The 144,179-nt window shown below is 42.2% G+C and overlaps 1 protein-coding gene and 2 pseudogenes across 2 annotated transcripts; 2 read left to right on the forward strand and 1 right to left on the reverse strand.

Moving 5' to 3' along the window:
* The first annotated feature begins 854 nt into the window (after window positions 1–854).
* Window positions 855–47,331, forward strand: KDR (kinase insert domain receptor). Of its 2 annotated transcripts, none has more exons than XM_007075880.3 (30): window positions 855–1,203; window positions 5,638–5,731; window positions 7,726–7,922; window positions 11,156–11,286; window positions 11,517–11,685; window positions 12,276–12,415; window positions 13,102–13,279; window positions 14,707–14,821; window positions 14,913–15,076; window positions 17,226–17,382; window positions 18,254–18,377; window positions 18,917–19,025; window positions 20,093–20,434; window positions 22,522–22,668; window positions 22,995–23,126; window positions 26,808–26,914; window positions 27,348–27,483; window positions 27,850–27,954; window positions 29,275–29,388; window positions 29,966–30,054; window positions 31,096–31,249; window positions 33,150–33,247; window positions 35,661–35,783; window positions 35,935–36,046; window positions 36,207–36,306; window positions 36,707–36,812; window positions 37,917–38,068; window positions 43,126–43,225; window positions 43,899–43,984; window positions 45,754–47,331. In XM_007075880.3, the coding sequence occupies exons 1-30, from the start codon at window positions 1,137–1,139 to the stop codon at window positions 45,974–45,976; spliced, it is 4,071 nt and encodes a 1,356-aa protein (XP_007075942.2). In that variant the 5' UTR covers window positions 855–1,136; the 3' UTR covers window positions 45,977–47,331. The 2 variants fall into 2 exon arrangements, with proteins under 2 accessions (XP_007075942.2, XP_042840444.1); XM_042984510.1 differs by lacking the exon at window positions 45,754–47,331 and adding an exon at window positions 45,106–45,735 and having other exon boundaries at window positions 955–1,203.
* Window positions 46,265–96,348, reverse strand: LOC102960486 (annotated as a pseudogene).
* On the forward strand, window positions 80,751–80,851 carry LOC122238244 (annotated as a pseudogene).
* Window positions 96,349–144,179: the final 47,831 nt, after the last annotated feature.

The following is a 144,179-nucleotide window of genomic DNA, read 5'->3' on the forward strand; positions in this document are numbered from 1 at the left end:
AAGCCCTTTCTCAAGGAGAACGTCACTCACTCACGGATGGGTGGCTCTCATGCCACGATGCTAGGGCCCTGGCTACCGATAGCTCCCCGGAGTCCTGATGCAGGTTTTTGGTGAAAGCCAGGGTCTCAAATTTAAATGCCTTTGGGGGCTAGGCTGGTAACTTAAAAACATTTGAAGCTGCCAGGTATAAGAGGAAATAGGGGGAACTTTGGAGAACTGAGCATGTGTATATTCTGACTACAGACATTCAGATTCAGATTTTTAAACTACAATTTTGCTGGCCAAGCAAAACACTCAGTACTGGCTGGAGTCACTGCCTGCCGGTTTGCGATCCTGCATTCGCCTGGGTTCTGTATCTGCTTTTCCCTGGTTGCTTCAACCTGCTGCTGCTGATCCACAGCCTGTCGCCCAGTCACTACGGGAACGCGAGGGCGCTGAAGACGGTCCCAAATTCTGGCGCGCCTCCTGAAGGCTCGGTGTCCCTCGCCTGCGCTCACGACGCTGTCCCCTCCTTCTGCACCCCTACCCTCATCTCGGAGGGCCTCAACCTACTGAAGCTTGGAGTTTCTCAGAAGCCATTACGGGCTACATTTTATCTCTACGGAGATAAACAACGGAGTTGTTGCACCTGGGACGTTCTGCCTCGGGCGACCCGGGGCCAGATGCAGTCCCAGGCCAGCGGGGAGACGGGGAGATGCAGTGGGCAAGGGGAGCCGGGGATCCAGGCCCGGTACCCGGCTGAGAGGCGGGACCTGCGGCAGAGGGGAGCCCCGCCCCGGCCCCGCCCCTCAAGACCCCGCCCCCAAGCTCTAGAGTTTCGGCCTCCGCTCCCACCCGGCACTGAGTCCCGGGACCCCGGGAGAGCAGGCGGTGGATGGTTGTGTTTCCTCTGCCCGCGCGGGGCATCACTTGCGCGCAGAAAGCCCAGAGCTGTAGCGCAGCCGGGATTTCCTCTCCTCCTGGCACCCGCAGACGCCCCTGCAAGTCGTGGCCGGAGCCAGAGTACCCTCCCCTTTGCGCCTCACAGTCCTGCTCTGCGGCGCGCGTTCCACCTCCGCGCCTTCTTCGCCCGGCAGGCCCGGGGAGAAAGAACCGGCGCCCGAGTTCTGGGCAGGGCGCTCGGCGCGAGGTGCGGGATGGAGAGCAAGGCGCTGCTGGCCGTCGTTCTGTGGTTCTGCGTGGAGACCCGGGCTGCCTCTGTGGGTAAGGAGCCCACTCCCCAGAAGGAAGACGGAGAGGTCGGGTGCGGGCGGAGAGATGGGGATGCGGAGAGGTCCTGGAGGCCGGATCTAACTCAGACTCAGAGAGCTGGAGAGTTGGAAGTGACTTGACACTTTGTGGTTTTTCATTTACCAATGAGGAAACTGAGGCTCTTTGGTGGGCCCAAGATGATCCAGAGAGCCGGTAGTCTCCGGAGCGCAGTTCCTTTTCCACGACTTTGGTCTGCGACAGGGGCCTCGGCTGGAGCAAGTCCTGCGGAGCCGACACACCCTCGGGCTTTCGGGAGGCGGGGGTGGGAAGGCGGGCGCCCGGGGCTGGCAGGGGAGAGGTGTTCCCGCAGGCGGGAGCAGGCGCTGGAACGCTGTCCGGCTGGGCGCACCGCACTAGCCTGGACTCGGGGAAGGAAGCCTTGCAGGGAGCGCAAGCCGTTTCGCTCGGATCTAATCGTGCACTAGGCTCTGCCTCTGTAGGAGTTGAGCAGGGACCCCGGTGTGCCGTTCCCTTCTGGCTGGAACCCACAAACACACCCACTGTATGAGCTGCATTTCGGGGAGGGAAACTTTTTTTCCTTGCTTGGTGCGGGATGCCGCTCTCCTTGCAGAGAGAAGGTGAAATTGGGCTCGGACTCGGGATTGTGACAGCTTCCCAAAGTGTCTCCAAGAAACACTCACCTTCTTATGTAAAAGAGTGACATCTTTTAAAGCTTTGGTCTTTGGGATAAGCGCATGATCAGAAGTTCACGATCTGAAAACTTACTCTGCGGGACTCCGTACCTGGATACAGCGCCACTCGCCACTTTCCTTGCCACCTAAAATTTCAGTCCCCTTCAGGATTAGGAACACACATGCTCTTGGTGCAATGAATGTCTGTCTTTCTCTCTTCGCGTTCCCCGTCATCCCTGCCCGCTCTCTTCTCGTATCTCTTTTCTGTACCCACAGTTTGCGGATTTCCAGATTTCCACTCTTTGGAGGGTGAGAAAGGAGAGAGGGTGGAGAAAAGGAAAAAAAAGAAAAAGGTCAAATGATTCAGGGAAAGTTCCTTATATTGAAATAAAAGACTCTTAAAAAAGACACACTCGTACACTGTTAAGATCATCTGTCTATAGTTACTGAATTTTCTTGATAATGACTTGGTTCATCAGGGCCAGCTTCGCCGTGGACACTCATTTGTCCCTGACAAGAAGTCTCTCTCCCCCTTTACAGTGTGGAACATGTGGTTGTTCTGTATCCCACAAAGAAGTGAGTTGCTTCTAAGCCTGGGGTGTTTCATAGCGCAGCAGTGTAACTGTAATCGGGTTGCCCTGAATATAATGATGAGGTTGCCCTTTTGGAGTGTGTGACTTACTTAATTGGATTGGACTATAATTGGTGCCATCAAATTCTAGAGACAGAGGCACTGTTGTTTTTCCTTCCTGTCTTTGAGCTGGAAGGGTAATAGCACACACATGAATTAATTTTGGTTAGGGGATTTGAACATAGAAGGGCTTTTTATGGACTAGCAACATATGCGCTTCTTAGGGTTATTTCTTCAGAATTTCTGAAGAGCGGAACTTAAACCTGCCAATGAAAATGAATGAAGCTTAAAGGAGCAAAACAAAATTGAATGTTGGTTGGTCTACGGATATGAATTTGAAATTATCATTATTGATACAGTCTTGCTGAAAAAGATTTTTGTTGTGTGCACGTCTCTAGAATAGTGTGGTGTTGTCTTAGCTTCCTGTGAATGGAGAACATATCTTTAATGAATTTTTTTAACATAAGAAAGTGTGGCTAGAGTGTGAGATAATCTGTGACAATAATTTATGAGAGATCTTCAAGAACTCTTGTTTTGGCTGTAGGGTGAACAGAACTATTTAGAACTTTGCCTTTTACTACCATTTTTTTTCCTCACATAAATGTGCCCAAATAATGGGCTCTTTCTCATTTGGATCATTGTACAAATTGTTTTAAGTTACTGTTTTCAACACGTTTCTCAACCTAGTGCTTCCCAGTCATGTTTGATATTTGTACGCATCCAACTGAGTTGTTTTCATTTTCCTTTTCTTAAACAAAGTGAGACTCCATTGTTGGGAGGCTTTTCTATTGCTTTTAAACACGTTGCTTTATTGTTTGTCTACTTTGGGGCAATTATTTCCTTCCATATTGAAAAATGCTATGCTGATTAACTGATCCTGATATCCCAGATCAATAGCTGTCCAAGAGGGTCCCGTAGACCATGTATGATCAAGTCACCTGAAATACATGTTAAAATGCAGATTTGTAGGGCTAGGGATATCTTACACATCCTAAAGTTTAAGAATTACTACCCCAAACACAAGTCAGTACCAATACCAATTAGTTTCTGAGATTTACTGATATAACTTAATTTCTGGGTTTTTTTTTTTTAAACAAGGATATTGATCAACAAATCTACAATTATATCAGCAACTATTTTGCACATCTGGGTGAGTGTGTAGAAATATGTGTGATCAGTTGTTCATTTTACCTGTAGCTGTTCACACTGGGGTCCACAGATTCAGTATATTGGGTATTTGCACTCAGTATGTGCTCATTCTGTTTACTCATACTTTTTCATATTTGCTAATACTGTCTTATTTACCCAACAAGATCAGTGCCAGTTTAGGCTTAGGGAATCACCGGTTCTCTTTTGAAAATTATTTATTTATTTATTTTGAAAATTCTAGTGTAATTAACATACAGTGATATATTAATTTCAGGTGTACAATATAGTGATTCAATAATTCTATACATTACTCAGTGCTCATCATGATAAGTGTATTCTTAATCCCCTTTGCCTATTTCATCTACCCCCTACCAACCATCAGTTTGTTCTCCATATTTAAGAGTGTATGTTTATTTGTCTCTTTTGATTTTCCTTGTTCATTTGTTTTGTTTCTTAAATTCTACGTATGGGTGAAATCTTTGGTACTTGTCTTTCTCTGACTTAGTTCACTTAGAATAATACTCTGTAACTCCATCCATGTCCTTGCGCATGGCAAGATTTCATTCTTTTTTATGGCTGAGTAATATTCCTTTGTATATATACCACATCTTCTTTATCCATTCATCTATTGATGGACACTTGGGTTATTTCCATATCTTGGCTAGTGTAAATAATGCTGCAATAAGCATAAGGGTGCATGGATCTTTTTGAATTAGTGTTTTCATTTTCTTTGGGTAGAGACTCATTTGTTCTTAGCTGATGCGACTTAAGGACCATATTAAGATTGGTGCTTACCCAGCATCCATCACTTTTTAAGGTGGTGTTTTGGAGATCTGGATATTAGTTAAGGCCCTATCATGGTGGGCAGTTTTTCTTTCTCTGACAGTTTTTCAATACTTACTAGCTCTTTGCATTTTGTTCACAGAGAACTCTGTTTTTTCTTGTTGTGGAGTGACCCATGGTGAGAATCTGTCCCGTTGTATTTGTAGGTAAACACAGCTTTCTTGTGTTACAAGCTTGGTATCAGAAAGCTCAAAGTTTTGTTTAATAAGTTGAGATTCCTCAATTGTAATTCATTAGCATCATACTTTTTTAGTCTCATTCTCTGAGGAAAAGTATATTAATGGGCATGTTACATGGACACTGGCAAATGTTTTCTTTTCCTCAGTTCTTCTCATCTAGTTTTAAATTTTTCTTTTTTTTAACATTTTTATTTATTTTTGAGACAGGGAGAGACAGAGCATGAACAGGGGAGGGTCAGAGAGAGGGAGACACAGAATCTGAAACAGGCTCCAGGCTCCGAGCCGTCAGCACAGAGCCCGACGCGGGGCTCGAACTCACGGACTGTGAGATCATGACCTGAGCCGAAGTCGGCCGCTTAACCGACTGAGCCACCCAGGCGCCCCTCATCTAGTTTTAATGTACCTACCATTTTCCAGCTCTGGCAGTTCATTTACCAGAGGAAGGGCACTAGAAAATTGATAAAGGAAAATGAGACAATGTCAGGGGCACTCCTCCCCCCTTCAGGGTACATAGACGAACTGTATAGAAATCTCTCTAAGTAGTATTCATTAATCAGCAATTTAGTCAAATGTGTGCATCCTATGCTTTATAAGAAATGTCAGTGGGTCCTTTCCCAAGGGAGTGAGATCATCAGATGAAGGTTCATTTGGTTTCAATGTCCTATATCCTTTTGTAAGACCTTGAAGTTGGCAATGCAGGAAAACAGGAACTCCACCCTAGCTCCGTGAATTGCAGAACTTTTGTGTTGGTTTATGACCATCTGCCCATTCTTCCTGTTATGACACAGCTTGTGAACTTTTACTGGGAATGGTGAAAAGTAAATTCACAGTTTTACACAATGAATTGCTGAAGAGGCCTTTTAAAGTATAGAGTGTGCATTGTTTATAGAAGGTGTTTCCTATTGGGTCTGACTCAATGGCAACTACATTCATTTATTTAATTTGTTTCTAGGTTTGCCTAGTGTTTCCCTTGATCCACCCAGACTCAGCATACAAAAAGACATACTTACAATTATGGCTAATACAACTCTTCAGATTACTTGCAGGTAAGGATTAATTTTAGATTCAGATTTCCTGTGTTAAGTAACTCAGTGTTTATTGAGGGAAAATAATTTCCTTAAGCAGAATTATAATAGAGATGTAATTATATATGATGAGGTTTCTAATAAATGATTTAATAATGAAAAAATGAGAACGCACTTCTCCCACAATTTTTGTATGATTTTGCTGGCATTTTTTTCTGCTGCCCTCTGCCAACACACACACACATACACACACACACACACACACACACACACACGCAGAATAGCACCTGGCATATAGTATATAATAGACGTTCATTAAATATTGGATAAACAAGTGGAATTGAGGACTTATCCTTAAGGGATGCAGTTGAAGGAATTTGGGCCCTATTTATCATATTCAGGATGGCTCTTGGACATTTTATTTTATGGTTTTCCGAGAATTTTATTTTATGATAAAATTATGACTGGGGTAGCAATTTAATATTCAGCCATTAATATTACTGAGTATGTGTTCTGCACAAGTAATGGACTTCATGCTTTGGCTTGATGTGGTGGAATGCCTCTCTTCTCATTTGGTAGCAAGAAGTCCTGCGCTTGATTTTTGCTAACTGGGGAAGCAGGCTTCTTTGAAAAGAAGAAGAAGCATTTAAGTTTGTCTTACAGCCCCTGCCCCGGAAGGAAAGGTAGAAGACTTTGGTGTTTAACGTAGCGACCCAGAGGCTTTGCAGGAACCTCTCAGTGTGTCTTTGGCAGAGACAAACAGGTGGAGAGATGGCTGGAGGGGATGCTGCCCTCTGAGAAGAGAGCTGGGGGTCCACAAAGAATCTTGGGCAGCTTACCACCATTGAGAATGCTTGATGAACACCAGGTGTTCACCACAATGACACAGATCTATTTTAGACTGCAGAGGTGTAAAGGATACCCTTGTCCCCTTATCAAGGGTGGGTCACCAATACCCAGCCCTCGAGTAAAAAAACACGGTAACAGTGCTATTTCTCTAGCTTTGCTATTTGAAGACATATTTCTTAGATTTTCCTTGTAACCATCCTCAATAACAGAGCTTATTTAAAATCCCCACAGATCCCTCGTTCCCTTTTAAAAGTCATTCAAAAAATTTTTCTTATGTCCTAAAAAAGCTATGGAGTGTGTTAAAGTAACTTCATTAATGTAGCTGCAACTTCATGGAAATTTCAGATTCTTTGAAAGAAGAATCAATGATGTTGCATTCTTCTTTATGTGGACCGTCTTTCATAGGGCTTTGCAGGGAAGTGCTGCAGTGAAAATAACCTTTGTTTGAATGCAGCCTGCGTAAGATCTACGAGGCTCTTAGAAAGTTGCGCCCTCTTCCTTCAGAGCCTCACTTCTTACCGTCCTGTGTGCCCACTCTTATCTGACCACTCTGGCTTCCTTGCCATTCCCCTGATACTCCAGATACTCCTGCCCCAGGGTCTTTACGTTTTCTGTTCCCTCTGCCTGGAACACTGTCCCTCCTTACATTCAAATGGCTTCATCAAGCCCCATCCCTCCAGAACTCTTTACTCTTTGCATATTCTATATTTGCTCCATAATACTTATCACCGCCTTACATTTTATTTACACCATATATTTTACTTACTTTTAAAGAATTTCGGCTTTAAAGAGGTTTACTCACTAAGTCATTGCCTGTTTCTTCTAACTACACTAAAGTTCCATAACGGCATAGATTTTTGTCTGATTTGTTCACTGCTGTATCCCCAGACTTTGTCAACATGTGGCACGTAGCACATGTTGAATGAATATTTGTTGAGTGAATGAGTTAATTAATAGTAAACCCAGGAATTCTTATCAGTGATGTCTGAAGCTGAGTTCATGGCTTTTTGTCATTGGTGGCTCCAGCCTGTCATTGTTGGTAAAAAAGGCTGTGAATCTGTCTGTTGAGTTTATAGATGTTTGAGAACCAAAACCTTCTGTTTTCTTAGAAACAGTCTCCTAGTGTGGCATTTCACATGAATACTTCCCTGGAATTAATTTTTCAGGGGACAGAGGGACTTGGACTGGCTCTGGCCCAACAATCAGAGTGGCTCTGAGAAGAGAGTGGAGGTGACGGACTGCAGTGACAGCTTCTTCTGTAAGACGCTCACGATTCCAAAAGTGATCGGAAATGATACTGGAGCCTACAAGTGCTTCTACCAGGACACTGACGTAGCCTCGGTCATTTATGTCTATGTTCAAGGTAAGTGGGTAAATGGAATTCATTTCCCAAGTTGATTTGCCAGTTATAAAACACAAGAGGCGCAAAGCAGAATTGAGTACAATGGAGTACAACAAAAGGCTCACTCCAAAGGCTGTCTGCCAACAGGAATACACAAAATTCTCTCTCAAGGCTTCCCCCGAGGATAAGACTCACTGATTTGTTCTGGAACTTGGGCCCTGTTGACATCTCTGTTGCCCACTTGGTGTGGTTCTGATCTTTGTTTCTGAGGGAAATCTGTGTTCACAATTGGCTACGGGGATTTATACAAAGCCTTCTGATGTTTGAGAAAAAGAACCTGCAATCCTTGAAAAGGAAGATTCAGGAGTGAGTTATGGAGAGGTTTCAATGGAGAGATAGGTTATCTAAAACAGGGTAGGAGATTTTCCCAGGAATGCACCGGGAAACAGCCAAGGGCACTGAAGCTTTTTTTCTACCTAAGAACTTTTCTTTTCCCACTTCTACTTTGTGAAAAACAATTTTCATCCTCTTGTGCAAATGAAGACACTACCTCAAAGAGCGTTTCGAGGACAGTGTTTCTTTCCTTCACTTGTGTGGTCTGAGATCTTGGATGATGTGCCACATCTTTCTAGAGTTTGCAGTTTGGGATTGACATCATGGAGGTCAATTTAACATCCGTGTAGAATAAAACACAATGTTACATGTATTAAGTATTTATGATATAAATGATTTTTTCTTTTGTGTTTCAAAAATCTTACACTACCTTAATTTTCCTATGCAAACCCAGTTATAATCCTGTCAGATAATTTTGGGGAAGGTAAGTGTTATGTAGTATTTTGCTTGGATATACTAAGTATTTTCCTTTACAGTGAAAATGAGCTGTTAAGACATTTTATTTATACATTTATATATATTTTTTATATCCCAGAGGATTTGAGGCAGGTAAAGATGGTTTAGACTTATTTTCAGAAGCATCTTTTACAGAACAGGAATTTCATTAGCTTTGGGAAACACACTTGTGTCTCTCCATTTACATTTCAATAGTTCAGTATGGTCAGTGCAATGGAAGACCGGAGACTACATCAAAATAACGTTATGTCACTCCTGGACTGCACAATATTTGAGAATTATTTTTGCCCAGTGTAAGCACAGTCCAAGGTAGATTTCTGTGCCCTCCTCCTTCCTTTGCAGAATTTGAGAGAGACAGGGCTCAGATCTTCGAGAATTTCTGGCTCCTTTTGATCTGGCAGTCTTGGGAGATCAGGCTTTCTCAGAAGATTGCAAGGATTTCCTGCTTTTGGCCTGTCTGGAAGTACTACAAGATGAACCTCTCCCATAATATCTCGTTATTTCCTTCTCCCCGAGTCAGGAAACCTGGAGACATGTGAAAATTCATTTCATGAGTTACAGTAAATATTTTATTTTGAGAGGATGGGTGGTTGTTTGGGTTTCTTTTGTTTATTTCCTTTTTTTGGAATACTGAAATAGAATTGATTTACTGAATAGCTTTATTCTTACGTAAGGGGTTAACTTAGCTTCCAAAGACTTGTTCTGTAAGCAAGCTTGGTAATATTTCATAGCATGTGGCTAAAAGGTAGGTAATATTAAGAAGTAGCAGTCTCTGGCACTGTTTATTTGTGCACTGCCTGTCTTTGAGTATACCATTAAATTCTGCTTCCTGTCTAAGTCTAATGTTCTAGGAAGTGAGCGGTCCAAGATTTTGGTCATGAGGTTTAACAATGAGAGAGAAAGGATTGAAGTATTCCCTATGGAAAGCCCTTTAATGCCCTCCCCCCCATCCCTACCTTACTTCCTTAGTCTTCTGACCCCATTCCCTCCAGCAATGGATGGAGCCAGGAAGTGGGTCTTGGCCTCATAAGATAATGGGTATGGCATGTGGTGGGCTGGATTGGCTGCCTTTCTGTGCTTTCCAGCTGGGAAGGAAATCAAACCTCTGCTGTTGCAGGGAATTAGCTGCCTTTCTCTCCTTGGTTTAATTAACTCTTTCTCTACTTGGACCAACCACCCTGAAGGGCCCCGTAAATGCTTGATCACGTTTGTTGGGCATAGCAGTATGAACCATTATCTCTGTGAGATTTCAAGCGCAGTTTCACACCACAGTGACTCTATCTCTGGGGAACGGAGTAGTTTCCCAGCAGTGTATTAACATTGTATGAACCGGGGCGCCTGGGTGGCCCAGTTGGTTAAGTATCCGACTTCGGCTCAGGCCATGATCTTGCAGTTTGGAGTTCAAACCCCGCGTCAGGCTCTGTGCTGACAGCTCAGAGCCTGAAGCCTGCTTCAGATTCTGTGTCTCCATCACTCTATGCCCCTCCCCCACTTGTGCTCTGTTTCTCTGTCTCTCTCAAAAATGAATAAACATTAAAAAAAATCAAGAAAAAAAACCCCCATTGTATGAACAATGTTTGAATGACATGAAAATCTCCTTTGTTTTCTTCCCACTTTTTGCCACGGTGGCTTTTTGAGTTTTTGTCATTGAAGATATTAATGACTGCTGAAATCTAAGCTAAATTCAATAACCATTGAACATTATTTTATAACTAATCTTATATCTAGTCTTCACAGTCTTAAAATACTCACATAAATTTTTCTCTTGAGTAATTGAATCCAAAAATGGTTAGTTATTTTATGCTTATTTTAAAGATCCTTTGGAAGCCATTAGTTTATTTTCATGGTACTTAGACATTATTTGCCTAAAGAAAGACTATGAATTCTTTTTAACATCGGTAAAACTCAGTAGGTAAAGTGTACACATTTACCTTTAAAATTACTTTAAAATTAAAAAAAAATTACTTTAAGATTTATGTACTTGAAAAACGTTTAGTGTGTATGAGGAATGCATATGTGTATATGAAAGTATTTATGAAAAATGAAGTATGCTTCTTCATTTTGAAAAACATGGTACTGATCAATCTGTTTAAATGTGCAGCCTATAAAATATACTCCACTTGTTGACGATCCTAGGGAGAAGAGTCAATTTTATTCTGGGAGTTTTCTTTCAGATTTTTCACACACACACACACACACACACACACACGCACACGCACACACACTCCGACAGCCACATATCCCTGGAGCTGGATAGTTGCCAGCAGACCAACCTGTGGATTCCTTTGCCTGGTGTGAAATGTCATTCTTAATCGTTCACTTCTCCGGTTAGAGTTTATGAACTTGAAACAAGACCAACTTTTCTAGTGAGTACCATTAACAAATGGAATTTGATTTTCTTTTAGATTACAGGTCTCCATTTATTGCTTCTGTTAGCGACCAACATGGCGTTGTGTACATCACTGAGAACAAAAACAAAACTGTGGTGATTCCATGTCTTGGGTCCATTTCCAACCTCAATGTGTCACTTTGTGCAGTAAGTTACATCTTCTTCAATCATCTCTCATATTTTCATAATAAGAAGGGCAGCCTCTATATAATATATTATCAATCATGTGTGTTAAAGATCCTTTGGGAAGGGCCAACATGATAATAAATAAAGCCGATTTGTATTCTTTACTGATGAATTCTTTAGTGATCATTTTACATGGTTTTCACTTTTGGGTAGCACTTCATTCAATATTTGGCATTTCTTTCTCTACCCAGAGGTATCCAGAAAAGAGGTTTGTCCCTGATGGTAACAGAATTTCCTGGGACAGTAAGAAAGGCTTTACTATCCCCAGCTACATGATCAGCTATGCTGGCATGGTCTTCTGTGAAGCAAAAATTAATGATGAAAGTTACCAGTCTATTATGTACATAGTTGTGGTTGTAGGTAAGTGGACAGTTTCTTTCCGTATCATTAATATTAGACATTAAAGATTGGCTTCCTATATTAAGATCCTGAAGATTAAAGTATAGGGGGAAGGACAAGGGATATTGAAAAAGATATTAATTCAAGATCTGGTATGGCGCAATTCATTATATCTGCTCTTCTCTACCAAATAAACCTCTGTGCAATTGAGTTTTTCGCCTCTCTTGCCAAGACCAAGGATGGAAAAGAGTGTTATTATCGGAGCGTATTTTATGGAAAATTCAATGTTCAAAGCATTGCTTGGCATCCGTTCTTTTAATTATACCTATTTTACGGAAAATTCAGTAATTTACTAAAGCTGGCTTCATTGGCTTTTGACTACTCAAATTTTACTGCTTTTCTATCCACCGGGCAACATCTTTGAGATTCCTGCAAGTCTGCTTTGTAAGCCTCTGTGGGTGATTTTGCTGGGAGTTACCAAGTATTGCTGAGGCCCTCAGGGAAAAATGATGTGGCACGTTTTGAAGCTGCATCATTTTTGAAAAAAAATCCATGCAAAGTTATATTTGTTTTCCCCCTCTTTCTCTGTGTTTTCAATTTACTTGCTCCAGGGTACAAGATTTATGATGTGGTTCTGAGCCCCCCTCATGGAGTTGAGCTGTCTGTTGGAGAGAGGCTCGTCTTAAACTGTACAGCGAGGACTGAACTAAATGTGGGGATTGACTTCAACTGGGAATACCCTTCTTTGAAGGTAACACTAACAGTTCAAAGCCAGACCTCTAAATACTTTGATAATAAGCTCCAATGGAGTTTGCTTGAGAGAGATAGGGACTTGTCTGGCCAGATAAAATGCAAGGGCCTTAACTCTGTCTCTCTCCTTCTGTCTGTCTGTCTGTCTGTCTCTCTCTCTCTCCCACACACACACACACACACACACACACACACACACTTACTTTAAAAGAACTACAGAACGCATAGCACCCATGGAAAACAGATGCAATGCCAAAAACTCGGTTCCACTCTGCTATAATCAGGCAGTGAAGATTAGTTTTTTCTAGGTGATTACATCTTTCCAGGTTGCATTATTTCTCTGTGCTCCAAAGTCTTTGATCTGTTTTCCCTTTAAGGGAATTTGTCTTTAAGAGGTGGCATGAGACATACTTCTCCTTAAACAGTGGTCATACTTGCTTGTGTTTCTGTGGTACCTGTCCATCTCATTCCCACTATGTGAGGCTTCCAAAATCTTAATTCAGTTGGTTGCATTTATTTCTCTTGAAACCAAATATATTGGTAGCCTAGATGGTGTTAAAAGTTCTGAAGTACCTCTTATTAGCACGAATCGCATTCACCAAGGGCCAAGACTTGGTCCTGTGGGCATCTAGAAGCCACCAGGGGATGTTATGCTGGACTTTGAAAGTTCAGTAAACTCTTTTTCAGCATCAGCATAAAAAGCTTGTTAACCGGGACCTAAAAACTCAATCTGGGAGTGAGATGAAGAAATTTTTGAGCACCTTGACCATAGATGGTGTAACCCGGAGTGACCAAGGGTGGTATACCTGTGCGGCTTCCAGTGGGCTGATGACCAAGCGGAATAGCACGTTCGTCAGGGTCCACGGTAAGCGACGCTGTCCTTTGGAATCATGCCATGCCTTGAAAAGCGAGATCGTCTAAATGACGTTAGGTCAGCTAGAGATTCCTGTTTTGTTCATTCAGAAGACATGTCTGAGCTCTTGCGAGGGAGGCCACATGCCCTAGAGATCAAGAGCACGGCTTGGGTTCAAATCCCAACTTTAATGATGAGATGAGCCGAGACAGCAAGTGCTCACTAACTTTTACTTGTTGCAGTGTTTGTGGCTGCCGTTACTACAGTATACTAAGCAGAGTGTTGTTATCTACGATAGTTTTTACATTTTCATTTTATTTCGAGGCTGAGGGGCCTGTGTGAATAAGCAAGGGCTTTGCAATTGAGGAAACCTGGATTTAATTACTATCTGTGGGGCTTTGAGCAAAATAACTTCGTTTCTTTTTTATTCGCCTTCGCTGATAATCATGTCACATAATAACACGTCAGTGTCCGCGGTTAGGTGGTAATTCATTTGGCACTCAACCTTGGGCCTGGGTAATGATTTTGGATTTTATAATACGGGCATTCATAGAAGGGCTGGAGCCGAGAGAGCCACGCTCTGGTTGACGTTTCCGTAGGATTGCTGCGTCTTTTATGTGAAACACTTTAGGGAAGAAAGGGCAGCAGTAGGGAGACCAGATAGGAGGCTTAATTGCATTTATCCCGGTGAGAGCTGGTGAGTGGCTTGGACTGAGTGGTAGAGACAGAAGTGGGGAGAAGTGATCTGGTTCTGGATATGGTTTTGAAGATAGAGTCAACAGCACCCACCCATTGACTCAACGGATGAGGGGCCTAAGAGAAACAGAATGCAAGCTGACTTGAATCGTTAGCGTGAGGAGGTGAATGAGTGGTGGCTTTGTCGACCGAGATGGGGAAGACTGAGAGGGAAGTAAGATTTGGGGCGACGGTGTTGGGTGTGTTTATTTGGACAGGCCCATCAAACGTCCGAGTGGAGATAGTTGATATATAAGTCTGGAACCCGGAGAAGTCAGGGGTGAATGGCACTTTATGGCTGAGCCTGGAGGAAGGTGCAGATAAAGAGAAGGGGTCCAAGGACTGAGTCCCGGGGCAGATGGTGGGTAGGTATCGGGTGCAAGGGGGACGGAGGAGAAGGAGCACCCGAGGTTCCTGGAGGACTTAGAGAAAACTTCCCAGGGGAGCAAACGCTTGAACTGAGACTGGAGCAACCAGTAGGCTTGCAGTGGCCGCTCAGAGAGAGAGAAAGGTAAATCCAGAGGCCAGTTGATGGGGAGAAGCTGGACCGTGACCAAGGACAGGCAGTGTGGAGAATCCCTGAATTGTGGCAACTCACACTCCCTAGATCACGGACTCTTCATTTGAAATGAAAAACCAAACCAAATGACCATTCACTGAAGAAGTTGGCATTCGTAAGAGTAATTATTTTTATTGTTTTCCAGAAAAACCTTTTGTCGCTTTTGGTAGTGGCATGGAATCTTTGGTGGAAGCCATTGTGGGAGACCGTGTCAGAGTGCCTGTGAAGTACCTTGGTTACCCTCCCCCGGAAATAAAATGGTAACTATTAGGAATAACAGCAAAGCATTGTTCCCCCTGAAAGCAAACCCTTAAATTATACTAATTCCCGAGATTTTTTTTTCCCCCACAGGTATAAAAATGGAAGACCCATTGAGTCCAATCACACAATAAAAGTGGGGCATGTACTGACTATTATGGAAGTGAGTGAAAAAGATACAGGAAATTACACTGTCATCCTTACCAACCCCATTTCGAAGGAGAAACAGAGCCACGTGGTATCTCTGGTCGTGAATGGTGAGTTTGTTCCGCTTTCCTTCTCGGCCCCAAACCGATTATAAAGAGTACGATTACGGCTTCCTACACAGCGCCACCAGTCCTTTGTCACACCTTCTGCTTCACTCACATCAGGAACAGGCTTCTACGTATAAAAATGATCCAGGGGCGCCTGGGTGGCTCAGTGGGTTTAGCGTCCAACTTCGGCTCAGGTCAGGATCTCGCAGTTCGTGAGTTCAAGCCCCGCGTTGGGCTCAGTGCTGACAGCTCGGAGCTTGGAGCCTGCTTCAGATTCTGTGTCTCCCTCTCTCTGCCCTCCCCTGCTCTCTCTCTCTCTCTCTCTCTCTCTCTCTCTCTCTCTCTCAAAAATAAATAAACATTAAAACATTTTTTATAGAAATGATCCAGAGCAGTAGAGTTGAGGTGAGGTGTAGGACAGCACGCTCTGAATGTACGTGCTTAAGAGGCCACGCAACTGAACTGTTCAGCAGTCACATGCAGCATTGATGTAGATGATACATTCAATGGCTGTATGCTGTGAAATAAGCACCCCTCCGGGAACAGTTGTTGTGTTGCCTTTGACCTTGTCTCACGGAAGTGTGCACCTGGCATGCAAATGTTTAAGAGCCTTTTTGAATTTTGTGGGAAGCTGCTACTTTGAGGCATAGGCAGATCCCAGCTCAGAAGGCTTTTGCAGGTTGACATTGGCTGGCTGGAAGTTAAAAAAAAAATTTTTTTTTTAAAAAACAGGAGTCTAAGATCTTTCTGACTCTGAGGTTATAAAGGGAAGATAAAAAGTTTTTGATCTAAGGATGATTTGAACTTTGTTCTTTCAAGCTGAAAGTGTCCTGGATGGGGAATAAAATGGTATTATGGTCAAGGAAGTGTTTGAGATGCTAAGTCAATGGACAACAGGTGTCTATATAGCAGGACTTATCAGGACCTTTAATATGCTTATGTATGTTGCCATTCTCCAGGGGGAGAGACATAGAGTATTGAGGGCTTAACAAAATTATTTGAGCCGAGCATCCCCCTCCAACCCGAGAAATCCACTCATCTCTTGCTCTAGACACAGTTTGGGAAATGCTTCTCTGTTGGCATTCTTTGTTCTCCCTATGGGCGCAGCGCATTACAACTTCAGGATCTTCTCTTACAACGTTAGGGTGCTTCCCCACATATCCTGCCGCTGCTCTGTATGTCTGCTGAGGTTGACTTCATTTCTTTGCTGGGACGTCAGCTTCAGGGAGTATTTTAAAGAAAATAGGTTGCAGAAATGTCATTTAGAAGCCACTCGGGAGGAGGGGATTTGGGAAAGGCGAGAAGCTAGAAAGCTCATAAGTAGGGTAGGGAGAAGCAAATGAGCACAAAACAAAGATGTAAAAATGGATAGTGTATAAGCCCATCTCGAGAATTCATGAAGCCACTAACCATTTGATTCACCTTAGCATTTACCCTGCCAGATAAAATGAACATAAAAAGTCAAAATTTGAGAGTATAATCCGAATCTTTAAGTTGATGATGATGGGAGAATAGTTTTGCATTAATGACTTTGGAGCCAAAAAAAGGAAAGAAAAAAAAAAGGGTGAGAAAAAGGAAGAGGGGGAGGGAAGAAAAGGAAGGAAAGGAGGGAGAGAGGGAGGAAGGAAGGAGGGAAAGAAGTGGAAGAAGGAGACGGGGAGGGAGGAGGAAGAGAGGTAGGTGATCTTGGGCAAGTCATTCGACTTTTCTGTTTCATTCTTCTTATGTGTAAAAGGGACAATGATAGTGGCTATGAGGATCGAATGGATTATTCTGGCTAGAGCGCTTAGAACGATGCCCGGCACATAATAAGCGTATTTACTGTGCTAGTCACAATGATTTTATGCCTTTCCTGTCCTGATCTCTTGAGACTGGAAGCACAGGGAGAGCTATCCCCAACATGTAGGGATAACATGTAGGGATAACAAGGCAGAGAGAGGGTGTCCAGACTTGTGCAAAGTCCTCCGCTGGCAAGGAGGATGACTTTTGCTAGAAGTTCCGTGTCCTGTTTCCAAGTCTAGCTGTTCTTTGAGAAAGAAAATGGGAGTGGAATCATATGCTTATAGAAACATAGGCCTTGGTTGATGAAAGCTTCCCCCTTCCGCTCCTCCAAGCCGATTGACAATTCAAAAGTGACTTTTCCCGTCTCCAGTCCCACCCCAGATCGGCGAGAAATCCCTGATCTCTCCGGTGGATTCGTACCAGTACGGCACCACGCAAACGCTGACGTGCACGGTCTACGCGGTCCCCCCGCCACATCACATCCGCTGGTACTGGCAGCTGGAGGAGGAGTGTGCCTACAGGCCTGCGTGAGTAGGACCCCGTCCTCTTTTGCCCTGCTGTTCTGCATTTCATGCAGCCATGCTGCGGTGTGATTCCATTCCCCCTGAGAAGGCCCTTCCTAAGAAAGTTCTGCCCCAAGCGGTGCTTTCCATCTTTCTCCACGTCTTAACATTTTAGGAGATGTCTTTCGTTGGTGTCCCACTTTGAGATCAGCTAGCTCTCTGTTCCTAGGTTGGCACACCTCTCCAAATGCAGGCCCTTCCCTCACATTGCCGATCGCCAATCTTTGTTTCTTTCCCTTACTCCAAGCAACTGGTGAATACCACGTCTCTCCTTATCTGGGAGAAGGTCCATCTCAGAGGAAGAGCTGATGGATGAGAGCCTTTGGCTTCTCAGGCCCAGCTTATCAGGTTCTAACACGAGTCCAGACATCCTTAGGAAAAAAAAAACCCAGGCCACCCACTATCACCCTGAGCCGTTCACTTCCTGTTGTTGTTTTTGAGACGGCCTCTACTAGTTTCTTCCTCAGATGCTGACCATTTCCTACACAAAGGCCACAGTCCCAGGGAGATTGCTTTAAGAAGCCCAATGACTTCTTAGTTTCCTTGTCTTCCTTTGAACTAAATTAACTTGAATTGTCTTGTCGATTCAATTTATGAATGGAGGTTTGTTCCCAGAATAGCTGTTTCCCTCCTGTATCCTGAATGAATCTACCTAGAACCTTTTCCTTCTTTGCTGAGGCCTATTTTTATTTGGCGCCAAGTCTTGTAACATGGCAGGGTGCACTGAAAGTTATTTCTAAGAACGTAGTAACCAAAGTCTGACTCCTTTCCTCGCTATGGATCTGAACTAAAGGAAAGTTAAGTCCTAATAAGAGCTGTTATTTCTTCCTTATAGCCAAACTGTCTTAATGACAAACCCATACACTTGTAAAGAATGGAGAAATGTGGATGACTTCCAGGGGGGAAATAAAATTGAAGTCAACAAAAATCAATTTGCCCTAATTGAAGGAAAAAACAAAGTGAGTTTGAAGTTCTTTAAATTGAAAATCTCTCTCTCTCTCTCTCTCTCTCTCTCTCTCTCTTTGATGGAAGGGTGGGGGGATGGAGTGGAAGCATGGTGTAATCATACGTGAGGGATGTTAGAGATTGATAGTCACATTAATTGTACGATAAAATACTAACATATTAAGTCAGTTTGAAAACACCATTGACTGTTAGAAGCACCATTGCCTTATTAGTATCTTATCAGAGAAAGATAAAACACATATGCTGTTAGCTCTGTACATCGATTGTAAGGTGATTCTGATTTTACGAATATGGAAATGAGAAAATGTGTGCAGTGTTAGGCTAAAATACATGATTTCCCTTTTGGTTTCCAAAGTCTATTTTGTGTAATGTGTGAGCCACACCAGGATAATGATAATTGTGTGGATTTGAGAGAGGTCAGTGCAGGAGTATGAATGGAGTAGGCGGGTCTTACAGGTTGAATTTGAGTCCGAATGCATGCGCATGAACACAGCCTCCATCGTTTACGGCCTGGGATTTGTTTTTTTCATAGACTGTAAGTACCCTTGTTATCCAAGCGGCAAATGTGTCAGCTTTGTACAAATGTGAAGCCGTCAACAAAGCTGGGAGAGGAGAGAGGGTTATCTCCTTCCACGTGACCAGTGAGTACTGCTCTCTGGGGGGGGAGGGGGAGTTGGATCGCTTGCCAAGGGGGTGCTAAGCTGTCTAATAGTCTGTGGTCCTTGCCATTCTTGAGTGGCATGGTGGTTTTGGAAAAGGCCTTGGACTGACACTGGGGATGCTTTTGTTCGTAAATGAAGACTTCTCAGGGAGCTCCTGGGCTCATGTGAAATCAGCACAACTGACTCCCGTTCGCTCAGGGGAGAGAATGGTTTTACATATGTTTTTTTTAATTTTTAAAAAACTTACTTTAGAGTGCGAGTGAGAGAGAGAGTAGGGGAGAGGGAGGGAGAGAGAAAGAGGGAGAGGGAGAATCCCAAGCAGGCTCCATGCTCAGCACAGAGCCCAACACGGGGCTTGATCCCATGACCCAGGGATCCCGAAATCAAGTGTCGGATGCTCAACCAACTGAGCCCCCAGGTGCCCCTGTTTCACATATTTTTAGCCACTAGTCCTGGGTACTAGTTATGTCCCCACCATCTGAGTCTAGCATAGTGTGTGGCTTCTTGGGGTTCAATCGGTGTTGGTGGGCTTGCTGCTGAGCAGCTGACAGCATTGACTGGAGGTAATTGTAATGACATAGGGACAGTTTCCTCCCAATGCTGCTGATTCTGCCTGTTCATCTTAGCTTTATGGATAAGCTTTAGCTGACTGCACTGGGTGAAATAGTTCAACGTGGGCTAATTCGTTGTCGTAATTATAGCCTTAATGTCATTGAGTGTGATGTGTTGATGAGGAACTCATTTTTAAAATTCCGTGTTATAATTATCTGCTGTAAATAGGTCTTGGATTTTTTATTTTCGTCTCAAAAACTGTGTTTAGGGCTCAAAGTGGAGATTTGATACATATCTGAGGACTGCACCTTAGTAAAATAACCTATTTTGAGTCCCGAGCTGTCTCGTGCGGTTGTTTCCCTGTGTGACATCGTCTGGGATTGCGAGGGCCTCACTTTTCTTGGTGCTTTATAGCAGTCTAGGGGTGGCAAGAAGACAAAAGTGCGCTGCCCAAATTAAATCGCCATTTTCTAGCCATGGGTTTTGTATTTCAGGGGGCCCTGAAATCACTTTGCAGCCCGGCACCCAGCCGACCGAACAGGAACGGGTGTCTTTGTGGTGCACTGCAGACAGAACTACATTTGAGAACCTCACGTGGTACAAGGCTGGCTCTCAGGCTCTGCCAGTCCACGTGGGAGAGCTGCCTACACCCATCTGCAAGAACTTGGATGCCCTTTGGAAAATGAATGCCACCACGTTCTCTAATGGCACAAGCGACACTTTGATCCTGGAGCTCCAGAACGCATCCTTGCAGGACCAAGGAGATTATGTGTGCTTTGCTCAGGACAGGAAGACCAAGAAAAGACATTGTGTGGTCCGACAGCTCACGGTTTTAGGTAGGGAGGCAACTCTGGATCATCAAAGACTGTTGGAATGCCTTCAGTGTAGGGCTTTTGGGGACTGTGAGAAAATAACTATCGTATAGGAGCCTATGAAGTAGACGGGTACACACTCAGCTTATTCACTGAAAGTCCTTGAGGCAGAAAGAGGCGGATAGTGGTGAAATGATGTATTAAAAAGAGAAAATAGCATGGTTCCTGCCAGCTCTAATGATAGGATTTCATTAGGATTTCTGAGGGATGAGCCTAAACTGGGGAAATTTCTACTTTATCCTTGGACATTTATTTATTTTAGTAGACACATGTTCATGGAATGCCTACTGTGAGCTAAGAAGGTTCCAGAAATTCAGAGTGGTGAGGAGGTAGATAAGATAAGAACACAGGCAACCACCAGGCGGTCATAGCACATTGAGGTCTCGGTGTCCATGAGGAGAGGAATTGTTTTGTTTTACTCCTTGTAGTAGCTCGCGTCAGAGAACACAGTGGCACATGCTAGGTGCTCAGTAAGATACCTACTACATGAAGAGTGTGACAATGGAGTTGTTTAGGGCCTGTGAGAGCCCATGGGAGGGGTGCACCACTCACTGCTTGTCCCTCTGGGTCATCCCGTGTAGTCCAGCATAAGATCAATGGGATGATAATTTTAGTGAGCAGATAGCTTTGTAAATTCCACATGGAGCCACTCTCCACACCTTATCTAACCTTGTGTCTTGCGCAAAAGCTATGCGGCCATGCCTCTGTCTCTGGGGAAATCAGACAAACTTGGGAAAGTCTCTTTGTGCCGACTCCCTCCATTTTCTCCTCTCTTTAGTGTCCCTTTCCAGTTTCTGGGATGTGTGCATTCTCTGATTTTACTGTTAAGATGGGGAACTGCCCAGGTGAATGAATCTATACTAAGGTTTTGGAGGAATAATGTCTTCTTCAGAGGCCTTGGCATATTTTAAGAGGTATCCTCAGATAGACACTAGGGTAGTGTTTGCTAGTGTTAAGACTTAGGTGTCAAAAGAAGGAATTTTTTTGGGGTGAAGTCATTCCCAGGGCCCTTTGTATCTTATCACATATATGACCATCTTGGGGACCGGTCCTGTTTCAAATTAAAGGAAGAATTCAGAAAGAGATATGAAAGAGACCATGCCCAGGAAATATGTGCTCACAATGACCTGGTTTGCTTCTCTAAGGACTCCTAAGTCGTTTTCCTAAAATTATCCTTAGAAATAGAATAGAGCCCAGGACATTTGCTTAAATCCCAGTGTAGTTCACCACTGAGGTGATCCCATTTTGCTAAATATTGCAGTGGATTCTTTCAGCAAGATTGCTTTCAATTGCTTTGGACAAGATATTTCTATAATGCTTTGATGAAAGGGTACATCTGAAGTTTTGCTGTACATTGAAACAAATACCCATGAGCTTAATTTTTGAAATCTTTGACTTTCTTTAGGGATTATTGTCTTGCTTGTTTGTGTTTTAGTGGAAATGGCACCAGACTAGTCTTATAAGCTCATTAGTTCAAATGTTCACTGAGTTATAGGGACTTGGAGAAGTTGTTTAACCCCCTTAACTACAGTTATTTCATCTGCAAAAGAAGGTTAATATTCTTGTCCATCGTATGATTGATAATGAGCAACAGAAATAGTGTAAGTGAGTTTTGTAAAAAGTGCCAAATATACATAAGGCATTCTTTGTTGAATTACACTGAAGGTTTGCACTTACCAAGAGAAACATGCAGAATTCAAGGGTGTCACTGTCTCGAACTTTCATGGGAGGGAAAGTTTCCCCTTGGGGAAGCTGTGTCTAGTTAGAAGAAAACCCCATAAAAGTGACAACCTTTATTTTGTGATGTGACGACCAGCTAGAATCACTAATAAGGATGTCCAAAGTGATCTCTCTCAACTGTCCTGACTTATTTCTTCCATTAACTTTATTCAGTGGCCAAGAGTAATGTTATTAGCTTCTATGTATTTTCAGCTTAGTAAATCAGTGGTTTACTGTTTATTAAGTTTAAACTATAAGTTTACTGATGCTAAAGCCATTTCAGAAGTTTTAACTACATGTTGTATGATTTTTGTATGTGTGTGTGTGCACAGAGCGTGTGGCACCCATGATCACAGGAAACCTGGAGAATCAAACAACAAGTATTGGTGAAACCATCGAAGTTTCGTGCACCACGTCTGGGAATCCCCCTCCACAGATTACGTGGTTTAAAGATAATGAAACACTTGTTGAAGACTCAGGTGAATAGACTATGTCTATCTCTGGTTGGTTGCAGAATTCTCAGAGATAGGATCTAAAACCCACCTTATGCCTTGATTTGTTTTAGGTAGGAAAAAAGCAATATTAGTGTCCATGGTCTGGCTCATTTCATAGACTCAGAATTCAGAGCCTTGTTGAATTCTCATGGGAGCTGGGACTGGTGATGAGTCAGCAGTGCCTCCTGTATCACTCTTTGGAATTAGATGCTCATCCAAGAAAAGACATCATTTATATTTTTAAATTTTTTCCTAAACAACTCCACCACATCACCTCATAAATGGAAACAACCATTTTTCTTTTCTTTTAGGTATTGTACTGAAAGATGGGAACCGGAACCTAACCATCCGCAGGGTGAGGAAGGAAGATGAAGGCCTGTATACGTGCCGGGCATGCAGTGTTCTTGGGTGTGCAAAAGTGGAGGCATTTTTCATCGTGGAAGGTCAGTGGAAATTCATGGACACATCGGGTGTTTTTAGAAAATTAGCTTGTGTTGTATATATGCTCATACACTTTGGGTGGGAGGATTATAGGTGATTTTTTTTGTTTATTTTTTTTTTGAGAGAGAGAGAGAGAGAGAGAGTGCATACACGTGTGAGTGGGGGAGGGGAAGAGAGAGAATCCCAAGCAGGCTCTGCGCTATTAGCATGAACCTGACTTGGGGCTTGATCCCATGAACCGTGAGATCATGACCTGAGCCGAAATCAAGAGTCAGATGTTCAACCGACTGAGCCACCCCAGTGGGAGTATTTTGGTGATTTTTTATATTCTTTGTACTTTGTAAATTTTCTGCTCTAAGTATATATTATTTCAACTAGAAAAAATAATCAATGTTATTTTAATTCTACTTGAATCATATTTCCCATCCTGGCAGTACTCACTATGGGAAAATTCTTAGCCAGGCAGGTAGAATATCCTCCTTTCCCTTGTTTCTCTTCTTCATTTGAATGGATCGATTAACTTGTTGTAGAAGTGATACCTCTATATTTTCTTGGGAAAACACTGGAATTACTGCTTAATCGTCAAAATCAGTGCTATCCAGACAATCACAAGGGTTCATAGTTTTCATTGGACTGCAGATAATTAAAATTGTGAACAACAGACCATTGCTCCAGTGGCATGGAAATTTTAGGGTGTCTAAATGTGAAAGGAAACTCCTATGTGTGTGCAGGAGTGATGTGAAATCTGGCATTTTCCCAGATGGGAAAGGTAATTTGTGACAGAAAGGGGAAGAAAGAAGGATGGTGACAGAAGGAAAAACGGATGGATTTTTATGAACTCGTCCTCACTTGTCTCTCAAACTCTAGATTTTATTTCCCTCAATCTATCAAATCTTGCATCTTGGTGACTTGTTTTCACATTTGTAGGCTTATCACCATTTTATAGATTGCACTTGCAAATAAAGATTTCAAGTGTGTGAAATAAATAAAAATTTCAAGTGGCATGGTGCTTTTGTCACTTCCAGAGGGCTTCATGTTAAGGGCAGGTCCTAGTGGGGGCTTCCAGCTCTTTCTCATGCCCTGCCGCATCTCCCTGAGCTGTTTGCAGCAGGTTACCCCTGCCTAAGTAGGAAACATTGGCACAGAACTTACATTTACTTAGTTCCCAAAAAGAATAATACTGAGAAGGAGAGAAGTAGATATTTAATGTGTCGGTTAGTCTTCCTAATGTTAACATGGAGATAATATTAACATGGAAGCTTTAATTACAGTAAAACCTTGAATTGCGAGTAACTTGTTCTGCGAGTGTCCTGCAAGGTGAACAAACATTTCTAATAAGTTATTCAATAAGCGATTGTTTAACTTGATAAACGAGTGATGTCTTGCAATATGAGTGTCACATGATCACAACTGAACCAATGGTTCTTGAAATTCTCTTTGAGATACGCATGCTTTGGATTACAAGCATGTTTCCGGAATGAATCATGCTCGCAAACCAAGGTTTTATAGTGTATTAATTATTAATTATATTAATATTAATTATATAGACAATTGAATCTTTGAACTCTTTACTAGGTATAATGGACTTTAAAATCTGTGTGTATGGGGCGCCTGGGTGGCTCAGTCGGTTGAGCGACCGACTTCGGCTCAGGTCACGATCTCACAGTCTGTGAGTTCGAGCCCCATGTCGGGCTCTGTGCTGACAGCTCAGAGCCTGGAGCCTGCTTTGGATTCTGTGTCTCCGTCTCTGTCTGCCCCTCCTCTGCTCATGCTGTGTCTCTCTCTGTCTCAGAAATAAGTAAACATTAAAAAAAATTAAAAAGTGTGTATAAAAAGAAAGCCACGAGGTGCCTGTTTGCTGAGTCAGTTAAGGGTCTGACACTTGATTTTGGCTCAGGTCATGATCTCACAGTTGTGAGACTGAGCCCAGGTTGGGCCCTGTATTGGTCCCCACACTGGGCTCCACGTCAGGCTCCGTGCTGGGCATGGAGCCTGCTTTAGATTCTCTCTTCCTCCCTCTCCCCCTCCCCCTTCCCTGCTTGTGCTTACACTCTGTTTCTCAAAAAAAAAAAAAAAAAAAATTAATAGAAAAAATTAAAGAAGAAAGTTTCTTCAATAGAACCACCAGAGAAACAAAATCTACTTCCAGGCATAGTTGGTACTTGTCTCCAGACTGTTAACTCTTATTCGGCTAACTAGTTACTTACTTGGACTTCTGCCTTTTTCAGGCTGCCTTGGGCCACTTGAACGGCTTATTTGATTCACTCTGCACTCATCCATCGGGAAGCCCCATGTGCTAATTGCTTCCTTATCACCTCTCTGCTAATCACTCCTAGCTCAAAAGCTCTGGCATTTAATTTCTCCCACTCAGAGCGTCCTCTGGAGCCCCGAGCATCTGCCGCTTCCTTGCTGACCTCTACCTTTCCTTTCGTGGGTGGTTTCAACTCATCTTGCCAGGCCATACGGGACGCCCTCATCTTGGATTTCTCTCTTTTCTTCACTCAGACTCCTGCCAATCAAGGGCAGGGTAGTGTAATGGTTAACTGGTGTTGGACAGACTTGTTTAATTCTTCGCCATTCCACCCACTTGCTGTGTGCCCTTGACGGAGTAGCTTAACCTCTTTGAGCTTGTTTCTCCATCTGAAGACTGAGAGTTGCTGAGAACATCAAGAGGGATGACATATTTAAAGGACTGAGCACCTAGGAGGTGCATGGTAGCCAGTACCTTGCTGACCACTTGTTTTCTTATATAATCCTTTCTCAAACTCCATTCAGATGAAAACTGAGACTCTCTGTGCAAAACCGGGTATTTATTCCATCCCCCGCCAAATAACTACTTTTCTCCCCTGTAGAATGGAATCTGTTTTCTTTCCATCGAAGACTGCTCTTCCTTCAACCCTTCTTATGATTTTTTTCTTTTAAGACATCAACATTTCTATCCTTGATATCCTTAATTCCTGTCTTTAACTTTAGAATTTTATCGTTGGAGGGGCGCCTGGGTGGCTCAGTCGGTTAAGCGTCTGATTTCGGCTCAGGTCATGATCTCACGGTTTGTGAGTTCAAGCCCTGTGTTGGACCTTGTGCTGACAGCTCAGAGCCTGGAGCCTGCTTCAGATTCTGTGTCTCCCCCTCTCTCTACCCCTCCCACGCTCATGCTCTGTCTCTCAATAATAAATAAATGTTAAAAAAATAAAAAAAAAAGAATTTTATCTTTGGAGGTTTTCATGAGCAGTGTTTTGCAAACTTTAAATTATCCATTAAGAATGTTATAGACTCAGGGCACCTGGGTAGCTCAGTCAGTTAAGCATCCAACTTCAGATTGGTCATGATCCTCCCATTTGTGAGTTTGAACCCCACGCTGGGCTCTGTGCTGACAGCTCAGAGCCTGGAGCCTGTTTCAGATTCTGTGTCTCCCTCACTCTCTGCCCCTCTCCCTTCCATGCTCTCTCTCTCTCTCTTTCTCTCTCTCTCTCTCTCTCTCTTTGTCTCTCTGTCTCTCAAAAATAAACATTAAAAAATTTTTAAAAAAAGAATGTTATAGATCCCTTCAAGTTAGATGCTTGTGACTATTATTATCTAGGATTTTTTCCAAGTTGGTAAACTTGAGATCTTGCTTTATTGTTGAACTTTGTCCTCTTATATCAAAAGGTATGAGTTTTCAGCATTCCATTGTGTCTTTCTAGGTGCCCAGGAGAAGACGAACTTGGAGGTCATTATTCTAGTAGGCACAGCAGTGATTGCCATGTTCTTCTGGTTATTACTTGTCATCGTTCTACGGACCGTTAAGCGGGTAACAAAATCATTTCCCTTCCATCCCATGTACGTTGGTTTTCATGATTAATGAAAGCTGACTGGGGCTCTTTGAGTTGTTTCTTCCCATTGTTATTGGCTCAATGGGCACAATTTTATTTCAATACAATAACATTCTTTCCCACTTTCTTTTGGCTGGACCACTGGGCTTTAATTGATAGAAGCCACTAGAGGAGAAAAGGGCTTGGACTGTCCAATGTAATTAAGATTTAAGTACTTCATTTAGAGCTCATTTGGGGGTTGAGGGGACACTGGATGCAGGATTATAATAGGACTGACTCTCAAACTCGATGAATTTTATTTGAAAATGAGACATCAGGAATGGGGCTTCCATAAACAACAATAATAAGCACACAAAAAAACAACAGCCAGACAACAGAGTGTGTGTGACTGGAAGGAATAATGATTTCCAGGCCAATGGAGGGGAACTGAAGACAGGCTACTTGTCCATCGTCATGGATCCAGATGAACTGCCCTTGGATGAACACTGTGAACGTCTGCCTTATGATGCCAGCAAGTGGGAATTTCCCAGAGACCGGCTGAAACTAGGTGTGTTTTCAAGTGATATTAATTTGGTGTTGGGTTTACCAAGCCATCTCTTCCTCCTTTTGGACAATGACAGATATATTCACATGTTGGATTCAGGTTCAGAATATTCATTCTGTCTGTGGAATTTGAGTCATCATCCTTTTGGTCACTTAGAAGTAGGGTCCCTCTACAATAATCCAAAGTAGGGCATTTGGAGAGTGAAGCAGGGGAGATATTATTCAATGATTAAGCCAAGACAAGGGAGTGAGCTGGACTCTCCAAGTTAAACTGGGGTGTGCGGGTGATCCGATCTAGTCGGAATCTCTGTGTCACTTTGATGCTGTAATAGTCCAAGTCTGTTTGGTTTGGTGTCGTTGTTGACTATAGGTAAGCCCCTTGGCCGTGGTGCCTTCGGCCAAGTGATCGAAGCAGATGCCTTTGGAATTGACAAGACAGCGACTTGCAAGACAGTGGCTGTCAAAATGTTAAAAGGTAAAAGCAAAATTACATGGTGATGTATCTCTCTATCTGTTTCATCTGGTCTGCAGACGTAATGCAAGGCTTGTATCAGCAGCCCTGCAGTTAAGTGAGCCCACTAGCCAAGCATGTAGCCAGCTTATGCCTTTGTGCAAATTGGGGACAAGTTCCTCTTTCATAGCGTCCTGCCAGGGTACATGGCCTTCCAGGCAAAGTTGAGGATGGGTTTCAGCTTCATCCACTTCCCCACTTTGCCTGGGAGCCCATGCACAGCTGTACTTCGTGGCCTGACTCTAGGAAAAAAAAAATACCTTGATTATGTAAAAATTGTTCTTTAATCTCTTATGGTGCATTGGTAAGATAATTATAGACCATGTAGAGACGTGGAAAGAAACTTAATATAATAAGTAAAAATAGTAGAGTGCAAAAATAGCATGTCTCCTAGGATTGGAGTATGTAAAAGATTTTCTCCTATAAAAGATAATGGTTGCACTAGGGACAAAAGGACCATGGGTGACATTTTAAACATTAAAAGCCTTGTAAACAATTGTTAATCCTAATGGTAATGGTGTTCTGGCCTTGTCGTTTTAATTTGGGGAGGTGGTGTATGTAAAGCTCTTAGCTCCAGTTGTGATGTGCTTTCGTTGATGAGGCACACTGACCCTTGGCCCATAGGTCTTGTGCATTGCAAAGCCATCTCTCTCTCTCTCTCCCTCCACCTCGTCGCCCTTGTGGCTAAGGGAGTGTGCCATTCTGAGGTGGCTCATCAGGGTCTGAGGTGTGGATCGCGTCTGTGAATTAGAGGGAAGTGTACAGGATCACTCTCGCAGTTTTAGCCTCATCGGCCTCATGGGCCAACTGGCCTTGCCAGCTGGCCCTTGTGAAATTTCCTGCTTGGCACCGATTGGCGGGAACTTCAGCATAGCCCCTAACACATAAGGATATTTAATACATGGTGTTGCTTCCTTACCAGGAAGCACTGAAATAATCAGGCCCTAAGAAGCATAGTCAACCTGATACATGAAAATCCAATTTTGTAAAGGAAAGAAAATCTGGGCGTGATTCCATTTGCAGATGTATTCTCTGCTTTGCAAAAGACTTCACAATGGATTCCTTTAAATGTCAAACATTCTGGGTGCACTTACAGTAAGAATTTGATTTAGAATTGGAAAATATAATTTATATTTGACTTTTAATGCACTTAATCTGTAAATTGGGTTGGTTACAGCTGTGTTGTCCCTGGAGGGTAAGTTGTACACATGCATGCAGTGGGGCACTGATCCTCTTAAGCTAATGCCCACATTTATGATTTCCCTGTTTGCTGTGTATTTGTAGAAGGAGCCACACACAGTGAACACCGAGCCCTCATGTCTGAACTCAAGATCCTCATTCATATTGGCCACCATCTCAATGTGGTCAATCTTCTAGGTGCCTGTACCAAGCCAGGAGGTGAGTATCTGTGGAGGGTTTTGGTTGCCTGATGATTCTGGCATTTAGTTCTCTGCTGGTGTTTCAAGGAAACCACTCAACTCCCATGGCCTTGATTTCCTTAACTTAGGATACTATGCCAGATTCCTAGATACGAATATATTTCATGGAGGTTTAATGGGCTCTATAAGTTCTTCTGGAACTTCCTGTGAGTTAAAAAATGCTGCCTCACTCTACTGCAGTTTGCTACTTGTGTAATAGATGTTCAGATGAAAAAAGTAAACCTCTCAAAAAAACTTGAAAGCAAAGACCTTAAGAGTAGTTCCCCCTGAAATGGAGTCCTCTTAGGTGATTGTGTTGAAAAGCAAGAGGGTGGATTTTCTTCTGAAATTTTGGTTGATCAGGTTGTGGGATTGCCTTTTGGAAAAAGAAAACCTACGCTGTAAGGGCATTGTGACCCACTGATTTCTGTGATCTTGTCCCCAGTGAAAGGTTGTAGCATCTTCTATGGTATTTTCTTGTTCATCAGTGTATTAAACACTTGATGAGATACATGAGTGGAAACATTTTTCTCTCTGACATGCTGTGCTGTCTGCAGGGCCACTCATGGTGATTGTGGAATTTTGCAAGTTTGGAAACCTGTCAACTTACTTAAGGGGCAAGAGAAATGAATTTGTCCCCTACAAGGTATGTCATTTCTTAACTCAGCTCTGGTCACATTGTAAAACGGAAGAAAACACAAAGTGATACAGGTTAATCTTCTTTTGTTAAAACCCTGTGAAGAACTTGTGAGGGGGCGCCTGGGTGGTTCAGTCAATTAAGTGTCCGACTCTTGATTTTGGTTCAGGTCATGATCTCAACAGTTCATAAGATCAAGCCCTGACTCGGGCTCTGGGCTGATAGCACGGAACCTGCTTAGGATTTTTTCTCTCTCTCTCTGCCCCTCCCCTGTTTGTTATCTCTCTCTCTCTCTCTCTCTCTCTCTCTCTCTCTCTCTCAATAAATAAACAAATAAACTTAAAAAAAAAAGAACTTGTGAGGAATCTTCTTGGCTGTTGTAACCTCTTTTACCTACTGCGGAACATATCTTCTCATGTTTTATTTTTTTGTGATTCTAATTTACTGAGCCATTATAGATGGTGCCTGAGGGGGCAGGAGGAGGAGGAAAGGGAAGGATGGAGAGAAAGATGGCTTTGGATTATTTTCTCTCTCTCCTAGCAATATTTGGCCCCATGGAATGTCAGCCCCTCTGTAAAGAGCACCCTAATGTTGGAAGTGTATCTGGGATAGACTTGAAACAGGCATTTATCTCTAAGCTAAAGAAGGAGCAGGGTGCCTGGGTGGCTTAGTCGGTTAAGCGTCTGACTCTTGATTTTGGTTCTGGTCATGGTCTCATAGTCCGTGAGTTCGAGCCACGTGTTGTGCTCTGCCCTGATGGTGCAGAGCCTGCTTGGGATTCTGTCTTCCTCTCTGTCCCTCCCTGCTTGCTCTCTCTTTCAAGACAGGTAAAAATAAACTTAAAAAATAAAACATAAAGAAGGAGCTAGGCTTAATGGAAGAAAATTTATTATGTAGAACATTTGCCCAAAATTTCAGCCCAGAGATTCCATATTCTTGCAATTGATGTCCTTCTTGTCTGCTTTTAATAGTTACAATTATTTTTATAGTTTACTACATTTTAGACATCTTGTTTGCATTCAAAGAATTTGTTCATTTGCTTCATTGTAGACCAAAGGGGCACGATTTCGTCAAGGGAAGGAATACGTTGGGGAAATCACTATGGATCCGAAACGCCGTTTGGATAGTATCACGAGTAGTCAGAGCTCAGCCAGCTCTGGATTTGTTGAGGAGAAATCCCTCAGTGATGTGGAGGAAGAGGAAGGTACCTGTCATTGCTTTCTTCATACGTAACGCATGCTTTTGCAGAAAAGAGAAGGTGATAAGGTGTTATGAGGAATTTTGTCATGGGAAAAGTTCAGTACTCCCTAAAACTTGAAAGAGACCTGAATTTTGAGACTCCCACCATTCAGTCTTTCAAAAGTGAAGTGTGGAAGCGCTGAATAAGCAGCTGACTAGGTTGTGAGGCAAAGCGCAGAGAGCCTGAGAAATCTCAGGACCCCACGAGGGCTAAGCAGTCGACCATTAAACCAGTGCTTTGAAACTCCATTCAACATGGAGTAGCAGGAGGGGCTCAGCGCTCTGTTCCTGAGGGACAAAGGAGGCTCTCTGGTGGTTGATTAGCCTCCCCATTACCCTCAGCAGTTCAGCCCCATCCTGCCTAAGTCACCAGCACAACACAAGACTTTCAATTAAGTATACCCAACCTCTCTGAGGTGGTGTAGGGGTCACCTGCTGTTTCTACCCCAGTCCAGGTGACTTATCAACCACACTTCCTCAGAGGAGTCTTGGTAAACATATTTTTCTTTATCAGTTATGCTTCCAATGATATTTTAGTGCTCTCTGGGAGTAGAGCTGTATTCCCAAACTTCCAAGACTTCTTTCAGCTCCAGGATACACTATCTGCTTCCCTCAGAAGGAGCAGAGACATCTCCATAGATATAGAGATGGGGCTTCCTGACATCTGGCTCCTCTTGAGGCACGAGCTTAAAAGAACCCAGTCGTGAAATAGTGGAAGAAACCTGCTTCCATTTCCCTTGACGCGAGGCTACAGATAGACCTTAAATCTGGCTTCTTCCTCTTAGAAGCCAAATGGGCTGTGCCAAGCTGGAACTTGGCCTAGAGGAATGTGGAGAGGCTATCTGGACCTCATGCAACCTCTGTCCCATCTTTCTCACAAAATGGTGGTCAGGGCACAGGAAACCCAAAGGATTGAGGAATTAAGTTGGAATAGAAAGGGTGATGGCCTGGAATGTGTCCTCCCATTTCTTCATTTGGAAAATGGAAGGGTTTCGCTAATTGTTCACTGAGCGCCCTCTGGCCCTAAGCATAAAGAAATCCTTGAGAAAATGGTTCACGGTCTTTTTAATACTTACGAGATTATTATTTCAACGGAGTTTTCATTTACTCCGGTATTTGTCTCTAGGAGAGAAACCATGTCTTATCTTATCTGACCAAAGTTAAGAGATTATGTCAAAACACCCATTAATGTCTTCGTGTTTATTTGTACCAGTTGCACGGAAGTAAATACCACCAGTTTACGCAAATCCATCTTTCCCTCGAAGTTCCCGTCATCTCTCATTCATATCCTTGGAGGGAAAAAAAGCATCCTCTCAGCCCTGTTTTAAAGTGTTTACAGCACTTTCTCAGCTTGAAAGTGAGAGAAGTAAATATATTTCTGGTATTTTTAGTTATCTGTTGTCGATTATAATCCGACCTTTGGCCTTTGTCCCAGGACAAAGCCTGGAGAGAACAGATTCAATGACCCTGAATATTGTTGTTTTATTTTTAGAGTTCTTGATAGGAAACTATTGTTTATCCCTCTGGGTACATGAAAAAAAAAACAACAGTTTGAACCAGCAAACTTGAAAAAGTCCTCTCTCACTCCCTGCTATCTTTGCCAAATTTACCTCCCTTCTGCCTCCTGGATTTGCTGGTTCCATTTGACTAAGATGGAAAAACCAACATTTTTTTGCTAAGGAGTATGATGCAAGCTAATAATACTGGGATTCAGCAACCTTGCAGAAGATACAGGCATTTTCTCTCTGCTTCTGTTTCCAGAAGCTTAACTCCCAAGTTTTCAAATGAAGATTTTTCTCACAAACTTAGAAACGCATAGTTTCTGGTGGCAATACTGATCTCTGTCCTTCTGCATCTTCCAACAGTTTCTGAAGATCTGTACAAGAACTTCCTGACCTTGGAGCATCTCATCTGTTACAGCTTCCAAGTGGCTAAGGGCATGGAGTTTTTGGCGTCACGGAAGGTAAGACTGCTCAGGGGGAAGCAAAGTGTGTCTTCAGATCACAGATTCGGAAGTAAGGTGTTCAGTGCCAGCTGCTGATGTGTGTTTCAAACTGTAATTCATCGTCCATTCCTGGGCCTATTGGAAGAGTTCTGTTGGGGAGACCCCACTTCTGCTAACTTCAGGAGGTGTAGGGATTTCATGATATCAGTTCATGTGATCAACACTTACTGAACATCTACGAAGGGCAGGTGGTCTTGTAGGTACTAAGAAGACTGTGTGAACAAACAGGCAAGATAGGAGTTCACGTCCTATCGGGTGGAGCAAACGGTGAACAATGTAAACAAGTCAAATACATAGTAGGTTGGATGGGAATAAGCACTGTGGGGAAAAATAAGCAGGAAAGGGCTATAGAGTATACAGGACTGGTATGTTTGTGTGTGCATAGGCTTCTGTGTTTGTGTACATCAATTTTAAACAAAGTGAACAAGGAAGGCTTTATAAGAACGTGACATCTGAGCAGTGACCTGGAAGAGGTGAGGGACTGAGCCTTGCAGATATCTTAGCGTAGGAGAGTGTATTTTTAATTTATTTTACATTCATCACCATCCATCAAAAAGTATTTGTTAGTGGTATAATTAGAAACCAGGAAGGACAGGCCTTAGATGTGAGCGATTAAAAAAGCTAAAATTAGAAAAGTAGGCCAAACAAAGACTGAGGTGGGGACGTGACAAGTTACAAATATTCCAAAGGTTGTAAACACCACGGATTCCAGCCTCTGGAAAGGGTAGAATGGATGGTTTTATATTAAGCAAGAAAAATTCAAATTAAGTTTCAGGAAAAGGGATCAGTTGACAAAATGCATTTGCTGCACCCTCCTGGTGGGGGAAGAAAGACTTAACGTTTTTGTTTTTGTTTCTAAATTAGAGTGAAATCTCTAACCCATTTTTCTCTGAATCTGAAAGCTTGTCACAGCTTTTCGAGCCTCCAGATCTCAGATGTTTCTGTGGGGGGAGGTCTTGTCTCCTTTTTCCCAAAGGGAAGGATTTTCCTATGGAGAAAGGCCCTTTGCCTTTCTTGGAGATTCTGATTTTATTTCACTATTTTTTTTTTAAAGGCCAGAGCCTGCCATTTGGTCAGGATATCTTTCGACTGGGAAGGGAATCAGGCAAGGGACCTTTAACTTTCCTCACATCTGTCGGCTGGTTTCTTGAACACCACCTGGTTGTTAGAGTAAAAAAAGGAAGCTCTTTGGTTGGGGGAGAAGTAGGGAGGACTGCCTGTTTTTTGGAATCTCCTGTCTTGCTCAGTCATGCTTGCCAGTGTGCTTTTGAATATGCCTCTTTCATTAAAAAAAAAAATTTTTTTTTAATTATCAGTTTTTGAGAGAGAGAGAGAGAGAGAGAGAGAGAGAGAGAGTGAGTGTGAGTGAGTGCACAAGTGGGGCAGGGGCAGAGAGCAAGGGAGACACAGAATCCAAAGCAGGGTCCAGGCTCTGAGTGGGTCAGCACAGAGCCCAATGTGGGGCTCAAATTCAGAATCGGGTGACCGATTGAGTCACCTAGGTGCCCCTGAATATGCCCTTTTCAGAGGGGAGTACTATACAGACTCAAGGTGTGGGTGTTCAGCAATGCCTGGCTCCCATGGTCACTCCTGCATGGACTTCAGAATCCTCTGAGCCTTTCATTCATTTATAAGTGTTCCCTGAGACTCTATTTCCTCATGAATCTACCAGGTGGAGCTAAAGTTGCTCAGTAGTAGGAGGCTACATGACGATGTGGGATATCGGGAAGGGAGAAACTGAGCAAAGGAAAAGAGTAGAGAGAAAGCAAGAGGAACTCACTTTTCTTCTTTGGTGCGCCTGAGAGCCAACTTGACCATCGAGAGGCTGAAATGTCTTTTGTAGACCTTTATGATGATCCAACAATTTGAAAACAGGATGAGCCCCACGGGGCATGGTTTATCAGAGCTGCTCAGCTTCAGTTCCATGTGGAATGGGGAAACCAACAAAGGGCACCAAACCGATGAGAGCCCCTTGTTCCTGGTTTCCGTGCATTCATTCGAAATAACTTCCATTCTAGGGCCTCCTTAGAATAACAGGTTTTAGCCGTATATGGTGCCAGGCCAAAGGGATATGTGGATGTGACCAGAAACACATTCTTAATTGTGTCCAAGAGAAGTCTATTTATGACTCCATGATCATACTATAACTTAATTATTTAATTCCAGAGTCTGGGGCTGTTTATGGAATAAGCAGATGTGTGTGTCTCAGCGAAAGTCAGACTTTTTTCCTGAAGTGTTGATGAAAGACATTAGCCCAGTGCTTCTTAATCAGTTAGTTTTCTGATGTGGATTTTTTTGAGCATGAGGTCACAACAGATGCAGAAGAGATCAGCTGTTCTGAGACCTAACACACACACGATTCTTTTTGCAGTGTATCCACAGGGACCTGGCGGCACGAAATATCCTCTTGTCGGAGAAGAACGTGGTTAAAATCTGTGACTTTGGCTTGGCCCGGGATATTTATAAAGACCCAGATTATGTCAGAAAAGGAGATGTAAGTTTCAAAGATGAACCCATTGATCTGTTAAATTGCAGGATCCAAATTCCTCTTTGCAAGCTTCAGGACCTGTGTTGGGAACAAAGGAAGTTTTTTCTTCAGATATGTGCTAAGTTGGGTTCTGATTCCTTGTCTTCTACCCTCTTAGGCTCGCCTCCCTTTGAAATGGATGGCCCCAGAAACGATTTTTGACCGAGTGTACACAATTCAGAGTGATGTGTGGTCTTTTGGTGTTTTGCTCTGGGAAATATTTTCCTTAGGTAAGTCACTTCGTTTTGTCCCTCCATCCATATTCCAAATAGAATGATATAAGTCAGTGGCCTGACACACACACACACATATGATGTTCAAGAATTAGGCTGAGGGTTTTCTATAAAAGAAAATCAAATCAAATAATGTCCTATTCCTATTTTATTCTAGGTGCTTCTCCATATCCTGGAGTAAAGATTGATGAGGAATTTTGTAGGCGATTGAAAGAAGGCACTAGAATGAGGGCCCCTGATTATACCACACCAGAAATGTAAGACTTTGGAAGTGTCTTTCTATCCTTTCTTTTCTTACAAAAATTCTCCCTGCCCAGAAGACTTTTCATGATACAGACCTCTTTTATGACCCAGTCTGTGTCCTACTTCTCCCTGGAAGTCTTCCTTGATAATCTGAAGTAGAGAGTCATCTCTTCTTGAAACAACAACCCTATATCGATACCCACCAGTTAGCTCCTATTAGATGTTGATTTATAGCATTTTCTGTGCATGATACTCCAAGTGTAGGACTCTGTGTTTTATACAGTGCGGTGTTACTGTTTAGCATCTAGGCTCATGGTGGACGTTTCATAGATGTTTACTCGTTCAAGTGTTTATTTTCAACATTAGATGAGGAAGACGGAGGCAGTTAATGACATTAGTGTTTTGCTTCTCTAGGTACCAGACCATGCTTGACTGCTGGCATGGGGAGCCCAGTCAGAGACCCACGTTTTCTGAGTTGGTGGAACATTTGGGAAATCTGTTACAAGCTAATGCTCAGCAGGTTCGTGACCTCCACCCAAGAAGCGTATACAAGGGTTCCTCTCCTCCCTAGATCTCACCGCCACCACTCTGTCCTCTCAGCCGCTGAAAAAGGAGCCATATTCTTGCAGATCTGAGCAGCAATGATTTTTTAAAATCTATAATTTCTCTTTTAGATAGATGAGATCCTAATGAGGTCCTTATCCATAACCTGGGAGCAGACCACTCGTTCCTCCTGATGTATCTTTTTGTTGTCTTCAGATGCTCTCCTAAAGTTAAAAAAAAAAAAAAAAAAAATCGTTGACCCACAGAATATCAACAATGGGTGGGATTTCAAGGAATTTAATACACTGTGAAGGCAAAACTGCATCTGAACCCTGCAAAATACAAGGCATTTTTCTTAGTAAAATCCCAGGCCCCCATAACTTTCATTGGAGGATTTTAGAATTGTTAACCTTTACCATTAGAAAGTTATTTAATCTCCGGTCAATGCCTCTTACCACCAGGAATGGAAGCCAATTTCCTCCTGCTTTTCTTTTGAACAGGTAGGGAACAATGGGTCAAATCTGTTTTTATCAGTAAACCTTTTGAACGTTTAAAGGTATCAAATTGCCCTTTATTTCTTTCTCTTGATGAAATAATGTTAAATTGTGCAACCTTTTCTCAGAAGACCCATTTTCCTGCACATTTATTGCTTTTCTCTAGCCTGTCATCAGATTTTCCATTGCCTTGAAATGTAGAGGCTAAAATTGGATGATCTGCCCTTTAAAAGACCTGGCTCGCGTAGGTAGGGCTTTGTGAAGAAATGATTCCTCAGCTCTCCGTGCTTTGCCGCTACGCGTATGGCCCCAACCTGCTTTGTCTCCCTTGTAACCACAGTCCTCTATGGCTCCCTTACTCATCTTGTTTTTATATTATCTCTTTTACCGTACTTTCATATACGTGTCCCTTTCAAGTGCCCTTTTGTTTTTGACAAACCATTTTGAATGTTGTCGTAAAGTTCTACAGTCAGATATGAAAGCGACCTGCCCGCTAACCAAGAAGCCCCCTTGGCCTGTGTTTTTCATGAAAAGGCTCTTGAGGGGCTGAAGCCATAACAATAGCATCGCTGTGTTTGTTGTTTCAGGATGGCAAAGACTATATTGTTCTCCCGATATCAGAGACTTTGAGCATGGAAGAGGATTCTGGACTCTCTCTGCCTACCTCACCTGTTTCCTGTATGGAGGAAGAGGAAGTGTGTGACCCCAAATTCCATTATGACAACACAGCAGGAATCAGGTACTGTATATGGTCAACATCCCCTAGGGGAGCTGGCATGTCAAGGTTCTTTGGGGAGGGGATGGAAGGAAGGCGTTTTCTAAAGCTGCTGCACCCCACTTCCACATTTAACCTTAGCCCCAAGGCTGCTATAAAGGGAAGTGCTCCTTGAAGAGGGCCGGGGTAGGTGAGTTTCTTCCCATCTGTGGTCCACATTGCTGCCATAGCTGTTCCCTTAGAATTCTAAGCCCTGCAGCTGCAAATAGCTGGAATGCCATAGTTTGTTAATCTCCAGAAAAAGAGGCCAGTTTTATATAGACATCTGTATTTAAATTATCCCCATGTACTCTTTTATTAATGTGAATTAAACGGCTTAGGAAAGATTCAGGAAGGAAGAGTTTTATGCATATATGAAAACACACTTGTGCCTCTCTGGCTAGGGTGCAGTCTGCCAGGGGGATGTGTCCTGAATTTGACTGGACAGCACATCTTCCGAAGCCCCTCCCCAGTCTGATTTTCAGCATTTTATTTGCATAATGGGACTTCTGGGCTTATTTGAAACACATGCACTGCAGTCCTCGCCTGATTTGTAAAGGGGTTCTGAAGGCAGCTTCCTTTCTTCTCTCTCCCAGCACCTGTGCATGAGGCAAGAGTCGGTATGGTTTCTGCCATATAATAGTCAAATTGTCTTTTACTAAGCCTGGGACGTCGTGTCTTTGCTTTGTTTCTTTTCCCACTCTTTTGGGTGTTTTCTTCCTATCACTGGACCCCCTGACAGCACAGTCCAGCCTGCCCTCTTGAGTGTGCTGTGGCTGTAGGGAGGGGCGCGGAGCTCTAGGTCCGCCAGGCTGCCAGGGAGTGGGGGAGGAGGCCCCCTGGACCCCTTGACCCATGGGATCCCACGGGGTGGCAGGAACACTGCCGGAGTGGGTAGAAGCTGACAGGCAAGCTGCCCGTTGAATCTGTGTCAAGAACTTTCAGCATTTCTCGAAGAACTTTTCCTTACATTATCGGATTTTGCTCACGGGATAACTCTCAATGTTAGGCAAGGTAGAAACTATGATCTTTTCTTGATGTAGATGTTGAATGTGAGGATTCAACACAATTGAGGATTGCTCAGGGCAATCGCTTGGTGGAAAGAAAACTTGGTGGTTAAAGATCCAGATTTTAGAGGCAGGTAGAACTGGTTGGACCCCAAGTATGCCTCTTAGTGACCTGGCGCACATCTTCACTGGGACCCAGGTGAAGACACTGGTGTTCAAAAATTATTATTTTGAGAATTACATGGTATATTGTATTTCTAAGTGGCTGGCACTCAGAGCACTCAGTGCACGATAGCGATTAAGCAAGCTGCTTAAAATCGCATCTCCCAGACAAATCCAGTTCCTCTGATACCTGTCTGAGTCCTATTGTCTGCCACACCCAGTGGGACCCTCAGAGAGAAAAATTAATGAACTGAAAACCAGTAATTCCACTCTCATGCTTAAAAACCTTTAGTTCAAAGAGCTTGGGTGGCTCAGTCGATTAAGCGTCTGACTCTTGGTTCCAGCCCAGGTCACCATCTCACGGGTGATGGGATCGAGCCCTCTGTGCTGACAACGTGGAGAGACCGTCTGTTTCTCCCTGTCTCTCTGCCCCTCCCGCCCCCCCCCAAAATAAATAAACTTAAAAAACAAAACAAAACAACACCAAAACCCTCTAGTTCAAGCTTGGCTGGCCTTCTGGGGGTGGTAGTTATTCCTGCAACACCACTGCCTTCTGCCCGATCAGAAAGCCATTTGATCATCAGCCATATTCCTAGGGTTTTTTGTGACCAGGTGGAGTGAGGACCTGAGCCGGCAGCCTCTTGGCTCGCTTGGACGCTTTGCATATGGTGCCAAGAGTCGATGAAGTCATGTTGGTGTAATGGAAGTGCCGAACGCAATGCCGGATCTAAGTCAGGGCTGCTAACACTTATCCCCAGAAGCATGGACAAATGTGACACCACACTCTGAGCATAGGCCTGGCTCCGATTTTCTGTCTGTGATTTTCGAATTGGCCTTTTCCAGTCCAGTTTCTCTTTTAGCCAGCCGTAATTTGAAAAATAAAATGGAAATTGGAATCTTTTGTCTGCACCCCCTCTCAGCTGCCTCCACCTTTTTTCCTTTTGTAAAAACAAGACTCCACAGTCACAGTCGAATCATCGGGGTTAAAAGAAACCCAGAATGGAGGCATCTGCACATGGCATACCTCATGTTGAGGCTCTCTTTGGGTTCTGCTTCCCTGGGGAAGACCAGAGGTGAGGCTGGGGTGCTTCTCGGCGGACTTGTTCTCTCTCCTTTTTCACATTTCCAGTCAGGTCGGAAAGCTGAGGAGTCTTTCTCATTCGTTTCCTCTTTATAGTTTTCAGTCTCATTGCATTATAAATAGAGCTGGACAGAGGCACTGCTGTGGGCACCGACCTCCTGATCCGTGGCCCCTTTAAATTACTTAAAAATATTTGTTCAACATTTATTTGGGGAAGAGGCTGAGAGGTGTGTGGGGGAGGGGGGGAGTGGGACAGATCGCTGGTGTCTAGACTCAGCTTTGCCTCTAATTTCCCGTGTGGATCAGCTCTGGCCCCAAGTTTGCATGCCTTCTGCAAGAAAACACATATTAATTGGACTCATCTTTCTATGAGGGCAGTTTGGGGACCATCTGTGCTTGCTCCATCATTTCCCCAGGGAGTTTCACCTCCTACTCCAAGCAGCTTATCAAAGATTTCTTTTCTCTCCCAGAGAAAGGTTTTGGCACATACCATTTTTCTTCATTGTGGTTAATTGCTGGTGATGATTAAGCGCTCCTGTGGATTGATGTCTGGGACTGCCTCCTGGCTAGATGTTCCTGAATTTGGCTGTGAGATCAGATTGCTTGAAATGAAACTGTCCTTTCTCCACCTTCTGTCTGTCCGCTCCCCCGCCCTGTTCCCACCGTGTGGTCAGTGGGTGCGTGGGAGAGAGCAGTGCTGTGCACATAGTAGGTGCTCAACAAAGACTCGAGCAATCACATCCATTGTTCTTTTCTACTTTTTCCTTCCTGCTACTTTTCCAAGGGAGTCAGTGTGGAGTAGGGTAGCAAAACAAAACGAAACAATGGGCTTTAGAATCTGAAGGCCAATTTCATATCCCAATTCTAGCCATTTCCTCCCTAAGTCTCAGCTTCCTCGACTTTTTTCTAAGACAGCTGCATTTTTGCCCAAGCTTACCCTCTCTAGTTGATTCTATATCCTGAATATCTCTGGGATATGTCTACTTCTCCAAACCCTGTCGGCATCACCTTTCTTAGGCTGCCCTACTTTCTCCTAGATAATACGTGGAAAAGAGCCCCCTAATTGGTCTCATGGCCTCTGTTTTCACCTTCCTGTACCCAGAGCCATCTTTCTAAAGGGCGCATCTGACTTTGTTAGTCTCAGGCTTCAAATCTTTCAGTGGCTGCTTATAACCCTCAAAATAATAATCCAGATATTTTAGTTTTGTGATTTTGGGCAAGTTCCTTAACCTTTTGATGCTTCGGTTTCCTTATCTGAACTTGGGATAATAATACCCACCCCTGATAGGTACCATTTATGAAGGTGCTATGAGATAACAGTTGAGGAGCATTTTAGCACAGTGCCTGGCATGTGGTAGATTCTCAGTAAAGGATTCCTGGATCAGGGAATGAGCAAATGAATGATTATATGGTACCAATCGTTTTTGGCAACAGTCCGGACTGGACTCAGGAGAAGTGGGCTTTTCTCTCTCTCCTTATATATTAGGTCCTCCTTTAGGTGGAGTTTCCTGAGGGAAGATGTCACTGGTGAACCTCATTCTCTTCTCTCCGTAAGGGGAGGAACCAGCCTCCTGGGGCAGGGGAGGGAGACTCGATTTCCATTCTCCTCCTTTGGCTCCAGCAAGTCCTCACTCCACTTGGTCACAGAAAACACAAGGAATACGTAACATGTCCAGGAGCCTGCCTGGAGGGGGTGGGCAGTATGCAGGGACGAGCGTGAAGAGTGAATTTGCTGTCCCTTGCTGTGAAACAGACGGACTTCCTTTCTCTCCACTTGGGCTGTCGGTGATCTTAACAGGATCACTCAAGACTCACCCAAAGCCACATGGTAGGGAAGGAGCACCCCCAGAAAACAGGTGATATGGTGTCTGACAAGTCCTATTCTTTGAACTCCTGAAGGAAGCTGGTATCCTTTGGAATTCAAGGAGGAAAACAAGCTTTGGCTGATAGAGCGTCATTCCTTCTGAGAACATTTGCCACCCACCTCATCAGTCCTCCAGATATCTTTGTGAGTGAGGGAGAGAAACCTATTACCAACACATTTTAGAGGCAGAGCCACCGAGGCAGAGAAATATTCACGACTTTCCCAAGTATGTGTAGTCAGTGGTAGACTTTGAAATAGACACAATATCTCATGACTCTTAAACCACACTGCCTTTTCCCAAGACCAACAATTCTGTGGGCTGAAAATAGGGGATTGTGAGACAGCCCGCCATCCCATCTATGCACTAAGCCTCAATTACATGCAGAAGGAGGAGGTTGTCTCCAGATCCCGCTGGGTTCAGTGTCCTTTCCGGAACCCAGGTGAGATTCAGTAAGATCTTCAGGTGTCTCCTCTGCCCATCTTTCACTGAATGGTTGCTCTGTGAGCGTTACCTAGAAAAACGTTTCTGGAGATGGCCAGAAAGGTATGTAACACTCGGCAGTATGTTGAGAGCCCGGTGGAGGAACCTCAGGCCATCAGGAAGCCAAGCAGAAGGCAGTTGATCACTTGCTTTGCTGATGTTGTCTTTAGTCCAGCCCTGGTCCTCAGAAATATGATTCAAAGGAACGGGAGCTCATCTAGGCCCCTCACTTATATTATACTTTTAAATAGGCTTTTACAGGAAATTAAGCCTTCAGTGTGCACTAGCAGAGAAAGATTTTTGTTTTGTTTTGTGTTTCTTTTTCCAAAGGATGTTTTGAAGGTTGCTATTAAACTTGTGGTTGAAAGATAATGAACTTAGGTATCACTTTTGGTATCTGCAGCCAAATATACCACCACTAAAATATAAATATTTGTTCTTTTGCAGTCAGTATCTGCAGAACAGTAAGCGAAAGAGCCGGCCCGTGAGTGTAAAAACATTTGAAGATATCCCGTTGGAAGAACCAGAAGTAAAAGTAATCCCAGATGTAAGTACATCTTTTAAAAATAGTCTTAAAAACAATACAAAGGGTGAAATGTTAGCTAGATAAATATTAGCCTAAGCGTTAGAGTCTTGGGGCCTCATTATAAGGCTGTCCTTGAGGGTATGTGTCATGGGCTCATTATGGAGGTGGCACTGATCAGCGCCCCCCTTGCTTTTTACATAAGTACAGTTCCTGGCCCACGTTTCTAGACAGTCTAGCACCATGCACAATTCCACTCAAGTGTAAATAGTATCGTTGAGAAAAGAGGGATGGAAACAGGTCTCCTCAGCTGCTTCTTCCTAAATTCTTTTCTTCCGGGCCTGGGTTTACTACTAGGAAGTGGTTGTTCTCCTTGTAGCTTGTACAGTTTCGGGCTATGATATCTTTACCTCCCCCTGTTGAACCCTGGAGAGTATTGTCTGATAGATGGGTTAAGAAATCGATTTAATTGGAGCTCCTGGGTGGCTCAGTCGGTTAAGCGTCTGACTTCGGCCCAGGTCATGGTCCCACGCTTCGTGGGTTCGAGCCTCGCATCGGGCTCTGTGCTGACAGCTCAGAGCCTGGAGCCTGCTTCGGATTCTGTGTCTCCCTCTCTCCCTGCCCTGCCCCTGCTTGCACTCTGTCTCTCTGTCTCCCAAAAATAATCAATTGTGCCATCTCATTGTCTCTTAAAAAGGACAGCCAGACGGACAGTGGTATGGTTCTTGCATCAGAAGAGCTGAAAACCTTGGAAGACAGAACCAAATTAGCTCCATCTTTTAGGTAAGGCTCAGCCACATAGAAAAGACAAAGCTCAACAGGAATTTTTGGAAGGAACTTAGGACTTTTTGTAGAGACAGTTTTCCCTTTTTGTGTCTTTGGTAGGTAGTCAGATTTGCATCAGCTGAACCAATAAAGAACTGAAACTAATCAAACAAATAAATTACCTGGCATACCCAAAAAAGAATCTGAAATTAATTAGGGTATTTGGTCAGTTTTTATGAGAATTTATGAATACCAGGGTATTTTTATATTTATATGGTCAGTGATTTGTATGGTACTGGCTAAATAACAAAGGTCATTGGATGCAATCCATCAAATTGAGATGATGAAAATCTTTGTGGACTCCGAAGAATTTTCAAACCTGTACATAAGTGAGTGCATCTGTCTTTAGAAGTATGATGTATAAAAAATAAGCCAGTATCTATTTGTTTGAGATACTTAAATATTATTGGGTGGCTTATTTGGCTTATTGTTATTATTGGCTAATTTGTGGGGAAAATACAAAATTTCGTGTTGAATATGATTTCCCCGATGTGGTTTTGTAGGAATTTGTAGTTGTTTTGAATAGACGTGTCTGCTTTTAACCTAACAAATAAATGAAAATCTGTGTAAAAATAGCGAGATGAAGAGCAGTTACCTGTTTGTGAATGAGCTCACTCTAGGTAAGAATAGAGAAGACTTTGATCTACTTGTAATTGAACCATTTTATAAAATGGGAATACCTACGGGTTATGAGGGATGTTCACTTAAAGAAAACAAAAATAAAATGAGCCACTGTGCAATTTTTTGTTGGCTTTAGGCCCAAGGTAAGAAATTGTTCGAGCCAATCATGTGTTTCACTCATTGATTTAAAATGTGTTTATTCAGCAGTGACTATGTGCCAGCTACGATGCCATTGTTTGAGGCATTAACCTCATTTGACTGAGGTTGGATTGAAAGAGAAATTGTGTTTCTAGTTATTTGAAATAACTTTCAAACTATATATGAACATAGAGTGAATGAAATATTTTTTTGGTAGTTTTTAACACGGATAATTTGGTAAAACACGTATTCGGGGGGGAAAAGACCCGTACCTCAGAATGGTTTGAGAAAATGTAAATCCTGAAGTTTTCCGCTTTTAGGCTTTGACATGATTATGGTTTGTCGTGATGCCATGCCACTGAAAACATTCTCTCGTTGCTGCTGAGTGATCCAGGCCCCCAGTCCTTCCAAAGAATGTGGTTTTGATGAGTAAAAAGCAGTTTTTGACAGTCTGGCTTGATTGCACACACACGCTTCAACGTATTCAAGTTTAAAGTTGCTCAAGAACTTTATTAACACCGTGCACATGCCTTGTAATCCCTAATTGACAGTGTGAGGAAAGCAGAAGTGGACTTTCAGAACCTCCCAATTTCCTTTCCCATCATGAAAGAGTCCCTTTGGCTCCTATCATTGTATACAAACCTGTCAATCTGCAAGGCCATAAAAACGTTCCATTGGTTGGAGCCTTTGCATAACTCAGGAGAACTGCCTTTCATCTCCTCGCAGCCTTGAAAGACTTGGACCTGAATAAGAGGACTTATCTGAAACTACTAGCTCATGCTAGTACCTGAAAATAGACATCGTCCGAGTGAACCTGATACGCTGATTAACAAGTGGGAAAGATAGGGGTCGGTGTCTCCAGGGAGATTACAGCCCCCCCCCCCCCGGGGTCGAGAACGGGGTTAGGATGCGAGGGGCAAGGACTGCCTTCTCTCCGCCAACTCATTTGGTTTCCATGTCTTCCACAGTGGACTGATGCCCAGCAAAAGCAAGGAGTCCGTGGCATCCGAAGGCTCCAACCACACGAGTGGCTACCAGTCCGGGTATCACTCCGACGACACAGACACCACTGTGTACTCCAGCGAGGAGGCAGAACTTTTAAAGCTGGTGGAGATTGGACCACAAGCTGGCAGTGCAGCCCAGATTCTCCAGCCTGACTCTGGACCCGCGTTGGGCTCTCCTCCTGTTTAAAAGGAGACACCCACGTCCCCCACTCCTGGAAATCAAACGAGAGGTGCTGCTCAGATTTTCAAGTGTTGTTCTTTCCACCAGCAGGAAGTAGCCACATTTGATTTTCATTTCCTAAAAAAGGACCTCAGACTGCAGGGAGCCAGTCCCCTAGGCATTTCCTAAGAAGATGTTTGTGACTCAAGAATGTGTTTGTGTTTTCTCCCAGTGTTGACTTTCTGTTTATGCGTTGAGAAAGCATGTCTGATGCCTCTTACTCTGGGTCTCTCCGTGGGTTATAACAAAAGGAGTTCAAGGAGTGGCTGCATCTTTCATGAAGTGGCAGGACCTTGGCAGCTGACCCGTCTCTGTAAAACCAGAAGATAAACCAGGTGATGTGAGTGCTTTAGGTGTTGAAGATGGGAAAGACCTTGAGGGCTGAGTCCGTCCGAGAAGCTCTGTTTGGGACACGTATGGGTCCTCAGCCAAGTCTTACGTGTGGGGTTTGGGTTGGCAGAAAGGAAGATGTTGGCTTGCTCTGAGAGCGGACCGGAGCTTTCAGATGCATTGTGTCGGCCCTGGTGGAGGTGGGCACGGGGTCTGTTAGGAAATGTAAAGGCTTCACACGAGGTTACTGGTTTTAGAAGGTTGCGTGCTCTTCCCCGTTGGGCTAAATGAGAGCTCCTTGGGCTGTTTCCGACTCCTAATGAGAGTTCCTTCCGGACTCTTACGTGTCTCCTGGCCGAGCTCCAGGAAGGAAATGACGCAGCTCTGGCTCCTTGTCTCCCAGGCCGATCCTTTATTCAGAATGCCACAAAGAAAGGACATTCAGACGGAGGCTCCCTGTCGTGTGGAAGCGTTCTGACTGTATAAACCAGCTTCTGGTTTCTTCTGGATGAATACCCACCTATCTGTCCTGATGCGATATGTCTGAGCCTGAATGCAGTAGGTTCCGTATCAAGCTGTGGTGTCAAAGCTTCAGGAAGGATTTTACTCTTTTGTTCCTTCTCCCCTCCCTGACCCTTCCCTCTCTTCGCACCCCTGATCGGTCAGCATTTTAGTAATTTGGCCTCTACACTCTAGTCAAAGCTGATTTGGTTTGTTCACTCTCTGAATGACTGTTAGCCAGATTTCAAAATCATTTTATCACCAAAGGTTTAACCCCATCTCTTGTATTATTTAGGCTTCTAACACGTAAAGCTATTTCTACTGGTTTCTGCCCTTGTTCTTTCCTTTTTAAAAAAGAAAATGTATTTTTCATTTGGTATCATAGTGTGAGATGCTGGAACCATGACTGTAAAACATGCTGTGGCACATATATTTATAGTCTGTTTATGTAGAAACAAATGTAATATATTAAAACCGTATATTATATATGAGGAACTTTGTACTATTCACATTTTATATCAGTATTATGTAGCATAACAAAGGCCATAATGCTTTCAGCAATAGATGCCATTTTATTAAAAAAAAAAAAAAACTGAAAAACTCCAATGAGTCCCTTTGCAAGGTTGTGTTTCTGTTCTTCTCATTTTGCTCACTTCTAAAGTGGAGGAGGGGGCGTCAGAGATAGTTGCCATGTGGTTTTTCATTTTTGCTTGTTTCCTTATTCTGATAAAGGATATTTTCATAAAGTAGTTTATATTTTTGAAACCAATAAATGTATTCTCAGTAAAAAAATAACACAACAGTGTAATATGATCGCAGCTATTTGGAGGGAAAGCACTTCTGCCTTTACCCCTTCCTCTTTCATTGCACAAATAATTCACGCACATGTGAACTCTCATTATATTCTGAGCATTTTTGAGATTCTTAAAACATGGATGGAGAGATATGTTCTAAGCACTCTAACAGTATTTGTGGCCTTCCAGTAAACCCTGTGCCTGTCACTAAAGCCAACCATGAACATCAGAGAGTGAGAGATCCTGAGACAGGTGGCCAGACCCAGGCACTGGTGGGAAGTGTGGAGCCTATTTGTCGTTTTCAATGGTGTTTTACTCTATACTTAAAGTGTCAGGACATCAGACCCAGTGCCGCCATTTTGAGTGATTATTTTACCTGAATTCGTTGTGTGATTATCTAAAGATCACTGGCATCCTTGAGTGTCCCTACTCTTTGAGGTATTTTTTAATACAAGAGTTGTAATGTTTAGATAGTCAAATACACCTATCATTTTTTGTGGCTTCTGGGTTTTTTAATCTTAGTGCAGAAGTTTTTCTCAATGCTAAAATAAGTTCTCAATGTTCTCCTATCACACTTATGTCCGTGTGGCATTCATTTTTGTATATGGAGTGAGGTAGGAATCTAGCTCTGTTTTCTTCAAGCGGTCGTCAATCATGGCAGGACCACATTAAATATACCTCTTGATTAAATAACCTCTTTTCCTCCATGGTTGGGGAAATACACGTTGTACCATTTTCAAACCCTATCATCTCATGGAGGCATTCTGTACAGCTTTATGATGGAGAAGAGGGTGGCCATGGGTGTCTGTGACTCCCGGGGCAGAGCTTACAGATGTGGGCTGTTGACCGGGATTAGTGGGTTAGGGTCTCTGAAAGACTTTGTTTCACTATCCATCAGGCCTGACCTCGTCTTTCCCATTAGGACAGTGTCTTCCAGTAAAGGAATGGAAGAAGAGTCTAGGCGGTTCAAGATAGAGACGACCTCATAGGAAAAGAGAATTTTCTTCATTTTAGGAAAAAAAGAGATTCTGTTTCTCATAAGCAGCCCCTGGCACTGTCTCCAATGCCTGGAATTTGGATTCAGCTGAAACTTCACACTTTATAAAGAAATGCTTTCAGCACCTCAGGCAGAATGATTAGGAGGTGAGGTTTGGCGCTCTCCTTCCTCTCTCCTCTGTCTTCCGAGACCCTTGTTCTCAGCTCCTTTTCTCTCCTCATTTGCCCCTGTATTTAAGGGAACCTTGTGGCCTTTTAAAGTGCTTCCTTCATGGTCTTATTTTCAGAGCTTGAATTGGAGACATTTGGTGTATTTTAGGTACGGCTCCGTCCCCACTTGGCTCCTGGCCCCTCTCCTTCTCTCCCTTTTCTTGCTTTGTTCTTCTGCCTCCTTTCAAACTCCTCTGGCCCTTCACCTTCTGTTTCTCTCTTTCCACTAACCTTCCTCTGCTCTGCTCCCTCCGGCTCCACCCCCTGCAGCCTTTCTCTTACATCATGGCAGGACAGAGAGAGGTGTGGGGGATTTAAGTTCATTACCCCACTAAGTTTTCCTATGAAGGCACATTCCTTTGTCTTCTTCAATGAAAGAAAAGAAGAAAAGTAAAAGTCCCAAACCCACAACTTCGTAGTTAACCCTATTTTCCTGTTTCCCCCAGCAAGTCTTTTTACCTCTCGCTCACGTATCAGTCTCCAAGATGATACAGTGTAGGCAAACCCAGAAAACTAAAGCCTTTGAGAGACTGGCTTTTCAGATACATCTTTGCACATTTGCATGCCCTTTTCCTGTAGGGGCAGTAGGCGTATAACGTCTATGCTTTCTCCCATATGTAGTAAGCACCGCTCAAAGGGGGTTCTAATCTGTTTTTATAACATTGCATTTTCTTTTTCTTTCCTCTCTTTTTTTAAAATTTAAATTCAAGTTATTTAACATGCAGTGCAGTCTTGGCTTCAGGAGTAGAACCCGGTGATTCATCTCTTACATATGACACCCAGTGCTCATCCTGAAAAGTGCCCTTCTTAATGCCCATCACCCATTTAACCCACCTCCCACCCCCCACCCCCTTCCAGCAACCCTGAGTTTGTTCTCAGTATTTAAGAGTCTCTTATATGATTTCACTCATATGTGGAATTTGAGAAATATAACAGATGAACATAGGGAAGGAAAGGAAAAATAAGACAAAAACAGAGAGGGAGGGAAACATTGCATTTTCTACATGAATTTCTTCCACATAAGGGCTTATACATAAGTGAAAATCTGGGCAGTCCTTTTTTTTAAAAATTTTTTTAATGTTTATTTAATTTTGAGAGAGAGAGGAACAGAGTGGGAGCGGGGGAGGGGCAGAGAAAGAGAGAGAGAGAGAGAGAGAGACATAATCCAAAGCAATTTCTAGGCTCTGAGCTGTCAGCACAGAGCCCAAAGCGGGTCTTGAACTCATGAACTGTGAGATCATGACCTGAGCCGAAGTCGAATGCTTAACTGACAGCCACCCAGGCACCCCTGGGCAGTCTTTTTGAAAGCAGTTTTAAGTCCAGTTGTTTTGGAATATGTTACAGAACTCTCTTAGGTGATAAAGAAATTAAAAAAGGCAAAAAAAAAAAAAAAGTCATTTACTCTGGGTTTGGTGAGAATACAGAGAAGTGGAAGAATCTAGGAGGAGGACCCAGAGAGAAATCAACAGCCAGGATGGCCAGAAGCTCTGGAGCGACCCTAGTAGAACATACCAGTCCCAGCAGAGGTCTGCTCAGAGATAAGGGCTCTGAGTTAGAAAAAAGTAGTCTAGGGACGACCACGGAGAAGGCAACTATTACGGTAAACTGTGATTCATATCAAACAAATATTAGTGAGAAGACATCAAATTGTGCCTTAGATTTTATTTTCTTCAGAATACTATGTGTGACCTCTGTGTAACTTCTTGACACAATTAAATTGAGTAGTTTCACTCAAATGTGTTTGTTTAAAAATAGGAATGAAAATCTGTGATTTGGTTTTTTAACTTTGACTTCATTGGTTTATTTCAAGGACTTTAGAACCTAGGAACAGGGTACTTAACCGATGACAAACGTGCTTACTAACACCAATGAGCGCATACCCTCATACCTTAATTGTTTGAAGCTCAACTTTTAGATACATCACAGCAGAAAAAGGGCAGGGAAGAAGAAAACCGGACTTTGCTCCAGTATTGTTCCATTCTTTGCTGTGTTCGTCCTCTCCCTTCTTCAGGAAGTGACATTTAGGGAGAATAACCTCAGGAACGTGGGTGGGTTCTTCAGCATTACAGGTTCTCTCAACTCCCTGAGCCCATGTGGAGCTCACAGGATATGGGGCACAGAAGGACTCATCCAGAACCCTCTGTGCTATCATGGAGCATCTCTGAAGCTGACATGCCTTATCCCGACAAAGGAGGTTGAAAACATTCCATTCGTTGCCACAGAGAGAACTTGAATGGGATGCAAAATAGGGAATTCTGACTAGATATAGGGTGAGTGATGATATCTCACCTTTGTCCCCTCTCGCTGACAAGAAAATTAGCAGATGGTATCTTGCAGCACATGTTGGGGGCAAGCAGATCGAACCCTTGCATAGAAATCAAGTACCAAGATTCAAGTACCTTGCTACTAAATTTTTAAAGCGAGTAATATTTTATTTATTTGTTTGTATTTAACTATACTTACAAGAAGCTTGCAATATGTCCGATACTCTTTTTTTAAAAGTTTATTAATATTAACTCGTGTATTTCAAAAGGACCTTAAAGAAAGATGGAGGCATCACAAGGGAGACCGGGAGATGTGCAGATCACCTAAGCAGGCAGTGGTCCTAACTATTCCCTTAGCTACATGGGTCAAGAGTTATCAACAGGACCATCGAGAGGAGGAACCCCAATCTTATTCCACAGCTCTCTGCATATACTTATGATCTCGCCTTAAATTGAGTGCAGTTCTCATTATTGGCACATTCTTTATTCAGTCCTTCTTGAGTAAAGACCTGAGTTCAAAAACCTTTTCAGGTATTATAATACATTGATTCCACCATGGTGGGGGAGGGGGAACTCAACCTGACTTTAGAGTCAGGGTGCGCAAGAGAAAAACCAGGTAAGAAGCCATCTCACAGAAGGCTGAAGAAATTAGGTTTATATTTGTCTGGTTCGCCTCATGTTGCAAAATTTGCATTTGGCTTGTAAAGCGAGATGAGATTCTGATAGGGCTCCAGAATTCCATGTTGGCAGGCATTGTATAGCAACACAGAAGGAATCTTTGGTTTCATCATAAGTAACATTGCATTGTCCTTTATACTACTGCTCTACATTATAAACTTTTCCAGGAGGTGAAAATGCAAAGTGCAGAGAGAATACATTCCATCACTGTTGTTAGTTTTACTAGGAATTCTTCAAGAGGGATTATTTTATATAATGACTTCTTCTTGGGCATTTCAAACTATTATCAGGTAACATGCAACATTTCATAAGCACATCTGTTTCACAGATCAAAGTGTACTCCTGCATAAACTGCCCTGAGAAGCTTTCAAGTAGCCTGTGCTTGAAGTCAATAGAAGTGAATTTTCTTTTTAGTCAATCATCGAATAGATGATTGTGCCTTTTCCCCCCCTCTCCCCTGTGTGGTATGGTTGGCAACTTGCCTTGAGGATCTGTCACGAAGAGAGAAAAAAAGATCCTCATTCTTCTCTTATCACCTTATTCATCAGTGAATTTCTGCGTTCTGCCCAGCTTTCGTTCTCGTAGTCGTTTGCACCAGAGGAGAGCTTTTCTTCTTTGACTGAAGACCAAGGCACCAGGAGGTCATGCCAGAAAACATTCCTGAGTCAGATCTGACAGAATTAGTTACTAATGTTAACTTAAAGTACAGTGAGAATTAGTTTTGGATGACATAGGAATTACAGTAAGTTTAGTCATGACGGAACAGAATTTCTAGATAAATATATATTAATGGATTTAACTCTCATTATGCTTCTCTGCTTCATGGTGATAGATGTTTCAAGTCGCCCTGCAGTCACTCAGACCCGAGTAGCTGGAAGAACAGAGAACTAACCTTTATCATCTACCGTGGGCCCAGCATGGAGCAATGCCCTCCTCAGATATTACCTCATTAAATCCTTGCCATAGGCCCTTGTGTTAGGTGCTATTATCAACATGTCACAATCGAAGATTGGCAGTTAAGATGCGAAGCCCCAGCAGGCAAGGTCATGCCAGGATTAAATCCAGGCTACTTATACCTTGGGGACACGTTCACATTTGAGATAGAAACTAGGATGGAATCTTCTATCTTGATGGAAGGCGGTGAGCTGACTCATCCTCTGATAAATCAACTGACCAAACGAAAGGTACATGTTAAGGTGACATGGTACCTTTAAATGTCTTAGTTAATATGTGCTGACTTCAATATTCCCATCTTTCAGGCAGCTTTATCTGTAAGATAAATCCAGGAGACAATGACTAAATGTAAAAGCTTAGTGTTGCAATAAACTTCTAACTGCCAGAGGAAAGAAAGTGCTTTACTTAGTAGCTGTATGGCCTTGGGTGATTTACTTCACCTCTTTAGCCTTACTTTCCTCATCTGGATGAGGCTTGAAGGAGATATGTGTGCAAAGCACCTATCACCCTACCTGATAGGTGGAAGGCATTCAATAAAAGTTACCATTATTTTATTCTTATGATGATGCCGGTGATAGGTAAGTTAGGTAGATTGATAACTTGTTGAATGACGTTTCTCAAAAACTTTTAGTTAATTTACCATCGACAAACTCGATGAGGGTCTAATGGTACTCACTGCTCTCCCTGGTACATTATGTTTTAAAGCTTGCATAAGGATTCTCATAGCATGACGAACAAGTTGCTGGATGACAAGTGCCTGGGAAGACTGTAATGTGATAGAGTCAGGATTCGGAAAGAAGTCACCGGTCAGAATTGAAAGGCTGAGTCAAATAAGTCAATTTGATTTTTCTGCACCGTGTCTGGGATGGGGCACCATGGCTCAGCGACAGCTTTAAATTGGTTAACAAGTATCAGTTTGGCAAAATTGGTTAGACAATGAATGACCAATATGCTAAAACTCCGTTTGTCAAATGATCGGTTTGCCCGATGATTAACTCATCAAGCTATATGCACCACTAAACGCAAATCTTTCAGTATTACTTATAAAGTTGACAACAATTTATATTGAAGATTTGTATAGGTGATTTCTGTGACGCTGTAATGGACTGGTTGTTACTCTGTCTTCATAGCAGAATTTTGTAGAATGCTCAATTTTTGAAAAGTTGATGGGCATAGGCTTAAATTTCCCATGGATATATTTAACTGTTTTTCAATTATTCATCCAAACTCACCGATTTCAGCAAAGATTCTATTATATGTTGCCATTAATATGAAAATTCTGTGAAGGGATCCAAGCTAATCATATCAGTAGGAAATGATGAAATTTTCTTACCAATTACTAGAAATGCCAAATTAAGGTTTGTATGCCAGTTGAAGCATTGTTGAAATGACATTCAAAAGGAACCAGAAGAACTCAAAAGTGGCTGGCGTGATTCCATTATATTAAGAATGTTACTTCCATCCAGACAGACATTTTTGTCTATTTTGTTCACGGCTTTATCTCCAGGGCCTTGAAAAGTGCCTGACAATAGTAGGTTCAATATTTGGAATGCAAAGATAATATCAGTCATTTGGTAAATAGAATTTCAGCCAACTGGTCCTCAGCAAATTGATTTTTAGCACTTTAGCTCACACACCTAGGCACCAGCAGGGGCAAAAAAATGCAGGGCTTTTTGTTGACTGTGTTTTCAGGGTATGTTGGGATTTTCAAAGAGGTGAGGAAAATTTTAAGCTGTGTAACTAAGCAAATACGTGGAGACCAAGGGAGGGAGTCATCCCGCTGTCTCCAAGCTGGTCAGATCCACTTGGATTCTGATGCTCCATTCGTGTAACCACATTTAAGAGGCAACTTGACAAGTGGTAGCATACCCAGAGGAAGGTTACCGGGATAATCTTATATAGAGAATGGTTGGGAAACTGGATATAATTAGATTGGAGAAGATTTAAGGAATATGCTCTCTTTTAATATACGAAGAGGCTTTCATGGAAAGTACTCTGACTTTCTTCGGTCTTCCAAAAGGGCAAATTCACTCAATGGATAGAAACCATGAGAATGGCAGGCACTGTGTTAGCAGGTTCCCAGTCATATGCCCTTTCCTTTGTGCTTCATGGATTCTCCCTTCCCTGGAGTAAGTAGATATTGTTCTGTTCTGTAAGGTTGTCGGAGAGGGGTTAAGAAGTTGTAAGGAGTTAAGGGATCAGAGCACCAGTTGGACAAGGTGACCTCCAAGTTCCCTTTCACCCCAGTGTATCAGAGACCAAGAAGCAGTGCTCTCAAGTAATACAGCGTCAGTTTCCTCGTTCATAAAATAGAGATAATAACACTGCATATCTCATAGGGTTATTGTAAATATTAAATGATGTAATGGATGTAAAGCACTTAGTTCAGTGTCTGGCACATAGTAAGCACTCAACAAATGGCTGACCTATTATTCTGAATCAACGAGAAGGAATGTACTATATCTCTACCTTTCTTTTTTCAAGGGGTGATAACCAAGGTTTTAGTCTCAAATGGTTAAGGTGGACGCTTCTAAGAGCTCGCAAAGTTCTTCTGAGGGCAGGGAAGTTATTTTTTTGTTTTCAAAATAGCTGCTTCCACAGATGACGCCAAATATATATACAACACTTCAGTCTTTGCCGTGGACTCCAGACTTCTGCTTTGTTCAGTGGTCTGGGCGGGATGGAGACAGGAAGAGGCACTGAGACACAGTGGCCAAGGAGTTGCAATCCAGGCTGGGTTAAGCAGGGAAGCAGTCCCGTGAGTCACAGGCTGGAAAGCGCCGGCAGGGCCCCTCTGGCTCCTGAGCTCCTCACACTGGGAGACATTTCCTGCTCTTTGCACTCCCAGGCCCTCCCCTCACCCAAGAGTTCCTTAAGACAAGGTCTTTAACAGAATCGTTACAACCCAAGGGAAGGAGTGTTTTTAGCGTCTGCCAAGGCTGGGAATCTCCCAGGCCTTGAGAAAACTGTGTGAGGCCAGATGATTCTCCTATTGGGGCCTGCATTGCCATCTTGGCCAAAGGAAGATGGGAGCATTCCCTTGTTTCCTCAGGGGTTGGAGAGGCTTAGCTAGCCTGTAAGTTAAAAAGCCAAGTGTTACTACCAAAGTAGTCCTTCCACAGCACCCTTGGAAAGGGCAAACACTTCACTTTGGCTTTGGATAAGGTACCCCATAATCCCCTGGGATTTGTACACTCCAGCTCCATGTTGCATGAAGGTCAAAATAGGAAGCCCATGTCACCTGGGGAGAGGAGCTAATGTGGGTCATCTTGGTCCAGACTCAACCTTTGACAGGTTTATGGAGGGTGGAAGGCTTTGGCCTCCCAGCTGGTTCAGGGGACTCTGTTCAGTCCCCTCTTTAGGCCTGCAGACGGATTAGGCTGCAGACTTTCCTGTGGTCATTTGGAAACTGCACAGGACCTCTAACATATGGCCCTGATAAGGATCTCCCTCTCAGAGATAAGGAACTGTTTAAGGGAATCTGGGGAAGCCTGGGGACTTGTTTCCATAAAGCTGGACAATGTAAAGTGTAATCCCTACACCGATGTAATTAGCTGTTAAGCATATTAAGTAGTGAGGAAGGGGTGCTTTTCTGGTTTACAAATTCATGCGAGTCCACACTATCCACACTGGGGGAACTGAGGGCAGGTATCTTTTCCTGCCAGATCATTAGAACTGCAACCTGATGATGGACCAAGAGGCTGAGCTGCTGGTAGCTGCAGGCGACCGCGAGACTCCATCGGACCTGGGGAGCCACAGCCAAGAAACATGTTTCTGTAATTTATAATACATGCAACATAATACGTGTAATTTATAAAACATGTAATATTACATGTTCCTATAACACTGGGGGTCCAGAGAGTCATCTCTGAAGGAGGTTTCCAATAAGTCATACCAGGGTTCACTATGGCGGCCAGCTCACTTAGTGTTTTCTGCTCACCCAAGAGCGGTGGCCCTGTGGTTAGGTTGCCAGATGGTCGCGGTGAAGGCTGAGAGCCCCACCAGAACTGTCAGTTGGACGAAGCTGCAGCCTGTCAGATGGAAGTCTCATTTGTGGCCAGTTAGCTCCAAAATGTGACCTCGCTGCATGTCCTGATGGCACCTCCATGTTCCTTCTGTTGATTCAATATAAATAATAACACCAGCAACACTAATAACGGATAATTATCAAGAGCTTGCTCTGTGCTGGGCAGAGTACTTAGCAGTTCTATATCTATTATCTGCTGTATTTCTCATAACAACCCTCTGAGTTACGTACTAATATTATCACCTCTTTACAGATGAGGACACTGAGGTTTAGGTAAGCTAAACTTATTTGTACAAAGCTCTACAGGTAGTAAGTCGTGGATGCAGGTTTTAATCCCAGAAGCAGATTCAGAGCTAAAATTCATAACAAATACTTTAAGGCTCATTCGAAACCTCTCTCTGTAAGCCTTGTAGAGGAATCTGCCATTTTTCAGACTCCAGTTGATATCAAGTTCCACCAAAAATAAAATGTACTAGAAAAATATGTTGGTAGAGTCTATGACGATACGCTCTTCTGTATCGCCTCTTTGTCTGCCTGGTCTAGCCTGATCTTTGGAAATTCCTTTGGGGATTTTCTGTCATAGTTGACCGAATGTTGTTTGGGACCTTTTTGAGATGATGAGAGAGCAAAGTGATCAGAAAAGCAATTGTAATCGTGTCTTTTGAGTGTCTTCAAATTTTATAGAGAGAGGGCATTTTAGGCAAATAACCAGCAGTTGGAGCGGGATGCTAGGGAGAGCCCTGCAAGCTAGAATTTGGGACTGGTAAGCAAAATCCAGAGAAAGTCTCTTTCCTTTGAAATGGCCCACTAGCCCTCCAATGGTCAGGCTCTCCAGAGGTCGTGTGCCTGGGGAGGATAAGATGCTTAAGGGTGGTGGTTGGCAGGCTACCTTTTTCGAGTTGACATTCTCTTTCTCTTCAGGCCTCCTTTATGCACCTTCCAATGAGAAATATTTGAACACTAAAATTGTCCAATCTGAGAATCCAATTTGTATTCACTGCAGAGGCAAAGTGCAATGTGACTGTTTAGTGACACAATTGCTCTCTTTAAGATGTTGGCTGGATCTCTGATCCACTGACTTGTGTCGGGAAATTCCTAGGGACCGAATCACTCTAAGGGGAATGATTTCTCTGAAATGTCAGGAGATTTTCCCACCAGGCACTTAATTACAGTTTAGTCCCAGGCTACTTCTGACCTCCGCCACAACCTGCGGGGGTTCTCAGTCCACGGTCTTGCTCGGGCCCTGCACTGTAAAGCACTGAGTTCACACAAGGGGGCAGTGGGCTATCCTGAGCCTTTAGCACAACAGGTAACAGACTTGGGATGGAGAGGAAGTGGCTTTGTGGACAGCAAGAACCAGGTGGGCCCGGAGTAGAGTGACCAGGTCAGCCAGGCTATGCCGAGACGAAAACACAGCTTACTCCGTATCTTATCAATTGCCATTTTGCGTGATTTACGACAGCCCAGTATTAAACGTAAAAGTGCGTGTGGGGGCGAGGTAGGGCAGGCATGGAGGGAAATCTAAATGCCGAGGTACTCATTTCCAGAGCCTTCAGGAGATAACGTCCCACCAGGCGCTGCGTGGGGCACTTAGGGTAGCCTTGCCCTAAGGTGGAGTAATAATCACAGAGCGATCTTAACATTTTCTGATAAAGCTCTCCCTCTTGCCTACTGGCAGAAGCTGATGAACATTACATTTGAGTTAAGCGCTAAAAGCAGCAGGGAGCCTTGAGATAAACCACTGCAATTATTAACTCGCTTGCTGTTTAATGGCACGAAAACCATCAGTAGTGTGGTAAGCCCGACCGGGTTCCCACAGTGATCCTGCCTTCTCGTGGGCCTGGCTTATTATGTTTTATTGGCAACCCACAGCTTGTGTTAATTGTGCGGCCATCTCCATGAACAGTCAGTCGCTGACAGGGGCAGGGTTGTCTCTACTCAGACCACTTTGCTTCCTGGTTAGAGAGAGCGGTGGGTCAGTCGGAAAGCTGCCATTCTCACTTGAGGCTCTTCGGTTCCTCCACCCCCTTCCCTCCCTGTACCCACCAACTGTTGGCACACACATGGTGCTTTTGATAACCTGTGCTGAGATTGGATGCCGTGGCAGATTTTATCTCTGAGAGCTTGTGGAACTCCTCTCTTAAGCAGGCACTATGTGTAACAGCCTTCTCGCTAAGAGTGATTTTACGAATATTCTTGCGTGAGAAAAGCTTTTTGAAGCTTGTTGGCAATTTATAAAAACAGAATGTGTGAAGATTCCAGAGCCCTGTACCTACCACAATGTACCAACCAAACACATAACATATTTAAACATTGTATTCACTTGATAGTTATAACTAAACTCGATAGCCACTAAATACAGTGACATCGCTGTGCGAAAGATAACTCTAAACAAAATAATTTTTGAAAACAAATAAACACTTTCATAAAATGAGCAGATTTAGCCACATCCTTGATCCTTAACGTGTAACAAGTAGGCAGTCACATGGACAGGCTCTGGGTGGGTTTTCTTAGCGCCCCCCCCACCCCCCACCAAAACAAAACAAAAACAAACAAACAAACACAAAAACCAGACGTCAGTAATAGTTTATTTTAGAAGCAAAGTCCTCAGTCTCAGGAGAAACCTGTATGGGAAAACCCCCAAGCAAATCCTTGCCTCGAAGGTTTAAGGAAAACAACGATGGCGATGTCCGCGAAGGTGTCTTTATCAGTCAAAATACGTTCAGGTGACACTAACAGAAAACTCTGATGCTGCTGGGTTTGCCCCTGAAGACCCTGACTTGACTTTAGAATAATCTGGGGATCAGTAGTTTTTAAAATCTCCCTAGAGATTCTGCCACACAGTGAAAGATAAGAACCACCGGTTTAAACCACAAGAAATTGATTACCTCACATGACAAGTCTAGAGAAAGAGGGGGCTTCAGCAGCACTACGATGCCCCCCACTCCAAAGGACCCAGATTGTCTCCATTTCTCTGCCTTCCCATCTTCAGCGGCTGGTTCAGCGTTTACAGGAAGCAAGATGGCTGCAGCTGGCCCAGAGGAGTGTAAGACAGTGCTAGTGTAAGAAAGTGCTACTGTTAAGACAGTGCTAGTGTAAGAAAGGAGAGGAGAAACTATCTCATCCCGGGAGTCCCTCTTAGCAGTAAGCAAATGGTCCCCAGTGGTTCCCCACTCCCAGCAAGACTTTACCTGACAGCTCATTGGTCAGAATTGGCCCATTTCTGAATCAATCACTGGCAAGGACCAATCAGGATCCAGCTCCCTTGGAACGGGAGGCGGGATGGTGAAGCCCAGAGCTTTGCCGGGAAGCCCCATTGTCCCTGTAAACCCGGTTTGTTACCAGGGAAAACGAAGTATGGATGAGTAGGAAATTCAGACTATATTCACTACGGTATATTTCTCTCTGAGTGATGAGGTGAACTAGAGTGACATGTTTGGCTTTATTTTTCATTTTACTACTTTGTTTTCCCGTCACAAAAGTAATGTATGTTCTTGGTGCAAACATTTTAAAATTCAGAAAATTGAAACCACATTGCTTTCTACCTGATAACATTATTAAATTTTGATTTCTACCCATGTATGTATTCTAAATACATGTATTTAAAATATATACATATGGTTCCTGTATATATAGTATATATATACATGTATATATATAACATACATGTACCATATATACATATATATCCTATATATATATATATATACACATATATATCCTATATATATATATGTATATATCCTATATATATATGTATATATCCTACATACATATATACATATATATCCTGTATATATATAGGATATATACATATATATATATATAGGATATATATGTATATATATACATATATATATGTATACAGGATACATATATATTCAGAGTACAGATATGATTAGAAGCCAAATATATATATGGTTGCAAGTCAAATGTTAATATTGATAGCACACACATGTATTTTTTGTGTATATGTGTGTATGTGTATTTTATATATTTACACATATATATGTGTGGATATAATGGAATTATAATAAGCACGGTGTTTTGTAAATCTGCTTTTACACTAAAAACATACTGTGAACATTTCCTCATTTTATTAAATACTCTTACAAATTCTGATTTTTGATGGTCACAATATTCCATTGTTAAATGTACCATAACAGCCTATTATGATATTCGTTTTTTGACATTCGTTTCCCTTCCACATTTTCTTTATTATAAATAGTAACTCGATAAACATCATCGTGCTGCTCTTTCTTTCTTTGGGGGGTCTATTCCCAGAGGTGGAGTGGCAGACTTCATTCAGATTCAGAACATTGTTCAAAGCCTTTAATAACTATTGCCAATTTATCAACTGATATGATTGGTACAATCTAGGAAAGCAATTTAAAGAATGTATTCGGTCAATTGTATCGAAAGCCTTAAAAATGTTTACATCTATTAATCCTGTTCCTGGGAATTTGTCCTGAAGAAGTAATCTGAATTAAGCAAAAGTAGGGGGAGGCTATCCGTACAAAGATGTTACCGGCAGGATCCTTTATAACAGTAAACTTTTGGAAACACTCTAAATGCTTTAGAAACACATTACTGGAAGAATTCTTGAAATCATATGACTCTTATCTTCCTGATGTGGAAAAGTAACATCCAAAGAATTAGAGTGAGTTTCCTAAGGTCACACCCAAATTTAAGGTGTTCTGACTTCCATTTTGGATCGTAGCAGGAGACTTCTACAACTTACACTTTTCAAAAAGTTACAACCTTTTCCATAATGGATACTCAGCCCTTATTGACCGAATCTCTTTTTGGGGGGAATTAGAGAGAGCTTTACCAAAAGTTTACCAATTTTTTTTTGTTTGCCATTATTATACACATTCATTTCTTATTTCTGGTTTCAATTTCTTCTTGCATCCGTTCTTTCCTGTGAGGATTTAGGCATTAAAAATTTCCTCAAACATTGTTAGTCTGAAGATGTCTATCTCACCGTCAGTCTTGAATGATAGCCAGTTATAGAATTTTCTTCACAGTTTTTCATAACTATGAACATATTATTCCATTATCTTCTGGTACTTATTGTTGCTGATGAGGCTTTGCTGTCTAACAGCCATTTCTTGGGAGGTAATTGGTTTTTATCCCATGCAGCTTCAACGCTTTTGTTTTTTGAATTTAATATTTGTAGCTTCACTACAAAGAGTCTAGGTCTGTAAATTTAGATTTATCTATACTCTCAGGACCTAGGGTGCTCCTTCAGTGTGAGGCCTCATTTATTTCTTCATTTCCAGAAAATTCTCAGTTATAATCTCTTTGGATATTGCCTCTCTTCCACTCTCTCTGTTCTTTCTGGAATTTTTTATAGATGCTTTGGAGATTGGAGATTTTCATTCTATCTTCCAAATTTCCCAGATTTTTCTTTCAGGTCTCTGATCTCTTGGCTGTCTGTATTGCATTAAGGCAATTAACATTTCTGTGCTTTAGTTTCCTCATCTGCAGCTTATGGATCAAATAGTTCTCACATATGATGGGTTTGTGGGAGGATAAAATAAGTTGCAGTAGGCAGCCTCGAAAATGGTCTCCTGTGATCTTTCAGGAGGAAAGGAAGGAGAAGGGGATGAAGGAGAAAAAGGACAAGAAGAGAGAGAGAGAGAGAAAATAAAATTATTACTCCCAACATTTTCTTTTTAAAGACATTCCTACAAGTCAAAGATGCAACAAAAATGTTCAAAACAGTGTGTAGCAATAAAGAATATCCATGCTTACTATTTGGAGATTTACCCACAAAGATGAGGTCTTCAGTCCATCTATGCCAATATAGGAAGAAAAAAAATATGGAGGGGAACATTTACAAAATAGCTCAACATTAATATTTTAAAGCATTATTTGAGCCACAACACGGGTGAATTCCATCTGTAGATATAATGAGAGGCAGGCCCAAGTGACAAAAGGCTACCTATGGTGAGAATTCTTTTTGGGTGGCTCAGTTGGTTAAGCATCTGACTTTGGCTCAGGTCATGATCTCGTGGTTCATGGATTTGAGCCCCATGTAGGGCTCTATGCTGACAGCTTAGATCCTGGAGTCTACTTCGGGCTCTGTGTCTCCCTCTCTCTACCTGCTCTCTCTCAAAAAAAAAAAAAAACATAAAAAAAAACAAAAAAAAATAAAATAAATAAACAAACAAAAAATAAATAAACAAAATAAACATAAAAAAAGATTTCTTTTGGTTCAAGTCCATTTATATAAAGTTCAAAACCAGTCCAACCCAAATTCATTGATTTGGGACATATACATACATACTAAAACTGTGAAGAACAGCCAGGAATTTTTATCACTAAAGATTGTATAAAGATTATCTCTGATGAGGAAACAGGAGAATGTGACTGGAGAGAACCATGTCGGGGACTTTGAGGCACTGGATATACTCAATTTCTTAAATTGGGTAATTGTCCTCAGAAGTGGATCTCTTTGGGGATTTGGGTCCTAAGACAGGTATTAACTTTATGATTATTTTAGCTACATGTAAGTCTTGTGCAGTATTCTGGATTATGAGAGATCTCATGTTAAGAAGAAAATATATAGGAATTTTATTTTATATTTATTTTTTGAACAATTTTCCTATCTAGTGATATGATATGTGTTTTCAGAAGTGGAACCCTGATTTATGATATTAAATCTGTACTTATAATAGCTTGACAGAATTTTCACTGTGGCTTAGAAATGGCTTGTCCTACCTCAGACCCATGTATTAGTAGGTATTCATTTCTAAACAAGGTCCAGTTGGATAGGAAGGGTTTTCAACATGGAGACCATGATGAGGAGTAGTGGATTGCTCTGGATACTTCTTGATTCTCTGCAGGATGAGCTTCTTCACCTGTTCTATGGTTCTTATGTCCCCATAGGGTACTATCTTAGGCTGTTCCTTGGGGGTGGGTATGAGCAGAGCAGGAACATTTATACCTGTCCAGTGTTCTAAATGACCTTCAGTGGGGAGAGACACAGGGCTCTGGAGTGGCTGTGAAGGGAGTGAAGAATCAACAAATCCCAGGAGCAGTCCTTTCATGAGAACAGATATCCAAAACAAAACAACAACAACAACAACAACAAAAACCATAAAACTCTGCTGGGTGGAGAATAATAATGCTGGAACAACTATGTCTATTATGGGTAGGAAGAGCTTTCTGGTTTGGACAGGCTCATATTTACTAGAGGGTGAGGAAGGGAGAGGTCAAAGGCCAGGGAGGATGTGCTTCCTTCCTCCTTTTAATTGTTCAGGCAGTTACTACACACACACACACACACACACACACACACACACACCATGGTCAAAAGTATGTGCTTGCCAAGGGTAGACTCTCCATATATGTACATGGGGAAAAGCAAGCTAACTAGATACTACTCTTTCTACTTATATTTATATGTTGTATTGCACAGAACACGTTTACCTGTGCTAGGCGCTGCTGCTGGTAAGCTTTGGTGTTAGGCATCTTATGTTTGAATGGTTTGGGTCTTACTAGCAGTATATACTTTGGTAAATTATTTATCTTGGCTAAGCACTGTTTTTCTCATCTCATTCTTAGTTTCTAGGATTATTGCAAGGATCTGCAATAAGGTAAGGTACTTAACACAGTCCCTAGCTTTATAGTACGTGCTCAATAAATGGTGAGCAACTAAATCATTTTAGTTGTTCTCTTATCGGCAGAACATACTAACCATTTAGACAAAGATATAAAATTGTAAATTTAATCAAGACCTTCCTGGGAAGTCCCCTGCCCCCCCCCCCCCAGCCACCATCACTGGAGCTGAGGGGGCGGTTGAAATGTACGGATCATTTATTTTGAAAGTTACCCCAAGATTTCCAATAGGAGGGATCATCATTCATTTGTTGTTAAACAAATATTTAACAAGACTTTATTTTGTGCTAGACATAATACTAAGTGCTAGAGATAAAATGGTGGACAAGACAGATACATTTCTTCCCTCATGGGACTTATAGGAGATTTTTTTTCTTCTTGTATCCTTTTTAGGGACATATAGGAAACAGTCTCTGGGCTATATTAGAATAACAGATCTTTTGAGATGCCCATTTATAGACCTTTTCCTTTCAATAGATCTCTTAGTCTGAGGATTTTGGGAATCTAATGCTTGCTGCATTTGGGGATCCCTAGTTCAATCCCAAACAGGCCACCAGCCATGAACTGGCCATGGCAAATTCAGGCAAGGAAATCTACAACCTCAGGAACCTGGACATTTCCGACCAATTCTGGAAGGATTTGAAAACCACTTAATATAGATATCCTGTAAAATTCTGTTCTCCTGGGATCTCCTTTTAGTCAGTTTTTATAGAAGCATTTTCTTCTCTGTGTAAAGCAAGAGTCCCAGCAAAGGAGTGACTCCCTAACTGCTCCCTCCCTGCCTGCCTGCCCCCTTCCCATTTTCTAAAGAATTTCTTGGGCTTCTTTTTTCCTTTTTTAAATTTCCAGGATTTGAACTATGAATATTTCATAGCTCAATTAAATATAATACTTAATTATATTTGCTTTCTTGTGTATCTATCCATCTGTTTATTTCTCAATCTAACCATTAATCCATTTTTCTATATTGCAAAGTAAATTACAGCAACTGTAGGCTTCCCTATAAATATTTCAGTTTGCCTAACATTAAGTAGAGTTCAGTATTTGTTTGTAGTTTCTCTTTTGATGCCAAATATACAAATAAATCTTAGTAAGTGTTTAGTATATATTTGCCAATTTTGACAATTCATGAACCTGTATAACCCAAACGTCTTTCGGGGAAAAAGGCAATACTATCAGGCCCAGGAAATTATTTTATGCCCTTCCTAGCCAATTTCTGCCAACTCCTGCTCCCACCAAAGTCAACCCTAGTTCTTATTTTTTCCTACCATAGAATACTTTTTTCCCTATTCTAGAATTTGGGATGAATGGATTTGTATAGAATATGCTCTTTGTGTAAGGCTTTTTTCCACTAAGCATAATATTTTTAAGATTCATCACATTGATGTGTGTGTCAGTAGTTCATTCCTTTATATTACTGTGTAGTATTCATTTTATTAATATGTCATAATCTATCTCTTTTCCTTTTATTTTTTTAAGTTTCTTTCATTCATTTGTTTATTTATGTAATGTTTATTTGATTTTTGAGATAGAGACAGAGCATAAACATGGGAGGGGCAGAGAGAGAGGGAGACACAGAATCCAAACCAGGCTCCAGGCTCTGAGCTGTCAGCACAGAGCCTGATGTGGGGCTTGAACTCACGAACCAGGAGATCATGACCTGAGAGAAAGTTGGATGCTCAACCGAGTGAGAGAGAGAGAGAGAGAAAGAGAGAGGGAGGGGCAGAGAGGAGGAGGGAGAGAGAGAATCCCAAGCAAGCTCTGCGCTGTCAGAGCAGAGTCCAATGCAGAGCTTGATCCCATGGACCGTGAGATCATGACCTAAGCCAAAATCAAGAGTCAGGCACTGAACCGACTGAGCCACCCAGGCATCCTTCTATCCTCCTGTTGATGAGCACTTGGACTGTTTCCAGTTTGGGGCTATTTTCAATAAAGCCCCTGTGAACATTCTTGCACAAGTCCTTTGCGAACATGTTATTTCTTTTGGGTAAATACCTAGGAATAGAATTGTCACATCAAAGACAAGTTTATGTTTCACCTTACTAGACATTGCCAAACTGTTTTCCATAGTGGATGTACAATTTTACCCTCCATCAATAAATGCACGGGAGTTGTAGCTGCTTTACGTTGGGGGTCGGCACGTTTTTTTTGTTAAAGGCCAGAGAGTAAATATTTTAGGCTTCGTGAGCTATATGGGCTCTGTTGCAACCAATCAACTCTGCTGTTGACAGTTTATGAACATATGAGTTTGCTTGCGTTATAGTAAAGTTTATTTACAAAAACAGGGTGCGCTGGCTTTGACCTGCCAGCAGGAGTTTACCAATCCACCTTCAGATCTTCACTAGCCCTGGTGTCGGTCTTTTTAATTGTCGCCATTCTAACTGGTGTGAAATGGTACCTCAATTTAGTCTCAGTTTTAATTTGCATTTTCCTAATGACTAATGATGTATTTAATGAAGTGTCTGTTTCAGTCTTTTGCCCACTTTTTAACCATACTATTTATTATCGAGTTGTATGAGTTCTTTATATTCTAGATGCAGTCCTTTGTTAGATCAGTGAACTAAAAATATTTTCTACAAGTCTGAGCATTGCCTGTTTATTTGCTTGATCGTTCTACTTGGCATGTAGTAGTGTCTCATTGATGTTTTAATTTGTATTTCTCTGATGAAATTTGATGTGAAGTATCTGTATATCTTCTTTGGTGAGGTGTCTGTTAAGATATTTGGCCCATTTTGGGGAGGCACCTGTGTGGCTCAGTCGGTTACGCATTTGACTTCAGCTCAGGTCATGATCTCACGGTTCCTGAATTGGAGCCCACATTGGCTCTGTGCTGACAGCTCAGAGTCTGGAGCCTTCGGATTTTGTGTCTCCGTCTCTCTCTGCCCTTCCCCTCCTTGCTCTCTGTCTGTCTCTCAAAGATAAAAATTAAAAACAATTAAAAAAGATATATGGCCCATTCTTAATCATGTTTTTTTTTTCTTGTTGAGTATCAGAGTTCTTTGTATATTTTGGGTAATAGTCCTTTATCAGGTGTTTCTTTTGCAAATATATTCTTTCAGTCTGAGGATTGTCTTCTCATTCTTTGACATTGTTTTTCACAGAGCAGAAGTTTTTAATTTTAATGGAGTTCAGCTTCTCAATTCTTTCTTTCATGCATCACGCCTTGGTGCTGTATCTAAAATGTCACTGCCATAACCAATGCGATCAAGGTTTTCTCCTATGTTCTCTTCAAGGAACTTTATAAGTTTTGCATTTTACATTTAGGTCTGTAATCAATTATGTTGAGTTAATTTTTGTGAAGGGTGGAAGCTCTGTGTCTAGGGGTCTTTTCTGAGGGTGGATATTCAGTTGTTTCCACACCAGTTGTCAAAAAGACTATCTTTTTCTGTTGTAGTGTGTCAAAGATCAGTTGAGTAGAGTTGGGGCTTTATTTCTGGGCTCTTTGTTCTGTTCCATTGATCTACTGTCTATTCTTTTGCCAGTGCTACACTGTCATGATTGTTGCTTTTTTTTTTTATTTTTTAATGTTTATTTTTGAGAGAGAGAGAGCGAGCAGGGGAGGGGTAGAGAGAGAGGGAGACACAGAATCTGAAGCAGGTTCCAGGCTCTGAGCTGTCAGCACAGAGCCTGATGTGGGACTCCAACCCAAGAACTGGGAGATCATGACCTGAGCTGAAGTCAGAAGCTCAACTCACTGAGCCACCCAGGCGCCCCTATTGTTGCTTTATAGTAAGTCTTTTTAAAAAAAAAAAAAAATGTTAATTTATTTTTGAGAGCGAGAGGGAGAGAGAGAGAAAGGACAGGACAGAGAGAGAGAGAGAGAGAGAGAGAGACAGAATTCCAAGCAGGCTCCATGCTGTCAGCACAGAGCCTGATGTGGGACTCCATCTCACAAATCATGAGATCATGACCTGAGCTGAAACCAAGAGTCGGACACTTAACTGACTGAGCCACCAGTGTCTCTATAGTAGGTTTGGAAGTTGAGTAGTTTTGGTCCTCCAATTTTGTTCTTCTCCTTTAATATTGCATTGGCTATTCTGTTTCTTCTGCCTCTCCACGTAAACTTTAGATTCCGTTTGTTGATATCTGTAAAATAACTTGCTGAGATTTTAATTGGGATTGCATTGAATGTATAGTTCAAGGTGGGAATAACTAACATCTTGACAATATTAAGTCTTCCTATATATTAACATGGACTATCTCTCCATTTATAGTTCTTTGATTTTGTTAATCAGTTTTGCAGTTTTCTTCAATACAGATCTTGTACATATTTTGTTACATTTATAGGTATTTCATTTTTGGAGGCGATAATGTAAATAATATATTTTAAGGAAGTATGCACAACTTCGAAAAGAATCTTCTGAGATGTTCTTGGTCACCTGATGGAAGCAAGATAGCAGCTGGCTTAGCTGACAGGTTTGTGTATGTGTGGGATACCACAAGCAGGAGGATTTTATATAAGCTGCCTGACCACACTAGCTGCATCAATGGAGTGGCTCTCCCCCAATCCCCATGAGCCCATCACTCTCTCTGCTTCCAGTGATAAGAAACTGCATATGGGGGAGAGTCAGTGAAGATATGAAATGGAAGACTGTAAGCCTGCTTGACCGTGAGACCTCAGAATGCATAAGCAGCATCAAATGGTGCCCAGGGCAGCATCCTCCCTTTGGACAAAGAGCATTACTAGCAAGAAACAAAGGGTGGCCATATTCCAATGGCCACATGTATCCCATTTCATCAAGTTGGTTAAAGCAAGCTTCCAGTGGCCTCTAACAACCACCTGCCATATTTCATGGACTGTTTTTTTTTTCCTCTTCTTTTTTTTTAAATAAAATTTTTTCAAAGGAACAAACATTGGCTGGTTCCTGTTTTCTAATCTAGGCTGAAGACAGGGAATTTGACTGAAATTTATTTGTTGGGAATTTTTTTTTCATTAACTGGCTTGTATGATATTTTCTTTCTATGCCTCTCTGACTTTGTATTAAAAGCCAATTAGATCCGTTTACAAGGTGAAAAAAATGTATTTTCAATTTCAAGTTTCATTTACTCATTGTTGGTTTATAGGAAAGCAATTGACTTTTGTTTTTAACCTTATATTCTGCAAACCTTCAATGATTGCTTATTAGTTACAGGAGCGTTTTTGTTAATTCTTTCGGATTTTATACATAGAAAAACATGTCATCTGAGAACAAAGGAAGTTTTATGTCTCCTTGTCAATCTGTGTAGCTTTTATTTCTTTTTCTTGCCTTATTGCATTAGTAGGACTTCCAGTATGACGTTGAAAGGGAGTGGTGGAAAAGGCCGTCCTTGTCTTGTACCTGATCTTAATGGGAAAGCTTTGAGTTGCCTACCATTAAGTATGATGTTAGCTATAACGTTTTGTAGATAGCTTTTGTCAAGCTGAGAAAGTTCTCCTTTATTCTTATTTTATCAAACATTTAAAACATTCCTTTCTCGTGAATAGAGGTTGGATTTTGTCAAATGTTTTTCTGTATCTGTTGATATGATCTTGGGATTTTTCTTTTTTAGTCTGTTGAGGTGTTGAATTACAGTAATTGATTTTTGAATGCTGATCTAGCCTTGAGCGACTGGGACCCCTGGAGTTTTTAACTCTCAGAGTTGTCCACACTCAGCCTCCAGCAATTCACCAATTACACAGTTCAGGTGTTTTTACCTTGCCACCGGTTCCCAAGGAGGCTTCTGCTTTGTGAGTAGCTGGCCCAATAAGTTATGATTCTCTGTATTCACCTGTTTCTCCACTTGAAGGGGGCAGTGTTTTGCCTGTGACCTCAATTCTCTGACAGATCTGAAAAGAGTTGTTAATTTTTCAGTTTGTTCAGCTTTTAACTTGGTAGGACAGAGTGACAACCTCTAAGCCCCTTGCTGGAATAGAAACTGGAAATATGTTACCTACTTTCCTCTTTTTTTCTTCTTTCCCATATATCCAAGTTCATATCTAGTATCTTTAGTTTGAATTTTTTTTTAGCATTTATTGTAATATATGTGTGCTTGCAGCAAATTATCTCAGTCTTCTTTCACCTGAAAATGTCTTGAGGTTACCTTCATCTTTTAAGAATCTTTTAGTTGAGTATAGACTTCTATGGTAATAGTTTTATTCCCTTTAAAAATGCTGTTCCAGGGGCGCCTGGGTGGCTCAGTCGGTTAAGTGTCCGACTTCAGCTCAGGTCATGATCTCGCGGTCCGTGAGTTCGAGCCCCGCGTCGGGCTCTGTGCTGATGGCACAGAGCCTGGAGCCTGCTTCCCATTCTGTGTCTCCCTCTCTCTCTGCCCCTCCCCTGTTCATGCTCTGTCTCTCTCTGTCTCAAAAATAAATAAAACGGTAAAAAAAAAAATTAAAAAAAAATAAAAATAAAAATGCTGTTCCATTATCTTCTGACACATTTTCTGTCTTGCATAATTGCTAATGAAAAATCAGCCACTGTTCATATTACTGTTCCTGGTATGTATGTCTTTACATTTCTGCTTATTTTTAAGATGTTATCTTTCTCTTTATGTTTCAACAATTTGACTATCATGTGTCCAGGAAGGGTATCATGTGTCAAGCAAGAGTATTCATCTTGCATGAGACTTGTTGAACTTCACAGATCCATGGTTTGATGTTTTCATCAAATTTGGAAAGTTTCAGTTATTATTTTTTCAAGTATTTTGTCTGCCCAATTCTCTTTCTTCTCACCTTCAGGGACTCCAATTACATATATGTTAGAATTTTGATATTATTCCATGCTTATCAATAACCTATCTACTTTCCTTTTTTCTCCTCTTTCCTCTTATTTGAATAATTTCTATTGATTTTTCTTCCCATTCACTGATCTTTTCTTCTCCAGTGTCACTTGCTACTTGTAGGCTCCCAGATATCTTAGATATATATTTTCAGTTCTATATTTGTAATTTTTTTTACTGTTTGAATTATTTAATTTCTTTACATATTATATCCATATTTTCTATAAATTATTTAACATATTTATAATAGTCGTTTTAAAGTTTTGGTCTGAGGGGCTCCTGGGTAGCTCAGTTGGTTAAGCGTCCAATTTTAGCTCAGTTTACGGTCTTGTGGTTCGTGGCCCCACATCAGGCTCTGTGCTGACAGCTCGGAGCCTGGAGCCTGCTTTGGATTCTTTATCTCCCTCTCTCTCAAAAATAAATAAACATTAAAGTCTTGGTCCGACAATTCTCATAATTTGGCCATCTTTGGATCTGCTTCTGTTGACTGCTTCTCCATCCTAACCTGAAGTATAAGCTCCCTCGTGCCATTTTAAAAAATGCCAATTCTGCTAAAATGAAGCCTTTTCATTGGTGTCAGCAAGACTCCAACACGATCTGAAATGTCAATGAAGTTATGGCCCAGAACTTACCGAGGAGGTAGAAAGAAACAGAGTGGACCCAGAGATGGTGGAGGTATTTGAGTGGCTCTAGGCCTCTGAACAGTACTGGCTTGTAGATTCCTGGGTTCAGTTTTAGACCCCACCCTTTTCTCACTCTACATACCTTTACTGGACGATACATTCTTATGACTCAAATTACCATATATATTCTATTGAATTCCAAATCTGTACCTGTAGTTTGAACCTGTCTCCTGAGTTCCAGACCCACATACCCAGCGATGTACATTTCCACTTGGAGATCATGAAGGTAGTTCTAACTAAGTATGTTGAAGACTTGACTCACATACATATTCTCTCTCTCATTCTTTCTCTCTTTCTCTCCTGCTAGACTTTAGGCTTTCACAATAAAAAATTGATAAAATATTTTGCATAAAATTGTACATAAGATGTTTATGTTTACTAAAAATATTCGGGTACCAATACTAGATTCGTAAAGCGTGCACTTTAAAAATTAAACCGACATCCTATTTTTACATTAGAATTTTTTCATTATTTAACCTTTGAACTTTGAATATCTGTTACATTATCACAAATTTAAAAAGTCTATTGAATGAAGTTATTGGCCAGGAGGAAAAATGATTTGCAAGGAACATAAACAAATGATTGTTTTTGAGTGTGCAAAGGGATTATGTGCAGAAATGCAATATCTCTCTGCCACTTCATCCAAAATCAATAAAACAGTTCTGCTAACCTTATTGAGTTGGTGTGAGTTGGTAAATACTACGAAAGTAGAATGCGAGTATCAGTAACATCTTTATCACTGAAACTTGAAAAAACAAGATTTTGTTAGGTACGTCCTAGGAAACCAAAGGGCATGTGTCACATTCCTCAGCCTGGGATATGACATAGTGCCCCAAAATGTGACTGCTAATGTGATATTTACAGGCAAAACCATCATGCATTTCTTTCAGTGTGAGATTACTAGAAAAGACATTCTTTAAACAACACAGGTGGCAATTTGAGGCTCTGTTGGCAGTAGTTGGATTAGGCTGTTAAAACAAGGGCACTTAAAAAAAAAATCTTTAAAAGCCTTTTCTGAGATTCACTTCTGATTTCCATGCTCTTCTCCTATTGTACATCTTAAATGAGCGTGACAACAGAGATGTGGTGTTTGTCTCAAAACTGCCTCTAAGAAATTGCAAGTCTTGCATCCAGGAAGACTCTTCTTTTTCTCTAGAGAAATCCAGTGTGTATCTCTACACATTCCAATCCAATTAGACAATTAGATAATCCAATGTGTATCTTTTGGAAGGCCAGCCCCAAGGGACCAGACTCAGCCTGTACCCATGTGTCCAGAACTGGGGCCACAGTTGGACTTTGTTTTTCTAGAAGTCAATGAAGTAGTAGAAAAAGCACAAAATCAAAAGATTTTTTGAGCATAAAAATCTGAAGTCAGAGACCTGTATTCATAAAGCATTTTTAAACTTTTTTTTTTAATGTTTATTTATTTTTGAGAGAAAGACACAGAGCATGAGCCGGGGAGGAACAGAGAGAGAGGGAGACACAGAATCTGAAGCAGGCTCCAGGCTCTGAGCTGTCAGCACAGAGCCCGACGCGGGGCTCCAACTCACGAAAGGTGAGATTATGACTTGAGCGGAAGTTGGATGCTTAACCGACTGAGCCACCCAGGCGCCCCCCCCCACCCAAGACCTGTATTCATATTACAGTTCCAATACCCACTAGCTGGGTAACCTTAGGTAATACTTGCCTTTCCTTCTCTAAAAAAATGGAAATAATAGCACCTCCTTTGTATGGTTGCTGTGGTAATTCAATAAGACATTCTCGTACCTCAAAGTTGGTAAATGCTAATTTTCTTCCCCATCCCTTTTCCTTCTAGCCTCTAGGTAACTTATGGGAAAGAGTGGTGAAAATCATTAGTGACAGCCATCAAGACATTAGTGAAAGAAAGTCCTGTGGAAGTGAATATCGCATATGTTTGCAGTTTTATTCCCCTTTATTCTTTGTTACTCCTACAGTTTGGGACAGAAAGAAAGAAAAGAATTATGCTCTCCTACTAAGGTTGGCTCCGTTCACCTACACGCAATCTGTTTGGCAAAATTCCTCCAGGCAGAGAGCGGCATCTTGCTGCCTCTTTTGTACAGATACCTCAAGCTCTGAGGATATACCCCTTGCAGAAAAATTGCTTTCCTTAGGCATCCTCTCTACCAGCGGAGAGTAGAACTTGGGAACCACTCGTGGGAAAAACAATCCTGTTAGCAATGCCAAGGATATAACATCGACTCAGGTTTTTCTCGGTTCAGTAGCAGCAGCTCTCCACGTTCAGCCTCCAAGAAAAAAGAGGCTATATGAGGAAGGTGAATTTGGACTAGAAAAGCAAAAATTTCTGAGATTTTTACACACATAAACTGTTTTTTTTTTTTTTCCCCGCAGTTCACACGGAAATTCAAGAACAACACTGCTCTTCTGGAAGCTGTTTCAGGATTCCACGCATCTTGTTGACGTTTGGATACAAGCTTAAGGGGTGGTGTGTACCTGCTGGCTCTCTGGAAGGAAATAAAGCCCTATTTGTGGCACGTGCTGACCCCCGTGGTAAATACTGACACCATGGCTGGTTGCAAGCTACCAGCATGACATCACTGAGAGTGGAGTTGGGAACAGCCATGAGTAATTGGCTCTCTTGAGTTGGTGCAAGCTGGCTCTGGCACCCCACGGAGCTTGAGGCTCGTGTTTAGGGATAATAGCTACTGGCACATTCAACACTTGTTGAAAATAGACATCATCCAGTTCTAGAATTCACTGCCTTTCCCTCTGTGGCCAACATTTTGGTCATTGTTTCTCCCGCTTTTGGAGGCAGCTCAGTAGATTTCACGGCCACGGACCCCAGACTCATTGACTTAATGAAGATTGATGTCTTCATCAGGTTTTGAAAAGGAGTGCTCGAACATTTTATTACCTGGTTGCTGGTGCCTAGTACTCTCTGTTCCATGGCCCATCTCCCCCACCTCCTGTGACACATTCCTGAAAGGGCTCCAGGAAAAAAAATGTTACGGCCTTGGCAGATCGGCGTTTTCTGATTGTGCAATGTCCTTCCTGAGAAACCCCATTCTCCAAAGACAGTCATTCTGAAATAGGAGCAAGAAATGGGGATACAGGTCAGCTACTGAGGGGACAGCAGAGGAGGCCAGATAACAGTGAACTGGGACAGAAGAAATATGTGGGAAATGGCATCCGTGTCTGTCTCACCAGTTTTATAGGTTAACTGTCAGTATATATGTAATATAATAAATATTAATAATAACATGATAATATGATAATTTTCCCTGTCAGATGAAGACATTGAGACTCAGAGGACATAAATTATTTGCACAGAGTCACATAAATGTCAGTGACCGTGGAGGAACTTGAACTCTGTGTCTGATGCCCGTCTAGAGCTCTTTCCGTCAGACTGTGTGTATATATAGTTATTGGAGCTTTCTGTCAGCTCTGATTATTCAATCGCTTGTGCTAGGTGGAATCAGAATGGTCAGAACATTTAAAAAGGCTGAGGTTGTATGGAAACCAATTTGGCGATAAATTTCATATATTGAAAAAAAGGGGGGTGGGAGGGGGGAGGGCGGGTGATGGGTATTGAGGAGGGCACCTTTTGGGATGAGCACTGGGTGTTGTATGGAAACCAATGTGACAATAAATTTCATATATTGAAAAAACAAATAAGTAAAAAAAATAAATAAAAAGGCTGAGGTTTTGCTACTGTCTAAGAAGTTTCAACAGGCTCCTGGGGGTCAGATGTTGTCCACGGTGTATTTCAGTGACACATCACTTATCTAGGGCTGGCAGGGAAGGAGAGATTCTGCAAAAATAAAATGTCTATGTAATTGTTCACATACCTAAAGCTTCCACATTTCAAATGAAATCTTCTAAAATTACATTGCACATCACCCTGTGTTCTTCAACATAGAATGCCAAACATAGCTTATTTAACCTTTTCTTGTTGACTTAGGGCATCATTGTAAATCTCAATGTTTTTGGACTTTAATTTACAACCCTCCTAGGGCTTTACACTGTAAGGTTCCAGACTGCAATATTTTTTGGAGTTCCTGTTTGTTTTTTGCTTCTCAATTGGTGCATTTACCTTTAAGAGTTTCTGCACTCTCTTCTCTCTTGCTGTTTCTAATCTGTTGAAGAGTGAGGCTCCAGTCCAAAGAGACTTGTTGACCAAGTAGGAGTAGATAGGTTTTAAATAAAGTCTTGGATAATCCTTCTAGGAGTAAACACTGTCTACTCTCTTTATTTTTAGGGGTGTGGTAAGGGCTTTTGCTGTGCTGTTCAGATTCTTTCACCAGACTAGTTCTCTTGCCACTCAGCTGCTCTGAGTGTTGGTGACCAATGGCTTACAGCTGCACCCTTCCCTGAAGACTTGCTCTTGGCCCATGGGAGCTGCTCCACCCAAAACTGCCTGCAGGTTGTCCCCTGACCTCTGGGTGTAGCTTGCAGACAACTACTGATGAAGCAATATAAAAGCCCAGCCCCTTTGCCTCCAGGTAGGACAGTTCCATGAAGCCACCCTTGTCCCAGAATTTCCCATGGGATTGAGTTAAGGGTGGAATACAGCTGAACCCATGTCCTCACTTCGCTTCTCACACGCCCTTTCTTCCCCCCCACCGCCCCCCCTTACAAGGTCTTGCGGTGAGAATTTGCCCAAGACCGCTGTCTCAGCCTTATTCCAGGGACTGTAATCTGAGACAGGCTCCCCCTCCTCCTGCTTTTCATATTCTCGGCTATACCCTGGATGGGTAAGGTAACAAAAGATTTCTGATCTCTTTCCTGTCCCTTCCCTCCACCCAACACTAATTGAGGACAGGCTAATCATGCAATAAAGAAGGCATAATGAGAAAAAAATAACTTCCCCAGAAGATATATTAGAAATTCACTAATTTGTCAAACTTTGACTTGAAGCCTACCTTATGAGTCACTGGGCTAGGGTCGGAGACACCAGATATAAAACACACAATTTCTTGTTACCTCACGCTTCTGAGAAGTTCACTGTTGGATGAAACCAACAAGTAAGTAGGACACTTACCACATATTGCAATGAATGCTGTTATTGAAGTCAGAACTCATTCATTCATTCAAGAAATATTTCTTTTTTTTTTTAATTTTTTTAAGTATTAATTCATTTTGAGAGACACAGAGTGTGAGTGGGGGAGGGTCAGAGAAAGAGGGAGACACAGAATCTGAAGCAGGCTCCAGGCTCTGAGCTGTCAGCACAGAGCCCAACACACGAGCCTACAAATGGTGAGATCAGACCTGAGCCGAATTCGGATGCCCAACCAACTCAGCCATCCAGGCGCCCCCAAGAAATATTTCTTAAGCATCTATTGTGTGTCAAACTTTTGGGATCTAGACAACCTGGAACAAAGGACCGTAGAGTCCAAAGGTTGGAGACCATCTGATCATTTTTAGTTTGGAATTGATATCGGAGTTGTTCTGGTAGAGTGAGCAGGAGTTTACCGGGAAGGTTAGGGAAAATGTCCTGAAAGAGTGTGGTGTTTGGGAGAACCGAGGAGAAGTTTATTGTGGCAGGAGATGAGTAGGAGGCAGAGAAGACAGGGATGGATGTGAAGACCTTTATCTGCCAGGCTAAGGAGTTTGGGTTTTATTCTGTAGGTAATTTGCCAAGAGAACCTTATGAACCTAGGGATATGGCCATGAGGAATATGATTGTCATATATAGGGTGAGTTGAGCAGGAAGAAGGATGGAGCTCTCAGCTGGACAAGCAGAAGCCTACATCAGGCTTTTGTGTGTGGTGCCCAAACTGCACAACAGTCTAATGGCCTGTGACATCATGGTTTCGCTGTGGTGCCTGTGGCCCAAGGGGTGTCACTGCCAGGGAAAAAATGAATTCTTTCAGTTCTCCTGAAACTTTGAAACTCTTCAAAGTTTGATCTGTGAAGGAACTCATAATTTTCCTGCTGAGTGCTCCTTATGTTAGAGGAGGTTGGCTATCTATTTAAGACCTGATAGGATCAAGAAACATCCAAGAGAATCTCTTTCCCCAGACCCCTTACACTGTCATTGTTGCCAGAAAGGCTAAAATTGCAGAGTCCTTCCTTATGACTCACCAGGCTCTCGTCCAGCCCTGGGCAAGGGGGCAGGGGAAATCAGTGGTGGAGGGAGGGCAAAGAAGAGGGATGATGCGCTCTCTGTGGCACAGTGGGGATATGGAGGCAGTGGGGGGTGGGGGAGGTGCTGAAAGAAGGAAATTAGAGCTTGAGGAGGTAATATACATTTTTCTTCCTTCCAGTGGGCAAGTTCTGTCTGCTTGAATTCATATGAATCACACTTGAGACCAAGTATATTGATTATTTTATTACAGACTAAGTGATTCCTGCCTTTGTTCGCATTTTTTCCTGATGGTAACAACAGCAACAACAAGTATTGTTTGAGCCGCACTACAGGCTCAGCAATGTGCTAAGAGCTTTGACTATATTTACCTCATTCAATTCTCCCCCAAACCAATGCTCGAGGTGTTCTTAGTACTCACTTATCATGGAAGAGGAAATTAAAGCTTAGAGATGTTACTGAACTTGCTCAGAAACACAGCTGGGGTGTGGCATACCCGGGTCAACCCGCCTCACTCCACAGTCAGTACTTAAACTACTGTGCTACGTGGCTTTTCCAGCCATGGCTATCTGCTCCTTCTTCCGCCATTTCAAATGCTTTTTGTCTTTCAAGGCCCAACTCAAGTTTCTTTCATTTACTTAACTGACATTATTGGGCACCTTCTGTGTGTATTGTGTCCTTGTCCTCCAAAGAGCTTCCCCACATGGAGTTCTACATTCTTTAAACACCTTTGAGTTTTTAATGTAGAAAGCGAATCCTATTATGAATAGATACGTACTGTTCACTAAATGTTTTCCGTGACTTTGTTTTGTTTTCTTTCACCAAAGATTGTAAACAATCGCCAGGTCAGGATCAAGTCTTCAAGGTCCCTGTTTTTCTCAGCAGCACCCAATCCCGTGCTGGGTGGATGTGGTAGGAAGCCCCTGGCTCTTAACCAATCCAGTGACTGTATTTTAAGGAAAAAGAAATGCATTTGTGTGGATCTGATAAGATCTGAATGTTATCTGGAGAAGAAGATGCCCCTTAAGTGACAATCAGCTATGTTTACCATTGAAATCCATAGCGGCAAGCCAAGATAACTGTCACAGAGTCTGTGGACAGAAGTTCATGAAGATCACTGCTTGACAGGTCAGGGTAAAGGTCCCTTTCTTTCAAAATATGTGAAGGGGCAGGAAACGTGTGCACCAGGTGTTTCGCGTTCATGGCTGCCTGGGAAAGATAATTCTGTCTGCTCGATAAGAACATTGTGCTCTACACACCAGGTTGTTTTTCCAGCAGCTATTTTCTGCCTATAAAAAAGAGCATCGCTGGCTCTCAACTTCTTTCCGCAAATCCCTTGGGCTATAAACAATAACAAAAGGTATCTTATATTTATACAAAGCTGTCCTCAGAAAAGCTCAAGGACCCAAACGAAGCTTGTTTTCATATATGAGTTCTTATATAATCCCCAAGGGGGAAAGAAGAAGAAGGTGACAATTTAGTTAGGAATGCTGTCATTCCCAGCTAACAAAAGGGAAAAGTGAGTTCTGCACAACGCGCTCACGGTCATGACAAGGACAGGAAGTCCTTCTTTCCCACTTCCTGTCCAGGGTTCTGCAAACTGGGCCACTGCCTTGTCCAAAATCTGAAAGACACTGGAGGGGAAATATTGGGAGAGAAAGCCCAGACACACAAGAAGCGTTGCTGCAGTCTCACTGCCTTTAGTGACTCTGTCTTCCCTGGTCAGGATTTTGCAGCTGCAACGGAGAGTGTCCCTCTTGTCCTTGGTAGAACTCATCCTGGGGAGAAATTCCATCACCCTCATTAGGAGTTATAGCTGTATCACAGTAGATTTAGGAGGTCTGGGTGGTTTGGGGAAGAAGAGCCATCTGAGCAAAGGGCATTCTGTAAATATTTATTGCATGCTTGGATACAGAGATGAGTAAGGCATAAGCCCTGCACTCAGTAAATGCATCGTCTAGGAGGGGAGATAAACACAGGATAAAAAGCTCTAGGAGTGCTGGATGAATACAATAATGGGAAGGCAGTTATTTTGGACTCTGAATTTGAGTCAGGATGCTGTCAGGCAAGGAGGGAGGCATTTTGGTTGGAGCTTGAAGGGGAAGCAGGAATAGTTTTAAGGGATATCTTCTACCCTGCATTGAGGTGGTCACTCTGCATTCAAATCAGCTGAGGAGCTTTTAGAACATACCCTACCCTTAACTAATTGGATGAAATTGATCTGAGTGTAGGCTGGACATAAGTCCAGAGCTCCTAGGTGATTTCACTGGGCAATCAGGATAGACAACCAGAGAAAGAGCACCAGCTTTGGAATTAGACAGCTCCGTCGTAGCACCTGGTGATCTTGGGCAAGGGCCACTGGGGAGCGGAGCAGCGTGGGTCTTTCACAACTTCACTGTTTATTTCCCCCTACTTCTACCCACACCTGTGAAGAAACTCTGCCATGGGAGAGTCCCTCTTTGACAAACTTTCCTTGACAGAAAAACTCTGGATTGGGCATCAGGAAATCTGGGCTCCATCCCAGCTCTGCCACTGAGGTGCTGCGTGGGTGTGCTGAGTCACATAAGGAAATACAACAAAGACACTTAGAATTACTATTTGCAAGACACTGTGCTAGGTACCCCAGGCATCTCTAGGTCTCAACTTCCCCATCTGTTGAGGTTTCTAGATCAGGATCTCTAGGTCATAAAGGTCTACTTAACAGGCCATAACCAGAATTATGTTAAAAGAAAGGTATAAAACATAGTAGAAAAACATAGAGTATGGCAAGTATTGTGAAGTAAAATTTCATTTCAGTTATTTATGCGTGTGTTTACTGGGTCACGATGTAAAATATGTCTCATGTTGTGGGTTGGAAGTTAAAAAGTTTGAGAGTGCTTGCTTCAGCAGCATGTATACTAAAGCTGAAATGAGAAGATTAGCATGGCCTCTCCACCAGGATGCCATGGAAATTCGTGAAACATTTCTGTCTTTCTTTATGTTATGTGATTTTTTTTTCACCACAATTTTTAAAAAATGTTTGAGAGGGGCGCCTGGGTGGCTCAGTCGGTTAAGTGTCCGACTTCGGCTCAGGCCATGATCTCGCGGTCCATGAGTGCAAACCCCGTGTTGGGCTCTGTGCTAACAGCCCAGAGCCTGGAGCCTGTTTCGGATTCTGTGCCTCCCTCTCTCTCTCTGACCCTCCCCCGTTCATGCTCTGTCTCTCTCTGTCTCAAAAATAAATAAATAAACATTAAAAAAAAAAAAAGATTTAAAAAAGTGTTTGAGAAATCTGGGGTTAGATGTTCTCTATGGACACCTCCCTTCTACTCGATAGCCCGTGACTACTCTAGCCTACGGAGAACTCTCCTTTCTGTGAGAAACCTCCTTTTACTTAGTATCATGTAGTTCTGGCCTATCATTTCTTTTTTAAAGAGGGAGACAATGTGGTGTAGTGGTGAAAAGCACCCTCTTGAGTTAGCCAAGTCTATGTTTGAAATGAATTGCTTCACTTATTAGTTGAACGACCTAGAAAATGTACCCAACCTTTCTCTGCCTCGGGTTTCTCATACGGATGATAGCACCGAGGACAGATGATGCTAATAAGATTAAATAAGATGGTGTAGGTGAAACTCTTAGTGCAAATGACCTCGTTCCCAGAAAGTGCTCCAGTGTATGGCAGCAATGATCTGACTTCCTGTCCCACTCAGATTTTAAGGCACAGTCTATAATTTAGTGCCTGGCATATACAAAAGTGTAAATACCGTATGCTTATCTGATTGGAAAAACAAGGATTTCGGCCTCATGGCCATCTCCCTGATGGTGGAGAACAGCAGTTCTCTGTTTGCTGCATTACCATACAGGTCTTGGGAGGAGGGGCAGGGCATTCTGTGTGTTCTCTGCCTATGCCTCCCTTCAGCCTTTTTCTCTGATATGGTCAGCTGGTCCTGGGAAGATAAGCAAAAGAAGGCACATCCTGGCTGTGATTTCTTTCAAGGATCCCAACGGCCTTGACATCTCAGTGCCATCAAAATGAACAGATAGATGGAAATTAAGGATCTACTGTACCACAGACGGGGGCATCTCTGTGAGAAGGCTTCAGAAAGAAGTACAGGAAAAAGAAATGAGGAAGAGCTGGTAGTCAAAACCCTGAGAAACGAGGTACAAGATTCAGATATTATACCAGAATCAATGGCCCTAATCAAACAGTCAACAAATAAGCAACTCATTAGGTCCTAATTGCCTCAGAAATAGGCTGGGAACCAAGGCTTTGTCTTGTAAATGATTCATTTCAGAAAATGCCCACTAATCAATTACTAGGACTTCTGTGTAATAGTTTCCCCAGATTTATAGGTGGTGAGCCTGTGAATTGGATCATTGATTCTAGAATGAGATAAGCAGTAACACTGGTAACCTAATCTACTTACTCGAAGTAGCTACCAAGAAATTAGGTGCCCTTAGTAGAAGCCAGCTCATTACCGAAGAGTGAAAAGAAACCCATTCATCATGGCAGAACCTCACACCAGCCCAGTCTCCCTGGAGCATTCAGCTATGCTGAGAAGATGTTGATGGAGAAGAGAGGATAATGACCCATAAATAGATATATGGGAACGGAGCAGGGGGTGATGAGGGGGATTGAGGGAAGCCTTATGAGATCACGCAGGAAAAAAATGGGCCTTAAAATCACAAGTACGTTAAAGTACAGTATTACAAGGACTATATAAATAGTGTTACAAAGAATAGGACTGTTGAAAGTAGCCCTCGATGCTAGTGTGGTTTTTATCTGGAAGAAAACTTCGATTGGAAACTAGCGAAAAAGAAAAGAAAATGTATGTGAATAATGCAGCCCCACCTAAAAATATGTTACAAACACAATGGTTTTTCAGGAAAGAAAAGGCAAGGATGCCTGGAAATAGCTGCATCTAATCAGCCCCCATCCCAAGCAATCAACTGAAGTCCAGGAAATTCCATATGTAACCAGAAGAATAGACATCCTGGAGCATTTTGCCACAGTTAAGATTAGCGGAAACAGACCCCCATCAGCACTAGTAACAAAAAAGAACTAAAGGTGAAGAAACTGCTGCAGATCCCTGTGCCTCCCTTCTGGGAAGGCGGTGGCCTCCAGGCGGCAGGGATGGGACAGAGGCCAGTCCTCGGGGCTGCACCAACAGCCCTTTGCCCTGAGACCACCCCTTCAACAGCAGTGCACATGGCTGTGGTTCTCCGGGGAAAATAAGAAAAAGTGGTGAGGGCTCAGCTTATCTTCCTGATTTATTCTAACAGTCCTTAAAAATGTTTGTTAACACAGCAATGACTTATGATAAGCACTTTTGGGGTCTTGTTTAAGAAATCATTCTCTCCCCAAAGGTCACAAAGGCCATTCTGCCATTTTTTCTTCTAAACAATTTCAAGTTTTCCCTTTCACAATGAATTCTTCCTTCTCTATGGGGATGAAAGACAAAAAGCACAAACTAAAAAGGAAAAGATGAATAAGTTTCACTTCATTAAAATTAATAACTTTTGCTTACTGGAAACATCATAAAGACAGTAAAAAGATCAGCCACAAACTCTGAGAAAATCTTGACACCACATCTGACAAAGAAATAGGATCCAGAATATATAATGCATGCCTGCAAACTATTAAAAAAAAATGTCCAGAAAACATGATGTAATTCACAAAAATAAATATAGATGACAATTCAAGATACTAAAAGATTCTCTACACTGTTAGTAATCGGGGAAATACAAATTAAGATCATAGTGAGATATCATTTTAAATCCACTAGATGGACAAAAAATTATGAAGTCTGATAATACCAAATGTTGGCGTGGATGTGGAAAAACAGAATCTTGTATACTACTAGTGGGACTGTAAAATAGCACAGTTTCATTGGAAAATAACTTAGCATGTGTAGCACAGGTAATGATGACATTTCTGTGGCCCAGCAGTCCCACTCCTGGGTGTGTACCCTCAAGAAACTCTTGCACGTGTGCATCGGAGACATGTATAAGACTGTTCATAAAAGCACTGTCCATATTTTCAAAAATAAGCAGAACTGAGCAAATATTGTTTGGGGAAAACTACATTGCAGTCAACTGTTTTGTTTTTTTTTTTTTTTTAATTTAATTTTTTTTTTTAATTTTTTTTTTAACGTTTATTTATTTTTGAGACAGAGAGAGACAGAGCATGAACGGGGGAGGGTCAGAGAGAGAGGGAGACACAGAATCTGAAACAGGCTCCAGGCTCTGAGCACTCAACACAGAGCCTGACGCGGGGCTCGAACCCAGGGACCGCGAGATCGTGACCTGAGCCGAAGTCGGACGCTCAACCGACTGAGCCACCCAGGTGCCCCTGCAGTCAACTGTTTTTAAAAAACAAGGGTATGATAGGGGCTCCTGGGGGGCTCAGTTTGTTAAACGTCTGATTCTGGATTTTGTCTCAGGTCATGATCTCAGTTCATAGGATCGAGCCTTGTGCTGTCTCTGGGCTAACAGTGCGGAGCCTGCTTGAGATTCTCTCCCTCTCCCTCTCTGTCCCTCTCCACTCGCACTCTCTTGAGCGCTCTCTCTCTCAAAATAAACATTAAAAAAAATAATAAAAACAGGGTATGATAAAGACAAAATTCAGGAAAGTGGTTATGTTTGAGGAGAAGGCAGGAGAATGGATATTGGGGAGGAGGGCGCAACTAATTTCAATTATATTGTCAATGTTGGGATCTTGTGTTTGCCGGTGGCTTATGTATATTGCACATATTCCATTGCAGGCACAGAATATTACATAATAAATTGCTTTTCATTTGTAAAAAACAAACAAACATGGGTGAACAAAGAACAGAAGTTTCTACTGGCTCAGGGCCAGAAAAATGAGATCTTGGTAACATCAGTCTCACTAAAATACGGGAGGAAGGTCATTTGGGAAGTGATGGATTGCTCTGTGTCAGGGAGGGTCTGCCTAATGTGTGTGCCCCTGGAGGTCCTCCCAGAACATGGGCAGCTGGCCTTGTGACTAGGGCCTGTGCCCAGGCTTACACCCTATTATTCAGGTTGGCAAGTGGCCTGGGTGGACAAGTGGTGATCAGTTATGGAAAAGACTTGCCACTTAGCAGATGAGTGTTGTATGTGGTGAGATCTATTTTAGATAATTTTTCATGCATGAAAACTTTTTCATGCAGAAAAAGGGCTGTTCTGGGTGGAGCAAGCCCTTTTGATCCACTAGTGGGTATACTCTGCTTTTCACCTTGACTGCATAAATTTGACATTGAACTAAGGCTGTGTTTTTCAATAGTTATCATTTTGAATTGTTATTCTAAAGACTCAATACTTGGGGCTTGGTGCTCTTGGACTTTGCAACCCCAGAACTACTCATATAGCTGCAACCCTTTTTTGTTGCTATTTGTATCTTTAACATATTTGAGTCTTACCCACTCCCTTACAAGGAGTATAAAGTGGCAGGATTTTCTAAATCCGTATTTTGTTCGTCCTTGATGTCAAAACTTGGCAAAACAAGTGCTTAATAGGTTTTTTATTTTGAAAAAAATTAAAAATGCACAGGAAGTTGCAAAAATAGTACAGAGAAATCTCAGATACCCTTTACTCAGTGATTATACCTTACATAACTATGGAACAATGTCAAAACTAGGAAACTGACATTGCTGCAATGTGTGTATACAGTCGAATGTCATTTTATCATGAGTGTAGATTCATGTAACCACCATCAGAGTCAAGACGCAGAACTGTGGCGTCATCGTAAAGATCTCCCTTTATAGTCATACCCAGTCCCTCCCCACCATCCCTAACCCCCGGCAGCAGCTAATCTGCTTTGTATTTTCATAATTTTGGCATTTTTAGGTTATATAAGTGGAATCGTTTGGTATATCACCTTTTGAGATTGGCTTTTTTTCACTCAGCAAAGTGACCTTGACCATAGAGTTAAGTCATGCTTTTTAATTGACTCTGCCAGCCTCTGTCTTTTATTTGGTGTATTCAGAACACTTATATTTAATGTTATTATTGATATGTTAGGGTTTAAGTTATGTTTTTATTTTAAATTTTATGTTTGTATTCTATTTTCTTTCTGCTATTCAGATTGTAATTGTTCTATCTCTAAGCACTAATTCTTTCGTCTGTCCTCTCTATTCTGTCGTTGACCCCATCCAATGAGTTTTATTTTATTTTATTTTATTTTATTTTATTTTATTTTGAGAGAGAGCTAGCAAGAGCATGAGTCGGGGGAAGGGTACAGAGAGAGAGAGAGAGAGAAGCTCAAGCAAGCTCCATGCTCAGCATGGAGCCTGACACAGGGCTCGACCCCATGACCCTGAGACCATGACCTGAGCCGAGATCAAGAGTTGGACACTCAACTAACTGAGCCACCCAGGCGCCCCATCCAATGAGTTTTTAAATATAGATTATTATTTTCTTTAGTTCTAAATTTCTATTTGATTCTTCTTCATATTTTTTATTTCTTTACTGCAACTTCATATTTTTCATTTTTTCAGGTACGTTTGTAATTGCTTTTTGAAGCATTTTTGTGATAACTGCTCTAAAATCTTTGTCAGATAATGTCAACATCTATGTAATTTCTGTGTTGGCATCTGCTGTTTGTATTTTCTCATTCAAGTTGTGATTTCCCTGCTTTTTTCCCTCCCTGGTTTTTAGTATACTAAGTAGTTATTTTTTAAATTTTATCTTGGATATTTTGAATATTATGTTATCAGATGCAATATTATTTAAATCTTCTCTTTTAGCAGGCTGCCTCTGATACAGCGCTGGTAGAGGAAAGTGGACACTGTCCCACTGCTATCTGGTGGGAAGAAGACCAGGTTTTCCTCTTGACCTCTGTGGACACCGAGAAGCATGGTATCTCATTACTGCTGGGTAAAGGTAGGAGATCAGACTCCTTACCAGGCCTCCAAGTTGGCTGGGAGCTGAAGGGGCACCTTGATATTGTTCCACTTGGCCTTTGATAATGGTGGTGGGACCACAGTTTTTTCCAAGGTGTTTCCCTAGAGTGCAGTAGTTATTGTCTAAACATTTACTATCTTGTTAGGTTGTCCCTTTCCTGCTCCTTTGTAGAGAGAATAGACTTTGGGAGGACATTTTTTGTCGGTGCCCACTGGCACTTCCTGGTTGTCAGCTTCTCCACCACCCACCATAAACAGGAAAAAGAAAACCCTAGAAATTTACCCCTGTGTCATTCCTTGGGTCATGAGGTCCTTAGACAGTCTGCCTTTTCTCTAAAGTTCAAGTCTTCTTATATTTCTTTTACATATAATGTTCAGTGGTTTTAACTGAACATCTATTTAGTGGGAACAATAGGGAGACGTGCGTCTACTCCATTTTGTCCTGGAACTAGAAACAGTGAATAGGTTTTAGTTGAATGGATTGGTGAATCTCTGCCTTCTTTTCTATTTCCCAATGTTCATAGAATGGGAAAAAGCATACTAGAATACATACTAGCTTGGAAGAAGCAGAGGGTCACCTTTATAGACATGGTAAGAAGTTGATAGAAAGTCCCTTTTTTCATCCAGAGATAAGAAGGCCACATACTATTTTTTTGTTTGTTTCTCTCTTTAAACCATCACACTGCAAAAACAAAACAACAACAACAACAAAATCACAGCAGCTGGATCTATGTTGAGAAGTCCTATATCATTATAGTTCCTGATTCCCTGTATGTAACTGGCATAGTACACAAACAGCACAGGCACTTGTTCTAGTCACTAGGGATACAGCAGTGAGCATAACTTGGTATTTTGACATTTGGCAATAATGTGATGTGGTGTGGTCTTCATTTATCATAATGGATACTCAATGGGCTTTTTCAATCTGGAAACTTCTTTCTTTAGTTCTAGAAACGTTCTTATTTTATTTATTTCCTAATTGATTTCCCTCTATTTTCTCTTTTGGAACTTCTATTTGTGGGATATTGAACGTACTCTTTTGATTTTCTATTTCTTACCCTTTTAATTCTCTTTGGTTTTCAAATCTTTTCTTATCGTCTCTCTCATATTTTATAACTTTGTGTCTTTTGAAATATTTTTCTCAATTTTATTTTCAGATGTTTCATTAATTTTTTATTTCTGCTCTCTTACTTTTAATTTCTAAGATTTATTTCCTTATACTATCTTATACAAAGATAGTCTTACACCATCTTTTTCTGGTTTTGGTATCAGATTATAATAGTTTCATGAAATGATGTGAGTAGTTTTTCTTTCTTTCTTGTTCTCTGAGTCTGCGCAAGATGGCCATTATCTGTTCTTTGAATGTTTGTAGAATGCTCAAGTAAAATGTTCAAGGACTAATTTTTACTTTGTGAAGAGATTTAAAATTATTGATTTTATTTCTTTAATAAATGCAGGATTACTTAAGTTATCTATATCTTCTGGAGTTATTTTCTTTTTTTCCTTTAAATTTGTTCTTGTTATCTATGCTTTCAAATTTACTTGTTATTGATATTCACTGTTAACCTGCCAATCTATTCTGCATTAGTAATTACATTCACTTAGTTATTTTAAACATCGTTAATTAAGTCTTTTTTTTTCTCTTCTCAGTTTAGTCAGAAGTTTGTTGATTCATTAGTGTTTTGAAAGAGTCAACTTTTGCTTTGATAATATTCTCTTTTTTATTTAATTAACTTAAGCTTGTACAGTTACTACTTCTTGCTTTCCACTTTACATATTTTATGTTTTTCTATTACCATGTTCCTAGGTTATGTGCTTAGCTAGTTAACTTTTCAGTCTTTCTATTTTAGAAAAGCATTTAAGTTTCTAAATTTCCCTCTAAGTTTTGCTGTGACTATCTCACACGAGTTTCATTATCTTTTCATTATAAGTATTTAACATTTTTCCTTATAATGTTTTTGACTAAAGTTATTTAGGAGAATGTTTTTAAATTTCAAAACCAAAAGAGGTTTGTGTTCTTAGTTTGTGACATAATTATATTTTATTCAGATAACTGTTTTATATAAATTCTGATTCCTTGAAATTTATTGAGATTTATTTTATGCTCTTCCACATGGCCAATTTTCATATGTATTCTGTGTATATTTGAAAATAATGTAAATTTTCCAAAATTTATATGTATTGTTCTATAGATGTCCATTAGATGAGGACTGTTAATGACATTGCTCAAGTTGATATTTTTACTGGTTCTTTTGTTTATCTGGTCTCCCACTTACAGAGAAAGATATATTAAAATCTCTCATTGGGCTGATAGGTTTGTTAATTTTATAGTTACTACACCTTGCTAATAAATTTAACTTTTAAAAAAATTATGTAGTAACTCTTTGTCTTTAATATTGTTTTGTGCCTCAACGTTGATTTTATCTGATGTTGACTTAGCTTTTATTTAATATTTTCATGATAATGTTCTTTCATTCTTTTACTTTGAACCTTTTTGTGTCCCTAATTTTTATTTTTAAAAAATGTTTATTTATTTATTTTGAGAGAGAAAGTGCATGCAAGTAGGGGAGGGACAGAGAGAGAAGATCCCAAGCAGGCTCTGATGCAGAGCTTGATCTCACAAACCATGAGATCATGACCTGGGCCAAAGTCAAGAGTCGGATGCTTAACTGACTGAGCCACCCAGGTGCCCCTGAGTCCCTAACTTTTAGTTGGGTGTCTTGTAAATAGCATATAGGTGGATTTGTTTCTTTATCCAGTCTGACAGTCTTTGACTTTTAATTAAAGAATTTATGCATTTACCTTTATTGTGATTACTGGTATATTTGAATTTATTTTGCCACTTATATTGTGTTTTCTCTTTACCTGTTTATATGTCCTTTCTTTTTTATCATGTTATTTTGGATTTAGTTTTTTTTCCTCATTTAATTTTCCCTTAAATAATTGGAAATTATATCTCTATTTTTATTTTTAAATGATTCCCTAGAAATTATAGAATGGATTTTAATTTAGCAAGTCTAAATTTCATTCATTCATCTATTCCTTTCTCAAATGATATAAACAACCTAAAATGCTTTAATTTGGATTAACCTTTCCCAACTTAAGAGTATTTACTATAATTATCCAATACTTTACTTCTTCTAGTCATTAACCTCTCAAATTACAATGTTGTTTTAGATTTACCCACTTATTTAACATTTTTCTTGTCTCAGCATTTCTTCTTGCATCTCAGACTTTCCTGGGGCTCATTATTCTATCTTGTGTACATCTCCTAGAAATTCCTTTTGAAAAGGTCTTTCAATTTTTATTTTCTGAAAATGTCTTGATTTTATTCTTGTTATTGATGGACAATTTCTATGGTAATATCATTCTTGATGGTTATTTCCTTTCTGCTTAAAAAATTCCATTATGTTCAGATTTTTCATTGTACCTGTTTGGAAATCAGATGTCAATCTAACTTGTTCCTTTGCCAGCTGCTTTTAAGATTTTCTTTCTTTTTCTTTCTTTTTCATTTTCTTTTATTCTTTTTCCTTCCTTTCCCTCCATCTCTCTCTCTTTTCTTTCCTTTCCTTGCCTTTCTTTCCTTTCCCTTCCCTTTCCTTCCCTTCTTTCCTTCCTCCCTTCTTTCCTTCCTCCCTTCCTTCTTTCCTTCCTTTCTTCCTTCCTTCCTTCCTTCCTTCCTTCCTTCCTTCCTTCCTTTGATGCTCTGTAGTATCATTACAATGTAAATATAAGTTTATTTTTATATAAGAAATATAAGAAACTTTTATTTCTTTTTATTCATTTTTCATGGGATTCATTGATTCACCTGAGGTTTTCTGTCTTTTGTAAATTCATAAAAATTCTTAGTCAACATCTCTTTGAGTACTGCCTTCTTCTACATTTTCTCTATTATTTATTTCTTGTACTGTGATTCGATAATGTTAGATATCTTAATTATAGTCTCCATGTCTTCTTTCTTGAATATACATGTCCATTTTAATTTTTTTCTTTAAAGTTTAATAGCCTAAAAATTTCAGATTTATGTTAGTCTTATAAGTAAATGTATTCAAATATTTTTGATTAAGAGCATTTTAATCACAAACCAGCATATGTTACTGCAAATCCAGTTAAAATCTTGCACAATGGAACCAACGGCAGCAATAGTTGAGCTCTTACCCTAAATGTATTTGGTGCACACTTCTTGAACTTTCTCAGTATCTGCAGCATTGAGTCCAGATTTTCTTTTGGTATACCTTTGCATTGGGTCCAACTTCAAGCTCAGGGATGGGAATTCTTCCATTATAGCATAACATTTACCTACCAACATCTTTACAAATTGGACTTGAACATTAGATTTGCAACAACATGTTTGTTTTTAGAATAATTTTGGCTTGTACAATTTTACTTTCAGCGATATGTGTACACAGTCACATCTAATTCTTTTTGAACAATACATAACATGTCTGTAACAATGGCTGATTCACAACTCACATAGATGCCCCACAATCCTATATCTGTGTAGGAAGTATGGAAAGACTGGAAGCTATGGCAGAATTTGCCATGACAGATGAACTTGGCTGGCTGGCCAGATAAATTTATTCCTTCTCTGCAATGGCAATTCTTAGTTGCCAATCAGCGTATTTACAACTATGAAAGAGATTGTATCTGGATGTGCCCAACCAACAGCTTCAGAAACAGCTCTTGCAAGATGTGCCAAAGCCAATCTTATTATTCCTCATTCAATTCTTACTTCCTATGAATTTGCAAGTAGGCAGACTTTGTATTTCTCCTTTGTGTGTAGACAAAAAGTCACCAAAATGAAACTTTGCTAACTCAAGCTGTTCATCATAGGAAAATCCTCCAGTTACAGCAAGGACTATTCTTGGCCCTTTATAATATGTGGTTACATAGTTCACTAAGTCTTTATGATTTTTAGGTTTGATATTTTCCATTGGTCCCCAAATTGCCCATCCAAGTGCAGTATTTTGATAAGTCGTGACATGTAGATAACAAAAAAACAAGTTCTTATAAATTTGCTTTCACGTCCTTCCATACTTACGTTCAATCTCTGTTTCTCTGAATGTACTTTTTTTTTTTTAATTATATCAACAAGAATGTCTAAGGCTCTTGGCAAATCTTTAAAGAATTTTTTGGCAAAGATGTGGTCTACTTTCTGGAGGTATAGGTATTGAAATAAACACCCATGTTTTCATTTGAAGTTCCAGATCTAATTTAAGTCTCTTTTGGATGCCCTTTAAATCCGTATGTTGTAGAGAATAAAATATTCCATTATTCATCTTATTTTAAGTTTCCAAGATCAATCAGTCAGAACCCAGCTGTATATGTCAAGAACCTAGAGCCTTCAGAGGCAAGTGAGTCCATTTCCAAACATGTTATTCATGTTTTGTAAACATCTAAAACAACTTGTGTAGTGGCCTGTGTATTTCACAATCTGTTCTTTTCAAATTATAATGACTGCCCAATGGCACCTCTGACCAGGAGCTTCTCAGTGAAACACCAGAGCCATGGGCAACAGCAGTGTTCAGATGTCCACTGTTACCCTCCCTTCTCCATGGTTTAACTTCCAGTTAATTTTTTTTCAATTTTGCTTTCCCTCTTCTGCTTATTGAGTAACTCTCCAATTCTTTCTTCCAGTTCATTAATTCTTTCTTCCATTGTATCTAATGCTATATTTGTCTACTGAGTTTTTCATTTCATTCATTATGTGCGCTTTTTTTCATGTGGAAGTTCTATTTGGTTCTTTTATCAAAGCTATCTGATCATATTTCATAGTTTTCATACCTTGTTATACTTCAAATATTCTTTTTAAAAAATAAGTGTATCAAACTTATTTATTTTATATTTCTTAATTGATAATTCCAACATCAGTCATTTTTTGTAGCTATATCCTGTTGTTTGTTATTTCTACTTATTCTCATTTAAATGACTTGTTTCCTCTTGTGTTTTATATTTTTATATTTCAATGCATTTATAATTACCTGAGGAAAATACTTGAGGCTTCAGTTTAAGGTATGTGTGTATACCTGGGAAAGCATTAGTAATCTTGAATTACTTTAAATTTAATTTTAAGTTAGGTATTTGGGGACCACATATGTAGTGTGAATTCTAGATTCTCATTCTAAACCCTCATGAGAACCATTTGTGAATAGGAATTTTAGACTCTACTCAGAATCAAGATTGAGACGAAAATATTTCTTTACTATTTTCCTTTGTGGGAAAGACTTTCTTCTTTTGGTTTACCCTTGCATTAAAAATGTCACCTTCTGGGTCCTGGCCTATTTAGGGATTTTTTTTTCCTCTCTTCACCCTGTTGAGAGCCTAGGGATTGCATCTTTACTCCTGCTTGGTTTATATTAAAATAAAGACTATAGGCTACCAGGAATAAGTAAATGTCTTCAGGGTCCCATTGCTTCCAGTGGTTACCTCTGAAAACTTGTGCTTTCTTGTATTTTTAGATTCGATGATTTCCATTATTTTTCCTAACAGCTCATTTAAGCATTTTACATTTTTTATCCAGCATTTTTAGGCACTGTAAACCAGGGGGATTCTTCATGATATTTATTCCCTAATATTGTGGGAAGTGGAAGTTTGGGCAGTATTCTTAAATACTCTAATTCACAAAGTTTCTATTACAAAGTAAGCTAAATTGAGGAATTGATCAAGTTCTCCTCCTGTCTCAATAAAAAATCTTCTGAACACATCAGACACAAATACCTTAGCTTTTGGGGCCAAGTTATCATTGTACCTTATTATAGCAAGGTTGCTACTGTCCCAGTGCAACCCTGGACAACTTGTGCCATAGAAGACAGACTAAATATAGAGAGAATGATAGGGAACAGTGTCTGGTTCGTGGATAAGCACCCAGCATCAGTTACTTATTTGGAGCTTCAAAAACCTAATGAAGTGGGTAGCACTGCTTTCATTTATAAATAGGAAAACTAAATCTCAATGATGTTAAGTAACTCATCAGAAGGACACAGAAGGAGCTGGAACGTTCTGAAAGATCATCCAGGAATATCTTCTTAGAGCAGGCCTTCAGGGGATCCTGTAAGTCAAGAATTTACTCATTTATCAATACATCCAGCCACCCATTTGTGAATTCATTCAGTAAGCCCTTCCTGAGAAATTTTCCTTGGGCGCGACACTGTGCTAGATACTGACATACAAAAATGAATAAGACAAAAAGCTTACGTTCTCATATGGGAAGACATATAAATAATCATAATATATTGCAGTGAGTTAAATGATAGGGATTATGAGAACATTGTGAGGGGCATCACCACTGAGAGCAGCTCATGTAGAACTTTGGGGTGGGAAAAGGGAAAGTGGTTGCTGATTGAAATGGGTGGTAAGATAGAGGTAGGAACATCAATGGCAAGTAAAGAGGGAGCAGTCTTTTAGGAGCTGGCTGATAATTTTTCTCTAAAAAAGGGAGGGAAATAATAACTTCAAACTACTGCCTTTGAAAAAGATTTATTCTTTTTTTAAAAAATTTGCTTAATGTTTATTTATTTTTGACAGAGAGAGAGAGAGAGAGAGAGAGAGACAGAGCATGAGTGGGGGAGGGGCAGAGGGAGAGGGAGACACAGAATCCAAAGCAGGCTCCAGGCTCTGAGCTGTCAGCACAGAGCCTGATGCGGGGCTCGAACCCACGGACCGTGAGATCATGACCTGAGCCGAAGTCGGACGCTCAACCGAGCCACCCAGGCACCCCGATAAAGATTTATTCTTTACAGTTACCAGTACAAAAGCTGTTGCAGTTCAAGTTTAGCCACTTGCTAGATGGAACAAATCAGTAATGGTTTGGTTATCCACTTGTGATCTTTTCTGGAATTGAAACATCACACAGAGGAAAGACTTGTCTAGTACAACTGCTTATAATTGCACTTTCCTCTTGATTGTTCAAGCCCTTCTATCAGGAGTTCTAATCCAATTTTCTCATACCCTATCTCCCTACTGGCCAACAAAGTTTCCATGCTGGGTCTTGCAAAATTAAGCTATAAGCTTTTCTTCCACCAAAGGTTCAAATCTGAGCACGGATGTCAGAGTTAATCCAGTTACCCTGGCATTCTTAAACCCTTAGAAAAGTAGATTTGTCTTGCTGTCTTTTTAATGGTGTGGAGTTTTCCTCTACTCAGCAATTTTCTTCACTTTCTTCATTATACCTAATTGGGTTTATCTTTGTCTGAACCAACATGATGGACAGACCTTTTGGCAAGTGGACTGTGTTTATTTCTAGGGCTTAAAGTGTGGGTCATAGACATTGCTAGAGACTAAATATCCACTGGGAATCCTTATCCCACTCTAGCTGTTTGTTCTGAAAACAAAACTGTCATCAATGACCCTGGAAAACAGAACCTGGAGTTTTAAGGATGTTGTAGAAGTTACACGATATTACAGCTAAACCGAGTATGCCCAGTGGTGTTAATTGGGGTCAACTTCCAACACGCTTTTGAGGTCTGATTGCTACCACTACAGCCTAAGTCTCTTAAAGGCTGCATACTTATCAGTAGTCTAACCCAATCCCTGGTCTTTTAGATAAGTCACTTACCATTATAGTTGAACATAGAATTTGATATTGGGGTCTTCCCTCCCTAAACTTTTGCTGAATGATCGCTAATGAGAACTTTATATCCATAATGCTTGGGAATACAGTTTGGACAGGACAGAAAGACATGTATCAAATCCTCACTCTAACACTTTTTAAAGATATGGCCTTGGGCAAATGACTCAACCTTCAATAACTTCTTCATGGGCAAAACTGGACAATAGTGTTCACCTCAAAGGTTTCTTGTGAGGACTAAGTGAAACGTATATAAAGCACCTAGCATGGGGCATGGCTTAGAGTAAGTGCTCAATAAGTAAAGTAAGGCATGTCATTCTGATTTCCTTACTAACAAGGGCATCATGTCTGAGGTTTTACCAAGAATAGGTTGCTAACTGATTGCCAAGAAGAGAGAGACTACATATTTAGGTTTAAGTTTTTATGGAGAGTAAGAATGACAAGTCCACCTGGAAGCTGGTAGACTGATTCCCTCCACTCACCTCTGCCCAGTCTTTGGCAAACACTATGCAATATCGCAAGAAATATCAAATAAAGGGGAAGACCTTCAGAAGGTGAGAGAAGTTGAGATTATGCCATTGTTTTGCAGCCCTGGTCCTGTCTGTTGCTGCAGCCCAGGTCCATCATCCCCCATTGTGAACAGGTCTCTGTCACCTGTAGTGCCTCTTCGCTTCTCACTCCAGCATTCTTGAGATCACTTTGTCTTGTGTGCTTGAAGTTGGGTCCTACACTCAAGGAGCTCTGCTGGGGGTGGTGCCGAAGAGTGACGATAAGAAGAGCCCAGCCACATTTGTGTGCCGATGCCTAGGAACGATGGCCACGAGACAGCACCTCTGTCCTCAAATTGCTCACCACGGTTCACTACATGAGACAGACCAGCACACGGGCAGTGCCACACAGCTTTTATGTAAGATTCTAGGAGCCACAGCCTACCCTGTGGAGAGGCCAGAGATAGGAACGTCCATGCTCAGAGATAAAGGTGTGAATAAGGAGTCGACCAAAGGGGCTGACACGTGTGCCCATGCGTGCACGTGCCCCTGTGTGTTTAGTGGGATATAAAGCAGGGGTGGGAAGGTGAGGAAGAGACGAGAGAAGGAGCATTTGGAAAATGCTTCTGGTGTGGAGATACATGTTATGCAGTGGTACTCGGAGGTGAGAAGAGCAAGGGATGTTTGAGGAACTCTTTGCCCAAGTGCTTGGGGTCTCACCTCTCTGGTGGCTTGTGAGGGGGTTCTGTTGCCTATTGGAGATTCCCTGGTGACCTGCCCAGCAGCAGTGTGGAGGATCCCTCTTCTCTGAAGACCCACTGTGAGAGCCAAGTCCTTTTTTCACTTCGTCTCCTTGGTATTTGTTTCTTCTCTTCCCTCCTCCTCCTCCTTTGCTTCCCAAAATGTTTCTACTGCAATTCTGTGCTATGTCGAGGAGTTTTCTGCCACGTGGGGCTCTAGGGGAACCACAGATCAGGTCTGATCTCACCATTTGTGGGCTCGTGTGTTGGGCTCTGTGCCGACAGCTCAGAGCCTGGAGCCTGTTTCAGAATCTGTGTCTCCCTCTCTCTCTGCCCCTCCCCTGCTCGTGCTCTGTCTCTCTCTGTCTCAAAAATAAATAAACATTAAAAAAATAATGATATAAAAGAAGGGTTTTTTTAGGGTGCCTGGGTGGCTGACTGTTTAAGCGTCTGACTCTTTATTTCGGCTCAGGTCATGATCTCACAGTTTGCCAGTTCGAGCCCTGCCAAGCCTGCTTGGCATTCTTTCTCTCCCTCTCTCTCTGCCCTCTGCTACTTGTGGGTGCGCACGCTCTCTCTTCCCTCTCAAAATAAATAAATAAACATTTCTTTAAAGAAGGTTTTTCTTTAAGCTTCTGTGTTCAGAAAGAAACCAGTGTTTTTTTTCCCTATATCCCAGTTCTGTCTCTCAACTTCTGACTAAAACTGTTTTACAGTGACCTGAATCTTGGCTAAGAAAAGCATCCATAATCCACCATTCACAGAAATATCTCTGCAACAATGTCAATCTCCCTCCTTCTTTCATTTTCTCTTTCTCTTTCTCTTCCCAACCTCTCTCCCCTCTGTCTCCTTCTCTCTAGCTCTCCGTCTCTCTCCCCTTTTCTTCTCCCTCCCAACACATGCATAAGTTCGCTTTAACTGTCTCTCTCCTCAACTTCCAAAGCTTTTACAATGACCATTGTATGTCTTTCTAAAAGTGTAACCAATATGTATTGAGATTCTAATATGCCATGTACTATATATACATATATATTCATATATATAAACTCATTTAATCCTTGAAAAAATCATGAGAAGTAAATGTGATTATGTCTACTTTTTTAATGAGAAAATTAAAGATCAGGGGTATAAAATAATTTGGCTAAGATCACCAGCTAGTATCTAGCTGAGAATTCATTCGAGTCTGATTCAAAAGCCCAAATCAAGTCTGACTCAACAAGAACACAATATTTCTTTTGTATTTTATAAATTATTTTTTTCTGATTATGAAATGTTTATGTAGAAAAACTGAAAGATACAGAAAAACAAAGATACACTACATCCTAACTTACTATTAACATTTTATGGTTTGTGTTCGACTTTATCTTACACAGTCTTAAATATATATATTTACAAAATTAGCATATATAAGTGTGTGTATATATTTTTCCAGCTTGAGATATATATAACAATACACACACGTATAATCTTGTGTAAGTTTAGGGTATATAATGTGATAACTTGATACCCATATATATTGCAAAATGATTACCAAAACAATGTAAGTTAGCACATCTATCACCTCACATAATTATCGTTTTTTGTACAAAAGTTTTGGTGAAAATATTTAAGTTCTACCTTCTTATTAAGTATACAAAGTCTATTGTTAATATACTAGTCGCTAGACCCCCAGAACTTATTCATCTTGTAACTGGAAGTTTGTACCCTATGACCAACATCTTTCCATTTACCCCAATCCTCAGCTCCTGGCAACTACAATTCTACTTTCTATTTCTTTTTTTTTTTTAAGTTTATCTATTCATTTTGAGAGAAGAGAGAAAGAGGGTGCACACATGAGCAGGGGAGGGGCAGAGAGAGAGGGAGAGAGAGAGAATCCCAAGCAGGCCCCAAGCTGTCAGCATGGAGTCGGACATCGGGCTCAATCTCATGAAATTGTGAGTTTATGACCTGAACTGAAATCAAGGATTGGACCCTTAAGCGACTGGCGCCCCTCTACTTTCTGTTTATGAGTTTGGCTTTTTAATTCCACATGTAAATGATGTCATAAAATATTGTCTTTCTCTAACTTATTTTACTGAGCATAATATGTATGTATAGATTATACACATATATGCATAATTTCCTACAGATTAATTTCAAGCTAAATTTCACCTATTCACACTCTTATCTGAAGTATATAAAATCATCCCATTGAACCTCTTCTAATAATAACCTCTTAAGAAATGTTTGTCAGTAGTTTGTTGATAAACAATTACATCACTGTTTAGATTCGTAATTCTTGGATTCCTAGTAAATTGAATATTTTTCAAATGTTTATTGATCATTTATATTTCTTAATTTCCTTTTCTTTTAAAGCAGGGGTTGGCAAACTACAGTCCATGGGCCAAATCTTGTCCTCGGTCCGTTTTTGTAAGCAGAATTTTATTGGGACACAGCCACACCCCTTTCACATATGTATTGTCTGTGGCTGCTTTTGTGCCTTTTTGCAGAGTTGAGTAATTGTCACAGAAACAGTATGGTCTGCAAAACCTAAAGAAAAATTTCCATCTGGACCTTCACAAAAAAGTTTGCTCACCCCTGCTCTAGATAATAGACTCCTGTACTGTTAATCTCCTGTTCCCTTGATCTTGGATTTTCAAGACTTTTCTCCTATGTCTTGAGTTGATTTTTTTCATGCTGCTCATCCTCAGTAAGACAAATGTCTCCAGACTATGTGTTTGCCCATTAGCAGGATGCAGGGATTTCCTTTGATTGTCCTTGCTGAACACCAGCCTTCTGGTTGAGTCCTTTCTCAGGGCTACAAAAAAGTGATTGTACATTTTAGGCCTAAGTCCCAGTGTCCAGATGGTGCTCATATAACCTGGCTCTGGGATTCTAAGAGGAGATTTCCTATCTCCATCCACAGTTTGTTTCACTTATATAAACCATTTATGAAATTTCTATTACTTCTGAAAGGCATTAGAATATAATTTTTAGAAGCACAGATTCTGGAATCATGTTGTCTGGTGAAAGTATTAGGTCTACCACTTACTAACCGTGAATTTGGATAAATTGCTTTTACTTGTTTGTCAGTGTCCCATCAACTGTAAAAATCATGGGGATTGTGCTATTACCTTTCAAATAAGGCTTATAAGTAAAAGAGTGCTCAGTGGGATATCCATGGGCTCTTCAACATTTCCCAGCCTCCCTTGCTATTATTGGGGTCATGTGACTAGTTATGGCTAATGGCCTGGGAGTGCAAAGGTCACGTGTTATTTCAAGACTGCAGCAGGTGAGAGCTAGTTTGCCTTCTGCGTCCTTCTCCTTCTCTACCACAGTGCCCTTGAGTGGTATCTCTAGATGGAGGGATCCTGAATCCTTGAGTTCCCAGATGAAGGAGAGTCTCTGCTTACCCAAATCAAACTTTGAATGAGCAAGAAATAAACTTGTGCTGTGCCAAAGATGGAGATTTTGGAGTTATTTATTTTCTTTTTGCCACAACACAGCTTATGCTATTCTGACTAATGAAGGGTTGTTCTAAACACTAATTACTATATAAAAAGCACTTGAATGAATGTCTAGCATGTTAAGTGCTATAAAATGTTTTCCTTCTTACCCCTCTTCTTTTTATTAAAAAGACCATAATTCTTAGCATGGACTCTTTTGCTTTCCACTAACATCTTTATTCCTCTACTTACTGCTCTATTTATAAAGAACCACCTGCACAAAGATGCATTTAACACACACACACACACACACACACACACACACACACTGAGTTGTCTTAGAGGTTAGTAGTCTACAAGTCCGTCTAGAATATGACTTAAAGTAAGTTTTAAGTAAGTCTTTTTTAATTTTTTTTTAACATTTATTTATTTTTGAGACAGGGAGAGACAGCATGAACGGGGGAGGGTCACAGAGAGAGGGAGACACAGAATCTGAAACAGGCTCCAGGCTCTGAGCTGTCATCACAGAGCCCGACGTGGGGCTCGAACTCACGGACCATGAGAACATGACCTGAGCCGAAGTCAGACGCTTAACCAACTGAGCCACCCAGGTGCCCCAGGTAAGTCTTAAATATGACTCTGTGTCTGTGTGTAAGAGAAAGAAATGTGAGTGTCTTGCTACCTTCTCTCAGGTTGCTAGGATTTCTCTGTTTCATGTGGGAATGCACAGGCAGACTACCATTTTGTTTTCCCAATACACTTCCATTCACCTTACGGTTAGTAGAAGTTTCTCCCAGATGCTGCAGTAGGCTGTTTTTATCTCTCAGTGTTAATTATTTTCATCTTTCTCTGAGTCTTCATTGAGTATTTATCAAACCATCAATCATGTTTCTGACCTCCACTGGTATTCTTTCACTCATGCCTCTTACACAGATTACATTCAGTCCATACATTCTTCATAAAGTTATTTTCATTCCAAAGCTGTTTGCTTTGATTACTCTTTCATTAGTTGGAACATGGAACACAGGAGAACAGATACGATTAAGAAAGTTGCTGAAGTTCAGTATTTTCTATCCCCTATATTGTTGCTCATTTCAAATAGCAAGCCATCCTTTGTTTCTTCTTGGACATATCAGGTATGCACAATCTAACTTTCTGGTTCTTGGAAAATGTGACCCTATTATTCACTGTCTACATCTGAACTCTAGCGTGCATCATCTCTCCATGCTGTTCTGGAGTCAGTAGATTTAAGGAAGTAGAAATGGGCCAACGATTTAATTTTGGGTGGAAAAATGAGCAGAGGGAAAATCATGAAAGTCTTTAAATGCCGAAGTAAGGACTTTGCATGAAGTAAGAAATCTAGAAACCTAGAAGACAGTAAAGAGGAGGAAAATGAGGAGGCCCAGAACAAGGTGAGTAGAAATGTAGGTGTCACCTCGCCCATGAGCACTTGGTTTACCCATTCACCCCTCAGGGAATAGAGAGGAATGACAGGACAGTTGTGAGGAAGGTAGAACTGATAATACTTGGCATCTGGTTGGAAAAACCACTGGGCAATTCTAGGTTTCTGGCTTGAGTCACTCTGAGTGCTGCTGTTATTGATCCATCAAAACTCAGCCCACGAGAGGCAAAGAAGATCTTTGGAGAAGACAGTTTCTCTTTCCGATGTGTTGTGTTTGAGATGTCTCTAGGACACCCTGTTGGGATGTCTGAAAGGTGTTTGGAGGTCAGAGAAGGTAGAGGAGGGAGGAGTGGAGAAGTAGCTCAGAAACCTGCAGTGTAGGCAAGACAGCTGAGAGACAGCAGTGCTGCTGATGGAGCCCTGAGGCATGAGAATAGGCTGCTGGGACCTGAGGAATAGCAGTGGTATTACTAAAGGATAGCGTTAGTCTGCGGTGCCCATGACACCCTGGGGATCCCTGGAGATTCTAAAGGGGGAGAGAATCTTAATGGAGAAGAACTAGATGTTCAGCTGAGGTTGATATGCCCTGATGTTCACTGATGGGGCTCTGGAGCCAGCAAAAGCTGACATATTAAAGTGATCTCATTAGTACCTACATTTGGAATGGCTTACCCCCGGAACATTCGTTCCCCCGGGGATCATCTTCCTATTCAGTAACAGAAAAGGCCTCATGTTCTCTTCAAAGCACTATGCTGGTCTTCTTCCTCTTTCATGCACACAGGCTATTGCTCCATATGGAGGCAGCATGTTAGGAAAAAAACAGGGACTCTAGAAACGTTCAATTTAGATCTAAATTCTGGGGAGAAACTTACTAACTAGGTAACACTGGTAAAACTGCTTCGCTTCTCTGAGCCTCCATTTCCTCAATAACCTCACATATTGTTGAGATTATAAGATAATATAAAAACATTTGACACAGCTGGCTTTCTTTCTTTATTTTAATTGACTGGTACTTTTATGATTTTGATGTCAGGTTGTCATCCAGGGACCTTTATTCCCCCCACAAAAGAGCACCGATGTACCACCTTCTGGCAAAGGTTCCAGTGCTTTTCACTGGGGTCCAAGAACCTTACCTTCATTTTAATGAGTGTTGGTTTTAGCTTCTTTTCAGGTGTATATCTGATAGGCTCTGACTAATTAAACAGGATCCTCTTTCACTTTGATGAAGTTCCAGGAAAACATTTAACAAAACAGATGGATTCCTTCCCCCTTTTATGTGGACCTTGGAAACTGCATTCAAATCCTCTGATAGTTCAGTTTTGTCTGATGCAACTTCGTTTTTCTGAGCACCACGGACGGTGATCACTGCTGCCTCTGTTTCTCTTTCGGATCATGAAGGTCTTGTCTATCTCATTCATCTCTTTGAGACTTGTGATTTCAAATTCCTCTTTTATTTATCCCTGTGCTGATTGATTGAACTTTACATCTTCTCAATAGTTCTTGTTTTGGGGACTTCTGTGGATTCCTCTAATCTTTTGTAAATGGTATAGCCATTTTGTTGATAAAAGGTAGGGCTCTGTCCACCAAAACACTTGTGGTCATGGTTTGGTTGGCCTCATTGAGAAAACCAGTCTTCTAAATGTTCTCAGATGAATTTCAGTGGTTCTCATATTCTCTATTCAGGTTCTTCAAGCTGGATTCTTAAATTATGTGGCTCCTTCCCTTTGTCATTGTTAGTCTAGGACCAAGGGCATTGAGTACACTTGGGAAGGCTGACTCACAATCCCTGACCTTGGACCTCAGAGATACGATAAAGGTGAAACTTATGTATTGGAGGATTTCCAAAGCAATAGGGAAGAACCGTTATCTTTTGGCCAGTCTCGTCGATTTTCCAGGAAAATGAGCCATTACCACAACCTGTCTCATTCATGCCATTGTTTGATATCTCTCTGTCCCTTTCGAGAGTGAAATACTTAGTATTTTATATCCTAAAGTGACCTGTGTCAGACTATAGGGTACTTTGTTTTATCTTAACTACCTTTAGAAAAATGACTGAAGGTACTATCCTCCTGGGCATCTTTCCTTCCAAGTCCTACTGCTCTAAATTGCTTTAAGATTAATAATCGGTGGAAAATTATTTTACAATTTCTGCAAACAGCACGATAGCCTACTGAAAGGCTTTTAACACAATCATGGCCTCCTTTTTTTTTTTTTTTTTTTTTAATCTCTGGAGTTGCCCCTCTGTTTTCTGAAGTTACTTTAAGGATCATTTTTCAGAAGGAAAACAACATGGCCTATAAACCACTTCCAAGCCTGTTTATCCAGAGCTGAGAGTGAGGACACTATTCAGTGTGAAAAAAGGAATTAATTTCATGGGTATTAAGCAGTAGTTCCAGGATTCACCTTCTGGGACCAAGTATCTCAGGCCACTGTTGTACAAGAGGATATTGACACAGTGCCGCTGGAGAAGACAAGAGGTTGGATTGAATACTGCTGGATTTGTTTCTTGAATAAATATTTAGAAAGATGCACCCTTCACTTTTCATCTTTTCACCTGTACACCTGATTAAACATCTATAAAAATGACTGCAAAGTTGAATGATCACCACAATGAGGACCAGATGCATTGTACCTCCTGGTGGAGAGAAGAGGGGTGGGAGAATAGCATGGGGGATGACAAGGAAAAGGAAGACAAATGGGGCAGCTAGAGATGTGCCTCAGGAGAAGCCTGGGGAGATTATTCTGGAACCTCCTCAGTCTCTGAACTAGACCAGGCAGGTTCAGGGTAAGCCAAGAACTCATAAACACCACTGGTAAGTGAGTTAATCATCTTTCTGAATACGGAAACTATGCACAGGCGGCAGGGTTAAAGGTTAACGGGCAGGGTTTCAAAAACAATTTCATTAAGTAGACAGTAGTGGGCTACAACTAATGTCTTGTGTTCCCATGTTAAAGCAAGAAATGGATTCAAACAAATGAATGCATCCTGGATTCAAAATTATAAAAAAGCTATCACTGAGAAATCGAGGAAAGCTGAAATCTTAAAATAGAAATAAAAGCACCATGTAGTATGAAATCAGTTCAACTCAATGTCATACTTGCATCGTGGCTGTACATGGTGTATGCATGGAAAAAAAATCAATGAAATTGTTTACAGTACCAAGAATTCCCTACAATGCAATTAATTCACCTGTACCTTCAAACTGGAAAGAGCAGGAAAAAAATGACACCTTCATTACTTACTAAAATTAAGGTATATGTTTTAAGGAACTGGAAGTAAATCCAGCTGTTACGTTTCACCCCAACCCCCAAAAATCAAGTGGACTGAAAATGGATTGCTAACCACCACAACCACCGCAACAACAGCAAACACTCAGTAGAGACCCTATTCCAAGGTTTTTTTTGTTTTTTTTTGTTTTTTTTTTTTTACATATTTGTGCATTTAATCTTCAAGCTAATCTTCAAGCTTCAATCTTCTCACATAAAACTCTGTAAGATAGGTAATTATTGTCCTCATTTTACAAAGAAAGAACAGAGGCACAGAGAGGTTCTTTTACTTGCCCAAGGTCATACAACCAGTTAGTGGCACGATCTGGATTTGAATCAAAGCACTTATGCTCTAGACTGCTGTGGACCCTTACTTCACTCCTTCACTATGGTACTGTGAAATGAGCTGAAGTGAGCTTAGGGAAAAAAATACCGTAAAATTACTAGATAAGGAGCATTTCATTCCATCTGGAGCATTCAAGGAAGACTATAAAGCAGGCACCATGTGAGTTGAATGAATGAGTTGGATGTCAGCAGGTAGAGAAGGAATGAGGTCATGAAGGATGGGGTGGGTCTGCATGGATGGATGGAAAAGAAGGAGGGTGTTTCAGAAGAGAGAAAAGGAGGAGAAATAATAGAGGAAGACAATTTGGGGAAATGGTGAATACACCAGTTTGGCTGCAGAAGACAAATGTAGTGCTGACACAGGAGATAACCTTGGAAAAGCACAGCCGGTAGAGGGATGAATTTGATCCCTAAGGCAGTGGGGAAGCTATTGAGAACTTTTGAACTGGTAAATGACATGAATAAAAAACCTTCCTGGCTTCCTCTAGATCGAGAATGGGCCTGGAGACTTGGAAGCCAATCCTGCCCCCAAACGGAATTTAATTAAAAGTCAAGCCCAAATATACAGCACGGTTTCAAGGGTCTCAAATCTTCATGGTACAGTGGTGTTATTTTATTTACTTTCCTTTTTCATGTAAAAGCATTGTGGTAGGTCCTAAGAAGATATTAACGATAAAAACAAACAAAAGTAGCTCTGTCCTCAGGGAACTAACAATCTAGTGGGAGAAGACATAATGCACAAGACAAAATAAGTAAAAATAATGTATGAATGTTAGATAGTGATAGATAGATAGATAGATAGATAGATAGTGAAAGAAAGGGAGAAAAAAAAAAAAGAAGGGAAGGGGGACAAGAACAGTGAAGGTGTTGAATTTTGGACAGGGTTTCCAGAGCAGACCTCTCTAAGAAGATGACTTTTGTTTTTGTTTTTTAAAATTTTTTGTGGTTTATTTTTTGAGAAGCAGAGAGACAGAGGGTGAGCAGGGGAGGGGCAGAGAGACAGGGTGACAGAATCTGAAGTAGGCTCAGAGCCTGATGTGGGACTCAAACTCACGAGTTGTGAGATCAAGACCTGAACCGACGTCCGATGCTCAACTTCCTGAGCCACCCAGATGCCCCAAAAGATGACTTTTGAGTAAAGACTTAAAGAGATTAAGGAGAAAGCTGTGTGGAAGAAGAGCTTTCTAGGAAGAGGGAAGTACAAGTGCAAAGGCGGTTGAGTGGCTTGAGTACAGGGTATAACAAGGGTGAGATTAACAATGATATAGTAAGCAAGATAACTTAGAGGCAGATAACGTAGGTAGACCTACAGGTAATAATAAGAACTTAGGTTTACCTCTGAGGACACTTTGTTTTTTAAGCAGAGGATTGACATTATCTGAAAAGGTTTCAAGGAGAAGAAAGTTATCAACTTGGTCCTGTTGCTAGGGCAAGTCAGATAACTGAGAAATAAGCACTGGAGGTAGAAACACGGGGGCCATTGTGACCTTGAAGAGCAGCAAAGGTCAGAAGAAGAGAATGTAGCTGAGTGCGTTTGAGAGGCTGGACCAGTCTATTTTAGTAATTCCATTTTCTTGGCCTGACATCTTCTTAGGTAGGTACCTGGTGGAGAAAAGGTTCTTAAAAAAATAAATAAATAAATAAAATGCTTTCATGGAGTCCTGCCTTTGCATGACTTTTATCATGTGTTCATTTGTGGATTCAAGGGTTTTCTTGCCAGTAAACTCATAAACTGATATCGATGGAGCCTTCCTTTGGGCAAAAGCATGGGAATGCAGAGAAATGGGAGATCTGACTCCAGGGGTCACTACAGTGACCTCTCCCCTCAGGCTGGAATCATTCGTCACTGTGGCGTGCATATGGCTTAGATTGCCTCACCTCCAACCAATAGTGGGCAGGTGACTTAGGCTTGGCCAATCAGAATGCTAAATTTCCTCTGTCACCATGATTGGTTCAAGGGCCAGCAGCCGCCATCATGCCAAAAGCTCCACCTTCTAGCTACTGAATCCAATAGTGTGCTTGGCTTGGGGTGGACGGGGCATGGGGCACAGAGGAGGGAGTGGCTAGAAAGGAGAGAGATCTTTAGCTCCCCCTAGCGGCCCCAAACTGTCAATGTGCATAAGACAGGAGGCTGTGTGCCTTCCGAGGGCAAATGGCAGGTTCCATCAGCAAGCGGGCAGTTGTCACTGTGGGGAGATCCCTGGCAGAAGGGCAAGTCACACAGGGAACCTCCCTTTCCGACTTGGCCCCCAACAGCTGACTCAGTACTTTATGGGAGCGACCTCAAGAGCTGCTTGGCTGTTTTGCATTATCAGCATCCATTACAAAGCCACATGATAAATGATGGCCTGTTTCCTCGCTTCTGTTTTTGAGGGCACCACAAAAGGACATCACACTCAACAGTCATGCTGGCCCAGAGTTCCCCCTGCCCCTACCTTCCCACCCCCACCACGAGTAAGATTCCCTCCAGTGCATGATTGATCACAGGAATGGCAGGACTCCAGCTGAAGCTGGAGAGGGAGGAAGGATGGGCAGTGGGATTAAAGTAGATGGAAAAGTTAAAAGAGTGAAAATTTTTATTTTTGCAATGTGCCCCTCTGCTAACCATTATTTCAAAGCTTCCTGAATGGAAACGAATCAGGAAACAGCAGTGGGACTAATAAAACCTTACAGGGAACAGCTGGGGATAGCATCGGTGATCATTAATAATACCACTATTGTGTGGGGCCTTTGGTCATACATAAGCTTGACTAACATCCTTTTTTCCCCCCAAATGGCCTCAAGTTTATTTTTTTGCACAATAAAAGTGTAATTCAGAAAGTTAAGTGACTTACCCAAGATCACCACCACAGTGGATCAAGACAGAGCAAAAAGTTGAAATTATGTTCTTGTAATTTAGTTTCTTTACCCCTGCAAACTGGATGTGTTTAACTTTCCTGGTTGTGCCCTTGTGTTACCCCCTCAGCCCCAGGGGGGATCCAGCTCATTTTCAGTGTCAGCTAACATGGCTAACAATGTTACTTTTGACAGAAAGCCAGAAAATGAATGTCCTAGAACAAATCCCCATTGCTGTCTCTGGTGATTGACCTCATTGACCTAGCCTGAATATTGTCTTACGCGAAAGCACTTCAGACCTAAAGACTTCTTTTTCTTTGATTTTCCATTCTTTCTCTTTGTCCTCCTGGTTCTCAATTTTTTTTTAAAAATTCACATTGATCTTAGCTTCTCTTTCTGATCATTTTCTCATTCATTCATCCATCAAATGAAGTCATAGGTAGCAATCTTTATTGAGCACTTACTATGGGCCAGGTGTTGTGTTAAATTCTGGAAGGACGGGGGCCCATTCTAGTTTAGGGACTAGGAAATCTTTCCCTAAGGAAGGGTTGACTCAGCTGGCAGTTGAGTCATGAGTAGGCTTTAGCCAGGTGAAGACGGGGCTCGAAGAGTCTTCTGGGGTAGAAGGTACACATACCTGGAGACAGTAGAAAGCAGGGCCCCTCAGGGAAGTGTCAAGATATTCAGTTAGAAGAGGAGGACTCTGAAAGATAAACTATAGAGTCATAAAGACTGTTAAGGATTGTGAACTTTCTTCCAAGAATGATGGATAGCTGGGAGGGTTTTAAATACACATAGTTCTAGTTCCATCTCTCTCTCCCTCTCTCTCTCATCCTTGAACTGGAATGGCTATGGGAGAAAATCAAATGCTTTTTGATAAATACCTGAGTTCCCAGGCCCTGGCCACTCTCATGCCTCTTTAACCATGGGTGTGAATTCCACCCCCCCCCCCCCACCCAGGACCTCAGATTACAGTAAATTAATCTGCCTTCATAGAAAGAGGAGGGGGCAGTCTTAAGAGCTACTGATCATCCGATGGCTAGATCTAGTTTCAAGAGTGGCCCTGAACAGAAAATGATTAAGAGAACTCCAGGGACCAAGGCGATGCAGAGAAAGGGATTAGGGAATAAGCACAGCCAGGAAGAAACAACTCAGTCCTCAAATTCTGTGATCCAAGGCCAAATTCCACGAGTGCTTCAGAAGACACCAAGCAGGACTTATAACTGCATGAGGAATCAAAACCCTGAGACTGGGGCTCCTTGTCTCCTGCTTATTTGTTTTGGGTGTGCCCTTTAGATTCTAGTTCTTACTCTCCACTCAGGGAGTGGAATCTTGGAACAGGCTCATTTTTTTTTTTAAACTTCTTACTCCTCCTTTTCACCCATGCACACCCCAGTTCCAAAGAACCGCTCCTGTTAAAACCATCTTCATTATTGTTCCTACTGCTTCAAAATCATCCCTTCTGCTGCCCATGGAGAATAACTGTCTTGTCTGAGGCCTCCCTGACAATAGAAGAGAGGGAATTCAAGTTTCAGGGTGACTAATCACAATGGTTCTGCCTCAGGACCTTTGCTTGGGCTGTTGTGTCAGCCTGGACCCTTCTTGAGAGAGCTACCTAGCCACTTGCCTTTGTTTCTATATTACCTTCTTACCAAGGCCCACTTTACCTAATTTAAAAGCACCCACCTGCCAATCCTCCTTGCCCTACCTCCCTTGTCCTTTTTTTGCTATACATCTGTCTTATAATATGCTATGTCATTTACTGATTTACTATACTTATTGTTTATTGTCTGTTTTATCTAACTACAGTATAAGCTCACTGAGGGCACAGATATGCCCCAAGTGTGTAGAGCAGTGCCTGGCATGTAGGAGGTGCTCATTAAATACTCACTGAGTGGAGGAATGCTGTCTCGGCCGGATGATTTTTTCCATTGCTTCTTTCACACCATGTTGGCTGTGGATGCAGATTTCAAGGGGAATGGTGTTATGCCCAGGTACCATCTGTACTCCAGGCTCCTCTGAATGATTCTCAATATTCAGTGAATTCTCTTTAGACACAGCAGTGAAACAAAGGATAAGGACTTGATCTCTGATAGGCATTGAGAACCAAGGAGAAAAAGTTTGATGCCAATAGCCAAATTTATAAACAAATGCTTTTAAAATGGGGAGGGGGGATTTCTGAACCCTGGAGAACTGTCCCTTGGTATGAACCCTCATGAAGTCAGGGGGTGGCAGGCCAGCAAACATTGACCACACTCCAATCAACAAGGTCAGTGAAGAATTTACAAGCAGGAAGTCATCTATTTTTAATATTGCAATTGCTTTCCTGTTTTCCTTTATTCGGTATGTTACCGCAGGAGCCCAGTTCCAAGAGTTTTGTTTGAATGCTTTCCTCTCCAATTTTTCTTTTTTAAATTTGGATGCAGCCTGATATTTCCCGAGAGCAAATGCTTTCCCATTATTTAAAGAAAACCAGGAGGCTGGGTCATCTGTCAGGCTGAACAATGCTAGACTGATGCAAAGGGTGAGGGTCACAAAGGTGGTGATCCTAAGTGGTCAGGCCGAAAGTGAGCTCTTCTGGGGAACAGTGTGAAAGGTTGTACACGAAGCAGGGAAGGGTGGGATGTGGACAGGGTGAGCCAGCCCAGAGAAGCAGGAGACTCCTTGCTGAGCTGGCAGGACTTGAAGTGAGTCCCCAGTTGTCCAGCTCCCGCCCAGTCCTACCTCACCACACCCCGTGGTGCTGAAGGGAGGCATTCCTTACACACCCAAAGCAGTCCAAGCCCCTCCTGGATGTATGTTTCTGGCCAATTATCTGTTATTCAGCTGATATTTTGTAGACTTTGTATTTTTCAGGCCCCCAAATTGCAACGTTTCACAATTGTTTGATTGTAACTCAGCAATCCACCTTTGTTTGCTTTATCCTTTGGTTAGCCCTTCGCAGAGCCATGATTGGGGAACAGAAGCAAAAGCAGTCAAGAGATTTCCTGAACACAGATTCTTCACTGTAATTCATTTAATGGTGAGCTACGTCTTGGCCCTGATAATGCAATTCCCTGAGTCCCCAAATCCTAAGGCTGTCCTCCCCTCTGTGTGGATGAAGGGCTTGGGGTCGGATTGATGGACTCTTGGTCCTTCCTGGCATCTACTCCCTGGTCTTCAGCAGGCCTCCCGGGCCCTGGGCTAGGCAGCATCTCAGCGCTGCCACATCGATCCCAAGAAAGGCACTTCCGTCTCTGAGAAGCAGCCCTGGACTTCCTGCTCTGACCTTGCAGATGTTTCCGTAACTTCTCCTAGAAATCTTGATGGTCCGGTGTCCCTGTGAGTCCTAGATTCTTGCCCCAACCTCTTTCTATGTCCCTTGTGTGGTGTCTCTGAGTCATATTCAGATGTCCAGATTGGGTTCCTTTTTGCCGATAGCTGGCTGTACCTAATTTTTCTGCTGGTGACTTCAGCAGACTTAAAAAGGAAATGGTTTCATAGAACTGAAGGACTTTAAATTCACTCATCTGTCACAAAGAGAAGGATCGACATTGCAACTCAAATAGGAATGACCCAGAATTTTTCACATTCAGAGTGATTACAGACATTAACCCACTGATCCCAATGGAGCTGAGCAATGAGCAATGCTAACCCCATATTAGAAAAGCGAACCTGTCAAGGTCGAATCACTTCTTGTTGCTCGGGTCAGCGCAGAAGCCCAGCAAAGACCCATTAGTACCACCCTCAGAACAGGAGTCCCATTCTGTGAAAACAAAGCATTCCACCTGATAAGAGTCAAGTGTCAATAGACACTCAGTGCTATTACCTCAAGCATCTACATACTTTGAAAAACTTGTGTTATTTGAGCTAGAATTGGCTTATTAATAACCCGTACCTTGTCCAAGAAACAGTATAGGAAAGATACACAATAAAATACAAGTTTAAAATTGAATAGCAGGGCCAGAGAAATGTAAATTAGAACAAGTTCAAAACGAAGATGAGAGAACTAAAAAGATCTTACAGAGTTACAACAATTGAGCAATACATTTGCTTCGGTGTCCTGATGGCCAAAGCAAAGAAGGAAAGATGGTCATTTGCAAAGATATTATTATCCACTAGGAAAAAATGCTCTTTCCTCAAGAAGCAAAGCATTTTGCCTTTAGTTCTGAAGATGTTTCATGGGAGGCTTCAGAAAATGAAGTACGACTTTCATAAAGTTATCGACTTAGGATGTATCCATGAAATGAAACCTTGGGTAGCTGTAGAATCTCTCAGACTAGTTTACCGTGGTGTTGATCTATTTTAGGGGATCCATCACCCATGTTCGGGCAGAGCTGAGGTTTACACATTTTGTTAAATGTATCTCAAGGTGTCATGTGTGCAACATGCTCTGGGAATACAAGATTTAAAAGAGAGAGAGAGAGATGTCGTCTTTGACCCCTGCATCCATAGCCCAGGGAGGGGGGGGGGCACATAAACACATGAATAATTCTCATACAAAGGAGCTTGTTGTCTTAGTGGGTTTGGGTTGTTAAACAGAATGCCATAGGCTGGGTGGCTTATACAACAGACATTTATGTCTCACAGTCCTGAAGGTTGGTAAGTCCATGAACAGGACACCGACAGACCCAGTGTCTGGTGAAGACCTTCTTTCCGGTTTGCAGAGGGCCATCTTCTCGTTGTATCCTCACATGGCGGAGAGCAGAGAGAGGGAGCAAACTCTCCTATCTCTTCTTATATAAGGGCACTAATCTCGTTCATGAGGACTCCAACCTCCCAATCACCTCCGAAAGCTCAACTTTCCCCAATACCATCACATTAAGGGTTAGGATTTCAACATCTGACTTCTGGTGCACACAAGCATTCAGTCCATAACATAGGTCTTTAGTGTTTAGTGTTATGTTTAGTGTTGTCATAAAGTGTGAACAATAGAGCTTTGGGGTAATTCATTTTCATAAGAAATTTTTGATATACTTATGATATAACTATGTTATGAGGCTGGACTCAGACATTTCTGAAACCACTCTAGAATACTAGCAGCTACAGACTCCAGGGTTTCCTCTCACTGACTTGGTGAGAAATGTGCCGATCCCTAAACTAACCTCGCCAGCCAACGGTGCAGTCCTCTTGGATCTCTGGAAGCAACTTGGGCCACATGCCCACCCTGGTAGCCTGGGCTGACACCAGGGAGGTGCAGTTGTCCAAGGAAAGGTGTGGTTTGGTTGCCAAAGTAAAGGCTGCTGGGAAGCTCAGAGCCTCAAATGTCTACTACCTGCTGTTCCCTTCTTCAAACATGTCCCCTGTTTACTAGCCAGGACAATTTAGTTTCTTCTGAGATACCTATGACCTAGATTCAGCGGTTTATTTAAACCCGAATTTGGGGGAGACACAGTGGACATATGTCATTTACTTTTCTTCTTACTGGGAGAGAAACAGCTAACTATAAGGAAGCAACCGTTCTGCTTCCTTTTCTGGGTAAAGCAGCTTAATTTATAAAATGTTGGGCTTACCACCCTATCACCTCGCTGCGTTACCAGGGGAGCTCAGTGGAAACCCTCCGGCGTTTGTGCAATTCCTTAAATCCTATTCCCCTATTAGCCACCAAACCCCACTTGGGTCACTTAACCCCAGAAGAGCAAGACTGAAAAACAAATACACACAGAAAGAACCCCGCTGTGACAAATTAATCAGCTCTTGATGTGAATTATGGTGTAAGACCAAGGAAGACTCTCAAGTATGTCCTGGTAGGGTGGGGGGCAGGGCGACCCTCTGCACCCAGGGGGACTTGGGAGCTGAATCTTTGATATACATTCTTATTCTTCTCCCTGACGTGGCTTGGATGCTCGCTCTCATTCCGCTTCTGACTGCAGGTATAGGACAGGTGGCTGGACAAAACTTGTCCAAGGAGATTCAGCTCTCCATTCAGACCACACAGTGGTCCAGAATATTAGTACCAGTAGGGAATGTATGAGCAGGGGCGTGGGTAATGTGAAATAAAAGATACTGGTCAAACATCATTTCTTTCCAAAGCCAATTTTTTATGCTGCGTATGTCATAAGTGATCATGGCAGTGCCTGCTTGAGATGCGTTAGTCATCACACATTTATATAGAACAGGCTTAACTTGCCTAATTCCGCAGAACTAGAAATGATTTTTCCCGCATCTCCCAAAAGTTGTTGGAAAATTTCCCCCTGAGACATCCCTTTTGAACCTCAAATTCAGTATGCTGATAAGACTTCTGTATGACCCAAACCTCAGAAGTATCTTTATTATCTTCATTTCCTTTTCTCTATCAAATTACGCATCAGTCTGTTTATCTTCCCCTCAGTAAATATCCACTGAGCTCCTTCTCTTCAGCTGGCACGGGGCAGGGCTCCGGGTGTGTGAGGAGGGGAAATGGCAGACATATCCCTGCCTCCTGGAGGCCACTGTCTGACAGAGGAGACAGACGTCACTTAAATCATCACAGACACAAATAAGGGGTCCTAACCAATACAGGTGCTGAGAGAAGTAAGCTCAGTTGTTGTTTCTTACAGAATGACCCCTGAATCTCGTCCTTATTTCCCTTCCCCATGGCCACGTTTATCCTCCCGCGGCTAAGCTTTCTGCCTTAGCCCCCCTTCTCTCTCCCTCTCAGCAAAATCTGAGGACTCATCCTTGCCAACACCCCTGGGGTTTTTTGTTTTTTGTTTTTTGTTTTGCTTGGCTGCCTCAGTCTCTGAATGGCCTTTCCTATCTGACCCAACCCCCATTGTGATCTATCCCAATTGTAGCACCCAATAGAAGTGTGACAATTCTTCCAGTCTGTCCCATTATCTCCAGCCAGAACTGATGTCCTACCTCTCCCCACGAGTGGCACTCCTTGTCCACGTCATTTTGGTGGCATATCTTACATACAGTGGTCATTTGTATGCATCTTTTCTCCCGTCAGTTTGTAAGTGCCCAGAGGTCAAGGACACGATGTAGTGGTCACACGCTATTGTTTTAGATATACCAGAATCTGAAGTCCCTTCCTCTATTTTGAGAATTCAGTCTTTGTTGAAGACCTATCCCACCTTCTACTGTAGAAGTTCGCACACACTCACGTCCCCAGCTTTCCTTGTATTTAGGATGTGTACATGTGACATATTATTCCAAACAGATGCCCCAAATGAGGCGTTGAATGGACAGCTAATGATAGAAACTGGCAAGGACAGGAGAGATTCTCTTTGCCAGAGGTGGCAGTCCAGCAGGACTGAGTCCCCAGGGTAGCAGTGGTCATGCTGTTGGTGGCATCTTCCACTGCCCATGATGGTGAAGTCCGTGTGACAGTTTCCTCACTGGATTCGGTCTGTGATGTGACTTTAGGCTTTGTCCCTGTTGGCATAACCACATCTCCCCAAGATTCTGTGAGCTACTTAATAATCTTATGAATCCCTTTCTCTTTTCAAACCAGAGTCTGTTTTAGCCTCCAAAGATACTAACACAGACACTCAATCATTGCAAGAGATTTGTAAGTATGTGCTGCATAAATAAATGAATGAATCTGTCATTGCTAGCTCTAGTAACCTGAGACTGTGTTTCTTCATCCATAAACAGGCCACTAATTCCTACTCCAAATGGATGTTGTAAGGATTGAATGAGATAATGTATGCAGAGCACCCGGTACTTAGTACATAAGCAGTAAAGCATAGTTATTATTGGTAGATATATGAATCTGATGATGGTGGTAATAATAAATCAGTGAATAGCTCCTTGCTTGCTCAGGAGGAGAGAGTTTGAGTAGATTCTCCCTGTGGGATGCATGTCCTAGACTTCTAACCTTGCTTCATTCATTGCATATTTAGACGCCGGTAGCTTTTGTGTTCCATGAAATGTGCAAGTTGTATGTATGGACTTGTCACCTGGCTGGACCGGTGAGAATAGCTCTCTGTGAACAACTTACCTGAGAGTGAGAGTACATTAAAGCAGGCGATTCTTCTGACAACATTTCACCACCTTGAGAGCCTCAGAAAAAGCCAGCTATTTGGTGCAGGAGTCTAACATCGGGAAAACCAAGTTTAAAGAATGAACCCTGGGCACCAAATCTTGAGCGAAAACAAAAGGCTTTTCAAAGAACCAGAGCGCCCCTTGCAGGACAGCAGAGAAACTTGAGGGAGGAAAGAATGGCCAGAAAGGCGACCGTGTAACCACAAAGAAGAGAGAGCCGGCTCAAGCACACGGCAAGTTCAGAACAGCTTCCAGCTGACCAGGCAGGGAGGAAGCACAAGCAGATGGCAACCTGGCTCTGAAACCAGTTGCTGAAAACAAAAAACAGTCTTAAAATGGTGTGACGGTGCAAAGACCATTGGTCCAATGTCCTTGATGGCTCTACCAAATAGAGGATTATAACACATTCTCATACCCAGGGCGAGCAGTTTTGAGATTTTGTTCACATGGATTTTTTTTTTAAGTTTACTTATTTATTTTTAGAGAGATAGAGAAAGTACAAGCAGGGGAGGGGCAGAAAGAGAAGGAGAGAGAGAATCCCAGGCAGGTTCCATGCTGTCAGTATGGAGCCGGTCCCAGGGCTTGAACTCATAAACCATGAGATCATAACGTGAGTGGAGACCAAGAGCTGAGTCTTTCAGGTGCCCCATGTTCACACGGAGTTTCTTTTACATCAGGTTTGGCTTTTAAAACATATTGCATTAAGGGGCTCCTGGGTGGCTCAGTCTGTTGAGCATCCAACTTCAGCTCAGGTCATGATCTCACAGCTCATGGGTTCGAGCCCCGAGACGAGCTTTGTACTCATAGCTCAGAGCCTGGAGCCTGTTTTGGATTCTGTGTCTCCCTCTCTCTCTCTCTCTGCCCCTACCCTGCTCACACTCTGTCTCTCTCTCTCTGTCTCTCAGAAATAAAAAAATATTGCATTAAAATATTATGTATCTTGATTGCTGAAGTGCGGGGGAGGGGGGGAGGACTTAAATTTTGTTCCTCGCTCCCCTCACTTTGGTCCTGGTCTTGCTCACAGTAACTGAAGGGCAAACATTCACACGTGTGACCACATTCACTCCTCACACAGCCGGAGACGTAGGGATCACTCACTTCATTTTACAGACCGAGCCGCAGAAAGATGAAGCATCTTGCCAAACCCTTAAATTGAAAAATTAAACCTGTTCAAGTCGAATTTGAACACACGCGGCATTCTTTCCACCAACACATAGCTGCAGTCCAGGACAATAATGTGAAAGACAGCAGAAGGAATCTAGTTATAATGGATTGCAATACAGGAATAAAATTCACTCTAAGGAGTAGGCTAATTGAAATTGAGATTTCAGGATGCTCAAAGCAGTATGCCCCGGGGGGGTGAGGGTGGGGGTACAAGCCATTGTTTTCCAAGGGGGACTTGACCCACACCTCTCTAGTTCTGCCGAATCACCAGCTTCCTTGATATTCTTTGCTCTGAGCCACCACCTTTCTTAACACGTTCTTAAAGCCTTCAGCTGGATGCGGCATGCGAGCCAGTTCAGGGTCTTGAAACCCTGCTTGTGCTCTCCTAGCCCATCATAGCAACCTGCTTTAAGTATTCATTTCTTCCTTAGTTAAAACCAGGAATTGGTTTCCCTTGGATACACACCACCAAAGCCATTTTTAATTAAATTTCGGAGACACTTGGCAGGACGAAGGAGAAAACATTTGACTAGGCTGGCAGTCTTCATGGGAATGATATCCGCAAGTTCGGCAGAAAAATTGTTTTCATTATTTCATAATTACAGTTAACCCTCGAACAACACGGGTTTGAACTGCGTGAGTCCACTTATTTGCAGATTCTTTTCGATAAATACGGTACTGTAAATGTATTTTCCCTTCCTTATTTTTTTCATAACATTTTCTTTTCTCTAGCTTACTTTGTTGTAAGAATACAGTGTATAACATATATAACATACAAAACATGTTGATTGACTGTTATCAGTGAGTCATCCAGTCTATATGTAGATTTAAAAAAATTTTTTTTACATTTTATTTATTTTTGATAGGCAGAGAGAGACAGAGTACAAGTGGGGGAGGGGCAGAGGGAGACAGAGACACAAAATCCGAAGCAGGCTCCAGGCTCGGAGCTGTCAGCACAGAGCCCGACGCGGGGCTCGAACTCACAAACCCGGAGATGGTGACCTGGGCCGAAGTCAGACGCTTAACCAACTGAGCCACCCAGGCGCCCCTATATGTAGATTTTTGACTGCATGGAGGGGTCAGCACCCCAAACCCTTGTATGGTTCAAGTGTCAACTGTATAGTTTATTCTCATTCACATATTCATCTACAGAGAGCTCTCTGAAGCATATCGGCAACAACCTGCAAAAACTCCAGTCAGTTGGACTTTGACTAGACGTGGAAATATCCCTAAGGAGCCCATGCAGCTTAGACTTCAGCACTAAAGGTATCCAGGAAAGACAGAGTTCCCTTTCTAGGGCTTTCTTTGCAGTTTAAAAAGTGCAGCATTTTATTAGGGAGAGTAGTGGATAAATTTGCCATGGAAGGCCCCAGAAAAAGGACTTACCAACTCCTTCATGTGTGTGCTCTCAGTCTGGGTTTCAGTGATACTAAGAGATTTCAGAATTATATGTGGATTCTACGTGTATAGTCCAATTTTGGTGCAGACAGAACAGCCATTTCAATTAAGTGAATGAGTAAGAAACTATTTTTTTCAAGAGAAATGGTTGTGATAGTGATACTCTCTTCAGGTAGCTCTGGGGAAGACACTGTTATTAAATGCTCTTCAAAAATATAGTTCAGTGTTCCCAAAGGAAAGGTTTGTATATATTAGATGACCCCAGGGAACTGTTCATTATTTATTTATGAAACAAATACTGATTGACATTCAGGCAGTGTTCCGAGAGCTGGGGACAGAGCAGTGATGAAGGCAGGCAAAATCCTTGCCTTCTGGAAGCTTACATTCTTAGGGCGAGACAGACTATAAGAGAACACACAATATAGTAATGTAAGTTCAGGTACTAATAAAAAACAATAAATCAGGGCCAGGGGATAGAGACTGATGCGGTGGTAGGGGCTGGCTATTGTAGATAGGAGAACCAGGCAAGATGTTTCCAAGAAGGTGACAATTGAACAAATACCTGAATGATGTGAGTGAGTGAGCCATGTGAGAATCTTCAGGGAGAGTCTCCGAAACAGAAGGACCATCTAGAATGTGAATCCCATTAAAGTAGAAACTTTGTTTTGTTCGCTATATCCCCAGATAGAGTGCCTGATACATATCAGGCATTTCATACATCCTTGTTGAATTTTTGCTAGTGCAACGGCCTCAATGTGGGAACCATTAAAAAAGAGCAACACAGCCAGCGTGGTTGGAACTGAGGGAACAAGGAAGGCTTAAGTGGTGATGTCACTTTTCCTGATGTCATTACTTGCAGAGCCTTCTGTTAGTCTCAAAGGTGCCTGGCTTGGATAGATAAATTACATGGTCAAGTTCCCACCAGGCTCGTTATGGAGTTTGGACATAATTGTGATGGGAAGGCAGTGGAAGAGTTTGAAGAGGGGAGCAGTGTTATTTCCTTTGTTAAAAAAGATATTTTTACCACACACCTATTAGAATGGCCAAATTCCAGAACACTGACAACACCAAATGTTGGTGAGGATATGCAGAGCAACAGGAACTCTCATTCGTTGCTGGTAGAATACAAAATGGTTCAGCCTCCTTGGAAAGATCGTTTGGCAGTTTCGTAGAAATTAAATATACTCTTACCATGCAGTTCAGCAATTGCACTTCTTTGTATTTCCCTAAAGGAAGTGAAAATTAATATCCACACAAAAACCTGCACACAAATGTTTACAGGAACTTTATTCATAATTGCCAAAACTTGGAAGCAAGCAAAATGTCTTTCAGAAGGTGAATGGATAAATAAACTGTGGTATATCCAGACAATGGACTGTTATTTAACACTAAAAAGAAATGTGTTTTCAAGCCATGAAATGTATATTGCTCAGTGTAAATGTATATCGAAATCTGAGAAGGCTACATACTGTATTATTCTAACTCTATGACATTCTGGAAAAGGCAGAGCTGTAGAGACAGTAAAAGGATCAGTGGTTTTCAGAGGTTGTTGTGGGGTGGGGGAAATAGGGGATCACAGGGGATTTTTGGATCAGTGAAAATACCCTGTGTGAGGGGTGCCTGGGTGGCTCAGTCAGTTAAGCACCTGACTCTTGATTTCAGCTCAGGTCATGGTCTTAAGGTTCATGAGATTGAACCCTGAGTTGGGCTCTGTGCTGACAGCCAGGGGCCTGTTTGGGATTCTCTCTCTCTCTCTCTCTCTCTCTGCCCCTCCCCAGAGACACTCTCTGTCTCTCTCTCAAAATAAATAAATAAACTTAAATTAAAAAAAAAGAAAATACCTTGTATGATACTATAATGATGGATATGTGTCATTATACATTTGTTCAAACCCACAGAATATACAATGCCAAGAATGAATTATAATGTAAACTGTGGACTTTGGGTGATTATGATGGGTCTGTGTAGGTTCATCAGTTGCAACAAATGTATTCCTCTGGTGGGGAACACTGAGGATGAGGGAAGCTGTGCATATGTGGAGAGAGGAGATACATGGGAATTCTGTACTTTTTGCTCAGTTTTCCTGTGAAGCTAAAGCTGCTCCAAAATTTTTTTTTGAAGAATATCAGTGAGGCCAATCTAACTATATTATTATTAATAATAATAGTACTAATAATCACAATAATTTACTTTATGACAATGATAATATACCATTAAGAAACTCTTACCTCCAAAAAAGCAAGGATGATTCAATATCAGAAAATCAATTCATGTAACTCACCACACCAATAGACTAGAGGAGAAAAGCTATATGATTATGGTAATAGAATCAGGAAAAGTACTGACAAAATTCAATAACTATCTATGATTAAAAATTAAAACTCTTGGGGCACCTGGGTGGCTCAGCCGGTTGAGCGTCCAACTTCGGCTCAGGGGCGATCTCACGGTTCGTGGGTTCAAGCCCCGCGCTGGGCTCTCTGCTGTCAGCGCAGTTTGTTTCTGATCCTCTGTCCCTCTCTCTCTGCACCTCCCCCACTCATGCTCTCTCTCTCTCTCTCAAGAATAAATAAACATGTAAAATTAAATTAAGAAATATTCTTAGAAAATCAGATGTGGAAGGAAACATCCTTATTTTGTAAAGGTCATCTGCCAAATACCTACAGCGAACATTATGTTTGCTGGAGAAATTCTAGAATTCCATCCAAGACTGGGAACAAGATAGAATACTCACCATCACTGCCACTGCTTATGTTACTTTTGGAGCTCCTGGGCAAGTGCACTGCAAGAAAGTAAATGAAATAAGAGGCAAAGGATTTGAAGGACAGGGAAATAATTATGATTTGCCACGGATAAAATAATCTGTCTAGTAAAGGAAAAGAATTATCAACCAACTATTAGAACAAGTAAGTTCAGCAAGGTGGCCAGATACTTCTTAAAACAAGCAGTAGCATTGCTCTATCAGTAACAACTATCTACTAAATATGTTTTTAAAAAATAGGTTACTCTTCACAATGAAAACAAAAGCTATAAAGTTCCTGGGGACTAATTTATCAAAGAACATTCAATGATCTCTCTGGTATATGACAATGTAGTGTTCATTTTATGAATATTCATCAAGATGTAAAAGTAAAATTTAGTGCACTCTTCTATATGGATGTTATGTATAAATAAATAAGTATAAAAAATAATAGCTAGGAACATTCTGAAGAGAAAACAAATAAGATAACAAGAGGAAACTAGACGTAGCAGAAAGAAGTATTTTAAAACAATAGTTACTGAAACAATTCGATTAAGAAATGACTACTTAAGATCTCAGAGAAGAAAATATGCAACTCTATTAAGAGATATAGATAAGATGTGAATACATGAAAAATTATTCCATGCTCTTGGATGGGATGACTTCATATAATAAAGATGACAGTTCTTTCAGTGGAATCTATAAATTCAGTGCGATCCCAATTAAATTCCAGCTAGATTTTCTTTTTAGAAATTCAACACGTGTATGTAAGGCTGCTTCTTTAGGAACCAAGTCAACTTAGAAAAAGAAGACCAAAGGGTAGGGGAACAGGGACTTTCTCTATCACAGAGTAACTGTAATAAAAATAGTACAGTTCTGATCAAAGAAAAATAGTTCAATGAAACACAACCGGGAACTCAAAGTGAAAACTATTCCTGCCTACCACCACGTACATAAGTGGTCCCTAGCTGGATTAAGACCTATTATATGAACAGTAAAGGCATAAAGTTAATAGAGGGTAGGTAGGAGAATATTTTTGTGACTCAGAGATGGGGATGAAATTCTAAAACAAGATCCTCAAAGGGCAAACCCTGAGGCTAAAATGGATTTGATTATATCACACATAAGCTTTTCTGTTCGGTGAAAATAATCCCGAGAGAACAGATAGGGAATTATTATCAAGTAGAAATATAACGACAGGAAAAGGACACTTGACTCATAAAAAGAGAAAACTTACAATGGTGCCAAGCCAATGATGGGCTGCCCAGACTCACTGAGGTTTACAAGGAATGCAAAGCAAAACAAAAATTATGACTTTACACGTATGAGATTAGCACAAATTACAAAGCTGGAGCTCAGGCCACGTGTCGTGGAGAGGTCGGGGTGTAAAGATCCTCATGCCCTCCTGATGGGCCTGTGGACTGCGAAATATGGTGCCCCGTGCCGGAAAGCCAATGTCCTATTTGGTCAGATTATGAATATGCCGATATTATGACCAGCCATCCTGCTGTGGAGTCGAGGGGTTTGTTGTTGGGAAGGGTATCTGGGTGCCTGTCCCAGAGAAAGTCTGACATAAATCTCTAAGGGGACCTATGTGAAGATGTTCATTGTTTTTCAGGGAGGCGGAGGCAATGTGGGGTCCCCCACTGAGAGAATAGAGAGGTACTTACACTACCAGGGAATTTATAAAGCAGTTGTACAAGACTTGACGGATGTGTAGCGACATGAAGACAACTTGAAGCCAGAACGCTGGGTGGAAAAGTGAGAAACAGAATGAGGTGTATGGCTAGCCTCTAGGCAGTTGTTTGTTGAAGAAATAACTGAAAGAGGGGCATTAGAGGCCGATCGATCCATAGAAGAGTCCAGCAGAAGGCGAGTGTAGAGAGGTAGTGGGGCAAAGTTTGGAAATCCTATTTAAGTAGGTGCCAGAAGCAGAGCAGCTCCTGCGTGATCTGAGATAGAGACGTGCGCAAAGTGGATCCATGGGATCTGGGAAAAGTGTCAAGAGATACGGGAAAGACACCTCAGGGCCAACTCCGCGGATGCTGTGCAGCACAGAAAGCACTTCTTATTCACGGCGGCTGCAGAGGGGCCCAAACTGGCCAGATGCACTGAGGCTGAAAGGTATGTTATAGAAACAATAACTCAAAGTGAATTTAAAATGTAAAGTTGGGTGCACAGGGGCATAGTTGAGAGAAGTAATCAGGTGTAAAAAGAATTGATAAGGTTGTATATGTACTGAAACACTTCCCTAAAGGACCTGCAAGTCTTGTAAAGTGAGGCTCCAGATAACGCATCGAAACAATTCTCTGATATACAAATACTTATAGTCAATCACTGTATATTTTGATTATGCTATAAACAAAACCACGCCTGGATATTCCTTTCGAGCCTCCTTTTAGAGTCGTATATCTATCACTTTTGTACCAGAAGCAGAGGCTTTAACATTTCTTCTTAACTCAGATCCCTTTATCTAGGCCAGGCAGCCCTGAAATAATTTATTTTAATTATTCATGTAGTTGGTCTTAAGGACCAGTAAGTACTCCGCATATCACCATGGAAACCAGTGCAAGTGCTGTCAGATTTTATCAATCTTTTCGATCTAAAATCCTCCTGCTGATTTGACCGTTAAAGACTGGAGACCAGGCAGTGGCCGGAATGAGCTCCAAATATAACCCAGTGATCTTGAGACCCTCGAAATGCCACCCGGGAAAGCAATGCGATCAAGGTGAACTGTTTCTCCTTCAGGGATGCCTAGACACATCGGAAATGGATCCTGTAAACACACTTTTCCTCTTTCCGTGATGGGGGCAGAATTTCTGGGCCACACCTAAACTTTCCTAGTCTATCTGGAGCTCTGTCTTCAGAGCGATTTCATTTTATGGCACACTACACATAGGGAGCCGATCAGTGCCTTGGACAGAGACCCTGGCCATGCTCAGGGTGGGGAGGGCTACGTGTTTTTAAAGTAATTCAATAGTAAAAGACATTCACTTATGCAACTTTTATTTTTTACTTATTTATTTTTATTTTAGAGAAAGAGAGAGCAAGCAGGGGAGAGGAGCAGCGAGAGAGAATCTTAAGCAGGCTCTGTGCTCAGCGCAAAGCCAGATTCGGAACTGAATCCTACGACCCTGGGATCGTGAGCTGAGCTGAAATCAAGAGTCGGATGCTCAACTCACTGAGCCACCCAGGCTGTCTCATGTACTCGACTTTTTGGAAGAAAAAAACACACCATTCATCCCAAGCTGGCTTAAAAAAAAATAATAAAGTGCTGAATTTTACAGAAGATGATAAAAATTAACCCACATGCAACCACAAGGATTGTGGACCCCATCATCCTCAGTATGGTCCCTCCCTTTGGCAGGGGCCTTCCAGCCTTCTCTCTGCCTCATCCTTTCTTGCTGGATGACACCCACTCACAGGAGGGACTCAGCAAGTATTTGTTGAATACATGAACGAAGAACACCTAGCTATTCCTCTCTTAAACAGGTTGTTGCCACAGTAGTTCTCAGACTTGTAGATTTCTCAGACCAGCAACAATTCCAAAAATATGTTTCAGGGCCCCCATGGTCCCAACTTAGAGTGAGGATGAACTACAAACCAATAAAATAACATAAACAGCTCTGTGATGACCACGTCATAGAAGTAAGACTTTTTTTTTTTTATTATAGAAAGACAGGAAAGATGTAAGAATAAAAGCACATTATTTAAATTCAGTGTATTTAGCTTTTTTGTTTTGTCTTTTAAGAGAGAGAGAGCACAAGTAGGGGAGGGGCAGAGGGAAACAGAGAAAGAGAATCCCAAGCAGGCCCCGTGCTCACTGCAAAGCCCCAGGGGGGGCTCCATCCCATGACCCTGGGATCACAACCTGAGCCAGAATCAAGAGTTGGACATTCAACTGACTGAGCAACCCAGGAGCCCTATAAAGTACTTAGTCTTTAAAAAAACTTTTTACAATGTCCTTCTTGATCCCTTTTCATCACAGTCAAGTGAAAACCTTGTCACAGATCAGGACTGGTTCTGACATCAATGTCTGGAAACCATATAGAATTGACCTGCTTGCCGAAAATATTATCAGGAATAAAACATGTTCTCCTTTTTTATTTTCTGCCTGGTGTCTTGCATTTATTCTCTGCCTGGTTGGCTTCTTGTTTGCAGCATTAAACAAATGTCCCATCCCTTTTACATACAATGAGATCTACACTCCTCTCCCCTATAATTTACCTGTTTGCCTAAAATACTTGCAGCTGTAATTATTTCCTTCTTTGTTCTTCTTTTCCTTGTGCTATCAGATTCTTGCTGCTTTATGAGAATGGCTTTAAGAGGTTAGGTCTCCCCCTTATCTTTGTCATCTTTGAGACTTACTGCTAACATCTGGTGTTCTCATAATTTGTTTAATTCAAGGAGCTTAACGTGCTTTGCATAGTATCCCCTAATCCTCTCATATAGCATTTTTCTCCTTAGCAGAGTGGGAGGCAGGCATTCTGTATCACCCAGCCTCGGTGATTTGAGTGTTTAAGTTTTTCCAACCACTTTTCCCAAGTTGCAAGCTTCTCCCCAGAGACTATGAAGTTGAGTGATTGGTCAAAGTTGCCTGAAGGACCTTTAAATATGAACTCTTGGGCTTTATTATACAGAGGCATTGCTACCTTTACAGAACAGCTGGGCTGAAAGGGCCTGAGAGAATTTTTCCCCGCTAGGGGTCCACCTCAGTATGCAAGGAAAATGTGACCACAAGAAAACATTTACTGTTAGTATAAGGTACATTTATTGTTCATTGTAGGGAAAGGATACCAGAAAGCTATTATTTCTTCCTATAAAATCAGTTTCATAATGGCTGTACTCAGAGTGTGTTTTGTTTTGTTTTGTTTTGTTTTTCCTGGAAAGAGTGAACCTTCCGTGGCTGGCTCTTTCCCTGAGATGTGACAGCAAACTATGCTAAGAACGCCACCTAGCGTTTAACTTTGAAGTTAACCGCTATGGGGGAAGAGACCACTAATTTTTTGTTTTGCCCGTCGGCTGAGAGGAGAGTATGTTTTGTGTGCTCAGCTGCGTTGATTTTTCCTTTTGACCCTCGCCTTGAAACTGAATTTGCTCATGACCTGGGATTTTGCTTACCCATATTGTGTATGCTTTTATTGTCCAGGTGGGTGCATTAACACATGATTTGCTTTCATTGGTTTCAATTGAGGATTGATTGATTTTAAAGTGTGGGTAAAATGCTCCTGATGGCTGATCCTTCAGGACTCATTTACTTCGCCACTTCCAAGAAGGCTTCCACGATCTTTCCTCCAATTCTATTCTCTGCTGGGTGGTTGCACCGTCTTAGCCTTTTTAGGATGGTGCGGGTATATCACAGCTCTTGTCATTCAGGATTACAATGGGCTACTCACCTGTTTCTCGTCCAGTAGATGCAAGTTCCTCTAGGACAAAAACTGGGTCTCATAGTACGTTGTATACCCTGAACCTAGCACATGGGGGCGTTCGATCAATATTTGTCCAATGAAATGAATAAATGAGTTAAAACAGTTTTCTAAATAAAATGAAAGGGCGAGCCTAATCTTTTTCCTTGAGACTCTCAGCTTTCTTCTGTGCTCAGTAAAATATCCTGTCTTGAAATGGCTGTGTTTAGCAAAACTAACCACCCTATGTAAGATCTGACAGCATAATAAAAATCCTGATTTGAAGGCAAAATCTTGAATTAAAGGCGAATGCAATTCTGATGACAATTAGGATACGTTTGCCTTCCAAAATGAGATTCCTTGCTTGCTGTAGTAACATTTAAAGGTGGGACATGACTTCCCCCCTTATACCAAGGTCCTGATCAGCCCTGACTTGTGTAAAAATGTGCATTTGTTCGTTTGAAGCAGGGATCAGAGCCTGAATGAGAAGAGAGTGGAAGAAATGGGGGAGGCTGGCACAGGAGGAGGTCTCTAAGCAATGTCCAGGTCTCCTTCGTGGAGACCCGCTGCTGATCCGGTATGAGTTCCTACATCATTCTCCCAAATTAAAAAATTCAATCCTCCTGTTTCTTAGGAGAGATGCTCCTGTGCTAAGCTTAAGGTAGTTAATCCCATGTGTGATACTGGGTAAAATGTCCTGATCCCGAGGAGCAAGGGTCCTGGGGCCTCCAATCTACGATTTGGGGTACACAGTTGAGTAAAACCACATACTCGGATTCATTAATGGAAGACTGTATCTCCCCATCCTTCTTGCAAGGGAGAGGTAGTTTAGAATATGAGATTTTGAGTCATATTCCCTGGGGCTCAAAACCTGGATCTCTTATATATTTGCTCTATGATTTGATAAATCATTTAAATTACGAAGCCTGTTCCTTTGTCTGTCAGATGGGGTGTATACACACAGTACCAACTCATAGGGTAGCTGTAAGGATTAGGTGAGGTTTACTGCATATCACATGCTTAGCAGAATGTCTGGCCTATGAGTAAGTGCTTAATACAAATGTGAATCCCAACAAGGACCTGCCATGGGCAGTTCTGTTCCCAAATCCTCCACCGTGTCCACGAGACAGCCAGTTGATCCCTCAGGATCTGTTGACATGTGGCTACTAGGAAAATGGCTCCCGAAGGCCTACTCTCCTGGCTCTTGCTCTGCCAGACGGCACCAGCACTGCGCATGTCATGGGCTCTCAAGCCTCTGCCTAGCTGTTCAATTTGCCTCAGGCAAAGCCTCTCTTCATCTCCACCCCTGGTTTCTTATTCTTCAAGAGCTCAAGTCACGTGATGCTTCCTTTCTGTAGCCTTATGTTGGCACCCAAGAATGACAGGCGAGTCCTTCCCAGAATACACTCGGCACGCTTTATCCAAGTTAAGAAGGTAACAAGGCTTTTCTCTGTCTCCGCTGCCAGTCTGTGACCAGGTCTCTTCTTTATCTCCCAGTACTTATTTTGCGCTTGGCATTTAGTAGGCCACCAGCAAGTGTTTCGAAGAACAGAGTGTTCAGTGTTGTGAACATTTATTACACCTCGATGGAATTTGAGGGACTCCTTCCACCTCTCAGCCTCCACTGCTCCGTTTTAGTCAAATCCCTAAGAAGAACAATGCAAAGGGAATGGAGTGCAGGGAGCGGTGGCCTTTCAACATAGTCTAAGAACGTAAGTGAGCAGCAGAGAGGTGTTAACTGGTAAGTCATCGATCCAAATGGCCCTGGAAGAGAGACATAAGGGAAGTTCTCCGGAGACACTCCACACAGCCAATACGGAGCTGTGGTTGGGATGACTTTAGCCAAGTACTTTGTCCTCTGACACAGACAGCTCTCTCTTTCTCTCAAAGAGTGGTCCACAGGGAGGCATGCTCTGGATTTTAGATGCTTGGAGCTTTGAAACAACTACTCGTAATTTTTACCTTTCAAGTCCCCTGCCACTATTGTGTTAAAAGAGTAAAAGAGGATACATGAAGTTCAAAGGAATGTCAAGATGGGACAGAGCTATAGCACACACACCGCCATCGCAAAGAATGTATCCTTGGAGCTGCGGAGGTCAATCTGGGAGTAGATTGACTCCAGTGGAGGAGTCAGCTGTTTCATTTAAGAATAGATTTACCTACGGGTGCCTAGGAGCCTGCGGGGAGGTCCTAACTGAGATCTTTTTCTGCTCTGGAGGTTACACACCATGGAGATGGTCTCCCAATAGGAGAAGCCTCTCCTTTTCTAGTGCCAAATTCAAATAAGAGAAAATTTTTGGCGTAAGACTCTCCGGTACCAGAGGTAATAGATACTGACTGGGTGGGGTCCTAAACCATCAGGGGATGTAAGGTAGAGGTCAAGGCCAAACTTCCACTGGGGAGTACAATAAAGAGAGGCCATTGCCTCACTTCTCTCCCTCTGGGGGATGAGAGGGTGAGCATGAATGATACCCATCCCTAAAGTCCAGAGAAGGCAACCCCCCAAATTACTTACCGAATTGTGGGTTCTGTAAAGAGGGAAGATGCTCCTTGCCCTGGTTAGCGGCCACCCAGATTCCTGATGTACCTCATCTGACCTGAGCAGGGCAAGGCCAGATGGGGAAGAAGGGTCAAAGAACACCATTTTGGGTGCTGGTTTCTGAGAGTCCCAAAAGGTGTACTGAGTTTGTACCCTTGATTAGGGCTGCAGGTAGTAGGTGAGCTTGGGGGGCACAGGCTTGCCAGGAACTGCCAGAGGGATCACCAAAGAGGCTTGTTCTATCAAGGGAATGGGAATGGGGGGCCAGCATTTGTGGATCAGAAGTTGATGTTGTCAAATGTCTCTCTTTTTTAAAATGCTTATTTATCTGTTTTTGAGAAAGAGAGAGAGCGTGCACAAGCAGGGGAGGGGCAGAGAGAAAGGGAGAGAGGGAATCCCAAGGAGGCTCTGCGCTGTCAGCACAGGGCTCAAACTCATGAACCTGCGAACTGTGAGGTCATGACCTGAGCCGAAATCAAGATTCAGATGCTTAACCGACTGGGGCACCCAGGCGCCCAATATTGCAAATTTAAAATACACAGGATTGAGTCTTGGTAGCCAGAATGACACTGTTTTAATTACGAGAAGTAAATAAAAAGTTTACAGAATTGGATGGAGATGCCTGAAAGGGAGTCACCACCCAGTGGGAAGTGGAGCCTTGACAGAAGACAATGAGAATAGCTAACTGGGAGAAACCTCACTTTTCACTTAGATGCTAATGAGTTAGACTCCTCGCTCCGCTGGCTGTGTGTGTATCTATGTACGTATGCATATATGTGTGTATATAGTTGTACTCTACTTTTTGAAAAAAATTATTTAAGGCCACCAACGTTAAAGGATGATTGTGTGTAAACTCTGAGCATCTGTGACCAGTACCCTGACCGATCTTTAGTTAAGAACTTCCTTAGAAGGGCGCCTGGGTGGCTCAGTCGGTTAAGCGGCCGACTTCTGCTTAGGTCATGATCTCGTGGTCCGTGAGTTCGAGCCCCGCGTCGGGCTCTGTGCTGACGGCTCGGAGCCTGGAGCCTGTTTCAGATCCTGTGTCTCCCTCTCTCTGACCCTCCCCCATTCATGCTCTGTCTCTCTCTGTCTCAAAAATAAATAAACGTTAAAAAAAAATTAAAAAAAAAAAAAAAGAACTTCCTTAGAGCATGAACGTCGTCCATTAAATTTGAACATTAGCCAGCTCATTGCTTTAGCCAAAGGGGCATAACAAACATCTCATTGATAAGAGTAAAGACAGGGGTGTGCTGACAACCTAAGTGTTAATCGTTTTCTTTGTAAGTAGGCTACTGTTAATGAATTCGCATTTTGTACCAGTAACGAAATGTCCACAGAAACGCTTCTCAGATGTGGCCTTTCTGACCCTCTCCTAGATGTGATCGCTGACTTCAGGGTGGTTTGGGGCGGTGTCGGCTTCCCCTGGGTGATGCCTCATTAGGTTGACAGTAGCATCACAGGTCCTCTGGAGCCTCCCCTTGAAGCTAATGGAAGAAACCAATATAGAGGAGGTAACTTAAATTCTTTTTATAATTTTGAAATAAATTTAAATTTCTAGAGAGAAAATAATACAGAGTATTCCCATATACCCTTCCCCTAGCTTCCTCTAAAGTTAACCTCTAACATCCATAGCACATTTTGTCAAAACTAAGAAATTAACACGGGTACAATCCTATTGACTAAATTAAGACTTTACCCAGTGTCTCTGCTATTGCCCCTTTCTGTTCCAGGATTCAGTCCAGGCTCCCAAACCGCATTCTGTTGCTTTGTTCCCATAGTCTTGCGGGACCGAACTTCTAAGATGAGGAATCGTTTCCCAAGTCCAGCTTCCCGGCTGCTGGACTTGTCGCCCAAAGTAAAGGGCAGAGGCCAAGATGGCGCAGCGCACACCCCTTTCCCTTTCTTGGAGGGTCATCAGTCAGCCGGAAGTTCCCAGCACCACCCATCCGAGTTTCCTGCACCCTTCTCCATCTTATGAAGTCAGCAAAGACAGATCGGTGTGGTTCTCACAGCTTTATTTGGAATTACCTGGCTAGAGTAGCTAAGTGCCAAGATTCTACCGCTGTTAGGTCCAGGATACTCCCAAGCGCCGGAGAAACAATATGGCGGCAACTGGCTTTCCCGTTTGGTCTTGCCATCTCCCTTTCCTTTCCCATCTCTTTCCTCCCAGCTCCTGCTCCCCTGGGCAGGCATTTACCTCCCTGCTTTTAAATCTACTTCCCTTTTTTTCCCCTGTATGTTCTGCATTCAAGGAGCTAGTCCCTGAGAGCTACGTGTCCCAGGCTCCCTTGCCAACTGGAATAGGATTAGGTTCGGCCAAAGGGAGATACTGTCAGATTGGGGAGCAGTGGGAAGGGAGAGTTCCCCTCCTTCCTCTCTGTCAGGGTGAGGGGCAGTTCTAGGAGTGACCAGGCAGCCCCACATGGCCTCTTCTCCTGCTGGAGCCTCTGGCACTGACTCTGGCAATGCTCCATCTACCCTTGATCCTTCCAGAAGGCAGGGGTGTAGCTACTCTCCGCTGTTGCTAATCCCTGGGTTGCTTCAATGCCCCCTGTATGGATTTTTACCTTTTCTTTCTTTCTTTCTTTCTTTCTTTCTTTCTTTCTTTCTTTCTCTTTCTTTCTAAAATTATTTATTTATTTATTTATTTATTTATTTATTTATTGAGAGAGAGAGAGAGAGAGAACATGAGCAGGGGAGGGACAGAGAGAGAGGGAGACAGAATCTGAAGCAGGCTCCAGGCTGTGAGCTGTCAGCACAGAGCCCTACGCGGGGCTCAAACTCACCAACTGTGCTATCATGACCTGAAGTCAGACGTTTAACCCACTGAGCCATCCAGGCGCCCCCCCCCCCACCCTTTTTACGTTTTCCAGTGCCTATGTAACTAGTTTTTGATAGTAAATTCCCTCTATGGAACTACCTGGAATAGGTTCTGTTTTCCTGACCAGGCTCTAATTGGTACATACACTCCAGTCATGGCTTCCCCATGCCTCCTAGGGGCCAACAGGAGGACTAAGGGGATTCCCAGCGGACTTAGTCTCACTTGAACTGCTCAAGGGATTTGTCATTGCAGGTGGCAAAGGGGATCTAGGCTCACTGACATAAATGTGGATAGAAAGTTCTATTTTATTCCTCTTAGACTTTTGTCAACAACCCTTAATGTGATGTGGAGACAAACATTGGTCTGTATCAGATTAAACCAAGACGTTATTTCATTGAAGTATTTTTGAGCTACAAAAATGGCAATTTCACATGGCTCTCCTTAAGAGAAAATGAAGCAGGTAGAAAAGACAAGTAAATGTGTCCACGATGACTTACAGACAATAATAAAGCTAATATTCATAGTAAAACCTCGGATTGCAAGTAACTTGTTCCGCAAGACGCGCAAACATCTCTAATAAATTGAAACTTGATAAATGAGTGATGTCTTGCAATATGAGTAGTACGTGATGCCGAATGTCACATGATCACAACTGAGCCAATGGGCTCTTCTCTCTCTCTGTGGGATTGTGGGTGATCGTCTCCCATGCTTGGATGCTTGGTCGCAGGCCACAGTGTTTGGCAGAAATCAGTGATGTTTCAGAACATTGGAAGGTGCCCACAACTGGCACTAGTATATTTTTTGTCACTTCAAAGCACCTATGGACGGTCCTTTGCTTTTCCATTCAAGAGTAAGCTTAGGAATGCTTTGCTTCCTTCTAGGTCAGGCTGTCTGCAGATAGACTCTTTTCCTCTGCTGCCTTAGTGTCAGTTACCTTAGACACAGTATATGACCAGAGTTTCTTAATACTGTGCTGCAGTCAACATCTGTGTGAGCACATACAATGGCCCCCACGCAGAAAAAGATTCCATTGAGCCAAAAGAGAGCAGTGATTCGGTTACTGATAGCGAAAGTTGTCCTACATAATAACCCTCCCCTCTCTTGTCTCGCTCACACCAGCCATGAAGGTTTTCAAAGGTAAGTGTAGGCTAATTTGTTTACTTCTTAAAATATTTTGTATTTTCTTTATTATTTTGTATTATATTACAGTATTGTAATTATTTTTATATGAATATTTTTGAGTGGTGGAATGAATCATCTGAGTTTCCATGATTTCTTATGGGGAAATTCGCTTTGATATACAAGTGCTTTGGATTACAAGCATGTTTCTGGCACGAATTATGCTCGCAAACCAAGGTTTAACTGTATTGCGTGTTTACCATGGACAAGGCATTGTAGGGCTCTTTAAATTTTTTTTTTTTAACGTTTATTTATTTTTGAGACAGAGAGAGACAGAGCATGAGTGGGGGAGGGGCAGAGAGAGAGAAGGAGACACAGAATCTGAAGCAGGCTCCAGGCTCCGAGCTGTCAGCACAGAGCCCAACGCGGGGCTCGAACTCACGGACCGTGAGATCATGACCTGAGCTGAAGTCGGAGGCTTAACCGACCAAGCCACCCAGGCGCCGTAGGGCTCTTTAAGCAGTAGTAATGTTGGCAAACTCATCCGTGACTCCTGTTCTAAGTATTTTATGTATCACTTAATCTTCAAAACAACCAAGCAAGGTCAGTAGATTTTATCCCGTTTTATGGATTAGGCACAGTGAGGTTGAGTAACTTGCCCAAGGTCACAGAGTAAGTGGCAGGATCAGGATTGGAAGCCACGTAGCTTGGCCCTGAAGCATGTGCCCTCAACCACTACACTATATACATTGTCTTGAAGTAGATGCTGTAATATTCATTTTACAGATGAGGAAGCTGAGAAACAGAGAGGTTGGGTAACTTGCCCTAAGTCATACAGCTAGGAATGTGCTCAGACGGCATTTGAACCCAACACCATCCAATTGCCATCCTTAAATGCTTTCTCCCTTCCACAGCTCCCCCCTCCGGGTTGTCCTGTGAAGTCTCTACACTGCCCTCCACTGGTTATCTTGTCTTTGCCGACAAAAAATACCAACGTGCACGTTTCCACACATTCCACCTGCTCGTTCCGCTTGCCCATCCTCTTGGTGCATTCATTGAGTCTCCCTTGCTGTGACACTGGGGGACCTTATCTGTGTGTGTAACCAGTTCAGAAAGAAATGATTGTGGTTTGCGTTAAGACCCCTGCCATCTAAGGGATCTAAGTGTCTCTTTCAACTGATCACACTAGACGGGCTTACATCTATTCTCACGCCCTCTACGTACACCTCAAAAAATTGGGTAGTTAATAATGACCTTGTTTACACGGTTTGTAAGTGTGTTTATGCTATACAGGGACACTTTGGAGATATTACAGGTTCGGTTCCAGACCACCGTGCTAAAGCAAGTGTCGCAATAAAGGTCAAATGAATTTTTTGGTTGTCCGGTGCATATAAAAGTTATGTTTACACCGTACTGTACTCTATTAAGTGTGCAGTAGCATTATGTCTAAAAAGTACATTGTTGGGGCGGAGGGCGCCTGGATGGTTTAGGGGGTTAAGAGTCTGACTTTGGCTCGGGTCATGTCATGATCTCCCACGGTTAGTGAGTTTGAGCCCCGTGTAGGGCTCTGTGCTGACAGCTCGGAGCCTGGAGCCTGCTTCAGATTCTGTGTCTCCCTCTCTCTCTGCCCCTCCCCGCTCATGCTCTGTCTCTCTCTCTCTCTCAAAAAATAAATAAACATTAAAAAACGTACATTGTTAAAAATTACTTCATTAAAACATTTAACAACGCTTTATTGCTAAAAATACTAACTACTATCTGAGCTTTCAGTGGGTCATAATCACGGATCACAGATCACTACAACAAATGTAATCATAATGAACAAGTTTGAAATATTGTGAGAATTACCAAAATGTGACTCAGAGACATGAAGTCAGCAAGTGCTCTTGGAAAAATGTTTGCCAATAGACTTGCTCGATGCAGGGTTGTCACAAACCTTCCATTTGTAAAAAACACAGTGAAGCAAAGCGCAATAAAATGAGATATGCCTGTATTTGTATAGTGCCAAGAAGCACGGGCATAACTTCTCTGGACAGTATACTTCTTGTCTGTTTTCTTGCAGTACCAGGCAGGGTCCCTCAGGGATCTGTGTCCAAAGATCCTGTGGCCTCGGTAGGAGGTTAATACCGTCTATGCTGAACTGCAAGGGGTTGTAGTATTCGAGTTAGCCACAAGAGGGCTCTATTTCTTTATCCCACAGATCCATTGCAATAACCGCTTTTGGGGCCACAGATGTGAAATGCTATTCTGGACACAGCAATTAAACCACATTTAGTGCAATTTACCAAAAATAAGCAAAATGGTTTGTTTGGTGGAATAATAAATTCTGTCATTTCTTTAACCTCCAAATACAAAGAGGGAAACCTTTTAACAAAATGAACTTGTTTTCCAGCAAGCATTCAGAGAAATTTCTCCCGTTCCTATTTGGATGGTGGTATTTGACAAGTAGCCATTCCATATTAAATTTTCTTAAACTATCTCTCTCCTTTTTTTTTTTTTTTTAATTTTTTGAAATTACGCGTCCGAATGGATCTTTCTGAAGAACTGATAGTAAGTGAAATGTCAAATCATCTTGAGTGTCCTTCTAATGACGGGTGTCGGTTGGGGTCCAGTCAGGAAAACAAAAACCACGGTTGTGGCGAGCAGAGAACGATGTATAGAAGTGTTGAATCGCTATGTTGGACACCGGAAACTCATGTGAGTCCACTATCCTTCAGGAAGAACAAAATTTTAAACCCACACTTGATGTGTCAACAGAGAGAGTTTAATATGGGGAATTGATTACACAGGTGAGAGGGGGTAAAGGAATAGAAAGCGACCATTGAAGTCATCAACACTACCACTGCTGGAAGTAGCAACTACTCTCGGGGCCGAGGAAACAAAGACAAGCAGGTGGTCTTACTAATAGGTAGACACTCCGGGGAAGGACCTTTGAACTGCTCCTGGCAACGCTGAAAGTCAATGTCAGGGTGAAGGGGCCTTGTGAGGCAAAGCTTAGAGGAGCTGCGGGTCCCGGCCCTAGCTTGGCTCTGGCCTTTTGACGTTGCTCTAGTGCCCCCTACCGGCCGGTCGTAACAGAGCGTCAACTGTCAAAAGGGCTGTAGACATCACTGAGTGGAAATTAGAAAGGTATAGCTTCTGAGCACAGTTCACTCCCTTGGCTACTCAGCTACTCAACACACTTTCTCAATATATCTGAAATTCCATATAAAATAATAACTTTTTGCCGTGGCTGTGGATGCTACCAATTTCCATTACCTTTTACTATTGCACGTGGAGGTACTTAACGTGCAGAGCCCCCTGGGTTCCAGAAAGACTTCTCGTATAGTAGAAATCCGACATCCCTTAGTTATCCGGTTTCGCCAGTACCAGTGTAGAAACCCCTCCTCTACCTGCTAGTTCAGCAGGGCGAGGAGCGCCCCCTGGCTGATTGGCAGTCTCAACTCCCAAATCAGTGGAGCAGATTTCAGAGCCAGAGAGCAAACGTTCTGTGAGTGGATATTTGGTGTAATTGTGACAGAAGCCACTCTCACTCCACCTTTGATTCCTGGACCCAGGTCACATTTTTTTTTTCCCCTGAAAATTGAGTTCTTTGGTCAGAAGCAATGCTATGTGGAATTCTATGCATGTGAATAAGGCATTATGTAAATGTGATGGTGGGAAGCTTTGTTAAGCATGGGTTTTGTAACAGCCAATACTCATCTTGGCAGAGAAAAATCCATTGGATGACAGTGTCCTAAAAATCTAGATCTGCCCTCTGTCCTGCCCTTCCCCCTCTTCCAGATTTTCTTCTTTGTTTGAAGGTGGCATGTTCTATTTATTTGAGGACAGATATTGTACAGGCCAAGAGACTCACTGATGGTGAGTTAGGTTTTCACCATGTCTACATTTCCACCTGAGTCTCTGTCCGGAAGAAAACGACAAAGGACAACAGGGAAGAGGTCCTACATGCACTTAGAGGCAAATGTTCACCTGAAGTCAGCTTGACCTCAACATCACTACTGAATTCCCTAAGCAGTATGATTTCATGAGGAATAGCTATTCTGCACCTACACACATTCAATTATCATTTACATTTATGCTTACTTTGAGGAAGAAGTATGTAAATGCATTGCTTTTACTCAAAAGGACCAAGCACTTAAGCAGATTTCCCTCTATTCGTTTCACGTTGTGATGGCAGCATCGTTCATGTTTACTTTTCAAGATGGTGATGCCTTGAATGGGTCGTACCACTACCAGATCCAACACTAACCCTGCCTCGTGTTTTTACAAGCATTTAAAGAGCTGTGAGCTCACTCCATCATTGAATGTTTTCACGCTGAACTGACAAGGACTAATTCTCAAGGGAAGGTGGATCTACAAGGCACAGTCCCCAAGCATCAATCCAATTCCAGATGGTCACTCAGTTTCCTGCAGAACAAAGACTCGCCTCCTCTCCCTCCACTTGGGTTGATTGACTCTTTCACATTTCAACAGCTTGTGTTGTGGCCAAATTCTCATCACCTTTATTGGCTATGGACAGTAGAAAGTTGAATATTCTTTTGACATACATACTCATGGGGCATCTGGTTGGCTCAGTTGGTTAAGGGTCTCACTTCTGCTCAGGTCATGATCTCAGGGTTTGTGAGTTCGAGCCCTATGTCGGGTTCTCCGCTGTCAGAGCAGAGCCTGCTTGGGATCCTCTGTCCCCCTCTCTCTCTGCCCCTCCCCCCTCATTCTCTCGTTCTCTCTCTCTCCCTCTCACAATAAATAAAATTTAAAAAAACATGCATCCTCGTGAATTTTTTTCAACAAAAATGTAATGAGGACCTCCTTTATGCTCAGAATTGCTTTAGACACTGAGTGTACTTCTGTTATGGGTATTCTTCCAGGTCAGGCCGGTGTTAGTGGCCCCATAGGATGACAGTAACTGGAACAAAAAGTTCCCTAGTTCCTCTGCTCCTGGGAATCCCAGTCACAACCTAATCCCTCTTTCCGGTTCGAAGTGTTCCGTGGGGCGCGTCAGACTCACTGCTTGCAGACAGTAGTCTTTCTCTCCCTGTCCTCTCTAGGGTTACAGACCTTGCCTGGCTGAGGATTCCCACCCTGTGACCTCACTCCTGGGGAATATGTAAGCTATGCGCTGGTAAACACCAAGTGTTGAGACCAGAACACCCGGGTCTGTTGTCAGATTCGAAGGTAAAGGCAATGCCAGAAACAGGAAACCACACTAATGAGCTCAGGAGCCCTGAGTCTAAGATCTTTGCCTTCACAGGGCCTGGAGGCAGGGCTGCCCCCCAGAATGCCTCACATCATGCACGGCCAGGTCCCATGTGCTCCCTTCACAGAAATCACAGCATGATGGGTCCTCCCTCAAGGTGTGTATTGCCCAACCTGCACAACTGAACAAGCTATGCTCTGAGGTTTGTTTTTGTTTGTTTGGTTTGCTTTTGTCTTGGGCACTGACGACACCATGGTCCAGGGAGGGCATTACTTACAGGTCAGGATGGAGCAGACACACTGGCTTCTTCCTTGTGTCTCCATTGTCTGCTCCATCAGAGGACCTCTCCTCTTCCCATGTCAACGGTCTTACCCCCTCTCAGAACCTCCTCTGTGCTTAACCCTTGATCTCATACAGAATCTCATGATAACTGCATTGTATTTCTCTCAGACTTATTAAAAGGTACCTCTTCCTGGAAGAAGGTGGTCTATTCCCCCGTTGCAGAACATTCCATTGTCGTGACGTAGCCTACTTCACCTCAGCCCTCGACAATCGCCTTTCCTTGGTGAGTGCTGTTTTCATCTGCTGCACATCTAAAATATTCAGAATCACTCCTGTTCCCAGGGCCTTCAGAATCATATCAGCACTCAGCTTCTAATTATGCATCTTTCCGGTGGGGATAGTTGACTCTTCGTGCCAACAGATTCCCCTGGCCCTTTATTCAGGTCCTAGAGTGGTCGTTAAGCTTGCTCACAATTATGTCATCCTTTCAGGCACTTGGTAGGGTCCACTTACCCACCTTCTTGGTCCACTTACCCAGCCCCCCTGGCATAGGGCTGGTTTGATCAATGAAATGTGAGCGGATATGACGCTTCTGGGAAGAGAGTTCAGGAGTCAGGGCATGACGCATCACTCCCCTTTCTCCTCATGAGGTGACCAAGAAGGCACGTGTCATGGTGGAGCCAGCATTATCTCCACCCCCGAATGATTATAATGAGTATGGCCTGCCTGAAAACCCTTGTTGGAAATGCGACATCAGCAAGAAATAAGCTTGAGATGTGTTAAGAAACTGAAATTTTGAGTTTGTTTGTTATTGCAGCCCAAACTTACCTATCCTGGCTGACATAAGGTCTTCGAATGTTTGGAATTGCAACGAATACACACTGTCAGGCCTCTGTGCTCCACACTCTACAAAACTAAGACAGTAGTCCAGAAAACAGCTGAAGTTAAGGCGACAGTAATTATCATTTCCTAAAATCGATGCTAAGATTCACCATCATGACTTCTGCCATCTTGAAAGAGGCCAACAGGCACATCTTGGGTTCCTTGATTGCCACAGTGAGGTGTCTGTGGTTGAGGAGAAAACAAGGTGAGTAGAACACCAGATTGCAGAGAGGGCTGTTTAAAGAACAGCTAACCCCTTACCAAGGGGTGTTAGCGGTTTATCTGAGCCAGAACAGTAGGAATTTGGCTCGCTGTCTGGAATGATAAGAGCAAACACCATTCCTGAGTGCAGGAACATAACAACAGAGCCAAAGCTGGAGGGGGTGACTGTGCTCAGGGACCCTTGTTTGTCACTGGTCTCCATTGCTCCCAAACTTTACTTTCTGCTGGTCCCCGGACAGGGGATATGGGAATCTCAGCCCAGTTGTGTTTGAGATTCATGACTAAAACTAATGGAATGTGTTTGGTTAAAATTGTTAAGTTGGCAAGTTTGATTTCTATTCTTAGCCTCTGAATGTAACCCCCCTCCCCCACACCAAAGCTCCTTCTGGTAAAATTGGCCACCAAACAACTTGTCTTGAACTGCTGTCAGCTGATAAGTACTTCCACAAACAGCATTTTGAATCTCTTCACTGTGTGCATCATGTGAGAGGCACTGGGGACAGAGAGAGGCTCAGGAAATGTCACTGACTTACAGCCTAGGGCTGGGTTGGGGAATCACAGCCCAAAGGCCAAGTGCAGCCTGCAGCAGGTTTTGGAAATGAATGTTCCCGGGATGCAGCCATGCCCATCTGCTTACACAGTGTTTGGGGCTATATCTGCAGAGGTGAATAGTTGCAATAAGGACTGTATGGTCCACATGGCCTAAAGTAGCTTCTGTCGGACCCTTTGCAGAAAGTTTGCCAACCCCCGCCTAGCAGATTATTTGTCTTTCTAGGGAAGTTTGTGTTTTATTAGCATTCCATAAAGGCCAACTCTGAGACTCAAGGGGACAATGTTAACGGAAGAAGTTCAGGCAATAGGGAGCTTTTTTTGAGAGAGAGAGAGAGGGAGAGAAGGAGAGCATGCTCTCACAAGCTGGGGAGGAGCAGAGAGAGAGGAAGAGACAGAATCCCACGAGGGATCCATGCTGTCAGCACAGAGCCTAACGCGGGGCTCCAACTCATGAGATCACGACCTGGGTAGAAATCAAGAGTCAGAGGCTTAACTGATTGAACCACCCAGATGCCCCAATAGGGAGCTATTGTGAAGGATCAAGTCTTGTCTAACTGCTGTCAAATCATACCCCATAGGCAGCTGTCTTCTCTGTTAATCCAAGATAGTAGACTGCCTCTTCTAAAGCCCTTCATAAAGCCACAAGTACTGGGAAGGAGAGGCAGTTCTCCTGGCTGGAGCTGGTCCCCATGGAGCTGACCTAGGGCACACCTGCCATGTGTTTCCAGGAGCGCCCTTGAAGTCAGAGTAGCCAGCCCAGCTCTGCGCACAGACAGGAGCCCAACTTTGACCTCTTTACTCCTCTGGGTTTTCTGATGACAACAGAGTGAATTTTTTTGCAAACCCCAGAGAGAGGCTTCACTACTCTCTTTCTCTCCATAGGCACCAATAAAGGGGTTTCAAGGGGGAGCTTCAAAAGATTCGATCGAAGGGAAATTGGAAAAGCTGAATCAGGCTCAAGGCAGGAAGCCACTGTGCTGTGCTATATTCACCCCCCTCCCCACCCGCGAGAGGATGGCCTTGCGCCCACTGAAATGCCCAGCCTCTCTCATTGGTAGAGAAGAACCCTGCCCATGGTACCTGGGGACAAGCACGCTTCTCTGCCAGAAGAACTAGACTCTTCCAAGAAACTTGAGGACTTGGCCATACTCGTCAAATGGGGGCTAGGCTGAAAGCTCCACCCACTGAAGGTGGCCACTCAGTTGAAAGCACCTCCATGGGGAGCGGGTCGGCTCAGCATCGGGACCCACCTCCTCCCAAGGCTGCAAATGACACATAGGGCTGGAGTGGGGCGGAGGAGGGAACTTTCCCAGTCAGTGATGCTAACCTCAGCGAAGAGGAAAGAAAATCTTACAGGGCCTCAGAGCCCTTCTTCCTCCCCTGGCGTTGTCATGGAAACTTAGTCATCTGCGCACACATGGGTGGAGCGTCTGCGGAGCATGGCAGTGTCCCAGCAGAAGCTACCAGAGATGCAAAGTTGTCTAGGATGCGATTGCATTGACCTCAGAACCACGAAGCAGAGACAGCGGGGAGTCTACAAGAAGAAGGAAATCCCGGAGTTTGGGGAACGACACATCTAGGTTTAAATCTCAACTCCACCCCTTACTAGCGCTATGACTTTGGTTATATTCATTCATTATCCGGCGAACATTAAATGGAGGCCTACTATGCACCAGGTATCCTGCTAAGTGCCAAGGGTACAGAGTTGCCCAACCTCGAGGAGGCAGCCATTCTCCCTCCCATAGAACTTGCATGTTCTTTTCTTAAAATTAAAAAAAAAAAAAAGATGTTTATTTTTGAGAGAGAGAGAGAAAGCAGGGGAGGGGCAGAGATGGGGTGGAGGGACAGAGGATGCAAAGCGGGCTTCACACCAACAGCAACGAGCCCAACGGGAGGCTCGGACTCACGAATTGCAACACTGTCACCTGAGCCAAAGTCGGACGGTCCACCAGCCACCCAGGCTCCTTGAACTTACACATTCTAATGGAGGAAGACAGACAATAAGCATATAAACAAACAAAAACCATGCTTCCAGAGACTGGTAGAGGCTATGAAAAACAAGAGTAATATGTAAGAGTGACTCAGAGCAGTAGTTCTTTAAGAATGAGTAGTCAAGGGAGGCTTCTTGGAGGAGGTGGCTTTTGAACTGAGATCTAGGGAAGGAGGCAGCCAGATGACCATCTGGAAGAAGAGGATCCTAGGAAAAGGGAAGTATTTGTGCAAAGGTTTGCTAGCTTGAGTCTCTGAGTTTCAGTTTCTTTGTCTGTAAATGTGAAATAGTTTACATAATGGGATTATTGTAAAGGCTCAATGATATAAGCTCTATCTTTAGTACTTAGCTCAAAGCCTAGCATATATAAATGCTCTTTAAATTACTAAGTACATAAATTACTAACTGCACAAAGGCGCAGTTCTGATAGGCACGGGCTGAGCTGTGAAGGGCTCGCATTTGCCCCAGGCCGCGCAGAATGGGAAAGGTTTTGGCAAACAGGTAATAGATGAGATCTTTCAGCTGGTGTGGTTCCTACTTTCCTAGGAGCTTCTCTCTCAGATCCTGAGCACACACTTCATTATAATAACTTGAATAGGTTTCTTTCCTCTAATCTGTAAATTACATCACAGGGGACTTCTTGGTTTTTTTTCAACAGGGTGACTTCAGTGACACAGTGGCACAAGGACACAATGCGTGCCAAACATTTGAAATAGTCTTTTGTACGTGAACGAATGCATGAAGGGAAGGACCTTGAGGTAGGAAGTCTTTGGGGCCTGGAAATATACCAGCAAAGAATGAATCTGGAATCCCAAAAGATGGCCCTCCTGATGAGAGAATTCTCCCTGCCTGACTACCTTGAACTAGGACATCAGCTTTTCTCCTGCCTTCCGGCTCCACCAAAACGTCAGCTCTTCCTGAGCTTTTGGCCCACCAGCTTCCTGCTGGAACTACACCATCATGTCTCAAGTCTTCGGATTAGACTAGGACTACTTCATCAGCCATCCTGGGGCTCCAACTTGCTGACTCACTTTGCAGATCTTGGGACTTGCCAGTCTCCATAATCGTGTGAGCCAATGCCTTATAAGAAATCTATCTATCTGTATATCCTTCAGGATTGGTTTCCCTGGAGAACCCCGACTAACATACAGGCCCATCCCAAGGGAACCATTTTAATTTAATCACCTCTTTAAAGGCCCTATCTTCAAAGGCAGCCACATTCCGAGGTATTAGGGATTAAGGCATCAACACCGTATGGGGGAGGAGGGACACAATCAACCCGTAACCGTGAACAGATAATCCTGTCTTTGTTCAAGCCACTGTTACCGCAGTGAGAACATATTTAACTGTTCACACCAGGTGTGGATTCACATACCACGTGTGATGGTCCACAAGGTGTCTTGCTGTATTTCCATAGTAGCATGTGACAATGTCTTCCATCTTGGGTGAGTTGTTTAATGGTTAGAATGTGGGCTTGGGAGAAAGCAGGTCTCAGAAGGATGTCAGTTGGATGACTGACTTTTGGGGCATCTGCTGACCATGGTTCAATTTGTCCATTTCCAGCTAACACTAAAATGACACCATGCACCCTTGATGTGAAAATCATCCCAAATAGAGTCATCATCTGAGCTTCGGGGTGAGGGAGGGGAGGCTCGGCAACCATGAAGAGGTGGCTCTCTTAGCCAAACTTACTGAAATGTCCCGATGCGTGCCTTCCAGCCAATGTCAGCTGCTAATCTGTATGAATTAATGCAGTACTAATTGGGCCGTATTCAGCAAGCACTAATTTCTTTCACTACATCAAATCAAGCCACATGATTGTTTCGAAATAAACACGTCCTCCCTCGAATGCTCAATTCCAGCACCAGCAGCTGGGTCCTGAATGGACTTGGAAAGGTCCAGAGAGGAGGCTGGATGGCCCAGTGGCGGGACTCACTCCTGAGCGGGTAAGACCCAACAGAGCCCAACCACATTTTAAAGGATCAGAGGAAGCCGAGCTTGGATTCTGGCCAGTGTCCAAGGAGAGTTCACTCAGGAGTATCCTCCAGGGTTTCTGCCCTCTTTAGAAGCCTCCAGCTCGATGGCATGCAG

The sequence above is a fragment of the Panthera tigris genome, chromosome B1 (genome assembly GCF_018350195.1).
Source record: "Panthera tigris isolate Pti1 chromosome B1, P.tigris_Pti1_mat1.1, whole genome shotgun sequence".
Classification (NCBI taxonomy): Eukaryota; Metazoa; Chordata; class Mammalia; order Carnivora; family Felidae; genus Panthera; species Panthera tigris.

What these genes read in the sequence shown, in the direction of transcription:
- KDR (XM_007075880.3), top strand. Translation starts at nt 1,137, where the DNA reads ATGGAGAGCAAGGCGCTGCTGGCCGTCGTTCTGTGGTTCTGCGTGGAG. An exon ending in GACCCGGGCTGCCTCTGTGG is followed by an intron (nt 1,204 to 5,637) that starts GTAAGGAGCCCA and finishes ATTTGTTTCTAG; the next exon opens with GTTTGCCTAGTGTTTCCCTT. An exon ending in GGCATTTTTCATCGTGGAAG is followed by an intron (nt 23,127 to 26,807) that starts GTCAGTGGAAAT and finishes GTGTCTTTCTAG; the next exon opens with GTGCCCAGGAGAAGACGAAC.